At 41.6% G+C, this 121,517-nt stretch overlaps 4 protein-coding genes across 4 annotated transcripts; all 4 read left to right on the forward strand.

Moving 5' to 3' along the window:
• Positions 1 to 211: 211 nt before the first annotated feature.
• On the forward strand, positions 212 to 14,421 carry LOC101738261 (serine protease 3). The gene is made up of 8 exons (XM_004928925.4): positions 212 to 1,255; positions 7,563 to 7,608; positions 8,459 to 8,627; positions 9,502 to 9,668; positions 10,363 to 10,464; positions 11,106 to 11,251; positions 12,489 to 12,597; positions 14,001 to 14,421. The coding sequence occupies exons 1-8, from the start codon at positions 1,205 to 1,207 to the stop codon at positions 14,330 to 14,332; spliced, it is 1,122 nt and encodes a 373-aa protein (XP_004928982.1). The 5' UTR covers positions 212 to 1,204; the 3' UTR covers positions 14,333 to 14,421.
• Positions 14,422 to 17,219: 2,798 nt separating this feature from the next.
• LOC692380 (chymotrypsin-like elastase family member 1) lies at positions 17,220 to 28,473 on the forward strand. The gene is made up of 8 exons (XM_004928924.5): positions 17,220 to 17,434; positions 18,723 to 18,768; positions 20,657 to 20,825; positions 23,063 to 23,229; positions 23,651 to 23,752; positions 24,433 to 24,578; positions 25,426 to 25,534; positions 28,219 to 28,473. The coding sequence occupies exons 1-8, from the start codon at positions 17,384 to 17,386 to the stop codon at positions 28,383 to 28,385; spliced, it is 957 nt and encodes a 318-aa protein (XP_004928981.1). The 5' UTR covers positions 17,220 to 17,383; the 3' UTR covers positions 28,386 to 28,473.
• A 4,099-nt stretch (positions 28,474 to 32,572) lies between these two features.
• On the forward strand, positions 32,573 to 40,086 carry LOC101738003 (collagenase). Its single transcript, XM_004928923.4, has 8 exons — positions 32,573 to 32,890; positions 34,154 to 34,196; positions 35,260 to 35,416; positions 35,998 to 36,167; positions 37,058 to 37,159; positions 38,027 to 38,172; positions 38,949 to 39,057; positions 39,960 to 40,086. Exons 1-8 carry the CDS (start codon positions 32,840 to 32,842, stop codon positions 40,049 to 40,051), a joined length of 870 nt encoding a protein of 289 aa, XP_004928980.1. The 5' UTR covers positions 32,573 to 32,839; the 3' UTR covers positions 40,052 to 40,086.
• Positions 40,087 to 46,831: 6,745 nt separating this feature from the next.
• LOC101744996 (cholesterol transporter ABCA5) lies at positions 46,832 to 113,059 on the forward strand. The gene is made up of 36 exons (XM_012692814.4): positions 46,832 to 47,070; positions 65,016 to 65,181; positions 66,084 to 66,263; positions 67,450 to 67,622; positions 67,786 to 68,023; positions 68,607 to 68,839; positions 69,450 to 69,528; positions 71,588 to 71,695; positions 72,082 to 72,225; positions 72,521 to 72,671; positions 73,002 to 73,143; positions 73,469 to 73,699; positions 74,957 to 75,071; positions 75,568 to 75,717; positions 76,015 to 76,182; positions 77,049 to 77,124; positions 78,245 to 78,421; positions 79,164 to 79,336; positions 80,226 to 80,327; positions 86,643 to 86,799; positions 87,314 to 87,659; positions 88,687 to 88,873; positions 90,199 to 90,315; positions 91,114 to 91,333; positions 92,092 to 92,179; positions 93,225 to 93,393; positions 93,970 to 94,161; positions 95,185 to 95,403; positions 96,184 to 96,344; positions 97,693 to 97,900; positions 99,082 to 99,173; positions 99,508 to 99,598; positions 100,333 to 100,414; positions 101,336 to 101,456; positions 102,417 to 102,580; positions 103,486 to 113,059. The coding sequence occupies exons 1-36, from the start codon at positions 47,000 to 47,002 to the stop codon at positions 103,596 to 103,598; spliced, it is 5,604 nt and encodes a 1,867-aa protein (XP_012548268.1). The 5' UTR covers positions 46,832 to 46,999; the 3' UTR covers positions 103,599 to 113,059.
• Positions 113,060 to 121,517: the final 8,458 nt, after the last annotated feature.

A 121,517-nucleotide genomic window follows, 5' to 3' on the forward strand; every position in this document is an offset into this window, starting at 1 on the left:
TTTCTTTTTCTGAAGAAATACGTATCTATAGTATTTACGTAGGTCCTCCAATAAGGCGTAGTGTAAGTGCACACGAATAGGTCTCCATCGTGATTATTTTATGTCTCTGCTTAAAGAGTGACTTGAAATGAAGACGTCGAGCCCACTGAGTTTCTCGCCGGATATTCTCAGTGGATCGCGTTTCTAATCCGCTGGTAGATTCTGCTAAGCACTGATTTTGCTAGGACTAGTGTTAACAAATTTTCTCAGGTTAAGCCCGTGAGCTCACCTACCCGTCCACGCGTAGCTGAAATAGCCTGCTGAGCTAGCGAATAGACCATAGATAGATCAGCGAATAGGTAGGAAAAAAAACTAGTCGTGTGTAGAACTACGAAAACTGTAAAGTATACGAAATGTCAGCAATAATAAACACAAGCTTAAACCGTTAATAATAATAAATTTTATTTCCGAATTAAATTCCATATGAAGTGTTAGTAATACAAAATATTAAAAAAGCAGTAGATTTTATTTATTTTACATCGACCATGGCTGGTCTTGAGCCAACATGGACTTCGTTCCAGTGCCTCAGTATAGGGCAGCAATAGCGACTCCCTATCGCGGCCAGGAGGCTCTTCGGGCTGTCCCGGAGCCGGCACCACGCCGCACGCACGCAATGTCGATGTAATTATGTTTACGACTCTCAGAGACTGAACAAATTTGATGTAACTGCTGATTTTTATGAAAATTATGCATAGCTTTCGTTCATTGTGTGTTTTTCGAAGAGAATAATAATGTTATAATGCATAATTAATTCAAATACATGTGCTTGTTCATTGCTAGAAATTTGATCAGTCAAAATATTGAAACCTTTGGGGGTCGATGCTTCCCGCTTCCGTGGGCTTAATCCGCGATAGGTAACCTCCGGGTGGTGATAACGGGAGCCGATAACATAAGCGGTGGTAGACCTTGTCTACTTGTGGGATTTAAATACAAATAAACAACCCTATAATGCTGAAAGCATCACCTCAACCTGCAGGTTCCACGAGTGTACAGCATGCACTCATTTTTTTATCATGAGATATCTCATGATAAAAAAAACCGAAACGTAATTAAGATGGATTAATGAAATTATTCTACATGTAATAATCATTATCGATCAGTTATCTAACAAATCTGACTTGTAATAAATGCAATAGATGACACCAATAGTGCAGTCGTAACTGAAATGGCAATCTGGACTGTTGTGATATTTCTGGTGGCGTTCGTCGGGGGTCAGGTAAATACGGTTTTATTCATTATACATTATAAATACGTCATAAAGAAACAAACAAGCTATAGTATTTAGGCCGCGTGTTTTAGAATTGTTCTTGAAAACAACAAGAGTGTTGATTTTGGTAATTAACAACACGATACCACTCAATAATAATGTTCAAAAATTGTTATTATTCTAAATTCGCATTTTACCCAGGCAGACAATGTAATATAGTTGTGTTACATTGCGTGCGAAGTCAATCGTTGTGAGGGAGCACGAGAGGTGGCTTGTGCATTATTTAACGGACAGAAATGAACTAAAACAACAATAATTCCAACTCTCCAATAATTCAAAGTCTGTTTATTTTATATCATTTTGTTATAGGGAATAATTAAACTAAGGGTGCTTTTATGAAAAGTAATGTTTGTATGTCTCCTTTTTTTTTATGATTGAGAGATTACTGGTGGCCCGAAGGCCTTTCCAGCTTCACCAGGACAGGTGGGCGAGCAAAGGCTCAGCCAGGAGGGGTGGGATTTGCTAACAGCTGCCCGAGCGCCTCCGAAGGAGACCCAACAACTCAAGAGCAATTGCTTCGCGAATGAATCTACTACCGGATCGGAATCGCGACCCGCTGAGAAGATCCGGCGAGAAACTCAGCGGGCTGATGCATGGGCTAGGTTGCACGTCGACCTCTTTGTCGAGTTCGACGAGTACGGTTACTGGGGTCCCTAAGCCTGCTCCTAGTATTAGAGCTGAAGGCATCTAATGCAAAGGTTATTGGATCTGATGGATCCGTAAGGACGTGTCTAGGGCGTCGACGGTGACTGGCTCCTGCATGATCAGGATTCGGTGAGTAGTCAGCGGCGGCAACGATAAGGCGATTATCATGACGCATAGCCTTATCGAAGTACCGTTCCGACGCTGACTTCATGTACTTCTGGATTGATTCAAGGCCCAGGTCGTCGTGTAGGTCAACGTTCCTCACGAACCACGGAGCCCCGACGGCTAACCTGCAAAAGCGGGATTGTAGGGATTGGAGGGTGTCTATGTGTGTGCGGGCCGCGTGAGCGAACACCACACTCGCGTAAGTCATGATGGGCCTTATGCAAGTTTTGTAAAGTGTCACCTTGTTCCGAAGGGACATTTTACTCCGCTTACAGATCATGGGATAGAGTCTGCCGAGAATGAATGCGGCACGGTCGCGGACTGTTTTTATGTGTGGGCGGAATGTCATGGATGCATCCAGGGTGACTCCCAGGTACTTAACCTTCCTGACCCAGGGTATAGGTTGGCCAAAGAGGGTGATCGGCGGAGTGATATTTCTCCTCCTAATGCGGGAGGAAATAAGCGGTGAGTTTCCCCTTTGAAATAACACTGCTGTGCTTTTCGCCGGGTTGATGTCTATGCGCCATTTTCGGAACCACTGTCCGAGGGCTAACGCTGCGCTCTGGAGTTTACTCGCGATTAGGGACTTGTTTCTACTTGAGTAGTAAACGGTTGTGTCGTCAGCGAATAAGGCTAGCTGGGTCGGCGGCGACCGGGGAATATCATTAATAAATAAACTAAATAGGAGCGGTGAGAGAACGGAGCCTTGCGGGACTCCAGCCGTGAGTGGTCGCGGGGAGGAGCGGGTTCCCTCTACTCGATATCGAAAAGAGCGGTTCGACAAGAAGTCCCGTATGATGAGCACGAGACTATCCGGCACGCCCATGTTGAATAGTTTGAAAATCAAACCGTTGTGCCAGACTTTGTCGAACGCTTTTGCGACGTCGAAGAAGAGAGCTCCCGTGTATAACGGTTTTGGTCGATTAAGTCCCACAAGAATGTGCTCCGTGAGGCGGTGCACCTGTTGTACGCATGAGTGATTTGAACGGAATCCGAATTGTTCATCGATGAGAATGCCCTTGGATGAGACGAAGTCTCTGAGGCGTTTGTAGAGCAGACGCTCATACAGTTTGCCTAGAGACATGAGGAGGCTAATCGGGCGATAACTCGTCGGATTATTTTTTGGTTTACCGGGTTTGTGTATGCCGATAACGTCCGCTTCTTTCCACACCGTGGGAAAGATACAGTTAGCCATAGCGGCATTGAAAATAGATGCCAACATCACGATGAGTTGGACGGGTAAAAGTTTAATAACGCGGTTAGATATACCGTCGGAACCGGGAGCCTTGCGAGGACGTAGGTCTTTGATCAGGTCTTTAACTTCCATTGAGGTGACGGGCAGTAACGCGTCCAAGGGTGGCAAGGAGGCTCTGCGTTCTACCTCACTGTCTACTAATTCTACATGAACAGGGTCCGCGGATTGAATGCTGGGCATGCACTGGGCTTGCAATGTATCGGCCAGCAGCTCTGCTTTTTCGTCATCATCGAACGCCGCGAGTCGGCCTGAGGGGCCTACGAGAGGGGGCATAGTTACTACCGTATCCGATTTGAGAGTACGAGCTAAGCGGTAGTAAGACCTTTGAGAGGGCGCGAGTCCTTCTAAGAAATCAGACCATCTGGCATCTCGGACTTCGGTGATGCGAGACTTTACGTCGCGTTGTAGGGCACGCATTCGAATACGATTTTCCGCGGTAGGATACCTATCGTACGCACGGATCGAGGCGTTCTTAGCTCTAAGGAGTTCCCTAATATCATCGGGCAATTTGAAGCGGTGAAGGAAGTCCTCCGCTACAACTTGCTTCGATGACCTATCTAATGTCGAGGTGATGTGTGACGTTACGATGTCTATGGCTTCAGCAGTATCCTGAGGAGACGGGATAGAGTCCGGACTAAACAGAAGCGATGGTGGATCAGATTCAGCAAGGCTGATGCCCAGCGTGTGCCAATCCACCACAGTCCTCGTGACGGGAACGGAATCGGGAGCGCGACCGAGCTTCATAATGACGGGACGATGGTCTGAATCTAACTCTGAAACTACTTCAATCGAATTTAAGCGCAGAGTTACGTTTTTTAATAACGCTATGTCGAGTATATCCGGGCGATGCGCGATATTTAGCGGGTAGTGAGTCGGGGTCAGCGGAGCGACGATATCGAAGGCGAGATCATCGACTAACGCGTCGAGGCGCCTGCCATTAGGGGTTGAGGTGTGAGAGTTCCACCTGACGTGTTTACAATTTAGGTCACCCGCCAGAATGACAGAGCTTCCCATGCCGAGCAGCGCCTCAATATCACTACTTAGAACAATTTTATCCTTTGGAAGATAAACGGACGCGATAACGATCGGCGCGTGTCCAGTCAGTGAGATTCGGCATACTGATGCTTCGATGTTAGAAAGCGCGGGGGGGTCGAGTGGGACGCAATGCAGGGCTCTTCTATAGTAAATGACGGTACCACCACCACGAGCAGTGAGCCTGTCGTTCCTAACCATGTTGTAGTTCGCGATTTTAGGGTCGCGGCGCGCGGGCTTAAGCAGGGTCTCCTGCACCAAAAAGATGTCAATTTGATGGTCACGCAAAAAATCACAAACCTGATCACGTTGATTTGCGAGACCGTAAGCGTTAAAAAATCCTATCGTTACGGATAGGGGCTTGATTCTACTTATGTACGCCATTGATTACCGGCGGAGTGAGGGGAGGACGTACGTATTTAACGACGCGTATACGTCAGCGTATTCTTGCACAACGGCGATGAAGTGTTGTGCAGTGGAGGCGGCGCGAATGGCGTCGCCCAAAGCATTAACGCGATCAAAGTTGATCGACTGAAAAAAGTCGATCGCTAGAGCGAGATTATCGGACGCGGTCGGAGGGCAGGTCGCGGGGGAGGAACGAGTCGCGGGGGAGGGACGTATCGCGGGGGTGGGACGAGTCGCGGGGGAGAGAGCTGTAGCCGTGTTCGTGAACGGCAACGGTTTAGCCCAGGCCGAGACGCTGGGCACCGACGCCGGCACGAAAGCAGGCTTAGCCTTCGGCACAGAGGGTGCCGTGGCTTTGATGTCTGGGCCGAAAGCTCGGAGGCGGTTTTGGCGGGCGACCCGGCGATTTATTTTAGGGGCTCGGGGGCAACCACGGTAATTCGCGGGGTGACCCTGTGTTCGGCACAGGACGCAGCTAGGCGGTTCCGTAGCGGTTTTTTGATCGCGAGTGCAAAGGCTCGTGGCGTGATCGCCCAAACACTTGACGCATCGGGGGCGCGCGTGGCAATTACGGGAAGAGTGCCCGTACAACTGACAGTTATGGCACTGGCTCGGAGTGCCTTTTTTATGGGGGGTTTCGACGGTTATTCCGGAAAGCCTACAGACTGTTCGTACGTTGAAAATTTGTTTGCCCTCGGGGGTAGGCTGGAGAGCGACGAGAACCATATTGTATGGCTCCCTCCCGCGTCCTGTGTGCATGCGGTGCACGGAATTGACCGGCAGACCTTGTTCTAGAAGGTCGGCCTTGACGAGATCGGCATCTAATTCCTTTGGGATGCCGCGTATGACCGCGCGAAGCTCACGCTCCTCCTGAAGCGTATAAGTGTGGAAACTTATACGCTCCTTTCGGAGGTAGATTGAGAGGGCCCTATGGTCATCGGGTGTCGTTAACTTAATTTGAATCCCGTTCGCGAGGTTACGGGCGCTGATAAAATTATTTTTTTTGGCCTGAAGGGCCAGGGAAACTCGGTCCCAAGCTGCCTTCTCTTGAAGGATTACCGGGGGAGGGGTCTGAGTTTTATTTTGTGCCACTGGACGCGGCGACGGTGTGGCACGGGCAGGGGGAGCGACGGGAGTCAGAGGGCGAGGGCGCGACGCGTTCGCGGCTTTAATAATTTTAGCGGCCGCGGGAGCTCGGGACTCCGCAGCGCGCTTCTTACCCTTTTGTACCAGGGTGAATCCATCCGTCGATGAGGCGGGGGCGAGGTCGACCTCCATGTCTGAGTCAGAGTCGGAGGACGAGAAGGCAGCAGGCTCGGGAGCAGGCGACCTACGGGCAGATGCAGGACGTCCGTCGGACCCTACGGAACCCGCGGATGATCGCGCCAGGGGAGCAGCGGCCACGGCGGACGACGCAGCAGTTTTACCCACTAGTATAGGCGACGCGGGAGCGGCAGGCATGGCGGACGCTGCGGTGTACGACGCGGGAGCGACGAGCACGGCGGAATCCGCGAGAGGGCTCACGGCGTGATCGGCCTTGAAAGCCAGAAACTCAGAAGTCGGAGGAATTCTGAAAATAAAGCTTCCATGATGTCTGACCCAGGTGGGGCTGTCCCGGGTCTTAAACACACTCGCCTTGCGGCGAGGCCCCAACTTCTCGGTACTTAGCGGTTCGATTGAACACAGGTGGCGATGCGGCACAATTACTGCAGGAAAAAGAAAGAACAACAAAAAAAAGGAAACAACAAAATAAACCAAAAAAAAACAAACACTTCCAGGAACACACTTTGTCGGCAGATGTGCCACGAACAAAAGCCGGGTGAACAAAGGCCGGGCTAACAATAAAACCAGGCGAACAATGGCCGGGCGATTGAGTGGTCGGTGAGCACGTCCGCAGGCGGCGGGTGCTTCTGTCGGCTGTATGTCTCCTTGAACGCGTTATATGCATTTACATGTACTTTGTCAGAATTGAAACTTGATACAATGGCTATTCACGTTTCAAGGCGTTGTTTTTTTGCAATTCTCGCAATTGTTCAATAGATTTATACATTTGATTAATCATAGCTTAGGCAGCATGAATAAATATTGCCTTTCTGTCTATTTCTCTCAGTTATGCGTTCGATATTAAAAAGTGGGTAAAAATAAATCAAACTCCGCTCTTTAAAAATCACACGGGCCTTGATTCATCCAGTGCACAAAACCAGATGCAAAATTGTATAGGCTGTTGTAAGTAATTATCTCTGATACTGGCGAATACAGGAAAATGTATTACGTGTCGTTCAAAGGTACTTACATACAAAAGAAAATTAATTGTTATCTCAGATTTTTGTTTGTTTCTTTGGCGAGTTCGGGTTTTTTCGTCTTTGAGTTAGCAACTGTCTGGTAAACCTCGAATATACATACATAGATGATTCACTTAATAAAGTATTTTAAACGGGTTCCGCCAAACGTAAAGGCAATGAAGACAGCTTTTACTTATAACTGACTGTGACCATGAAAACTGCAGTATTGAAAAGATCGGAAATATTAGGGCGGATAAATTGAAGCCACAAAATTAGTTTGTGTGTATTAGGACCAACTAATGTTGAGTGCTTACCATTTCTAACGGAGTGCCATAGGAAAGTGGCCGCCCGTCATTGATTTTTTAATCTCGGCAAACTGCCAAACAACACCGGTCAGTGACTTAGCATATTTTTTGTTTTAAAAATCGTGATGCTGGGCATTTTAAAAACATTAAGACGATGACTCTTTCAGGCGCTCGCCGACGACACCGATTTCACTTTCCCTGAAATCGCTCGCGGTAAGTTTTAGTAAGTTTTAGCTTACGGACATCAATAAGATAAATGCCGCCACCCACCTTGAGATACGTGTTCGAAGTATCAATTACTACAGTAAAACAGCCGCCCAACCTAGATGGCGTTGCACTACTCGAGTGGTTCTCGGTTTTACTAGCTCTTTTGATATTCGCTTCTGCTATTCGACTATAGATTTTATCAATCGTTAATTGGGTATAATTACGTTAATCTGTTTTTAAATACCGTCATAGTTGGGCACGGATGTGTTGTGAATCCACAAGAATATTATTGACTCTAGCCGGGAGCTTGAAGTTTTGATCTGCTTCAGCCTCTAGAACTATGAAACGACTTTGATTCGTGTATCACATGTGAACCATTCTATTATATTTTGGAATTAACTCCGTTCCGCGATCTTTACTATATACTACAAAATGTCCTGCAAGCGTGACTTAAACGGTGTCCTTCTCGGATGGCGGCGCAGTGTGCTTGGCATTACCAGGATAGGGCTTATGACGCGTTCCATTAAACGGGTATGCTTATTTGCCAAAAATGAGTAGAAATAATTGGTGGTAGGACGTATTTTAAGCCACACAGGTACCGCCATCCTGCTACGAATTTGGATCATGAGGCTACCATTCAAACCGGAACGCCTGACGACTTCGCGACACAAAGAAGAAGACAATATGTTGTTATTCTATAACTTAAATACGGAAAAATACCTACGTACTTTTGCGATAGGTACATTTCTTTAGTAAAAGTGTGTATCTGACTGTGAAATTTGAACAGAGCTCTATAATCGTATCACGTGAATGGATTTCGGAAATAAAGATTACAGATTTTTAATAAAACTTTCAGAGCGTTCCCTGCCGGGTTCTAGAATTGTATCAGGATGGGAGGCGAGTGAAGGCCAGTTCCCTTACCAGCTCTCGATTCGTATGGTCAGTACTGTGGGAGGAGTCAACGCCTGCGGAGCCACCATCATTCATAGCAACTGGGGGCTTACAGCTGCTCACTGCACCGGTTTGTGAGTATCTTCTCCAAGCAATATTACAGAGTTAATATTATAACGGGTATTTTTCCTTGAAGAACATTTTAATCATGGCCATGTAATATAAGCTGTCATTGGTTATATTTACCCCCTCTGCTCACCGTACACTGCTCTAGATAAATAGAACAAGGCGCGGCATGGTAATTGGTGGTAGTTTCCGATCACCGTCCTCGCTGAACCCGTCGAGTGCGACGAAGGGGCTCGACGAGTAAATTAACCCACAGACACAGCCCACTGAGTTTCTCGCCGGATCTTCTCAGTGGGTCGCGTTTCCGATCCGGTGGTAGATTCTGTGCAGAACTGCTCTTACTAGGAGAAGCTGAAATAGCCTATAAGCATAAGTAGGGAAAAAAAGGTGGTAACATTATTTATTCGATTTATAAGGTACAACCACTGCTTTGTGGCAGAAATAGCCGGGATGGGGGCACTTTTTTGTCCTACCTATGAGCTGGTAGCCTAAGGGGTTATTGCTGATTCTCGCGGACAGGTAGGTGAGCTCACGGGCTCAGCCTGAGAGAGTTTGCTGATACTAGCCTTAGCAATAGCTTCGCAGAACCTACCGCTGGATCAGAATCGCGAGCCACTGAGAAGATCCGGCGAGAGACTCAGAGGATAGTGCCTACGGAATGGTAGCACTTACACGTGTAGGCTTGCAATGTATACGACAACCAGCTGTTACCGTTTTTTTATTCCACGGGCAGTGCTACGTGCACGGCTTAGTGCGTGTTTCTTGTTTTTTAGCGTAGTCGCAACGTTTGATACAATTAAACGTGGCATCTTATCCTTTTACGCCACTACAACTTGTAATGACAGCTTTTGATTGATTCGTGTTTATCATTGATTTCTCCAGGCGTGTAACAATCATCGTCCGAGCTGGAGCAGTGAACCTGACCCGTCCCGGCTTGCTTTTCGAGACCACTAAGTACATAAATCATCCTGAGTACAGCGAAAATTTGAACGTAGTGCAGCCTCATGATATTGGTCTAATAGACTTTGGTAGAAAACTAGAGTTTAATGGTTGGTATTTAATTTTGTTATTTCATCATCATAATCACCAGTCCACAGTCGTCCGCAGTTGGACATAGGCCACTCCCAATCCACACCACTGGGCTCGGTCTTCGGCTTTCCTCATCCACCACTTACTGACCACCATTCGGAAGTCATCGCACTACCGAGCCAGAGAGAGTCCCATGATACTTTTCTTATTTAGTTATTTGGTTGGAGGATGATGTTTATGATTTTTTGATTTTTTAATTGCTTATACGGGTGGACGAGCTCACAGCCCACCTGGTGTTAAGTAGTTACTGGAACCCATAGAAATCTACAACGTAAATACGCCACCCACCTTGAGGTATGAGTTCTAAGGTCTCAGTATAGTTACAACGGCTGCCCCACCCTGCAGACCGAAACGCATTACTGCTTCACGGCAAAAATAGGCGGGGCGGTGGTACCTACCCGTGCGGACTCACAAGAGGTCCTACCACCAGTAAAAAGAAGAGTGTGAGAATGAGCATAACGTCAAACCTAGTTTTATCCTTCATTTCTATTTCTTGACTGGTTCGTACTTGACCCAGCTGTATAGCTTCTTAATATTGAAAATGCCGAACCGCGCTTGGCGGCTTTGTTGGGATAACTCCAACACCTTATGTTTGAAGCCGGTCTTAAGCACTTTGAGGCGGGCTGCGTTTTGATCAATGATATCCTTTTCCAGATTACATTCAGCCAATCAGACTGCAGAGATCCGCGGATAAAGATCGTAATTACGACAATGTCAGACTTGTCGCCAGCGGATGGGGCCGCACCTGGACCGGAAGTAAGCATCTTCCCTTCTAATTGTGAAAATGGTTTATTTTGTTTATCGGTTTTTACAAACACTACTGGTTGTATATTGGGCATTTGTGAACCTTTTGGCTTAGTGGGTTGGTGCCAAAATCCTTCTTCCTTCTACCACGAAACCGTTGCGGGTAACGGTGGAATAGGTGGAACCGCCGCTTCACAACACAATAGGGGCTTCAACCTTGTGCTTCAAGAGGGAGGCATTCTCTTCGTTATCAGGATGGGCCTATGGTGATAGACAGAGACCATAGACGCTAAGTTCATAAAGTTCATGATGGGTATAATCGAGGTCAAGTCACGTAAGGTCACCTGGCCCTCACACATTGTTTGCCCGATGTGGGAATCGAACTCACGACCCTCGGTCAGTTAGATGCACTTACTGCTGGGCCGGTAATAGTTCCTGGCCGTATTCTAAGTACTTACATCAGTGTGCTTAGTGCTAGTGTTTTAACGTTCACGATAGCGTAAAAGCTAACTCAAATTTGTATGGAGTTGGAAAATTTGCGAACGTTTGCCGCTAGGGGCGCTGTTCCAACTGCATACAAATTTGAGTTAACTTTTACGTTATCGAGAACGTTCAAAAACTCGTACTAAGCACACAGTATATCGTTTGCACAGGCGCATCTCCGGAGAACCTGAACTGGGTGTTCTTGAACGGAATATCGAATCTGCGTTGTATGGTGGCCTACAACTTCAGTCCCACCATTCAGCCCTCCACCATTTGCACGCTTGGTTACAACGACACCACGCAGTCCACTTGCCAGGTACGATCTCACGTATTCTTCTGCAGTAGAGCAGACAGACTGACGTCATCTGTTGTGACGTCATTTCAATATGCAAGTCGGGATGAGAAACTTTATGTCGTGAGACTGAGACGATAGAGCTGGCCGGTGGAAACTGCATCACAGTGACGAATTAATTTATTTTAGAAATCAATATATCATTTTGATCGCCTAGGACAGTGGCTCTCAAACCTTTTGATTCGTCAACTCACTAACATACCATTTATGTAAATAATAAAATGTCGCCAATGTCACTCTCCTGATATAAAACTACCACTTTAAAAAATCATATCAATCCATAGCTTCGTTTTGAAGTGAAGGAAAGGCAAACAAACACAAAAAGAAATAAATAAACACGCTTTCACATTTAGTGGGAAAAACTGTTTACAAATTTTCACCACGGCGGTGCGCTGGTTCAATGTTTTTGAAAGGAAGTTTTTGCGGGGGCGAGTATCGCTAAAGATGCACAAAAAGAGGGGCAGGCCGAGGCTAGGTTATGAGGAGTAGAGGTACCTGCCAACCCGTCGCTAGCTTCTTACTGGCTGCAGAATTCAACGACACTGCTGGACGACGCGTAATGGCGGCGGCTGGCCTGATGACTTGACAGCACTCTTCTAAATGATTTGTCCATAAAACTGGTATACCACTCGCGCAACGACGAATATGATCGTCAGTAAGAGTTCGTATAATAGAAAATTAATAAGAGTCCAAAAAATATATAGGTGACAAAACAAGCGGCGTGTGCGTGTACAACGCGTGCGCTGCGGTCGGCGATAGTCTTCTTTTTTTATTTTTGACTTTTGCTTTTATGTTACCTTTTATAATTGGCCATACGATAGGTTTTATCCACTCTCATTAAAAAAGAACCATTTATAAACATTAGTTATGGAAGTATGGGTACATAATTAATTTATAAAACGTAGAACATCTAGCAATCAATTTTATTTACCCTAAATATATTCCATAGACGCGACATCTTATTTGGGTTTCGCGACACACTTGACAGCGACTTGCGACACATCAGTATCTGGGGACAATGTGTTTGAGAGCCGTTGACTTAGAAACATTTATATGAACGGGGATGTAATTTAGAAGTAATAATAAAATGAAATTATTAACAAAAAAAGAGTTCATTGATCTCATAACGCCTAATGCTGCGAAGGACTGATCAAAATGATGAATTGAATGAATTATTTCCTTTTCCATTTCTATTAAATAGGGTGACAGCGGTGGTCCTCTGACAGTGATCGATGAAGACGGCCAAATCACACAAGTAGGAGTCACTTCGTTCGTGTCCAGCGAAGGCTGCCACGTGGATATACCTGCAGGTAAAGCATTTATTTATCTTAATTAGCGTTTGGCCGATCATTCGACCAAGAATCACCCGGCTCCGAGATTTATAACAACATCTCCCGGTCATCGTTCTCGTCGAACCCGTCGCTTGCGACGAAGAGCTCGGCGAGTAAATTAACCCTCAGACACAGCCCACTGAGTTTCTCGCCGGATCTTCTCAGTGGGTCGCGTTTCCGATCCGGTGGTACATTCTGCGAAACACGGCTCTTGCTGGGGTTCGTGTTAGCAACATCGTCAGGCTTGAGCCCCGTAAGCTCAGCTACTAGCCCGGTGACGTTTATGTGGTCTCTCTAGACCATCAGCTTAGGTAGAAAAAAAAAACATCACGTTACATACAGGAAATCTATACTAATATTATAAAGAGGAAAGATTTGTTTGTTTGTTTGTTTCGAATAGGCTCCGAAACTACTGGACCGATTTGAAAAATTCTTTTTCCATTAGAAGCCGACATTGTCCCTGATGAACATAGGCTACTTTTTTTAATTTTTTTTTTATATTATTTTTTTGGTTTCATGTGTGTTTTAATGTTTCCGAAGCGAAGCGAGGGCGGGTCGCTAGTATATAATAAAGGAAACATTATCTTCCAAATTATTTATTAAATTAGTACAAGCAAGTTCTTAGTAGTTATTCCTGTCTAGATGATTTAATATTCCACCATCCGCGTATGGGCGGGTTTAAAAGCTATACGATCATTAGAAGTGAATTATAATGTTCGATTAATATGAATAAGATTGTTTATTAATAAAAAAGCTTATATGATAGAAACGCGCTTTCTCAAAGGTATCCCCACTAAAAGCGTCAACTTCTATCGTAAAAGACCTACATCCAATTTTCTAATGCATCTACATACATAGGCGCAAACATAGGCGTCTCGAACTGAGGGTGCTGCGAGTCCGCACGGGTAGGTACCACCACCCTGCCTATTTCTATCATGAAGCAGTAATGCGTTGCGGTTTGAAGGATGGGGCAGCCGTTGTACTGTAATAACTAATACTTCAAACTCGTATCTCAAGGTGGGTGGCGGCATTTACGCTGTTGATGTCAATGGGCTCCGGTGACCACTTAACACCAGGTGGGCCGTGAGCTCGTCCACACATCTGGGCAATAAATAATATAAATAAACATATATTTATTGAATTAAAGATAGTGTAATTGTTCAATTTCTGAACGTAAAAATGTCAGCGACCGATGTCCGCCATAACACTAAATCTCTTTCAAATTCAGCCGCCAAAATGCTCACACATCAATTTTATAATTGTCTTTTAGTAAGTCGTTAATTTGTAATATAAAGGGTCAATAAATATTTCATATAAATGCTACAGTCCACGCTTAATTACCATAACGCAACAGTAACTAAACTATATCTTTGGTTTATCAGGTTTTATCCGGCCCGGCCACTACCTCGACTGGTTTAAGACGGTCACCGGTTTAGATTTCGATTGGACATCGAGCACAACACAAGCACCTGAGACAACAGAAACACCCGGCGCAACAGAAGCGCCTGTGACAACAGAAGCTCCCGAGGCCACAGAAGCACCCGTGACCACAGAAGCACCCGGCGCAACAGAAGCACCCAACACAACTGAAGCACCCGACGCAACAGAAGCACCCGTGACCACAGAAGCACCCGAGATAACAGAAGCACCTTACACAACAGAAACACCCGAGACCCCAGAAACCAGATACCGAAACTTCGGCACCGCTTTTTGAATAGTAATATTCAAAAACAATTTGACTTTTTGATGAATGTTGAACAATTTTTTTTGTAGAATTTTAGTGGAATATAAATTATAATTCTAGTTTTGTGAATTTAATTGTTGAATATTTATCATCATCATTGTCATCAATCATCATCATCATCATCAATCATTCATTTTGGCCCCACAAACGCTTTATAGCCGTTGCATTTTTTTTCCTACCTATGTTGATAGGTTTGAGAGGCTATGTCAGCGTTATCGGACGAGTAGGTGAGCTCTTCTTCTTATTATTCTTATCAGCCCACAGACGTCCACTGCTGAACATAGGCCTACCCCAAGTCTCGCCACAAAGACCGGGCCTGTGCTGTCTGCATCCAGTGGATCCCCGCGAACCTCGATAGATCGTCGGTCCATCGTGTGGGAGGCCTCCCACGCTACGTCTTCCGGTACGCGGTCTCCACTCAAGAACTTTCTGGCCCCAACGGCCATCCGTTCTACGAGCAATGTGTCCTGCCGACTGACAGTTCAACGTCGCAATCCTTTGGGCTATGTCGGTTAACACGGTTTTCCTGCGAATCTCCTCATTTCTGATTTGATCTCGCAGGGAAACTCCGAGCATAGCTCTTTCCATTGCTCTTTGGGTGATCTTGAGCTTTCTCACAAGGCCCATTGTGAGCGACCACGTCTCGATGCCACATGTCATCACTGGCAACACACACTGGTTTTATTTAAAGACTTTCGTCTTGAGACACTCAACAAATACTTTAAAGCTCTCAATTCGCTTGTTCGACTTCGCTTCAGGTGATCCGTTCGCTGTTTCGCTTCGAGTAGTTCCGATTACTGACTAACTGCGTGCCATCCCTCCAACGCTTCTATAGTCGATACCCTAGAATTATCGAGAATATTCCACACATCTCTAGTAGTAGTTTCCGCTATCTGTCAATAGACTGCGTTGTACTTCTCGAGCATTCTAGGTGCTACTAGATCCTTCGATATTCGTTTGACTATTCGGCGATAGATGGCGTTACTTTTACCGGTGTAACAATATGTTCTAAGCTAAAAATCATGATTTATTATGAACACGAATTTTTACAAATATAAATGTCTTATCACTGAAATAATCATTTTACAATCTTACATAATTTGCACGATAACCTGAAACAATCGCAGGAAGTATTTAAATTGATGTCGAAAGATTAATCTAACGGTTAATATTCTACTTATTGATAATAGATAATACTAATCTGATAATGTAATGTAAATTAGATTACATTTGTTCTAATTAATTTTACTTAAAGTGCAAATTCTAGACAGCTACGGAAAGGAATGATAATGTACCCAGATACGTTAGTAGTTTCAATAATTATGTCAAAAGTATTTCAAAGTCAAATCAAATGACGTAAGTTATATGTTTACTATATGGAGGTTAGAACTAAGGAGTACTAACTATCTCAGTGTATTAAAAAACGTTCGCTGATAGGAAGCCAATTAGGGTGGCGCTATAGTAACAATGGGAAAACTTCGTCCACCATCTTAGCAATGGAAAAAAAAGGCTAGTGAACAGGCTATAGATAGACCAGCGAATAGGCAGGCGGAAAAAAAACTAGTCGTTTGTGTGCCTCATAGTTTAAAACGTCAAATTAATGGCTTATGAATAACTAGATGATGACCGAGCCTTATTCGACTTTTTTTTTAAAACGCCATCTTGTTGTGTCTTTAAAGCAATAAAAATAGTATTATTATTCGCCAATAGATGTCGGGAAGAGTCATAAAGTTGATTATCGATAAAGTTGATTATTGAAAACACGAATAAAACAACATTTTCTGAAAATAAATCGTAGTTAGATCGATTTATCGCACCCGAAATCCCCTGTATACTAAATTTTATGAAAATCGTTGTAGCCGTTTCCGAGATTCAGATTATATATATACATACAAGAATTGCTCGTTTAAAGGTATAAGATGAATCCGAAAACTTGTCTCTGTGACATGAAGTCGTCGTGGCCTAACGGGTAAGACGTCCGGTGCATTTGTGTTGAGCGATGCACCGGTGTTCGAATCTCAGGCGGATACCAATTTTTCTAATGAAATACGTACTCAACAAACGTTCACGATTGACTTCCACGGTGAAGGAATAACATCGTGTAATAAAAATGAAACCCGCAAAATTATAATTTGCGTAATTACTGGTGGTAGTACACCTCTTGTGAGTCCGCGCGGGTTGGTACCACCGCCCTGCCTATTTCTGCCGTGAAGCAGTAATGCGTTTCGGTTTGAAGGGTGGGGCAGCCGTTGTAACTATACTGAGACCTTAGAACTTATATCTCAAGGTGGGTGGCGCATTTACGTTGTGGATGTCTATGGGCTCCAGTAACCACTTAACACCAGGTGGGCTGTGAGCTCGTCCACCCAACAAAGCAATAAAAAATAAAAAAAATAATAACTCACCCCCCTGCCTCATCCGGGTTCTGACCTCGGAGGGGATCGGACGTCGGGTGTAAGAGTGCAGGGGAGTCGTTTAGTAGGTGGGCCCTACAATCCTTGGGCCCGCGGTCTGCTCACAACACCATGCAGATCGTTGAGTCTCACATACCCCGCGCGCCCCTTTTGCGCGGGGACCTCGTAGGAGGTTCGGCCCTATACCCGAAAAAAAAAAAGGGTGAGCTCAAGGTAGCCCAGCGAATTGTGGAAGGAGCTCTGCTCTGAACTTCTCTGAAGCTTAAATTCAGGAATGAAATTATAGTCGGCCACCACAGAAATGAGAATCGCTGCGAATTCTTGATAGTAATATCGAATTAAATAATATTTTTGTAAATTTTCAATATTCAAATAAGCGGCCCTTATATTGCTGAAGGTACCACCTCGCCCTAGAAGTTCCACGAATAGACAGCAAGCACACAAAATCAGATCCTGTTTCGAGTATCTCATGATCAAAAAAAAAAAACCCAAACGTAATTAAGGTGGATTAATGGAATTATTCTATAATCTTTATCAATCAGTTATCTAACAAATCTGACTTTTCATAAATGTAAACGATGACACTAACAGTATAGTCGTAGCTGAAATGGCTTACAGGACTGTTGTGATATTTCTGGTCGCGTTCGTCGGAGGTCAGGTAAAGGCGGTTTTTTTCTGGCTTCATTACAAGTTATCGTTACGTCTTGAAATAATCCAGAGTTAATGCTTTGGCCGTGTGTTTTGCAATCGTTCTCAAAAATGAGAAGAGTGCCGGTTTTAGTAATTAACAACACGATAGCACTCAATAATAATGATCGAATGGAATAGTTAAATTGGGGGCGCTTTTTATAAAAAAATATAAATTGTTTGTATGTTTCTTTGAATGTGATCTATGCACTCGCATGTACTTTTTAAGAGTTAAAACTTAGTACAGTGGCTATTGGCGTTTCAGTGAGGGTTTTTTTTTGTAATTCTTGCAATTTTTCAACAAATTTTTACATTAGGTTAATCTTAATTTGGGTATCATGAATAGGTAATGTCATTCTACCTGTCTCTCAGTTATGCGTTCCGTATTAAAATTTTCAATTTCAAAACTACAAAATATGAACTTCTAGCTCGTGTTTTTCTCGACGGAGTTCATTTTATGATATCAGTGGGCCCGACATTTTATCATTACGTGCGCCTTAATTCAGCCAGTGCACAAAAGCAGATGTACCGTATAATCAGTTGTAAGTAATTATCTCTGCGGCTGGCGAGTACAGCAAAATGTACTAGCTACGTGTCGTTCAGATGTACTTACACGAGAACATTATTGTTATTTTAGATTATCATTTGTTTCTTTGGCGACTTGGTCTTTGAGTTAACGACCGTTTGGTAAAGCTCGAACATACATAGATGACTCACTTAAAATAGTATTTTGCCCGGGTTCCGCCAGACGTAAACATAATGAAGACTATTTTATGTATAGCTGACCATGACCACGAAAAATGTAAAGCATTTAAAACGTCGGAAATATAATTGGCAATAAGATTAAGCCGCAAAATTAGTTTGTATTATGATCAACTATGTATGGAAATGGTAGTGCAAGATAAGGGGTAAGAGGTCGACCGAAGAAGACATGGGTGGAGTGTGTGAATGACGATATGAAAGAGATAGAGGAGTGAGTGTTGAGTTGACGGCTGATAGAAGAGAACGGAAGAGAAAAAATAGCTATGCCGACCCCACCTAGTGGAATAAGGTGAAGAAAAAAAGAAAAGGAGATTAGGAGCAATTAATTTTGAGTGCTTACCATTTCTGACGGAATACCCTAACAGGAAAGCGGCAGCCCGTCATTGATTTTTCGTTCTCGACAAATTTCGGAACAATACCAGTGATAACAATAGCTTTTGTTTTAAAAATCCTGATGTTGGAGCATTCTATAAACATTATGTCGATGACTCTTTCAGGCGCTCGCCGACGACACCGATTTCACTTTCCCTGAAATCGCTCGCGGTAAGTTTCTCCATCACAAACGTATCATATTCCTAAGAGAACCACGAATTATGTTGTTCCGTTTTATAAACGGTGTATCTATATAGCCGCTTTTGTATTTATGTGACATAATTTGTATTCTTGCAAATGGGCTGGCTTTAAGTCCGACTTTGTGCCAAGCGTTGGAGGCTAGAGACATTTGACATTTTTGCTTGGTCAGGGAATAAATTTTTATTATTAATAGCCCAAGGTGTGTTTCCCAGCATAACTGATAGATCTAACTTTCAACTTCCTATGTAAAATTGCCAATGGTTAATATCAACACTTTCTCAGTAAAAAAATATTCTGAATGGAACACATTCCGTGATTTGTTTAAGTCACTAGTTCATAACAATCATTATATTATTAAAATTTTATAAGTATAATTCTTTATAATACAACAACATGTCGGGGACTATTATTGATTTTATTTATTTATTACTAAGACGAGAGGACGAGCTCACAGCCCACCTGGTCTTAAGTGGTCACCGAAGCCAAGAGTAAATGCCGCCACCCATCTTGAGATACGAGTTAAGTCTCAGTTATTACAGTACAATGACTGCCGCACCCTTCAAACCGAAATGCATTACTGCTTCACGGCATACCGATGCTAGCTCATAAAACGCCCTACCACCAGTAAAACGTTTGAAAATTAAAAGTACCTCAATAGTGAACGTACTCTGTACAGGCAGTGACTATTCTAACGAAGAAAGCGATGGTGTTTTTTGTACGTTACATAGCAGCAGTACGAATAGTGTGCTTAGTGCGAGTTTTTTAACGTTTTCCGATCCCGTAAAAGCTGACTCAAATTTGTATAGAGTTGGAACAGTTTCCCTTCGTTTGCCGCTAGGGGCGCTGTCCCAACTCCATTAGCTTTAACACGATCGAGAATTTAATTAAATCCCACTGAGCACACAGGTCTTTGGGCGGCGCTAGGTAATGCAGTTCTGATTCTTCTAGCCCTCTATGTATACGGAATTGTTTTATTTTGCAACTCTTATATTATTAACGTTGGCCCCAGAACATCTTAAGAATCAACAAGCACAAACTTCCGTGAGAATTACTAAGCCATCAAAAGATAACGTTTTTCCACCTAATTAGTTACGTAAATCATTATGAGTACCCAAATATATAAAAAATCGACTAAAAGCTATCAGAGAGCTATCTAAATCTATGTCTAATCATGATACATTTGAATTTTATCAACCGGAAATTGGGTATAATTCTGTTAATCTGTTTTTAAAAATTATCATAGTTGGCACGGCTGTGTTGTGAATCCCCAAGGGAATTACTGACTCTGCCTTTCGGTTTCGATCTGCTTCAGCCTCTAGGACTACGGAAAGACTTTGATTATCTCTGTGTACTGCTTGCGAACCATTCTATTAGACTTTGGAATTAACTCCCATCCAGGATCTCTCTCATATGTTACGAAATATCCTTCGAGCATGACTTAAATGGTGTCCTTCTAGGATGGCAGCGCATTGTCCTTGGCATTACCAGAATAGCGTTTATGACGGTAGCCGCGTCATATTAAACGAGTATATCTGCGAAAAATATTTCAAACATGAGTAGAAATAACTAGTGGTAGGGCGTATTTTAAGCCAAACGGGTAGGTACCACCACCATCCTGCTACGAAATTGGATCATGAGGCTACTATTCAAACCGGAACGCCTCATGACTTCGCAGCAAAAATAAGAAAACAGGATGTGGTTATCGGTCACCTAAATACGAAAAAGTATATATTTTTGCAGTAGATCCTTAATTCTTTAGTAAAAGTTTGTACCTGACTGTGGAATTTGAACAGAGCTATAGTCATATCACGTGCATGGAGTTAGGAAACAAAGACTACAGATTTAAAAAAACTTTCAGACCGTTCCCTGCCGGGTTCTAGAATTGTATCAGGATGGGAGGCGAGTGAAGGCCAGTTCCCTTACCAGCTCTCGATTCGTATGGTCAGTACTGTGGGAGGAGTCAACGCCTGCGGAGCCACCATCATTCATAGCAACTGGGGGCTCACAGCTGCTCACTGCACCGGTTTGTGAGTATCTCCAAGCAATATTACAGAGTTAACATTATAACGGGTATTTTTCGTTCATGAACATTTTATTCATGGAATATCAGCAATCATTGGCTATACTTAGCTGCTACAATTAAAAATAACCAAAATATTACATTTGAATTTGGAATCTGTCATTTTTATATGATTGTTTATTGAGTTTTCTCATTTTGGCGCCAATACATTGTACAATATTGCGATTGCATTGATATGCAATTGCGATATTAAAATGGAGTGGGGTGATAAAGAGAACCGAATCGCTGTGATTGCATTACACAAAGTAGGTATGGAGCCAAATGCAATTTTTAAAACTCTCCATACGCTTGGTATTAGTAAAATGTTTGTGTACCGGGCTATTAATAGGTGCAATGAGACCTCCTGTGTTTGTGACAGAAAAAGATCGGGCCGTCCACGTAGTGTTCGTACGAAAAATGTGGTCAAAGCAGTAAGGGAGAGAATTCGAAGAAATCCTGTCCGAAAGCAAAAGATTTTATCTCGGGAGATGAAGATAGCACCTAGAACCATGTCGCGTATTTTAAAGGATGACTTAAGACTTGCAGCCTGTAAGAGACGTACTGGTCATTTCTTAACTGATAATTTAAAAGAGAATAGGGTGGTAAAACTACTGAAGAAAATAGGGGAAGAGAATAGGGTGGTACAACTACTGAAGCGGTACGCAAAGGGAGGTCTTAGAAAATTTTTGTTTACGGATGAGAATTTTTTTACAATTGAGCAACATTTTAACAAACAAAATGACCGTATTTATGCTCAAAGCTCTAAGAAAGCTTCTCAATTAGTCGACAGAGTGCAACGTGGGCACTATCCGACTTCAGTGATGGTTTGGTGGGGTATTAGCTATGAAGGAGTGACTGAGCCATAGTTTTGTGAAAAAGGTATCAAAACATCGGCACAAGTATATCAAGATACCATTCTTGAGAAGGTAGTGGATAATCAAGAATGGTCCTTCCAGCAAGACTCGGCACAAGGTCATAAAGCTCGGTCTACGCAGTCTTGGTTGGAAACGAACGTTTCGGACTTCATCAGAGCTGAAGACTGGCCGTCGTCTAGTCCCGATCTTAATCCGCTAGATTATGATTTATGGTCAGTTTTAGAGAGTACAGCTTGCTCTAAACGCCATGATAATTTGGAATCCCTAAAACAATCCGTACGATTGGCAGTGAAAAATTTTCCCATGGAAAGAGTGCGTGTTTCTATTGATAACTGGCCTAAACGTTTAAAGGACTGTATTGCAGCCATAGGAGACCACTTCGAATAAGCTTTTTATACTTTAAATTGTTTTTTATTTATGTATTAAACTAACGCACTGTAAAAGTAATAAATGTTATTTGCAATAGAATTTTTTTTTCCTTTGTCTCAGTATTTATGGCAAGACTAGGTATTTACCCCATTGCTCACCGTACACTGCTCTAGATAAATAGAACAAGGCGCGACATGGTAATTGGTGGCAACATCCAGTCACCGTCCTCGCCGAACCCGTCGAGTGCGACTAAGGGGATCGACGAGTAAATTAACCAATAGACACAGCCCACTGAGTTTGTCGCCGGATCTTCTCAGTGGGTCGCGTTTCCGATCCGGTAGTAGATTCTGCGCAGCACTGCTTTTACTAGAGCCAGTGTTAGCAACACTCCGGTTTGAACCCCGTGAGCTCACCTACACGTCAAGGAAAAGCTGAAATAGCCTCTCAAGGCTATCAGCATAGGTAGGGAAAAAAGGTGGTAACATTATTTATTCGATTTATATAGTACAACCAATGTTCGTGCTAGAAATAGCCGGGATGGGGGCACTTTTTGTCCTACCTATGAGCTGGCAGCCTAAGGGGCTATTGAAGATTCTCGCGGACAGGTATGTGAGCTCACGGGCTCAGACTGAGAGAATTTGCTGACACTAGCCTTAGCAAGAGCAGTGGTTCGCAGAATCTACCGCTGGATCAGAATCGCGAGCCACAGATAAGATCCGGCGAGAGACTCAGTGGGTTGTGTCTATGGAATGGCGGCACTTACACGTGTAGGCTTGCAATGCATACGACAACCAGCTGTTACTGTTTTTTTATTCCACGGGGACACTTGCTAAGTGCGTGTTTCTTGTTTTAGCGTAGTCGCAACGTTTGATACAATTAAACTTGCATCTTATCCTATTACGCCACGACAACTTGTAATGACAGCTTGTGATTGATTCGTGATTATCAATGATTTCCCCAGGCGTGTAACAATCATCGTCCGAGCTGGAGCAGTGAACCTGACCCGCCCCGGCTTGCTCTTCGAGACCACTAAGTACATAAATCATCCTGAGTACAGCGAAAATTTGAACGTAGTGCAGCCTCATGATATTGGTCTAATAGACTTTGGCAGAAAAATAGAGTTTAATGGTTGGTATTTAATTTAGTTATTTCATCATCATAATCATCAGCCCACAGTCGTCCGCAGCTGGACATAGTCCCAATCCACACCACTGGGCTCGGTCTTCGCTTCCTCATCCACCGCTTGCTGACCACCATTCGGAGGTCATCGCACCACCGAGCCAGAAAGAGTCCCATGTTACTTTTCTTATTTAGTTATTTGGTCGGAGGATGATGATTATGAGAATGAGCATGACGTTAAACCTAGTTTTATCCTTCATTTCTATGTACTGACTGGTTCGTACTTGACACAGCTGTATAGCTTCTTAATATTGAAAATGGGGAACCGCACTTTGCGCCTTTGTTGGGATAACTCCAATACCTTATGTTTGAAGCCGGTCTTAAGCACTCTGAAGCGGGCTGCGTTTTGATAAATGATTTCTTTTCTCAGATTACATTCAGCCAATCAGACTGCAGAGATCCGCGGATAAGAATCGTAATTACGACAATGTCAGACTTGTCGCCAGCGGATGGGGCCGTACCTGGACCGGAGGTAAGCATCTTCCCTTCTAATTGTGAAAATTGTGTATTTTGTTTATCGGTTTATACAAACACTACTGGCTGTATATTGGGCATATTGTGCACCTTTTGGCTAAGTGGTTTGGTGCCAACATCCTGTCTCCTTCTACCACGAAACCGTTGCGGGTAACGTCTTATAGGTGGAATCGCCGCTTTACAACACAATAGAGGCTTCAACCTTGTGCTTCAAGAGGGTGGCATTCTCTTTGTTATCAGGATGGACCTATGGTGATAAAAAATGAGTCGTAGAAGTTAATTCGAGTATGTGAGACCATAGACGCTATGATCATAAAGTTCAATAATTGACGTTTACTTAAAACTTGGAAACCCCTATTTGCGAACAGTAAATTTGTGTAAAAGCTATTAGACCTCAAGGTATCGTTTTTGATGGGTCTAATCGGGGACAAGCCACATAAGATCACCTGGCCCTCACACATTGTTTGCTCGATGTAGTATTTTAGATTTGTATTTTCTCAGTAGTGTGCTTAGTGTGAGTTTTTTCAACGCTCTCGATAGCGTAAAAGTTAACTCAAATTGGTATGTAGTTGGAACATTTACCTACTGTTCTAACTGCATACAAATTTGAGTTAACTTTTACGCTATCGAGAGCGTTGAAAAAACTCACACTAAGCACACAGTATATCGTTTGCACAGGCTCATCGCCGGAGAACTTGAACTGGGTGTTCTTGAACGGAATATCGAATCTGCGTTGTATGGTGGCCTACAACTTCAGTCCGACCATTCAGCCCTCCACCATTTGCACGCTTGGCTACAACGACACTACGCAGTCCACTTGTCAGGTACGATCTCACGTATTCTTCTGTAGTAGAGCAGACAGACTCACGTCATCTGTTATGACGTCATTTCAATATACAACTGTTTTACTGGTGGTAGGACCTCTTGTGAATCCACGCGGGTAGGTACCTACACCCTGCCTTTTTCTGCCGTGAAGCAGTAATGCGTTTCGGTTCAAAGGGTGGGGCAGCCTTTGTAACTATACTTGAGACCTTAGAACTTATATCTCAAGGTGGGTGGCGGATTTACGTTGTAGATCTGTATGGGCTCCAGTAACCACTTAACACCAGGTGGGATGTGAGCTCGTCCACCCATCTAAGTAATAAAAAAATATATATTCGTACAGAACGCGTTATATGGGGTCATACAATACCGTTATACTAGAGTGATTCCTACAGCGCTATTACTATTAATACTATATAAAATTCATGAGTACGATAATAAAAATCCTTGATGATGGCTGTCAAATAACATAGGAACCCCCTACTCTGACCGGGTTCTCACCCCGGACGGAGATCGGACATCGGGTGTAAGAGTGCAGGGTAGTCACTTAGTGAGGTAGGGCCCTAAATGTCCTTGGGCACGCGGTCTGCTCCCAACATCTGCAGGTCAAGTCCCACATACCCCGCGCGCCCTCTAGGCGCGGGGCCCTAGTTCAAACCCCGGCCCGAAAAAAAAAATTTAAAAAGAAAAGATTTCTTTATATGGACGCGGATATAATTGAAAAGTAATAATAAAATGAAATTATTAAAAAAATAAAGTTAATTTTTCTTATAACGCCTAATGCTGTGAAAGACTGATCAAAATGATGAATTGAATGAATTATTTCCTATTCGTTTTTTTATTAAATAGGGTGACAGCGGTGGTCCTCTGACAGTGATCGATGAAGACGGCCAAATCACACAAGTAGGAGTCACTTCGTTCGTGTCCAGCGAAGGCTGCCACGTGGATATACCTTCAGGTAAAGCATTTATTTATCTTAACCAGCGTTCGTCACTAGTCGATTACTAGACCAAGAATCACCACCGCCCCAATATTTTTGACAACTTCTTCACATACAGTGAGCTGTTAGTGTATTCGTAACGTTCGCCTTCGTCGCAAGCGACGGGTTCGACGAGAACGGTGACCGGTGTTGCAGCGTCAGCGGATCGGGAGGATCCAAAATTACATGTTTAGGGTGACGTCGACTGTTTACCATTCGGTCCGTAGGATCGGGAATGTAGTTACCGGCGGCCAATATTATAGATAAATAATATGAAAGACAAACAATATTAATCTACTCTCAATTTGATCACAGCCTTTAAACAATAGGTAACAAAAGTTTGACAATTGACAATAAACAAAGAGCACATTTATATGTATATGTTGTGTCAAATATATGGTAGTGTGTGTAATGTTTTTTTAATGATTTAATGTATTTTTATGCATAATTTAAAAAAATATTAGCATTCTGCAGACCTTCTCTATATTCTCTATTAGTGTGGGAAATTCCATATTCCTCCGACCGCGCAATTTTCGTAAAAAGGGGTACAAAGTTTTTGCTTCGCGTATTAATATAAGTAGTCAGGTCATAAGTATTGTCACATAGTAAAAACTTTTCTTTTAGAAAACTGGCCACAAAAAAGTTTATTGAATTCGAATTTCGAATTGTTCATGAAAATAAAAATGTATACTTTTAGAATTTTACTCATTTTTAAATATGGAGTGGACGCTTAAAGAAGACCGTGTTGCAGTTATTGCGTTGCATCGTTGCGGTTACGCGCCAATTCAAATTTTTAACATACTGTAAATTTTTAATATAACCAAAAGATTCGTTTATCGTACCGTCAAACGACACAATGAAGACTCTAGTGTAGATGACAGGTCAAGAAGTGGTCGCCCTCGGTCTGTTAGGACTCCAGCAGTGATAAAAGCTGTGAAGGCGCGAATTCAAAGAAATCCCAAACGTAATCAGAAACTGTTGGCCCTTCAGATGGGGTTAAGCAGAACCTCGGTGAAAAGGGTGTTAAATAAAGACTTAGGGCTTCGGTCATATCGAAGAAAAACAGGACATCGTTTGAATGCTCGTCTAATGGACCTGAGACTGAAGAGATGCCGCGCTTTGTTGAAGCGGTACGCGGGAAAAAAATATCGGGAAATTCTTTTTTCGGATGAAAAAATTTTACCGTAGAAGAGAGCTACAACAAACAAAATGATAAGGTGTACGCACACAGTAGTGAAGAAGCGAGCAACCGTATTCCGCGTGTCCAACGAGGTCATTTTCCATCCTCGCTCATAGTATGGTTGGGAGTTTCTTATTGGGGCTTAACAGAGGTACATTTTTGTGAGAAAGGTGTAAAAACGAATGCAGTTTTGTATCAAAATACAGTCCTGACGAACCTTGTGGAACCTGTTTCTCATACCATGTTCAATAACAATAACAGGCACTGGGTATTCCTACAAGATTCGGCGCCAGCTCATAGAGCGAAGAGCACACAAGAGTGGCTGGCGGCGCGTGAAATCGACTTCATCCGGCACGAAGACTGGCCCTCCTCCAGTCCAGATTTGAATCCGTTAGATTACAAGATATGGCAACACTTGGAGGAAAAGGCGTGCTCAAAGCCTCATCCCAATTTGGAGTCACTCAAGACATCCTTGATTAAGGCAGCCGCCGATATTGACATGGACCTCGTTCGTGCTGCGATAGACGACTGGCCGCGCAGATTGAAGGCCTGTATTGAAAATCACGGAGGTCATTTTGAATAAACTTTAGTGTCATAAGAATCTATGTTTTGTTAAGTTCATTTTGGTATATGAATGGTTACATAATGAATAAACTTGTTTCAATTATTTTACATTAAACATGTGACAGAATTTATGACCTGACTAGGTATAGTTTTCCGGTAGTTGTTCGTCATTTTAAGAATTGTGAGATTAATTTTAATGAACATATAAAGAATTTAAAGATTTTCTAACATTTTGAAATGGGCTTAATGAGAGTTTAAATCAAACTTTAGTTAATAGGATCCGATGTAAAATAAATGAAATTAATAAGAAGTTTGTATGGACATCAGGCAGAAGAAAGTGGAATCGAAACTCTATCCCATTACAAAATAATCTACAGTGTCAGTCTCTACATGAACAATTACACGTAATTCCCAAAGGGGGGAAGATGTAAAGAAAAACCTTTATTATATATACTCTTTAGTTTTTTAAAAGGATTTTCCTTCAGTTTCATTCAGTACCATGGAGTGAAGTCTGTCATTCAGTAAAAAGAGAGCTCAGTTTTGCACAGTTTATTAATACTGTTTAATAAGGGCTTTAAATGTTGTTTTCTTATTACCTACTAGCGACCCGCCCTCGCTTCGCTTCGGAAACTGTAATTTATTATTGATTTCTCCACTATTTAATGGATGTCATTATACATATAAACCTTCCTCTTCAATCACTCTATCTATTAAAAAAACCGCATCAAAATCCGTTGCGTAGTTTTAAAGATTTAAGCATACATAGGGACAGAGAAAGCGATTTTGTTTTATACTATGTAGTGATATCACAGAAAACACATTTAAATTACTTAACTCTTTTATTGTTTATTCATTCTGAAATACTCCATATCTATTAATTTAATGGTAGTGTTATTAAACTATATGTTTGGTTTATCAGGTTTTATCCGGCCCGGGCACTACCTCGACTGGTTTAAGACGGTCACCGGTTTAGATTTCGATTGGACACCGAGCACACCAGAAGCACCCGAGACAACGGAAGCGCCTGGTACAACAGAAGCACCCGACACGTCAACGGAGACCGACACTTCGAACCTGCTTTTTTAATATTAATATTCATAAACCATTTGACTTTTTGATGAATGTTGAACAATTTTTTTAGTACAATTTTAGTGGAATATAAATTATAATTCGATTTTTGTGAATTTTAATGTTGAATAAGTATTTGTTTATATCAACAATCATTCGCTTTTCCCCCATAGACGCTTTATAGACGTTGCGTTGTGGTCTGTTTGTCTGTACGCGTGATCATTAAACATTTTAGGGGGGAGCTTTTTAGGGGGAACGCGAGAAGCGAACTTGGTTACTTGTTTTGGTTTATCAATGTAGTGTTTCTTCAAGTTTAAACGTGTAACAATGGCGCTGTAGGGTGCGGTGTGAGTTTGTTAGTTAAAGATAATGTTGCTTAAAAATGTTTATTGTTAAAATATAGAGAAAATAAATTAAATGTTAATATTATGAATGCGCCCGGGTGACGCGGTTGTTGATCGTGCACTGACGATTTGTGGAAATGAAGTTAACGCGTCACGCGAATTATGCTGACAAAGGTGTTCGGTAATATATCACCGAACAGGCGCCTTATTAACTGTTTCGCGTCTATGAAAGTACATATCGACGCTTGAAAGGCAAACGTGACTAAGCGACAATGCGTGAACTTTACAGTAGACTAATTTAAACTTGAAATCCTGAAAACATAATTTATTTTAACGAATCTAGCTGTAGTAGAATCTAGCTAGTAGCTGTAGGATTGAAATGATTTTAATAGACCTAAAAATATATATTTTTTCGCATAGAATATGGGTTATTGCCTATCATTTATGTACAAAGCAGTTATTGTCGCTTAGTCATGTTTGCCTTTCAAGCATCGATATGATACCACACCACCACAAGTGCACAATAAATTATCCATTTTATTTTATTTTATTTTTATTTTTATTTATTTATTTGAGAAACGAACAGTACAATACACACATATAATATTTTAAAAAATAGCTAAAACAATAATCAAATATGTTTCCACAATCAAAATCACATAAAATATACTTAGGTAGAAAGTGAACAGAGAAGAGAAATTTAGAACTGTAAGTTACAAAAAAAAACAAAAGCAACACAATACGCACATATTATTTTGTACATCAACTTACACTATAAATTATAATATTCTTTTTTTTTTTTTTTTTATTGCTTAGATGGATGGACGAGCTCACAGCCCACCTGGTGTTAGGTGGTTACTGGAGCCCATAGACATCTACAACGTAAATGCGCCACCCACCTCGAGATATAAGTTCTAAGATCTCAGTATAGTTACAACGGCTACCCCACCCTTCGAACCAAAACGCATTACTGCTTCACGGCAGAAATAGGCAGGGCGGTGGTACCTACCCTTGGGGACTCACAAGAGGTTCTACCACCAGTGATTACGCAAATTATAATTTTGCGGGTTTGATTTTTATTACACGATGTTATTCCTTCACCGTGGAAGTCAATCGTGAACATTTGTTGAGTACGTATTTCATTAGAAAAATTGGTACCCGCCTGCGGGATTCGAACACCGGTGCATCGCTACATACGAATGCACCGGACTTCTTATCCTTTAGGCCACAACGACTTATTACTTACTTACTTACTCATATCTGTTTAATCCTAGACTGAATACCTTGCTAGGCAAGTACCGTATCCATCCCCGACTGGGGATCGATTGGTTTGTCCAGATCCAATTTGTGTGGCATGAAAGTAACCGCCTACACTGAAATTACGGAGCCGGGAGCCAGCGCTTCACATATGGTGAGTAAATAAAGTAAAATCGCTGGACATGACGTGTGGCATCTAGAATTTTTCCCCAAACAGATGTAAGTTTTGTTGTAAAATAACTATAATATAAAATTTATCATGTTAAAATTAGACAATTAGAAAATGAAACAAAGCCGCTGGTCGTAACTTCTCGGGATCTTCCAAAAAGTCCACTAATAAAACCTCAGTAAATGACCACCATTTTACTGAGATTATATTTCATCCTATATCATCTCATCTCATTTCATTTCATCCTAGTTTATTAATGTCTCAAATTAATCATCAATAAGAATATAAATTAAAATAAAACTTGACCTAAAGGCCTTAGTTAACAGGTCATAAAATCCCTCAAAAAAAAAAAACAATAGTGGGGACGAGACATAATAAAAAAGGCGGTAGTGAGAAAAACAAGAAACAAAGCGGTGTATTCTGTAGTGAACACATACCTAGAGATTGTGCAAGTGAAATTACAAATAAAGCAATACAGAAACAAGTGGACTATAATTATTGCAATCTGTTTATTTATTCCCTGGCTGGTGGATGCGAAGCTTACACAGATCAGTGAAGTCTCGGTAAATTCCCACCGATTTCCTAGAATATTATTTATTTTATTTTCTTCTCATTCCAACTCATCTCGTTTCAATCTCTTTCAGCATTCGATGTTGTAAATTTAATACGATAGTAATAAATAAATTGTAAATAACAATTATAATATTATAAGCTTAACATTCTCGGTAGTGTTGTGTTGACACTAATCAATTAAATGAATGATTACAACGGATTAATGCCATCGGAAAGATAAGTAAACAAATCGTTTGATTATTTTCATTATAAGACGTCACATCGACAAAAATAACTAATTAGATAAAAGTGCGAGCCAGGAAAAGCTTAGCTGATTGTCCGAACCAAGTTAAAGACAAGATGAACCCTCAGGATTGTTATTAACAGACCTCAAAGATGTCTCGCGTGAAGCTCTCAACATGTGACACTAAATAAACTTACTTTTACCGCTAAATTTTGCGTTTTTTTATTGTCATTATACCATTTTCGTGCAAGAGAAAATGACACGGAACGATGGTCACGAATCTCAGTATTGAAGAGTACAGCGCAGGGATGAGGATACCATATCCATCATAGCTACCATGAAAACTCAAGTCAAACGAACTGTCAGACTTCAAGACACTGTTGGTTCATTCTAAGTGAAATCGAACGTAAAACAATGGAATCAATCTTTTATAGAAAATAAAAAACACCTTAATCGACCTTATGACCCCGAAAACTTAAGTCGTCGTGGCTTAAAGGATAAGACGTCCGGTGCATTCGTATCTGGCGATGTAACGGTGTTCGAATCCCGCAGGCGGGTACAATTTTTTCTAATGAAATGCGTACTTAACAAATGTTCACGATTGACTTCCATGGTGAAGGAATAACATCGTGTAATAAAAATCAAACCCGCAAAATGATAATTTGCGTAATTACTAGTGGTAGCACTTCTTGTGAGTCCGCGCGGGTAGGTACCACCACCCTGCTTATTTCTGCCGTGAAGCAGTAATGCGTTTCAGTTTGAAGAGTGGGGCAGCCGTTGTAACCATACTGAGACCTTAGAACTTATATCTCAAGGTGGGTGGCCCATTTACGTTGTAGATGTCTATGGTCTCCAGTAACCACTTAACACCAGGTGGGCTGTGAGCTGATCTACTCGTCTAAGCAATAAAAAATAAAAACTAAGGCGCCGGTATATCTAATCGACTTTGGGAGACAATCTGAGAGAATGAGACAAAAATATATACCCTGTATTGTAAGTCCGAACGGGTTCTCCCACCAGTAAGTACCGATTGGAGATCGCAGTTATTTACTTTACAGTTACTGATGGTAGGACTTCTTGTGAGTCCGCGCGGGCAGGTACCACCCCCTGCCTATTTCTGCCACGAAGCAGTAATGCGTTTCGGTTTGAAGGGTGGGGCAGTCGTTGTAACTATATTGAGACCTTAGAACTTATATCTCAAGGAAGGTGGCGCATTTACGTTGTAGATGTCTATGGTCTCCAGTAACCACTTAACACGAGGTGGGCTGTGAGCTCGTCCATCCATTAAAGCATAAAAAAAAAACAAAAAACAAAACACATGAAATAATCGGTTCACACTAATGACAGGGACGTGGTTTTCTTTGCGCGCGGACTCACAAGAGGTCCTACCACCAGTAAAAATTTCAGGTGTTTATTCTGAGTTCGACACCGACAACTTTAAACTATAATTGGTATAAAGTATGTTTTCGCAACTTATAGCATTTTAATCTACCCTAGTGCTGGTGGGTCAAGAAAGACCTGCCACGCACTGATGGAAATATCGCTGGGGGCGGAATGCGACCCGCCACCGCACCAGATGAAGTTTTATGATAAACCGCAGCCAAGATGTTAAAAAGCCTTATAACGGATGTATTTGGAGATCTTGTGCGGTGTATGTTATGTGGTAATTTTTCGTTTGTACAATATATTTCAATTAAATATAATACCGGTGTCTTCGTCTACATAAAATTCAATTTTGGGTGTGGAACATGAAAGCTTAACGTCGATACATAATCATGACGAAAATTATTATCTTGGATTAAGTTTAACGCGTATTTTTATCACAATTAATCTTCTGAAATCATTCAAACCGATTTTCATATAGAAATGATTTTGATATTGAATTTTGGAATTAGTCTTTTCTGAAATGGCACAGTGGGCGGTTTTGCTTCTGGTAGCGATTGCTGGAGTGGCTGTGGTGAGTATGATTGAAATCGCCTCCTCTGTATTTTGACGGTACTCTACAATAAATATTTGTCATCAATTACATCGGGCCGTAATACGACAGTGGTGGTGATTTCGTTTGCTCCTTATGTAAGCTGGACAGAGGATCTCAAAGTTCACGCTCCAGACTGTAGGGTGGAATGCATAATTAAACACTATTCAGACTTTAACAGCCTATCTCAAGGGGCATTGGCGTAGTGAGGGCTTCTCCTGGTTTCAATAACCAGGAACGCCCAGTGGGCTGTGAGCGGGTCTGCCCGTCTAGGATAATGATAAATTGATTAACAAAACTCCTAAAAATCGCAAAATATGCACAGAGGCGCCTTTTCCTATGGTGCAGGGTGTGGGCGCAGTAGCGTCAGGGGGCGTCGACCTCAGCTCTTTCAGTGTACCTGTGACGCCTTTAGTTCTAACACTAATAGCAAGCTTAGGGACATAGGTAACCGTACTCGTCGAACTCGACAAAGAGGTCGAAGTGCAACCTAACCCATGCATCAGCTCGCTGAGTCTCTCGCCGGATCTTCTCAGCGGGTCGCGATTCCGATCCGGTAGTAGATTCATTCGCGAAGCAATTGCCCTTGAGTTAGGTCTCCATCGGAGGCGCTCGGGCAGCTGTTAGCAAATCCCACCCTTCCTTGGCTGAGCCTTTGCTCGTCTACTATTCTGGTGAAACTGAAAAGGCCCCCGGGCCACCAGTAATCCTTCAATCATAAAAAAATCTATTCCATTGTGATCATGCGCTTGCTAGATGGCGCTAGGGTAACGATTGCACACGGGCGCTACATAGCCTATAAACGCATTTGGATGTGTATTCACACGCCATTTCGGATCCATTATGGGTGCTTTTAGGCATTTTAAGCACCAGCCACCGTCGAACCCGTTGAATGCGACGAAGGGTTCGGCGAGTAAATAAACTCACAGATACAGCCCACTTAGAGTTAGAGTAGAACCTACAGAATCACTCGCTAGATTTTCTCAGTAGATCGGGATTCCGATCCGGTGGTAGAGTCAGCAAAGCACTGCCCTTGCTAGAGCTAGTGTTAGCAAATGCGCCCGGGATGTGCCCCCTGAGCTTGTGAAATAAATAAGAACCGTTTTAATTCAGACACTCGGATTGCTTATTTTTTTTATTTTTATGAACGGAAGTATAATTTTCGGTGTAACTTAGTTTAGAATGCGGGTTGTTGGTTTAAAAAGAAGCGTATTTATTTATAAAAATCACTTTTCTCGTTCAAAGGTGTCTGCGGATCCGGCTCTGACCTTCGTCGAAAATGTCAGGGGTGAGTAATTAATTACTCAGGATGTTGAGAAAAGCTATCCGGAGTTGCGAAGTTCAAGAATCAGAAAAGAATTCAGGAATTACTTGACACCAATTATTTCATTTCATTAACGTTTACCATCTTCGTTATTTAATAATGAAGATGGTGAATCTATACTAATATATAAATCTACAGTGGTTTTTACGGATGTTCCGTTATAACTACTGAACCATGCATCCGATTGACTTGAAACTTGGTATCCATGTAGAAAATACATGTGCTTAATGGATAGGCTAATATTAATATGAGTGTTCCCCCCTACACCAGGACTCCCTACACCAGTTGCGGGGGCGTAAATAATGAGAATCTTTGTGGGGGTGACAAATAATAATGTTTATTTTAAATGCCCAGCGAAGGGGACGGGTACAGCTAGTTTATCTATAAATCCCTTGTATAAAAATAGTAATTTAACAGATTGCGATTTTTAATAAACCACGTTTAAGTTATCCCTTATTATTTAACCTCCGAAGGGTGGCCGGCAAGAGGTGGATGAGGAGATCCGAAGACCGGGCTCAGTAGTGTGGATTGGGAACAACAATTATACCACAGCATCAGCTACTGATCGAAATTTATATTGTTATTGGAGTGATTGTTGGATTAAAAGTTACTTTTTAGGTTCTGAGTGTGCTCTTCTTATCTTGTATGTGTCTCTAGTACCAATGGTATCAGAGTCAATCCCAGTTTGGGTCCGTTGAAAATGGATTGATATTTATATCATATTTGTTAATCCGTGAATTCCCCAAAACTTGGAACACGTAGTCAGGAATGACAGTCGGAAGAAACTACGACTGATTGGCAATCTGATAGAAAATCGATTAGGGGGTTGAAACCAATGTGTGATAAAGTCAGCGCAAGTGTTGGCGGCTTGGTCGACAATAGTTCACGGGTATGTGGTCCATGAAGAACACAGCACTTGGTATGAGGCAGATGTAGGAAGAGTAAGAGGTTTGTAAAGAAATCGCGTAGAAATGCAGCTGAAAATTATCTTATTGGGTTTGTCTGTAAATTACTCAACGCATTACAGCCGGCGCCAGGATCGTATCAGGATGGGAAGCAGAAGAAGGACAGTTCCCTTACCAGCTGTCACTGCGCATGGTGAACCCTGAGGGAGCAGTCAACGCTTGTGGAGCCACCATCATCCACAGCGATTGGGGACTCACGGCTGCTCATTGCACTGCTACGTAAGTACCTCGTATTCTACCTGGCTTACCTAGTTTTAAGTTCTTTATCGGAGCCCATAGGCATCAACACCTAGCCTTGAGACATGAGGTTGATGTTTCAATTATAAAAAATCTTCAAACCGGGACACATGACTGCTTTACGGCAAGGCTAAGTAGCATGGCGGTTCAATTATAGATCATAAATATCTGCCCTGGTAAAACTGGAAAGATCTCCGAGCCACTAGTAATCTGTCAAACATAAAAAACAAGATCATAAACCTTGAGTCGTGAGTTTGAGGTCTCATTTGCATTTTATAATCGGATAACAGCTCTGGCACCTTTAAATCATAACCCAACATTAGTTCGCGGCAGGAATAGGTAGCATAGTCGTACCTATCCGTTTGAGCCAACGTAATGCTGGTGGTAGACCAATGCTCTACGAACACAACGACTTCTTATACCTTAGCTCACGCTTCTGTTACTGTATTATTTTGTGTTGATACTGGAAAATAACCTAAGATAATTTGCGCGATATTAATTTCGCAAATAAAGCCCTGCATTTGAGATATGTGCTAATGAAAAAAAACTATTTACCACCACAGTCGCGTAACCATAGTCATCAGAGCCGGTACAGTCAACATGACACGGCCCGCCGTTGTTTTCGAGACGACAGATTATTTAAACCACCCACTTTACGACGAATCGATACAGCAGATTGTACAACCTCACGACATCGGCCTCATCAAGTTTGGACGCTCCCTCGTTTTTAATGGTGATGTATTTTTTTAAGTGATTTTATGACCTGGTAACTAAGACCTTTAAGTAATGTCTTATTTTAATTTATATTCTTATTTTTATGAAAAATGATAATATGGAGTGAAATGAAATGAAAATGATTAATTTGAGACATTAATCAACTGGGATGAAATTAAATGAAATGAGATGATATGGGATGAAATATAATTTTAGTAAAATGGTGGTAATTTACTAAGATTTTTTCAGTGGACTTTTCGGAGGATCCCGAGAAGTTGCATCTAGCGGCTTTGTTTCATTTTCCCACATTTGTGCACTTTCACAGATATTAAACAGTTAATAAACCACCGTTATTACACATTTAAACCCGAAGAAACACTAAATAGACAAAATAAAACAAATCACACAATTTCACTCCTCGCGTTCCCGCCAAAAAGTCCAATGGTGATGTATAATATTTATTTTTAATGTACCCTCCATTCGAGTACCCTCCACGCGAGCGACTGCCAGTCTGGCGTCCTGTGGGGGTAGGGCGCTCATACACCATGAGCGCAGGGGAGTCGTTTAGTGGGTGGGCCCTAAAATCTTTGGGCCCGCGATCTGATCTCAACAACTGCAGATCGTTGAGTCTCACATACCCCGCGCGCCCCTTATGCGCGGAGACCTAGTAGGAGGTTCGGCCCCCGGCCCGAAAAAAAAAAGGTGGTGGGGAGAGATGAGCCCTACGCTGTGCGTCACTATGTCCATCAGCCTCGTTTGAGTTCTGTCTCATCCATGGTTTGAGCACAGGTAGCTCGAATCCTAAATACTGGCCTCCCATCTGACGTTTCTGATATTTTCTTTTCAGCCATTCCGCGAATACCTGTCCACGAAAGAACATAAAAAATAAATATTTTATCTGAATTACAGACTACGTCCAACCGATAAGGCTACAAAGCTCTTACCATAAGGATTACAACTACGACGGTTACCGTCTGACTGCCACCGGTTGGGGAAGAACCTGGACCAATGGTAAGATCAATGGTTTTTTGGAACTAGGTCTGCGGACGAGCTTACAGCGTTCCTAATGTTCAGTGATCACCGGAAGCGACTATAGGTATCACAACGTGAACACCCCTAAACCTTGCAATATAGGGTCTAAGTCTCAATTGCTGCTGCCCCCCCTTTCAAATCAGAACATATGAATGACTGCTCTGCGGCAATAGACAGGATTCGTCAGACACAGCCCAATGAGTTTCTCGACGGATTTTCTCAGTGGGTCACGATTTCGATCCAGCAGTAAATTCTGCGAAGCACTGCTCTTGCTAGGACTAGTGTTAGGAAATTTTCTCAGGTTGATCCCGTGAGCTCACTTACCCGTCCGGGCGTAGCTGGAATGACCTCTTAGCCTTAAACTGTATACTGATTTACTTTTAACCCTTTGACTGTCATGTAGGTCACCGGTGCCCTACGCGACGCACTGAAGTTACTATGTAGATTTCTCTCTTTCTTCTTCTTATCAAAGCGCCGAAATATCTAGCAGACTCTCGGAAAGACGAATCCAAAGATACTGACAATGAATCTATTTCTAAGAGACATAAAAGACTAAAACATACATTAATAAACAAAAGAAGGCAAAGTTAGGCAATCCAAGCGCTTAGTTACAGAAATCGGCACAATTATTTTAGTGCGCCGCGTAGTGCACCGGTGACCTACATGGCAGTCAAAGGGTTAAAGCCAATTAAAAAATATGTGTATAACTCATCATAACTGAAGAATATAAGAAGAATAAACTAATTTGTTTTTTATGCCCCAATTCTTATCCATTATCCTAAGTCATAAACCATGGCCATAAGAATTGGCGTACATTCTAAATCCTGGTTGGGTCATTGTTTTTAGGTACCGCTCCTGAAAATATGAATTGGGTCTTCCTTCGAGGTGTGACCAACGCGTTCTGCTCAGAAATTTTCGTAATCAACAATATCGTTCAGGATTCCACCATCTGCGCTTCAGGATACAACGTGACCAGCCAGTCTACCTGCCAAGTCAGTATTCGTCTTGTTTACCAATGGTGCCTAACAAAAAAGTTACTGTCACGTATGCAGCCATTTTGGGATGCTTGTGGCACAATCTCGCAAAAATGGCTGAAAATCAGTAAACGACGCATGACGCGACTGTCTCCGGATTGGTATTCATCAGACATGTAAATTTTTTTCTAATTAAATACGTACATCACGAACATCTTCCATGAGGTAAGGGCTGGTGGATTAGAAGAAAAACCCCGGTTTCAAGTCAACTTGCAAGCGCAAGGTTTTTGGACTCCTTTGAAGTCGTCGTGGCCTAAAGGATAAGACGTCCGGTGCATTCGTGTTGAGCGATGTTCGAATCTCAGGCGGGTACCAATTTTTCTAATGAAATACGTACTCAACAAATGTTCACGATTGACTTCCACGGTGAAGGAATAACATCGTGTAATAAAAACGAAACCCGCAAAATTATAATTTGCGTAATTACTGGTGGTAGGACCTCTTGTGAGTCCGCGCGGATAGGTACCACCGCCCTGCCTATTTCCGCCGTGAAGCAGTAATGCGTTCAGATTTGAAGGGTGGGCAGCCGTTGTAACTATACTTGAGACCTTAGAACTTATATCTCAAGGTGGGTGGCGTATTTACGCTGTAGATGTCCATGGGCTCCAGTACGAAGTTTTTGCTTCACGTATTAATATATAGATAAAAAATACAGTTATACATTCAAGTTTCACTAAGCCTATTTGCGGCTTTATTCCACTGATGAAAGAGAGACATCTTTGTTTTCTTTACAGGGTGACAGCGGCGGAGGACTGACCGTTGTTGACGTTGACGGACAAGTGTCACAAGTTGGAATTTCGTCCTTCGTTTCCAGTACTGGTTGTCACACTGATTACCCTGCAGGTTAGATTCCACATTCTACCAGTTAAGATACTGATTTACATAGACTAGTGGTGACTGATTTACATAGACTAGTGGTGCCCCCGGTAGTCGAAATTCGACTATAATTAATTGAAATTATAGGTCTGTAGACTATTCTTATACTTCTACTATAGAAGTATACAAAACTACCTACATTTTAGACAAATATTTATAAAGACAAACAATATTTAATAAATAAAAAAGGGCTTTTATGACCAGGTAACTAAGACCTTTAAGTCATCTCTTATTTTAATTTATATTCATATCTTTGTGATACATGATAATATGGAGTGAAATGAAGATGATTAATTTGAAACATTAGTCAACTGGGATGAAATTTAATTAAATGAGATGAGATGATATGGGATGAAATATAATCTCAATAAAATGATGGTCATTTACTGAGATTTTTTCAGTGGACTTTTTGGAGGATCCCGAGAAGTTCTGTCCAGCTGCTTTGTTTCAATTTGCAACATTTGTGCACTTTCACACATAATAAACAGTTAATAAACCACCGTTATAACACATTTAAACTTGAAGAAACACGAAATAGACAAAATGAAACAAATCACACAACTTCACTCCTCGCGTTCCCGCTAAAAAGTCCCAATATTTAATCTATTCTCAATTTGACCACAGCCTATAAAGCAATAAGAAAAGTTTGACAATAAACAAATAATATGCATGCGTGTCAAATACATGGTAGTGTGTGTAATGTTTTTTTATTTATTGATTTAATGTATTTTTTATGCATAATTTTATAAAAATATTAACATTCTGCACTCCTTCTCTATATTCTGTGTGTGGGAAATTTTGTACTCCTCCGTCCGTGCAATTTTCGTTAAAAGGGGTACAACATTTTTGATGGTTTCAAATCCAAACAGGTTTCATTCGGCCTGGTCATTACCACGACTGGTACTTAGAGGTCACCGGAATCGACTTCGACTGGAAACCCGAAACAATCGAACAACAATGAACTGAATCACTAAATAAATAAAGCAATAAAAGCGATGCCCGTTTTGTTTTCCTTATAAATTCACCAATATCTATTACTAGCTTTTGCCTGCGACTCTTCACAGACCACTGAGTTTCTCGCCGGATCTTCTCAGTGGGTCACGTTTCCGATCCGGTGGTAGATTCTGCGAAGCACTGCTCTTGCTAAGGTCAGTGTTAGCAACTCTCCGGTTTGAGCCCCGTGAGCTCACCTACAACGTTAGGGCGAAGCTGAAATAGCCTCTCAAGGCTATCAGCATAGGTAGGGGAAAAAAAAAGCCCGCGACTCCGTCCGCGTAGAATAGTTACTTTGGTATAACGCTAAATTTTACCCCCCACTTCATTTACGTAGAAAGTGAAAATATTTTTGAATTATAGAATGTCAAGGAGCTATTTAAACCCCTATTTTGAAACATTATTTATTGGTGCTCCACTTGTATTGGTCTTGGCGTGATGTTATATTATAGCCTATAGCCTTTCTCGATAAATGGGCTATCTAACACTGAAAGAATTTTTCAAATCGGACTAGTTGTTTCGGATATTAGCGCGTTCAAACAAACAAACTCTTCAGCTTTATAATATTAAAACAGGATTAGATCCTCCTCCTCCTCCTCTCGTGATTTAGATTAAAACAGGAGCTCTCAGGAACTCGTGAGAGATCGTTAGTTCTTTTTTCCTTTTAATCCTCCTCCTCCTCGCGTCGTTTTCCTCATTACTGAGGGTCGTGACTCCCTAACTGTATCCGTTTCTCCCGTACCATATCCCTCCATCTGCTGCGATCCTTAGCTTCATGAAGGGCATTGTGGAAGTTGATGTTCAGAGAAAATCGTATTTGGTCCGACCATCTCGTGGGACTGCGTCCTCTGGGACGTTTGCCATCTACCTTGCCTGTCACCATCAGCTGTTCAAGATTGTGACCCTCTTTACGAGCAATATGGCCGAAGAACTCCAGTACCCTACGAAGGCATATAGTAATCAGCCTTTAATAGAAAATGCAAAAATATCAGAAAATTTTTTTTTTCTTACATGGGTGGACGAGCTCACAGCCCACCTGGTGTTAGGTGGTTACTGGAATTTTAGTGCAGTGCAAGATATTATAATATTATATAATTTACCATTCGTTCATCCATAATTCAACTAATAATAAAAAAATACACTTATTTTCAATGTCGTCCCTAAGAAAATCATTTATGTGATAGATAATCATTTTCACTAATAAGATTATCTTTTAGTTTTTTCTTAAAATGAAAATCGTCTAGGTCTATTAATTTCTTTGGTAGTTTATTAAATATCCTAACGCTCATACCTAGTATACTATTAGTCTTTAATGTAGTTTTGGATTTTGGAAAACATAGTTTATCGTCGCGTCGATTTCTGTTTGCCACATTAGACATCTTGGTGAATCTTGGCAACTGGTACTACAAAAAGCTGTCGCGGCTCCAAAACGCTTATACAAAATTTAAGACATGACCGGTCTAAGCAGTTTGTTTTTATAATCGCATTACCACGACGCGAAGTTTTTTAAAATGATGGTCACGTCATAAAACAATATTGATGCTTTGTGACGATTCATCATCATCATCATCATCATCATGACTCCAAGCCGGTTTCGGCAACGGCGACCAAAATTTTCAGTTCAATAACTTATTAGCTAATGTCCGCGCATCTCATGCGCTCTAATATGGCTATGGTAGCCTATCTTGTTCTTAAACGTGCGCAAACAGAAGCTACACGTAAGAACATCACCCACGAAGTTGTAAAAAATGGTGGAAGGCGGTCTATTTTTCAATTTATCTGTCTGTCGTCCAGTTCAAATGTGACGGTTCAAATGTGCCTATGAATCGTAGAGTAGGATAATCATATGCAGAAGCGTTCAGAGTGAAGTGAGTAGGGTACAAATTAGTCTGGTGACGGCCACGACGAAGTTTCACGCTGCTAATATAATAATAATAATAATAATAAATTAATATTTACTAACAATCACGCCACATTAACTGGGCCCGTGCTAAGTTCATAAAGAATTTGTGTTACAGGTGTCAGATAACGGAAATAAATGTAAGATTTTTATTATACACATACATATATTTAATATACATCCATAACCCTGGAAAAGACTTTATATTTATCATACAAATATCTTCCCTTGGCGGGATTCGAACCCGCGACCCCCTTGTGTAGTGACCATGTCACTTACCACTACACCAGACGGCCGTTTTATATACAGTTACCGGCTTTATCTACGCCATGCTCGTGCAAGCTGTTGATTTAGTAAACGGGGAGTGAAGGCGATACTGAACTCATAATCTCATAATTAATAAGCCCACTGAGTTTCTCGCCGGATCTTCTCAGTGGGTCGCGTTTCCGATCCGGTGGTAGATTCTGTGAAGCACTGCTCTTGCTAGGATTCGTGTTAGCAACGTCCCCTGGTTAGAGTCCCGTGAGCTCACCTACACGTCAAGAAGAAGCTGAAATAGCCTCTCAAGGCTATTATAGGTAGGAAAGAAAAAAAAAGGTAAACGAGCTCACGACCCGCTCGGTGCTAAGTGGTTACCGGACCCCAAAGATTTAATAACGGGAATAGCATTACCTTCCTTGTGACATGAAGCCTACTAAAACCTGAAGACCTGAAGGATTACTACTATCTAAAAGGATTATTACTGTTGGCTTTAGGGCCTCAGGAGTATCAGCATGGGTTGGAAAAAAAAATTTAATTGCTAGGGCTAATGTTAGCATCCTCAGGTATACTCGAATAGGTAGGAAAAAAAAAAAAAAGGGCTACAGGATCTACTAAAATAGCTAAGAGTAGGTTATGAAATCGCCAATACGCTTAGGTGATCGCTTTAATGCAAAGCAGTGGTTTAAAAAAAATAAAACAATTGTAGATCAAAATTAAAACAATTGAAGTCGTCGTGGCCTAACGGATAAGACGTCCGGTGCATTCGTATGTAGCGATGCACCGGTGTTCGAATCCCGCAGGCGGGTACCAATTTTTCTAATGAAATACGTACTCAACAAATATTCACGATTGATTTCCACGGTGAAGGAATAACATCGTGTAATAAAAATGAAACCCGCAAAATTATAATTTGCGTAATTACTGGTGGTAGGACCTCTTGTGAGTCCGCGCGGGTGGGTACCACCACCCTGCCTATTTCTGCCGTGAAGCAGTAATGCGTTTCGGTTTGAAGGGTGCGGCAGCCGTTGTAACTATACATGAGACCTTAGAACTTATTTCTCAAGGTGGGTGGCGCATTTACGTTGTGGATGTCTATGGGCTCCAGTTAACCACTTAACACCAGGTGGGCTGTGAGCTCGCCCAACCATCTAAGAAATAAAAAAAAAGATCAATAATGGATTAAATATGCAAACAAATATAGTACAAAATTTTATCCAAGGGGGTATATTTTTTATCAGCCGCCACATTGATAATATAATATGATATTATATTATCAATATCAACGGAATGAGATTATTCGACAGAGAACTAAAGTCATCGACATAGCTCAAAGAGTCAGCAAGCTGAAGTGGCAGTGGGCTGGCCATATATGCCGTAGGACTGACGATCGCTGGAGCAGACGGGTTCTCGAGTGGAGACCGCGCAGCGGAAGACGTAACGTGGGACGCCCCTTGGCTAGGTGGTGCGATGACCTCCGCACGGTGGCCGGCAAGAAGTGGATGAGGAGAGCCGCAGACCGGGCTCAGTGGTGTGGATTGGGAGAGGCCTATGTCCAGCAGTGGACGACTGTGGGCTGTTGATGATGATGATGATGATGATTATCAATGTAGTCGGCAACATGTAACTAAACTTGAGACCTTAGAATTTATATCTCATGGTGGGTGGCGCATTTACGCTCTAGATCTATAGGCTCCAGTAACCACTTAACACCAGATGGGCTGTGAGCTCGTCCACCCATCTAAGAAATAAAAAATAAAAAAACAAATATGCATTAAGGGTAACTCAAAGAGGACTACTATGATTTTGATGTTTTGTATAATTTTTTATAAATGCTTGTTTTGTATATTATAATTAAGTTTTGATAAAAACCAATGGGAAGACATGAGAAGCACTAATTTTCAAATAATATAAATTAACAATCACCGGTTAATTTAGAACTTCTGAGGTGCACATAAAAAATACAGTCGACTTGATAAATCCTCCCTTCTTTTTTTTAAGTTCCTTACAATTAACCTAAATCAAAACATATTAATTCGTTTATTGATTAATAATGTATACATTCGTTACAGTTTCGGTTTAATTTAAGAAAATGCTGTAATGAGAGCAATTACCTATACCCTATACCAATTACGAGTTGTCGAGATTCGACTATAATTAATTGGAATTGTAAGTTTGTACACTATTATGATTGTATTTTATACTTCTATAATCACAAATTTCGTCAAGACTACACTATAAAAAATATTAACAAAGACATACATTAATTAATCTATTCTCAATTTGACAACAGACGTCAAGAACAAAAGTTTGACAATAAATAGTATGCATGCGTGTGTGCGTCAAATATATGGTATGTAGTGTGTGTAATGTATTCTTTATTGATTTAATGTATCTTTTATGCATTATTTTAAAAAAATATTAGCATTGTGCACTTCTTCTCTATAGTCTCTATAAGTGTGTGAAAATTTCATACTCCTCCGTCCGCGCAATTTTCGTAAAAAGGGATACAAAGTTTTTGCTTCCCGTATTAATATATAGATTGGTTGTATATTTTTAAATGATAATTTACGACCATGAACAATGATTATTTCAAATTATGCGAAACGTGAGGAGTTACGTTCTAAGAATTGTCAAAAGGGACTTCGTAATTGGAATAGATTAAAGAGATAAAACTACTAGAGGATGAGAGGATTTTTGATAAATTGTGTTTTTTAGAAATTATATTTAAATACGAATTACATATTGATATTATATTATATTATTTGTTATTTTCTTTAAATAAATAAATAAAAGTTTATGTTTAAGTTGATTATCGATAAAGTTGATTATTGAAAACACGAATAAAACAACATTTTCTGAAAATAAATCGTAGCTAGATCGATTTATCGCCCCCGAAATCCCCTGTATACTAAATTTTATGAAAATCCGTTTCCGAGATTCAGATTATATATATTATATATTTATATACAAGAATTGCTCGTCACTACAGAGTACCTATAAAACAAAGTCGCTTTCTCTGTTCCTATATCCCTATGTATGCTTAAATCTTTAAAACTACGCAACGGATTTTGATGCGGTTTTTTTTAATAGATAGAGTGATTGAAGAGCAAGGTTTGTATGTATAATAACATTCATTAAATAGTGGAAATCAATAATAAATTACGGTTTCCGAAGCGAAGCGAGGGCGGGTCGCTAGTTTAAAGATTTATGAAAGATTTGTTTTGTGTTGCTTCGTTGCCAGGCGGTGCGGGTCGCGGTCGAAGCGGCGATAAGTCGCGGCGTAAAAATAGGTGCACGTGAAGCGACGTCGTATTGCAGAGGTGGAAGCGCGCGCATGCGCTTCGGTGTGGCCATAGCTGAGAATGAGGATTCCCGATTTTTATCTAATGTCAAGGTTGTAATTTTTTGTGAAAAAAATTACCCCGAAGGGAGTTTCTGGTTCGAATGAAAACAGCTGTCTTGTCCAAGTGTTGGTTTAATACTACTGTATTATTACAAACTAGCTGACCCGGCAGACTTCGTAGTGCCTCAATCGATAAATAAAATACCTAAGCTTTTGTATAAAATAAACTTAAAACAAAGAAAAGGAGTTCGTCCGACGGGGGACATATCAAAGAAAAAACAAAATTATTGTTTTTATTTAATTCCGAGCATTTTCATATTTATCTATCTTTTAAACCTTCTCTGGACTTCCACAAATAATTCAACACCAAAATTAGCCAAATCGGTCCAGCTGTTCTCGAGTTTTAGCGAGACTAACGAACAGCAATTCATTTTTTATATAGATAGATAGGTTACATGACTTATATGAACTACATTCCTGTTGCCGCAGTGACATTATGCGTGTCCGTCATTCACAAGCCCGAAGGTGCAAAATTACTTACACACCCACTTAATTGATATAGTCATTTGTGATAACAATGTGCACGTGATATTCTGGACAGCTCTGGGCTAGACCGCTTAATAAATGAAAGAGTGGACTATAACAAGATAGATATAATATTTGTTAAACTTATAAAACAAGCAATTTAATATACAAGTGTCGTGGGTAGCGTTGCTGTGCGAAGAAGAAGAAGCGCTCGGTGCAGGACCGCGGCTCCGCGCTGCCCGAACTTCGATGTCTGTGCATGACACGTGACGTGATTAACAATCTCGCACAAGTGGGTATTCGTCAACCGCTGTGGGGTTTGAGCGAGCGGATGTTCAAGTCACGTCAAGCTTACCAAATATGAAGGAAAAAAACTAAATAAAAAAAAAAATTCATAAATTTAACTACAGCTTCAGTCGAGACATGCTCTTAGCAGGCTAACACGATGTAATTGAAGTATTTTTATAAAACGACTTTGTTTGTTCTTTAAAGTATTTCTCAGTCACAGCTTAATGTAAATAAAGAAAACATATTTATGTGTATTTCATTCCATTGAAATATGTGATTGGGTACTTAAGGCTGTTTCGAATGACTAAACATAAGCAACTCTTCTAAATCGGTAAAACATCCATAGCTTATCATTAAAATAGGAAAATTTTATCACTTAGCAACACTGAAAGGCAATTGGCGCGCGCGCGAAACATTCCCCAAAATCAACATGGCGAGGGTTCGTAGCGCGCTGTGCGTACATTCAAACACCCGGTAATACCGCGTCAGATTTAACACCATTTGAATTAAATCATACGAAATTCGAAATTAAAATGGTACGGTGCATCATAAGCTAGTCGTTTATATTGTATTTCGTGTGTGCAAGTGTTGTTGTTTGCATGAGTGTTACTGATGATGCGGGAGTGCGGGACGATGGACGTGATTCGCCGGCCAGCACTGAAAAGCTAACGTACGTATTGATGTGGCGTAATTGAAAAAAGAAAAAAAAAGGAACGTCTTGCAAAAATGGGAAATTTAAAACTGAATAGAATTAAACAATCTATACTAATATATAAATCTACAGTGTTTTTTTACGGATGTTCCGTTGTAACTACTGAATTGTGTATCCGATTGACTTGAAACTTGGTATCCATGTAGAAAATACATGTACTTAATGGATAGCCTAATATTTATATGAATATTGGACTCCCTAATAATAATTACAATAAATAATAATGTTAATTTTAAATGCCCAGCGAAACGGGCGAGTACGGCTAGTCGACTAATAAGCGTGTTGAATACAAAGAAAAAATAATTAAAGTACATACCTACCTACCACATTTCTTTTTACATACGATGCGCGCGGATAATTTGACGTAACATTAAATTTTCATTTTCATTGAATTTTGGATGTACTCAGAATTGGCACATTACCGTAAGTTGGATCGTAAGCGCGTACTTTCATGATCTGTTGGCATTTGTATCGGCTGCGGTTGCCATGGTCAGAGACCCCATTTAAGTTCTGAAGAACTGGCTTCTTTTTGCTAGTTTTTAAGATTGGGTTTGGATTGGAAGGATTGGCGGATACCCGTGCTTATCAGTAGAATGAATTGTTTCCTTCTTTTTTTTTTTAATTGCTTAGTTGGGTGGGCGAGCTCACAGCCCACCTGGTGTTAAGGGCCTGGAGCCCATAGACATTAACAACGTAAATGCGCCACCCACTTTGAGATTTAAGTTCTAAGGTCTCAGTATAGTTACTACGGCTGCCCCACCTTTCAAACCGAAACCCATTACTGCTCATGGCAGAAATAGGCGGGGTGGTGGTACCTACCCGTGCGGACTCACAAGAAGTCCTAGCACCAGTAAAACTTATTTCCTGAAGTAGACTATTTCCATACTCGATTTCGTCAAAATCGATTCTTCGGTTTTGGCTTGAAAACACGAACGGACAGGGATACCTTGGTCTTAACAAACAATATTATTTGCTAAGTTGAATTTTGATCAATTAAAAGTAAATTCCAATCATCTTTAAATAAGGTAGAATTTGTATCAAAGCCGTTTAGTAATCGGTACCAATGGACAGAAACTAATTTTTGTCCATTGGTATTATATACTACTACAATAGACGATAAATAATAGTGTTGTTTGGACTAATCCAAACAACATTATTATTTATCGTCTATTGTTACTTTTAACTTATGCCCTGTCATCCTTGATGAACTTTTCTTCAATATTTTTTTTATATCTGACACAGATTCTACTGTTTCATTATATCTATTGATGAGATAAACTGTATGTTGACCCTGTATTTAATGTTGTTTCTGTTCCTTCTTTTTCTATCATTATCACCACTAGCATTGTATTTAAATGTTCTTGATATCTTTCAGCATAGAAATTTTTTAACAAATATTTTCTGAGATTGTCATCAGATAGCCAATATTTAAAAGCTCCTAATATTTTAGTTTGAAAATAATATTTCGTGTTACACCGTGTTTTTAGGTTGTGGCGGGTAGCCATCATGCAACGCAAGATATTTGATAGATGCCTGAATCTCGCTGACGACATTTTCAAGATAAGCTCGCATATATACAAGTTCCGAACAACAACATTCGGACCGTCGGTCTACCGAGCAATATCACCAGCTCGGTGGAAGATCTTCCCTTTGTCGTATATCTCTACAAGGTCAACCTGAAGTTTTCTTTGAACTCCATTCCATTCGTCCATTCGTTTACGAGTCTATAGAGAACATACGCACTTCGTATATTATATAACAACTAGCGACCCGCCCTCGCTTCGCTTCGGAAACATTAAAACACACATGAAACAAAAAAAAATAAAAAAAAAGTAGCCTATGTTCATCAGGGACAATGTCGGCTTCTAATGGAAAAAGAATTTTTCAAATCGGTCCAGTAGTTTCGGAGCCTATTCGAAACAAACAAACAAACAAATCTTTCCTCTTTATAATATTAGTATAGATATATTTCTTCTCGTTCACTCTTGACAGTGTGGTCTTTATCGTCATGTAGTGTTGGAGGGGGCAGATTTGACGAATTTTTGTACATAAATAGACGTAACCAGTATGTAAAGTGAATTGAACGTAGGTGAAAGTAACTGGAATGGCCTTGGGACGGTAGACATCGCAAAATATTTGACAGATGCCTGAATCTCGTTTACGACATTTTCAAGATAAGCTTGCATTTATACAAGTTCCGCACAACAACATTTTGCAATTCGATAAAGCGGCACGACATGAGAATCCTCTCATCGTGGCTGCCGGAAACTACTTAGGCGATCCTGCGGACCAAATGGTAAACAGTCGACCTCGCCCAAAACACGTCATTTCGGATCCTCCCGATCCACCAACGGTGCTTTTAGGTACCCCAAACACCGGTCATCGTTTTCGTCGAACCCGGCGCTTGCGATGAAGGCCTCGGTGAGTAAATTAGCCCACAGACACAGCCCACTCAGTTTCTCGGCGGATCTTCTCAGTGGGTTGCGTTTCCGATCCGGCGGTACATTCTGCGAAGCACGGCTCTTGCTAGGGTTCGTGTTAGCAACATCGTCAGGTTTGAGCCCCGTGAGCTCACCTACTAGTTAAGGTTACGCTGATATGGTCTCTCTAGACCATCAGCTAAAGTATAAAAAACAACAACAATTAGACCGTCGGTCTACCGATCAATGTAACCCGCGCAGTAGAAGACCTTCCCTTCGTCGTTTAAGCCTCTTAGGCTACCAGCGAATAGGTACCCATTTACGCTTTGTAGGGCTCCTATGTCATAGTTTACGGAATAGGAAAGCTTGTATTATAGGTCCTTCTTACGCTGGCACAATCCGTGTCCTTATCTCAATATACATGGACCTTCCTGACAGGAGTTACCGACAGTGACCACTGAAAAGTCCACGTTCGTGTCCTGCTTTAAAGCTGTGAGCTTTTGTGTGCGAGACAGCTTTGTCAAATGAAACAATGTCAAATGAAACTCAACTATAGGGGTGTCTTAACATTGCTTAATCCATATTATTAATAAATTGGATGTGAAATTACTAGGCGTTTATATTTAGCGCGTAGATGAGGACATAAGCTTTTGATCCACCTTTTTTTCTTCTTAGATGGGTGGACGAGCTCACACTAGCCCATAGCAAGAGCAGTGCTTCACAAAATCTACAACCGAATTTGAATCCCCGAAAACTTGTTGTTGAAACCAATTAGTTTCCTGGCCTCTGTTTGAAGAAACATTACTTCGTGCATAAAAATCAAGATCGAATGAAATATCAAATAAATATCTAGAAGATCGCAAAGCTCTCACTCATTTCGTTTCTTTCACGCATGGGCCTTTTTTTTTATTTATTGCTTATTTGGGTGGACGAGCTCACAGCCCACCTGGTGTGAAGTGGTTACTGGAGCCCATAGACATATACAACGTAAATGCGCCACCCACCTTGAGATATAAGGTCTCAGTATAATTACAACAGCAACCTCACCCTTCGAACCGAAACGCATTACTGCTTCACGGCGGAAATAAAAACGGGCCTTTGAACACCACAAGATTACCGGGGTATTTAAAGGGCTTTTATAAATATGAATTAAAAAAAAGCTCATATTAATAAAGCTCGATTCCTTTGTTCTTTCGTCCTTAAACAACAAACGCAGAGCTGTTTTGTAGCAAGGTTCCAAGTACTGGCACGTCGCCAAACTCCGCCTACACCAGACATAATATTGTGTAACCTCCTTTAATAATTGTTGATTACACGGAATCGCGTAACATTTATACTGAACATTCTGAAGCTCATAAAGTTTCGCGTTATATGATTGCTTGTTTATTGATTTCTTCTCTTCGTTGCTTGCCAAAATTGCTGACGTAACAGCCACATGAAAATCGACCAAGTCAAAAACACAAAAATAATTGGTTTCTTATTAAATAACCTAATTAGGATTCCCTGTGCTGTGGGTTATAGAGACTGATGTAAATACTTAAATAAGTTTACAACGCGTGTCCTATAATGCGGAACAAATCTACCGTGTTATATGGGGGATTAATAAATTACTAGAGGTCCTGCAATAGTCGAAATTCGACTATAATTAATTGGAATTGTAAGTTTGTACACTATTATGATTGTATTTTATACTTCTATAATCACAAATTTCGCCAAGACTACACTATAAAAAATATTAACAAAGACAAACAATATTTAATCTCAATTTGACAACAGACGTCAAGAACAAAAGTTTGACAATAAATAGTATGCATGTGCGTCAAATACATGGTATGTAGTGTGTGTAATGTTTTCTTTATTGATTTACTGTATATTTTACGCATTATTTAAAAAAAAAATGCATTGAAGTGCATTGTGCACTTCTTCTCTATATTCTCTATAAGTGTGGAAAATTTCACACTCCTCCGTCCGCGCAATTTACCTACGTAAAAAGGGATACAATGTTTTTGCTTCACGTATTAATATATAGATTGTTACGTCTCCAACTCGAAACATTGGAGGAACGAAGTGTTCTCAACACAACATTCAGTCTTAAAGGATCTCATAACACTCCCTTTCAGGACGTATTATTCCAGAGGACATATTACGTAAAATATTCATATTTTTTATCCTACCTAAGCTGATAGCCTTGGGAGGCTATTTCAGCTTCACCCTAACGTGTAGGTGAGCTCACGGGCTCAAACCGGAGTGATACTAACACTGACCCTAGCAAGTGCAGTGCTTCGCAGAATCTTCCACCGGATCGGAAACGCGACCCACCGAGAAGATATGGCGAGAAACTCAGTGGGCTGTGTCTATGGGTGTGGCTTCTTATTAAAAAACTTAATTGGGATTCCTTGTACTGCGGGTAACAGAGACTGACGTACATACTTTAATAAGTTTAAATACATACATAATATATAGACAATAAATACCCAGATAGTATTTTTTCCCTACCTAACAGCCTAAGGGGCTATTCCAGCTTCACGCGGACGGGGCAGAGAGCAAATAAACCTGTTCATCACGCGAATATTTGCCCGTTGTGGAAATCGAACTCACGACCTGCAACAGTTAGAGGTGCTAAATCCTGCACCACCGAGTCATTGTTACGCGCTGGGGTTCGGGATAAATAAAATTCTACCGAAGTACAAATTAAAACTGTATTCAATACCTAAAACACTTCACAAACACTTTAAAATGCTCAATTCGCTTCTTCCGCCTCGCTTCAGGTGATCCGTTCGCTGTTTCGCTTCGAGTAGTTCCTATTAGTAACTTTTTTTTTTATTGCTTAGATGGGTGGACGAGCTCACAGCCTACCTGGTGTTAAGTGGTTACTGGAGCCCATAGACATCTATAACGTAAATGCGCCACACATCTTGAGATATAAGTCCTAAGGTCTTAATATAGTCACAACGGCTGCCCCACCCTTCAAACCGAAACTGCTTCACGGCAGAAATAGGCAGGGTGGTGGTACCTACCCGCGCGGACTCACAAGAGATCCTACCACCAGTAAACTGGCTTTAAAGGAATTCCCTAATATTACTGGTGCAAAAACGGCAATATAAAATACGTTGATCCGATCGCAGTGGGGCAATGCAAAGCCGCCATCGCCCGAAACATGTCTTGTCGGATCCTGTAGATCCACTCTTAGTGCTTTTAGGTCTCTCAAGCACCTGTCACCATCCTTGTCAAACTCATCGATTACGACGAAGAGCTAGACGAGCAAACTAACCCAGACACAGCCCACTGAGTTTCTCGCCGAATCTTCTCAGTGGGTCGCGTTTCCGATCCGGTGGTAGATTCTGCGAAACACTCCTCTTGCTAGGGCTAGCAAAGTCCCTCAGGTTGAGCCCATGGGCTTACCTACCCGTCCAGGCGTTGCTGGAATAGCCTAGAATGTTACCGGTGTAAAATATTTAAAGCCGTACCCTCTAATTGGTACCCATTAAATTTCTAGACAAAGCCACTGCGTTATTGTGACAACAAGCTGTTTGAATATAGTATACCTGTCTTTATCCCCTTTGTTTGATAATCGTATTGAATTAGAACTATTTTACTGCTGGTAAAATAGTTCAACGGAGCGTCGGTAATTGTGGCAAAGTAATTATTTAACACCAAATCGATAGTTTAATCTATATATTAATACGTGAAGCAAAAACTTTGTATCCCTTTTTAAGAAAATTGTGCGAACGGAGGAGTATGAAATTTTCCACACTTATAGAGAATATAGAGAAGAAGTGCACAATGCTAATATATTTTTTAAATAATGCATAAAAGATACATTAAATCAATAAAGAAAACATGACACACACTACATACCATGTATTTGACGCACACACGCATGCATACTATTTACTGTCAAACTTTTGTTCTTGACGTCTGTTGTCAAATTGAGAATAGAATATGATTTGTCTTTGTTAATATTTTTTATAGTGTTGTCTTGGCGAAATTTGTGATTATAGAAGTATAAAATACAATCATAATAGTGTACAAATTTACAATTCCAATTAATTATAGTCGAATTTCGACTACTGCGGGACCTCTAGTAATTCTTAATGCATATTGCAGATAGAAAGAAAATATCACACAAACGCTATAGATAGCCAATAATAAACTAAGAATAGTTTTTGTTCATAAAGCTGCATTTGATGTTGATATTCTAACACGCACGGGAAGACTGCGTTTATGTTACCTTAACACCAGGAACTTCGTCACACAATCTAATTTAGTATCGTGTTATTTAAAGATGTAACCTAAAATTGCATTATTTCACTACAATAGCACTGACACGTCATCTATTGGCAACATTCCAGAACATTCGAGGCGTCACCTGCAGCGTCATCTCGACTAAGCTATACTTTTTTAATTATACATTGTTCTCGTCCGCGCGTAGTTGGAATAGTCCCATAAGCTATTAGCGATTTGATAGGAAGAAAAAAAATAGTTTTGATAACATCACTGTGTGGTCTTGATATTTTTAAGAAGTTCACTTCGGATGTTATGCTTAATAGAGCGCCATTAACGTTGACTACAAATATTTCCCCATGCGTAAGTTTGTAGTAGTAACCCTTTAAATTATTTTTTTATTGGTTATGTGTGTGGATGAGCTCACGGCTCACCCGGTGTTAACACCACCTCAACACCAGGTGAACTGTGATCTCGTCCGCCCATCTAAGCAATAAAAAAAAGGAATAATGAAGCCCTGTGAGAGCTTATTCTGTGATAGATAGACAAAGGCAGGTGGCGACCGATTTGTAAGTTTGGAACTCCTCCAACCTAGAAATCCAAGTCATTGAGTTGGAAAACAATTGGCCAAAAACGCTGTTACAAGAAAATCAGGAAATAAACTACTATTTGTTAAAAAATCATAAGGAGCAGAACGTGATCTTTTTTTTTTTATATCCCTACCTATGCTGATAGCCTTGAGAGGCTATTTCAGCTTTGCCCTAACATGCAGGTGAGGAACTTTGTAAAAAACTCGTTGTCTTTACTTTTACTCTTTACTGTAATAATTCTCAATTTATTCCAGCGAGTACTTTTTTTTTACAATAGTCAGGTTTCGTTTGTCGTAGGCATTTCTCGGGTTTCAGTGCGATTTCCTTTAGCTTGTCTAGACGTATTTTCGATCCAAGGACAAAGTTTCGTTACAATCAGATCAAGATTTGCCTGGAGTTCTGTATTCGTGTTTTGTTGGGAAGTTATTCCCTATTCTGCTGAATGGTTTGGGATAAATGGCGGCAGGAAATTAAAAAAAATATTAAAGGCTCTCCTGGGATACCAGGTTAGGCGAGCCCATAGATATGAACAACATAGACGCCGGCACCCACTTTGGTACGTTAGTTCTAAATCTCAGTTCTTTACACAACGGCTGGGCCAACTTCCAAGCCGGAACGCACTACTGCTTCACGGCAGAAATAGGCAAGGCAAGGTAGCCATTCGTACGGTCTCATAAGACCAGTATAAGCTTGATATCAAGTATATTATGTTGATTTTTAATTGAGCATAAACCTGAACAGGCACACTGGGTAAGCAGTGGACTTATCTGACTAATTGTTGTAGTCAATCGTGGTACCTACTTGAGCGGACTCAGAACAGCCCCGCCGCTATACAATACAATTTGAGACTTCCAGCTAAGAAGACAATAGATGAGCCACGAGAACATTCACCCATAGAAGCCATAAAAATAATAAATAAACGTTACTAATGCGGCAATTTCGTCCGACTTTTCGTTCGCCAAGCTAGTCTCAAACCTATGTGTAGACATTTGACTACAGCCTAAGTAAGTAGGTCCCGCTGGCAGGCGTCCCGGCCCCGTAATAACCCGCTCTACTTTTATTTAACGCCCCCACCCCCTGTTGTCAAACTTTTGATAACATTATTACGGTCACCTATTTCATCGTGATATTTTTCGTATATACCGTCTATAATCTTCCCTATAGACTTCGAGGCGAAGATACGAATATCGTCAATGTAATCGAAGTCTATTAAATATATGCATTCTTAATGATAACTCAATAACTACTAGTCATATCTTGATAAAATAAATAGTAGCATCAGAGGCATCAAGTTTCAAATAAATAAATGGATTATGAAAATCGGTTCATCTAGAAAAAGTTTTTAGGTAAGACACATTAGAAGAAATCAAAAAGGCACATGTTAGAGTTAAAAAATTGAATGCTGTTGTAACTCATAGTATTATTTTTTTAGTGTTAGAATTAGATAAAGAATTGTATGCGTCACTCTCTGATTCATAAGCCAGTCGATTTATAGATTTATTGGTACGAACCAGCCGATGCACAGTTAGTCGTCGCACACATTATAGCACATATGCCCGACGTTAATCAAGCCTTATCATTTAATATTATACACGATAAAGGAAAACATGGTGTAATGCCTGAAAATTTTTTCGACAAAAAAGTTCGGGTATCAAGAATGCCCTCTGAAATCTATCGTTTGGTCTTCCGCGGTCATTAAACTCTAGTGAAATTTCTTCTAGTGAAGAAGAAGAAGAAGAAGAAGAAGAAGAAATTTTTAATTTAAGAATAGTAAGCTGTGTGAGATCTTTCCAATTAAGATTATATGTTTGAAAGGTCCTTTTTTGGCAATTAGAGATACGGTTAGATCGATTATGTCTGCGTTCTACTATGAAGCTTTTCCCGTCATGTGGTTGCGAGAAATATGCGAGACATGAGAACCACACAGACCATCAGACACAGTTGCTTATAGACGTCATCAATGCCAGGAGCAGAGCCAAAAGCCTGCCTACGGTTAAGTACTCTGAAAACATGTATACTTCCTATGTAAATTTACATAATAAGAAGACACGATATATATTTTATTGCTTTGATGGGTGGACGAGCTCACAGCCCACCTGGTGTTAAGTGGTTACTGGAGCCCATAGACATCTACAACGTAAATGCGCCACCCACCTTGAGATACAAGTTCTAAGATCTCAGTATAGTTACAACGGTTGCCCCGCCCTTCAAACCGAAACGCATTACTGCTTCACGGCAGAAATAGACAGGGTGGTGGTACCTACCCGCGCGGACTCACCAATGTATACGTTCATACGTACAATATTTGGAAAAAAGCAAGCCTCGAGTCACGCTGATTCTTCTCCGTCGTGAAACTGCATTCCGAATCGGTGGCAAAAGTCATGACCATTTAAAAGTACCTGCAAAGTTCTGTATCATTAAATTAGAAACTATTAACATTCACGGTTAGCTTTCATCCCTTGATTGGCAGTCAAATATGAGCCGCGGTACAGTGATTAACTAACCTCTCGACCAACAATGCGATCATAGATAGAAAGAAACATGAAGGTTCAACCTACACACGAACGTCAATTATACTTGTTTGCCCTTTACAAAAATATATATTACACAAAGGCGATCTGATATGATATTGTTACGGGTTTATATTTACAGGCTTTTGCGATTGGTACAGTCGAGAAGGCGTGGTGGGTATAGTAATCGGTGAAATGGATGCAACCTTGAGGCTCGTCCGCTTCAAAGTTCAGTGTTAATGGTTCCGCATCGATGATGGTATCTGTTTTATTGAGTGCTCGACAGGTATTTCATGATAGGCAGCGGCTTGGCTCTGCCCCTGGCATTGCTGACGTCCATGAGCGACGGTGACCACTTACCATCAGGTGGGCCGTATGCTCATCTGCCAACAAAGGCAAAAAAAAAAAAAAGGTATACTCGTTATACGGAAATTAAAATAACTATATATTCTTCTTCATCATCATCATCATCAGCCTGCGGCAGTCCACTGCTGGACATAGGCCTCCCCCAAAGCTCGCCACTGAACCCGATCTTCGGTTCTACGCATCCAGTTACTGCCAGCTGCCTTGCGCAGGTCGTCGCTCCATCTAGCAGGAGGGCGTCCCACACTACGTTTGCCGGTTCGCGGTCTCCACTCCAGAACACGTCTACCCCAACGGTTATCGGTTCTGCGACATATGTGACCAGCCCACTGCCACTTCAGCTTACTAACTCTGCGAGCTATATCGATCACTTTGGTTTTTGCCCGAATGACCTCATTGCGTATTCGGTCTCGCAATGACAAACCGAGCATAGCTCGCTCCATAGCTCGCTGAGTAACTTTTAATTGGTGGACTAGTCGCACAGTCAGTGTCCACGTTTCGGCTTCGTAGGTAAGCACGGGTAGGACGCACTGATTATAGACCTTTGTCTTCAGACATTGTGGTATGGGCGACGAAAAGACCTGACGAAGCTTCCCGAACGCTGCCCAGCCCAACTGAATCCTTCTGGTCACTTCCTTCTCAAAGTTGTTTCTACCTAGTTGTAGGGTCTGTCCCAGGTAGACATACTCTTGAACAACTTCGAGAGGTGTACCGCCAACATCGATTGGTCTCGGAATGACGTTTCCGTTAAACATTACCTTGGTTTTATCCAAGTTCATTCCGAGGCCAACCCGTTGGGATGCAGCATTAAGGCTGTGCACCATTTCTTGTAAGTTCTGCAGCGATTCCGCCATGATGACGATATCATCGGCAAAGCGAAGATGTGAGATGTACTCGCCGTTTATGTTAATGCCGCGTCCGTTCCAGTCCAGAGTCTTGAAAACGTCCTCCAGTGCGTTTGTAAACAGTTTCGGGGATATAATATCCCCCTGTCTTACACCTCTGCGCAACTGGATTGGTCTCGTCTGGTCTTTCTGTACTTGGACGGTCATTGTAGCGGCATCGTACAAGCATCTTAGTGCATCGATGTATCGCCAGTCAGCTTGACACCGCTGCAAAGATTCCAGAACAGCCCAGGTCTCGATCGAGTCAAAGGCTTTCTCGTAGTCCACAAACGCCAGACATAGTGGCAGATTATACTCTTCAGTCTTCTGTATAATCTGCCGAACTGTGTGAATGTGGTCCACGGTACCAAATCCTCTTCGGAATCCTGCCTGTTCCGGAGGCTGGAAGTCGTCAAGTCTCTGAGCAAGACGATTCGTTATGACTCTTGAAAACAATTTGTAGACGTGGCTCAGGAGCGAGATGGGGCGATAATTCTTTAAAAGTGTTTTATCTCCTTTCTTAAAGAAAAGGACAACTATGCTCCTGCTCCACGCCCTTGGAGTTTTACCGGTAAAGAGGACAGTGTTGAAGAGCTTCTGGAGCTCCCTAATAACAGGAAGACCTCCTGCTTTCAAGAGCTCAGAAGTAACACCATCTTCCCCCGGGGCCTTTCCGTTTTTAAGATTTTCAAGAGCCATCCCGATCTCGTCTACACTAATCTGTGGCAGCTCGTCGGTGTAGTGGCGGGACAGTGTGGCTCGGACATCTGCTGGGTCGGAGACAGGCTTAGTTGCTTTGGAAGTATAGAGGCCTCCGTAGAAGTCCTCAAGTTCCTTGAGAATCTCCGGTTTGGAGGCGAGAATTTGGCCATCCTTTTTGGTCAGTTTTGTAAGGTGGCTTTTACCAAGAGGCTGCACGAACACCTTGGCTCCTCGGTTTTGCTCGATTGCGTCATTGATCCGCTGAGTATTGTACCGTCGGAGATCGCGTCGTACCAGCGTCCTGATTTTCTTATTAAGAGCCACCTTCTCTGATTGTGTGGCCTGTGTGTTTTCTCGCCTTTCTTCCATTAGCCGGAGAGTCTCGGATGATAACTTTGATGTTCTGCCTGTACGACCCTTTGGACACAGTCTCTGTCCTTCCTGTCTCAGTGTCCTCACCACGCCATCTAAGGCCTCGTCTACGTCTGTGGTGGTTTCCAAGGCAGCGAATCGGTTGTGGAGATCTAGCTGGAATTGCTCCGGATCTACAGCCATGTGATGTAGGCTGGGTCGAAGCGTAGACTTTATTAGACGAGTGCGTTCTAACTTGAAGTCCATATTCAGTGTGCCTCTGACAAGTCGGTGATCACTACCGGTATTGAACCTGCTGATCACAGAGACATCCCTGAATATATGCTTCTTGTCCGTCATAATAAAGTCTATCTCGTTTTTCGTCACAGTGTCGGGGCTTAGCCAAGTCCACTTCCTTTGTGGCTTCTTTTTAAAGAACGAGTTCATTAGAAAGAGCCTCTCACGCTGAAGGAAGTTGACTAGCATTTGCCCCCTGTGGTTCCTACATCCATAACCGAAGGATCCTAGCACCGATTCGTCGCAAGTCTGTACTCCCACTTTAGCGTTAAAATCTCCCATGACAACATTGAAGTGGGCTTTTGTGGTATCGTGCAGAGCCCTGGTGATATCGTCGTACACAATCTCCACATCGTCATCCGAGTATGACGAAGTCGGTGCGTATACTTGCACCACCTTAAGAGAGTACCTTTCGGTGAGCTTAATTACGAGATACGCTACCCGTGTCGACACACTGGATACCTCTATAATGTTGTCCGTCAGGATTTTATTGACGAGAAAGCCAACTCCACCTTGTCCAGGTTGGTCTCCTTCCCGGAAGTAGAATAGGTGGCCTGAGTCCAGAGTTATGACGTCCTCCCCCTGTCTTCGGACTTCGCACAACCCTAGTACGTGCCATCGTATCCTTCCTAATTCCGCTTCCAGTTCCTCAATATGTTCGTCAAGCCGCAGGGTCCGGGTATTGAGAGTCGCCAGGGTCATTTGGTGGTAGCTGTCCGTAGCCCGGGGATTCTTCGCACCCCCTGCCTTACCGTTACCATGACTGCTACCGTAGCCAGGGATAGTAGAGCTGCCGGGAACTGGGGGCGTTTTTTATTTGTAGCTGCCATAAGGGGGGGTTATGCCGTAATCGCCACGCTTGGCAGGCGGGTTGGCGATCGCAGTGCTCGGTGCCTTGCACCGGTAATGCTGCTGCCCGTTACCGGCCAGGAGATTTCCGCACCGAGTGGTTTTCGTTGATGGTTATTCCGCCATCTATCGGTCACCAGAGCCCTGTTCGTCAATCAGCAGGATGCACCACGTGCAGGTAGGGTTGGCATTTGAGACAGTGTGGTGTTAATTTGCCCCATTACACCCCATTACACCACATATTCTTCTTAGTCGAATACTTCATTGCTGAAGGTCGTGTCCTTGAAAGCCCTTCGTAGCTCTTTGTACCCTCAGCTTCCATTTTCTTCGGTTTTCGGCTTCTCTCAGGGCGTTGGTAACAGAGAGAGGTTGGTAACTATATATAAAACTGGACTAATATTTAACCAGAGTAACTGAATGAGGGGACCTTATGCAGAGAGACCTTTTGCCAAAAAAATTGATGGTTTTCAAATAGATCACATGAAAGGATACTACTATTTATGTTTTTTAAATATTTTTAATTCAAAATACATAATAAACAAACCAAAACCAAATATATTCCCTGTCTATCTTACAGAATACCAAATACTCTAGAAGAAAAAAGACATATAGGGCTTCACCCATTTGATATACTTTAGATGAGAAGCTTAAAGAAAGTTCTTAGTCTTGAAGTTCTCACGCACGCATGCTTTGAATTTTTATGAGATTTCTTACATTGAAAAGGATATTACTAACGCTCTCCATCTTTAATACAGATATTGCCTCGCCACCCACCTTGAGATATAAGTTCTAAGGTCTCAGTGCATTTACAACGGCTGCCCCGCCCTTCAAACCGAAACGCATTACTGCTTCACGGCAGCAATAGGCAGGGTCGTGGCACTTACCCGTGGGGACTCACAAGTGGTCCTACCACCAGTAAAAATCTATATGTCTCAAATCTATATGGTATAACAGTTGTTCCATCTTTCAGACCAGAATCAAATGTCGTTGCCGAAATAGGATGGATAATGGTAGCTACACATGCGGACATATGATACGCTATACTGTTAATGTCGATTGGGGAACACAGTACTATGATATAGTCCTCAGAGAAAGCTGCTTTCCATTCTCCACTGAATCCCTTAATGGAGATTAAAGTAAAGTAAAGGTCTCGTAAAAGGCATTTTACGACGCTCACGGTATGAGATAGGTAGTGCTATTTTAAACCGGGACCACACAGCCGGATTTTGTTGTAATTTGCATAACAAAATCATTTACAAATGTCGTTCACCGACCCAACCTAGTAAAAAGTTATGTGTCATGATGAAAATGAGCGGTCGTTGCACCGTATTGATTGATGAATAACTAATTTTATAGATAAGGGGCACAGCACACCTGCGAACCGGTCCTTCGCACGTACGTTACAGAACGCTTACATAATTGTAGGGAGAATCATTTGATTCTAGAATACATAAAATAACTTTTTTTTTTTTGTTGCTTAGATGTGTGGACGAGCTCACAGCCCACCTGGTGTTAAGTGGTTACTGGAGCCCATAGACACCTACAACGTAAATGCGCCACACACCTTGAGATATAGTTCTAAGGTCTCAGTATAGTCACAACGGCTGCCCCACCCTTCAAACCGAAACGCATTACTGCTTCACGGCAGAAATAGGCGAGGCGGTGGTACCTACCCGTGCGGACTCACAAGAGGTCCTACCACCAGTAATTACGCAAATTATAATTTTGCGGGTTTGATTTTTATTGCACGATGCTATTCCTTCACCGTGGAAGTCAATCGTGAACATTTGTTGAGTACGTATTTCATTAGAAAAATTGGTACCCGCCAGCGAGATTCGAACACCAGTGCATCGCTCGATACGAATGCACTGGACGTCTTATCCTTTAGGCCACGACGACTTTAACTACGCTAGAGAGGCTTTTATTTACCCAACTAGTGAATGGATTTGAAGAACAACGCATCCGGTGATGTGATCAGGAATGTACCGACAAGTGTGACACACTAGATTTAGTTTACGTGCTATCAAATTTTTTTAAATCTATTTATTGTAAACAAGGTTTTAAACACTCTTACTAAAAGTCGAATATTGTAAGCAGCGGGTTATTTAGTACCTGTCCTTGGGGTATTTTAACGGGCATAGCGTCGTATTAAGGATGCTCGTGGGAAATGTATTCAAATTTTCATCACCTCAGCTAATACCCAAAACTCTATTTGCATGGATATGCAATCTCGACAAATAAAAGATATAGAATTTTTATATATTTGTATAACTGTTGACTGTTCAATCCTGGATTTACCTTAACTTTTTTTGTCACTTAGCCTCCTAATTTCTAACATGTTATAATATAGACTATGTTGTAAACTCACAGCTTGTACAACAGGACTTATTTTGTCTGTAATTCAATCACGACTCTCAGTTATGTAGAGCAATTGTTGTACCAATAAGATTGCAGGGCTTACCCTTAAATTGTACCCTCAAGATTTATCCTAAAAATAGGATGGATTCCAGTAATTGCAGGTAGGCTGTGAGCTACTTCGCCCAATTTAGAGCTAAATTTCGTGTTTACAGTTAAGTACCCATAAATCGGGTACATAGTTTAGAAGTCAGTTAACTCTTTTTCTCCACCTTATTCCACAAGGTGGGGTCGACACAGCTAATTTTTCTCTTCCATTCTCTTCTATCAGCCGTCATCTCAACACTCACTCCTCTCTCACTCATATCGTCATTCACACACTCCATCCATGCCTTCTTTGGTTGACCTCTACCCCCTTTACCTTGCACTACCATTTCCATACATCTCCTAGTCACATGAATCTTCTCTCTACGCGTCACATGTCTATACCACGCTGACTGTTCGCTCTTTAATTTATTGATTGCCAGGGCTACTTTCACACTTCCTCTGATATACTTTAGAAGTCAATTAACGTGGGGAAATAATAAAACGCAGTATCTTTTTTTTAAGATCCAGTGCGAAACAACAGACTTGCAATATAATATGCATTGTAACGCGACATCCGGACGCCGTGCTCCCCTGACTTGTTACTTATTGACGAAACTTGTTCGAAAGGACTTATAACCACGACAAAGTTTGAGCAAAAGCTACCCTAAGTTTTCACATACGATTTTTATTGGTAGTAACATGTATTTGATTAGTCATACTGAATTGAAAAAAAGCTATTTTCCGCAGAGTGGGCTTTGCTCTAAATATTACCGGCATACTGCATTAATAAACTAGCATTTACTGGTATTAGGGCATTTTGTGAGTAGGCAAGGGTAGGACCCAGAATCCTGCATGTTTCTGCGAATCATTAATGCATTGAAGTTAGCTGCTATATGCTGTCTCGATACGGGCGGCGGTATTCACTCGTGCTACCCCATATAGAAGAGTCATCATCATCATCATCATAATCGGTTGCTCTTGGCAGAGCAGTCGTGGTCATGTGGAATTCTTACTCATTAAAGCCTTATCAGATGTTTACCACATATATAGAAGAGTAATAAAGATAATTTTCTAGTGGGACCAATAACAGCGACAACATTGTAATGTAAAACTGAAATATGCTTCTATATATACTTCTAATAAACCGTTCCACGTCAGGGTCGCTCAGGGTGTGGCGATTGCTACGCTGCATCACTTTACTTGATTGAAACACAAACACGGTTACGACGTTTCCATTCGTACAAATGATTTTGTTCACGCCTTTTATCAGATTGCAGTGTAGTTATATGTAGACGATATTTTTTTTTATTGCTTAGATTGGTGGACGAGCTCACAGCCCACCTGGTGTCAAATGGTTACTGGAGCCCATAGACATCCACAACGTAAATGCGCCACCCACCTTGAGATATAAGTTCTAAGGTCTCAAGTATAGTTACAACGGCTACCCCACCCTTCAAACCGAAACGCATTACTGCTTCACGGCAGAAATAGGCAGGGTGGTGGTACCCACCCGCGCAGACTCACAAGAGGTCCTACCACCAGTAATATCCAGATAAATTTTAGCTTGTGATATTATGAGTGTAGGTGTAGCCACGAGCAGTAAGAAGAATAAAGAATAAAGAAATCTTTTGATAGCAATTCGTTGCTGCAAACACCTCCCCAATAGATGACTAAGGCAAGGTTTTATGAAATAAAATTTATAATACAAAAAAATCACGAATGTTTTTAATACCATTGAACTTTTCCTAAATCGTCGCCGTATTGTGAATAAATTGTGAAAGAAATATGACTTGAGAGTATACTTAAACCAGATATTCAAAGTAAAATGGAGTAAAGTAAAAAAGAACACACACTTAGTAAACAGAAATAATTATAAATAACATGATCGTGAATTCAAATTTAGTAAGCCAGTAACAAAACTGCAACCCAGCCCACAGTCTACTGGGTCTATAATGGTTAAAGAAGAGATAGATTTATTACTGGTGGTAGGATCTCTTGTGAGTCCGCGCGAGTAGGTACCACCGCCCTGTCTATTTCTGCCGTGAAGCAGTAATGCGTTTCGGTTTGAAGGGTGGGGCTGCCCTTGTAACTATACTTGAGACCTTAGAACTTATATCTCAAGGTGGGTGTCGTATTTACGTTGTAGATGTCTATGGGCTTCAGTAACCACTTAACACCAGGTGGGCTGTGAGCTAGTCCACCCATGTAAACAATAAAAAAAAAGTATCCGTGACATCGCAAATTGAGCATTCGTTTTCTCTTTTTCTGCAGGAAATGCGCAGAGACGGCGTCGATAGGAGTGGACTGCGCTGCTGTGGGTAGCCATCTACGCGGCGCCATGGGCACCCGTCCCGCCGCCAGGTTCTGGCCGCAGCTCTGGGCGACCGTCGTCAGGAACTTGCTACTCAAGAAACGAGACACTAGAAAGACTTTGGCTGTTAGTTTACGTACATTCTAACCACCGCATTTTCTTACTTCATAACTAAATAGAAATAATTTGAAAATTAGTTTGAATTGCAATGCAAAGAAGCAATGTGAAGTTTGATTTTTAAGATATTGCATAGCTTTTATCGCGAGCTTTGAACGCGGTGACCGAATCAAGAAATTCCGTAACGAAAATAAAACCTAACATTCCCACTCCGCCGTGTAGCTCGCGTTCAACACATTCACATGTTGCGCTTGTGTAGTGTTTGTGGATAAGCGCGCGGCGTAACGTCGCACTGCATGCGCATCATGAAAAGTCTGCCCATCTCTGTCTCGCGCGCTCTAGCTTATGAGTGTGAAGGGGACAGTTAATGTTTTGCTTTTGTTAATGTTTATAAATATAGCGTGATCTTATTTTATTATTGTTTTAATATTAAATTATTATTGTCTAGTTATAATTGCATAAGTTGATAAAAAATGGTATGCAATAGCTTTACCGCGACAGTCCCCGAGTGCCACACGTGTTTGTTTTTTAATCTCGATATCAGGAGTTAACTTTAAAAGTTTATTAGCTATTTTTACAAAAATCCTTTCAGAGACATTCTTTGTGGTTTATTTAGTTTTTGGGTTCTCGATTCTCTGGGAAGTGACCGCTTAGACGTATAAATAAGTACTATGAACTCACTATTTATTTATTTATAACTTCTAATACTAGAAAGTATAAAGGCGGACTTAATGCCATAGGCATTTTCTAACAGTCTACCTTAGGGGAGTGGAGAGATGAAGCTTGGTAGGTGTCACTATCTATATAAGAATACGAAATAAATATAAGGCGAGCTCTCATTCACAAACCCCATCACTAGCTTAAATTTATTTACACATACTATAAGATTAATAATGCATTATATCGAACAGGAAGTTCTGGTTCCTCTATACTCGTTGGGAGTGCTGATCTTCTTGAAGATGCTCGTGCCAAATCCCAACTTCCCGGAGGTTCGAAAACCAGGTCCCTTGCTGCGCATCCATCACGACTTCTTCCCGGAGAACCACTCCATTGCCGTCGTCGCCGATTGGCTGAACTCCAACGGAACTATGGTACGTGTGCGAATCGAAAATGCTTAATAATAAATGTGACCAATTTGGTACATAAGGATAGTGTAGTCTAAGCCTTCACTGCGGGAAGGCCCATATCGGCCCGCCTCGGTACTTTCAGCTGGTGTGGACGAAGAAAACTATGTCCCTCTCGAGTAAGAGCTCGACACCGACAACTATCTATATATATAAAAATGGATTGCTGCTCGTCAGTCTCGCTAAAACTCGGGAACGGCTGGACCGATTTTGCTAATTTTGGTCTTGAATTATTTGTGGAAGTCCAGAGAAGGTTTAAAAGGTAAATAAATATGAAAATGCTTGGAGTTAAATAAAAATAGCAATTTTGTTTTTCCTTTGATGTGTCCCCCGTCGGACGGATTCCTTTTGTTTGTTTTAAGTTTATTTTATACAAAAGCTTAGGTCTTTTATTTATCGATTGAGGCACTACGAAGTCTGCCGGGTCAGCTAGTATACTATAAATTGTTGACAGTATGTTTTCAAGCAGCGACCATCTTCCATCGTTCAGGGTCGCATCCTCACTTTCTTCGGGCATGTGTCGCGGCGGGGTGATGACTCATTTGAGCACCAAGTGGTGCAGGGCATGATAAAGGGTACAAGACCGCGCCGCAGATCACCGTTACGATGGACCGACCAAATAAAGGCAGCTCTTAACGGTCCCGTTAACGAGTGCACAAGAATAGCCGCGGTACGCGAGGAATGGCGACGTCTGGTGAAGCGCACCACCACCCGAAGTGATGACCATGACCACTCTGCCAAAAGTGCATACGACTGAGAAGAAGAATGTCTTTATCTGTCGGGAATATGTTATAAGCTTCTTCGGAGATATCATGCGGTCTGGGAAGACATGAATTAGAGAAGCTCATAATTGCGGGTCGCATAGAGGGCAAGCCCGCCGTGGGCAGAACACCAGCCAGATGGTCAGATCTAGTAAGAGAAGCACTTGGTGGTAGTCTCTACCATGCGGTCCATGCCACTCATGATCGAACCCAGTGGAAGAACGTCACATGTGGTCGCGTTCCTCAGCAGTAAGGGAAAGATATAGAAGAAGATAACTCATGCTAACCGTCAGTATGGAAAATCGTGCTTAGTAGTGTGCAATTGGTGAGGGCCATGTCCAGCAGTGACCTGTTGTAGCCTGATAATATAATTCTCGGTATAATATTCTCAGGGCTTCTTAGGAGACATCAACGAGATGCTCGTAGAATCCGAACAGCATCCAATCCACTGGATCTTGTACAACAACACCGAAGATCTGAACGACGCATATCACAGTAACACGAAGAACTTTCCCATCGCCGTCATATTCCATACGGACCCCAGCTCTTTCACTGAGCCCCTTAGGTAAGATAATAAAAGACGACCAGTATATTCATATGAAGCGATGTGTCTATTTGTGTATAAATTTGATTACAAATAAAGACTGACTGACTTGGTAAATTCGAACAAGCTTACTTCAACATCACTAGAAAGAGTCATAGATGAATTTTCCTTCGAACTCTTTCAGATATACAATAAGAACCAATCCGTCTCGTGTCGGGACGCCTTCGACGAGAACGCTGACCACCTCGCCAGCGAAATGCCGCGAAAGAACCGGAGTCAAAGACTGGTCCTCCGACTGGTCCAGAGGCGGTCAGCTGATCCCCTTATCAGAGATGCACAGGGAAGATACTTGCCCCGTGTTGCAGTATTATTATTCCGGGTTCTTGGCTCTACAGACGCTCATTGACTACACCAAAATCAAGGTGAATTTTGAAATTATCTTTATAATTTTAAAATGTTTGCTTGTTGATGTCTTGCCGATTCTCTCTGATTTGCATTGTACAATAATCTATATAAATAAAAATGAATTGCTGTTCGTTAGTCATGCTAAAACTCGAAAACGGCTAGACTGATTTGGCTAATTTTGGTCTTGAATTATTTGTGAAAGTCCAGCGAAGGTTCAAAGGTAGAAGTATAAAAAAACTGAATTAAATGAAAATAACAATTTTGTTTTTCCTTTGATGTGTCCCCCGTCGGACGGATTCCTTTTGTTTGTTTTAAGTTTATTTTATACAAAAGTGTAGGTCTTTTATTTATCAATTGAGGCAGTACGAAGTCTGCCGGGTCAGCTAATTATACTATAGGTATAAATACGAAAAGGTATTTTTTTTATTTTTCGTTAACAAGGAGACACTCATCTGCTGAACCTTTTCTAAAATACTAATTTAAAAGCTAAATAATACAGAGTCATTTAAAAAAGTCCCCTCTCCGCAATTCACGCGAACCTCCAATCAAATGTTCAAAGATCTGTCTGATATTTATGTTCGTGTCTATTTCCCCTCACAGGCAGACACAAACTTCACCTCTTCAGTTCCTCCGATGCACATCGATCTCAGACAGTTTCCGAAACGCCAGCACACGGGAGATTGGCTAGTGATCTTCCGCGTGATAATGCCCATGTACATGGTCATGACGCTGTCGCAATTCATCACCTATCTGCTCATGTTCGTCGTGGGAGAGAAGGAGAAGAAAATAAGAGAGGGAATGAGGATAATGGGACTCAAAGATTCTGTCTATTGGTAATTTTGTGTGTCTACACCAATTTTGAGCCCTATCCACATTTTGCAGTTACTGATGATCTAAGATTTAGTCATGAGTCAAGAGAATCTTTACTTAAGTCTCTATCTAATTCATTTTTAATCCTAAAGCATGTTAGTTTGAATATTTATAGCAGAATGTCGATACTAACAAAATTAATTGAACAACACTATACTAGAGATGACTTGAAAACTAATCTACCCACATAATGCAATAAATAAATATGGAAAGGTATTCAATTTATAACGATACGTATCTTGCCTATTTAATAAACTAGCATGGATGTGCCGTAATTAAAACCAATAGATAATATATTTTTACTGGTGGTAGGACCTCTTGGGAGTCCGCGTGGGTACGAACCCCCGCCCTGCCTATTTCTGCCGTGAAGCAGTAATGCGTTCCGGTCTGAAGGGTAGGGTAGCCGTTGTAACTATACTGAGATAGGTGGCGCAATTACGTTGTAGATGTCTATGGGCTCCAGTAACCACTTAACACCAGGTGGGCTGTGAGCTCGTCCACCCATCTAAGCAATAAATAATAATATTACCCTAGTTGGTCGTAAAGGTTATTGGAATTCCATTTTATTTACAGGGGCTCCTGGTTTCTGATATACGCAGTTTTCGTCACTATTCTCTCCATCGTCAGCACGGTTCTGCTGTTTACCCTAAAGGTAGGTCTGTGGTACGTAGCACTACGAAAGCCAGCACAGTACAATGTGCTCGCAATGCTAACAACCGCTTTTTTTTTTATTGCCCTTGTAGGCAGACGAGCATACGGCCCACCTGATGGTGAGTAGTTACCGTCGCCCATGAACTTCAGCAATGCCAGGGGCAGAGCCGAGCCGCTGCAAAAGCTTCCAACGAAGGTTCAATACTCGACGTGCGACTGCCTTGGAAGCCAGCGGCGACTACTCTGCCAAGAGTTTCCGACTAGGAGAAGGTCTAATGATGCGTCACTAGTCCCTGACCACGATAAATAGAAAGTCTTACATAAGCCCAATGTGTAAAACTTTAACGGCTGGTTCTGCCTCTGACATTGCTGAAGTCCATGGTCTATTACTGGTGGTAGAACCTCTTGTGAGTCCACACGGGTAGGTACCACCACCCGGCCTATTTCTGTCGGGAAGCAGTAATGCGTTTCGGTTTGAAGGGTGGGGCGGCCGTTGTAACTATACTGAGATCTTAGAACTTATATATCAAGGTGGGTCGCGCATTTACGTCATAGATGTCTATGGGCTCCAATAACCACTTCACACCAGGATGGGCTGTGAGCTCGACCACCCAACTAAGTAAAAAAAAAAAAGGACTCACCGTCAGGTGGGCCGTATGCCCGTCTGCCTCCTATAAGGACAATAAAAAAATTAAATATATTTGGATCTCAAACTCTGTCTTTTACTTTACAGGCTTATTTCATTGTGATACCTTATACTAATAGACAATAAGCAATACATGTTATTTTTCGCAGCGAAATAGAAATACAATCTTGAAATGATTCTGAATTATAACAAACCTATATATATAAAAATGAATTGCTGTTCGTTAGTCTCACTAAAACTCGAGAACGGCTGGACTGATTTGGCTAATTTTGGTTTTGAATTATTTGTGGAAGTCCAGAGAAGGTTTAAAAGGTAGATAAATATGAAAATGCTTGGAATTAAATAAACATAACAATTTGGTTTTCCCTTTGATGTATTCCCCGTCGGACGGATTCCTTTTGTTTGTTTTAAGTTTATTTCATACAAAAGTTTAGGTTTTTTATTTATCGATTTAGGCTCTACGAAGTCTGCCGGGTCAGCTAGTAAATAAATAAAAACATTAGCAGTAAATATAAAATCCAAACAGGTTGATTTTTCTTAGACAAGTGTGCACACGTCATACTGACTCAGCCGCTCCAACGTAAATGCTATTTCGCTCCTACTTCCGTTTGAGCCAAATTGAATGACATGTGACGTCATAAGAACAGAAGCCAAAAATTCCTTGCATTTTACCGAATTTTCTGGATTCTCCACGATTTACGCCACAAAGAAAATAGATGTACCAAGTTCAAATAAGAAAATATTGCATCACAACGAATATAATGTTTTCATATTTTTTTTCTATTGCTCTTGTCGGCAAACGAGCATACGGCCTGTCTGATGTGAGTGTGAGTGAGTGGTTACCGTCACCCGTGGACGTCAGTAATGCCAGGGTCAGAGCCAAGCCGTTGCCCAGCGTTAAATGCTGTCATTTTTTGTTATTGTTATCGTCAGGCTAGTTCACGACTCATCGAGTGACAAAGAGGTCGCTAAAATCTGTAGACATTGGTAAAATTGCGTAAATGTCGTCACTCACCTTGAAATGTGATAGAAGTCTCAATTGATTACACCAATTATATCTTGTAAGAACTAGAAAGCGTTATCTCACCACAGAAAGCAGGACGGTGAGGGGATTCAATACGCCCTATCTTTTCTTCCCTACCTCTTCGCTGGTAGCCTAAGGGACTATTCAAGCTACGCCCGGACGGGTAGGAAACTCACGGGCTCAACCTGAGAGAATTTGCTAACATTAGTCCTATCAAGAGCAGTGCTTCACAGAATCTAATACCGAAGTCCTACCACCAGGAAGTAGGGGTTGGAAAGTTAAAATTACGATACAGATGAGAAATGATCAGTCAGTCGCAGACCAGTAGCGCCGAACACTGTACCGAAAAGTTAATTGCGTCAAAAGATACGCTTCCTCCTGTGATTTCAGGTATTCCAACATTCATCATACATCCTGATATTCCTACTGATGGTGCTATTCGGTTTCACTATCATCACGTTCGCATTTATGCTCACTCCGTTCTTCGATAAGGCCAGGGTGAGTTGTAACATCTCTTTTAATCTGTATTTTATTGGGTGGATGTCTTGTGAGTACGCACAGGTAGGTACCGCGACCCTGCCTATTTCTATATTAGACATAGGCAGGGTGGTTGTACCTACCCTTGCGGACTCACAAGATGTTATAGAGGTTTTTAAAAGTTTATTTGAAGAAGAACATAACGCTGGAAGAACTCGACGGAGTTGGGTTTGCTTTGGTAAACGGTTTGCTCTCTGGCCTATGACATTGCACTGTGTGTCATGCTATGCAAATTACAGAGTCGAATCTTTTTTTAATGTGTGGAAGTTAATGGAAGAGAAGATAGATATTTTACTGTTTTTAAAAGCATGTTTACCGTATTATTGACTATGACATTGTGTAACCAGACGGCGGGTATCCTGGGCAGTTTTGCGGTGAACCTGATGAGCGGCCTCTACTTCATTCAGGTGTTTGTCTCCAACGCGGACTCTCTCGCCTTCTGGTTCGTCTCACTCATCAGCTCCAGCTGCTACGCTCTAGCTATGGATAAGGTAAGGTTTAGAAAATAGGTATTTATTTATAGGTTATTTGGCCCTAACCTAAGGCAATTCTCTGGACTGGATACCATAGATGACAAAAACACTTTCAGAGAAGCATATCTGAAGCAAATATAACCAGCCGATCGATACAGAAATCTGATCTACTACTTCTTTTACCACGGAAATACAGCAGATTGTCGCAAGGGATTTACCATGATAATTTTGACATAATAAAAATTTTGAACTTGACTCTTTAAATTCTACGACCATTTCGCACATGTAAGAAATCTTCGCATTCGTTCCGCAGGCCTTAGTTTTGGACATGGCAGGCGTGGGTGTGACCTGGGATAACCTGTGGAGTGGCCCGGGAGTTCCCTTCGGGGGGAGTCTCATCATGATGGCTGTGGACACTGTGCTGTATGCTCTGGCCGCTTACTGGCTCGATGCCGTCATACCTAGTAAGTCTGAATAAAGAACTAAAAGTGCAATTTGTCCTATGGTAATATGATTCCGAAATTCAAATTCAAAAGATTTAAATAATTTTCTGTCCAGAAATCACTCAATCAATCATATTTGCGATGTATCAAAAAAATCAGAGCTCCGGAAGTAGCGGGCACCACCGGGCCAGGCCTTGATTTGAATTCAAGGATTTCTATCAATGACCTTGGCACGGTTTCCTATTTTGTGGTTTCTTAAATATGAGTTGCAACTTTTTTTGTCGGTTGTTCGCTGCGACTCCTGTTCTTTTGTAAGTTGCTGTGGCACTGACTCTAAGATCTTCATTCTAGGTGAGTACGGTATCAAGCAGAAGCCCTGGTTCTGTCTGATGCCGTCGTTCTGGCTGGGTAGCCGCAGAAGCAGGGTCTCGGCCGTACACTTCCATTCCAATGGAGACGCGGCTCATAATAAGGATATTGAACCTGTACCCAGGTACCAGAAATAATGTAGTTCAACCCAGAGTATTCAGCTTGTGGAGAGTATTAAGCAGTAGGCATCGGCTTGACTCTGCCCCTGGCATTGCTGAAGTCAATGGGCGACAGTAACCACTTACCATCAGGTGGGCCGTATGCTCGTATGCCTACAAGGGCAATTAAAAAAAAAACCCAATTCTAGACCAGGTGTTGTGATGTAGTCTTGTGATATTATTATGAGCTTCCGATGTTTATTGCTTTTTTGTAAAACTAACCAAGTGAAATAGACGACAAATTGAGACATATGTTCATTTGAACTTTAATTTAAGTATTTTATAAACCAGAGAGCTTCAAGACAAAGAAGCTATCAGGATCGTGGGTCTACAGAAGAGTTTCCGTCACTGCCGTCGACCCGAGATCAAGGCTATCGACGGAATAGACCTGAGCATCTACGAAGGTCAGATCACGGCCGTCCTCGGACACAACGGGGCGGGGAAGTCCACTCTGTTCAATATCCTGACCGGGCTCACGGCGCCCACCGCTGGGACCGCCTACGTGTATGGACTTGATGTTAGGTAAGTATTCGTTCAGAGAAGATTCAATCATTAGAACAATTTATTTGTAACTCTACACGCCTACTAGCTAATTTTCTTATAACCTATGAACAACGCAGTTCTGTCTATTATGTTCAATACGTACTCACGCTATTACGTGGAAATTGTATTGATTTTGACAAGTGGTTTGATGAGATGATATTTGGTAATTGTGTGTGAGGGCTATACAATATTTTAGAATCGATTGGTACAAACTGCAAACTCTTCCTAATGCCCTTAAAGTGGCCGGTTGCACTAGGCCTTCAGCCACTTGTAGTTTACCATTTGGTAATATATATAATGTTCAAAACAGATCTAACGCACGAAGAAGCAGTGCACGGAAGATAATGGTTAGGTTTTTACACGCTTTATATTAGCTTCACTTGTATGTATATTTGTATGTTTGTAACTGACTTCTTTAGACGCGATTTTGACCCACTTTAAACGGCCAGATTTTTATTACATGTATTGGTCAGGTCGAGATTAAAGAACGCACAAAATGAAAATCACAACACGCACTTAGTTATATGAAAAAACTAATTTGCGGTAGGCAGCGGCCTGACTCTACCCCTGGCATTGCTGAAGTCCATGGGCGATGGTAACCACTCACCATCAGGTAGGCCGTATGCTCGTCTGCCTACAAGGGCAATAAAAAAGACTGGTCGGACCAAAACGTCAGGTGAAATGACAGAGGGGGTCATACGATTAGTCATGGGGTCAGCGTCGCATTTACTCTTATCACGTTGCACAAAGATTTAGGATGATCTGTTACGACCTGACTGACGTCAACCCATCTTGGGTTACACCAGCAAATCCATGGTGACGTGTCGTATGGAGGGATTTTTAGTCTTCTTTTAATGTTTCTTTTATTTCACCCGTTTATTTTTATTTTATGAATTGCATTTTATCATTATGAACATTAAAACCAATATTTAATGATTCTCAAATACCAAAAGATAAGAATAGCACATTATATATTGCGGATTAAAAGTTAAACTAAGTTTTGGATTGAATGCGCAATTATATTCGCGAATCCGAATGTTTACTGTGTGCTTAGTGCGAGTTTTTTAACGTTATCGATAGCGTAAAAGTTAGCTTATGTTTGCGTACGTTTGTCGCTAGGGGCGCTGTTCCAACTGCATACAAAATTGGCTTAACTTTTACGCTATCGGGAACGTTAAGAAACTCACACTAAGCATACTGCAGTCTGTCATTATGTGGATATTTTCGTGATCGCAGGGATCCAAACGACATGTACGAGATCCGTCAGATGATAGGCGTGTGTCCGCAGCAGGACGTACTCTTCGATTTGCTGTCCGTCAAGGAGCACCTCCAGTTCTTCGCGGCCGTCAAGGTTCGTGAGGAACTACCCTACAATTAGTATGTATGTGTGTATGTGTATGTGTCCAGCATCAATGTCGCTATCCACTGCGCGGAGGACAGGAGTGAATGGAGGAACATAGTCCTAACAAAAGTGCTCAGTAAAGTTCACGACCCTCAGAACTGAGGAATACGACGCACGGAGGAGGAGGGTGTGTATGTGTATGTGTCCAGCATCAATGTCGCTATCCACTGCGCGGAGGACAGGAGTGAATGGAGGAACATAGTCCTAACAAAAGTGCTCAGTAAAGTTCACGACCCTCAGAACTGAGGAATACGACGCACGGAGGAGGAGGGTGTGTATTTGTATATGTGCTGGAGACGAATGCTTGGTATTTCATAAAAATAATTTATTCTCAAAGTGAGCAGTAAACAAAATGAGTTTGGGAACCACTGGTCTAGAACAATCCAAAAAGGAAAATGTTATGATCAACTAGAAATGTCACACACTTTTTACGATGTTATTTCAGGGTATCCCACGAGAGAGAGTTCAGGAGGAGATTCAGAAGGCCCTCGCTGAAGTTGGACTGTTGGAGCAGGCTGGTGTGTTCGCCAAACATCTCTCCGGAGGGCAGAAGAGAAAGCTTAGCATATCGATAGCTTTCATAGGAGATCCGAAGGTATTCTTTGTGTTATTTTGACCTTTGCGGTCATGTTTTTTTTTATTGCTTAGATGGGTGGACGGCCTCACAGCCCACCTGGTGTTAAATGGTTACCGGAGCCCATTGACATCTATAACGTAAATGCGCCACCCACCTTGAGATATAAGTTCTAAAGTCTCAAGTGTAGTTACATCGGCTGCCCCCACCCTTCAAATCGAAACGCATTACTGCTTCACGGCAGAAATAGGCAGGGTGGTGGTACCTACCCGCGCGGACTCACAAGAGGTCCTGTGCTTAGCTGGGTGGCGGTTGCAGATCATAATCCTGGACGAGCCGACGGCGGGCGTGGACCCGGTGTCGCGGCGGCAGACCTGGCGCGTCCTGCAGCGCGCGCGCCGCGGCCGCGTGTTGCTGCTGACCACGCACTTCATGGACGAGGCCGACATCCTCGGAGACAGGAAGGCCGTCATCAGCAAGGGGAAGGTACGCCAATTCACATCGCTATATGCATGCTGCTGTTGCCGATCTTTTGAACTTGAATGAACAATTACAGTAGTATAGACCGATTTAGGGAAACGACTTATCTACCATAAAACATTTTTAATACGCTTTTATTAGCTTCAGACGTATGTTTGTAACGCTATCTTTGGACATGATTTTGACCCGCTTCAAAACGTCGGATTAACTCGAAATTTTGTATACTTATTAAGGACCGATGACAATACAATACTTAAAAAAATTGAATTGAACTAAAAAATAAAAACTAAATAATATTTTAAAAAAACTAACAAAATATGTACGCTTTTATAGAAAATCTTCTTGGTGCTTTTCAGGATATTATCAAAATAACCCTTCTAATCATATCTGTTCATAAAATATTTATAACTACTGATACCATGCACCCCACGCTTTTTTTACAATAAAATCATTTTTTCTTACACTATTTTTAAGTCAATTTTATTAAAATTTATTTTCTATTTTTTAGTTGGATTTTCTATAAAAGCGTATTTGGTTACCTTTTTTAAACTATTATTTATTCATAATATGTCTGGCTTTTGACCAGAATAAGAGGGTATGAACTCATTAGGATAAAGCTCAATCCCCCATACGAGCCTGTTGAAGATTTGGCTGGGTATAGTTATAAAGTCGTTACGTTATAAAAATATAAAGGCTCTTTTCTTCATAATACAATTAAACCAAAGTATTCATTTCTTGATATCTGAATCGTTTAGTTATTCAGAGTAGTAGTAGTGCTGAGTCATTAAGTCACCACCCGATGCTCAGTGTTGAGGTCCTTTCGGGGGACCACTAGGGGGCAACTTGTGACTTTTCTACCATTACATTTCCAGGTCCGTTGCGCCGGCACTTCGCTGTTTTTAAAGAACAAATTCGGTATTGGATATCATCTAACTCTAGTGCTGGACGGTGAGTGTGGTCAAATCAATCTATCTTATTCTTATCTTATATCTTATCTTATATATATAAATTAATTGCTGTTCGTTAGTGTCGCTAAAACTCGAGAACGGCTAGACCGATTTGACTAATTTTAGTCTTGAATGATTTGTGGAAATCCAGAGAAGGTTTAAAAGTTAGATGAATATGAAAATACTCGGGATTAGGTAAATAAAAATAACAAATTTGTTTTTCCTTTGATGTGTCCCCCATCGGACCGATTCCTTTTGTTTGTTTTAAGTTTATTTTATACAAAAGTTTAGGTCTTTTATTTGTCGATTGACGCACTACAAAGTCTGCCGGGTCCGCTAGTATCTTAATAATGTTTTTATAGAATCTATGTATATTTTTTTATTACCCTTGTAAACAGACTACAATACCGGCCCATTTGATAGTGAATGGTTACTGTCGCCCGTGGACGTCAGCAATATGAGGGGCTGAGCTAGGCCGCTGCCTAACGTAAATAATTCTTCACAGGGCTCGTTTGAAGAGGCTGTCTATAGCATTGAGGGCAAAATGGATGGGTTAATTAGGTAGCTTAATGCTTGTTCATGTCGAACGTGCGGGCGCGGCGGTGGGTGCGGGCGCGGCGGCGAGTGCGGGAGCGGTAGACGTAGCGAGTTCGCATTCACATTGGCCGCCAGGCGTTTATACCGAAAGTTCATACCTAAAGTGGGAGATGATAACAATTAGAATCGGTGTGTATGTTTCGGATCCTCCCGATCCACTAGCAGTACTTTTAGGTACCTCAAGCACCGGTCACCGTTCTCGTCGAACCCGTCTTGCGACGAAGGGCTGGACGAGTAAATTAGCCCTCAGACACAGCCCACTGAGTTTCTCGCCGGATCTTCTCAGTGGGTCGCGTTTCCGATCCGGTGGTAGATTCTGGGAAGCACGGCTCTTGCTAGGGTTCGTGTTAGCAACGTCGTCAGGTTTGAGCCCCGTGAGCTCACCTACTAGTTAAGGTTACGCTGATATAGCTTCTCAAGGCTCTCAGATTAGGTAGGAAAAAAAAAATTATATTCACTCCGACTCGGATGGACGTATGTGACGTCTGCGGACTACATGGGGGCGCCGGTGGGTTTGGTTGCAGGCGCATGCCGCGAGCACCAGATCACGCGGCTGGTGCGGGGCCACGTGCCGCGCGCGGAGAAAGCTCGGCGCCACGGCCGCGAGCTGTCCTACATCCTGCCGCACTACGCCGTGCATCTCTTCCCGCCGCTGTTCCTCGCCATCGAGCACGAGATCAAGGACAAGACCAACCGGCTCGGTCAGTGACGTCACAACGCCGTAGTGCGCTCTCGGCGATTCTATCTCGCACCCCTGACGACTAGACCAAGGGCCGTAAGCTCGACTCTCGACTACAGTAGTACACGGAATCCTAGTTTGGAGCAAGGCGATCGTGTATAGCTTATCTCTGGTTGTTTTTATTTATGTATTGCTTAGATGGGTGGACGAGCTCACAGCCCACCTTGTGTTAAGTGATTACCGGAGTCCATAGACATCTACAACGTAAATGCCACCACCCACCTTGAGATATAAGTTCTAAGGTCTCGGTATAGTTACAACGACTGCCCCGCTCTTCAAACCGAAACGCATTACTGCTTCACGGCAGAAATAGGCGGGATTGTGGTACCTACCCGTGCGGACTCACAAGACGTACTAGCACTAGTACTGGTCTTCAAACCAATATTTAAATATGTATTGACATATCCAAAGACTTGTTCGAAATTCTAAATTTTTTAGGTAAATATTCGTACTACCCACAGCCGATGTGATGCCAATATACCGTATATGATTACACCAGAATACGGCTGCTTGTATTCATATAAATAATCCATAGAAAAACTTGTTTCTAGATTTTACTTATTATTCAAATCTGTCATTCGATCTGTCATAGATAAACTTTAAATATTTCAGATTCATATTACGTAATCGATATTCGCATTCGCATATCGAAATAATCGAAGTTGCGCATCACTAGTTCAATACTGATTTATTTTCGAAACTAGGTATCACTAGCTACGGTGTCTCAATGACCACTCTAGAAGAAGTTTTCTTGAGTCTGGAGGGGGAGAACGCCGAAGAGACGGAAGCAGTGGAAGGGGTGTCCTCCGTGAAGCTGGTGCGGGCGCGGGCTTTGTCCAGGAGTCTGTCGCTACAGAGCAAAACCTTGAGTTATCAGGTGAGACTATTATTTTTAACTGGTGCAGTCTTGTATACGTCACTACTCAACAAGTCCTTTCAGATCCTCCAGATCCACTATCGGTACTTGTAGACATTCCAAGCATTGGTGAACTGAACGTCGAACCCGTCGAATCTGTCAAAGGGTTCCTCGGGAAAATTAACCCATAGGCATAGTCCACTGAGTTTCCCGCCAGATCTTCTCATGGAACTGCGCTTCCGATTCGGTGGTAGTTTCTGCGTAGCCCTGTTCTTTCTATTGCGTTAGCAACGTCCTCAGGTTAGAACCCTGTGAGCTCATCTACTCGCCCGGTTACGCTGGCATAGCCCCCAATCTACCAGCTTAGGTAGTAATAAAAAGTCGAAGACACTCTATCACGATTACGCGCACCCGATCGAAACGCCCCCCTCCGAAATCCACATGGGTTATAAGCGTAAAAACTGCAACAAACGTCATGGACATAGTTCAAAATTATTATTTTTTCGTATTTTATAACAAAAGCAATAATCGATTGTTCGCTCTGATCTTTACTGGTGGTAGGACCTCTTGTGAGTCCGCACGGGTAGGTACCATCACCCCGCCCATTTCAGCCGTGAAGCAGTAATGCCTTTCGGTTGGGAGAGCGGGGCAGCCGTTGTAACTATACTGAGACCTTAGAACTCATATCTCAAGGTGGGTGGCGCATTTACGTTGTAGATGTCTATGGGCTCCAGTAACCATTTAACACCAGGTGGGCTGTGAGCTCGTCCACACATCTAAGCAATAAAAAAAAGCCTGTAAATCCTGGTGGATGGACTCTTTGGTGAGGCGCATTTTACTCGGCCAGAACTCTGAAATGTGACAGGCCGTATTATATTGTATACTATATGCGTGTGTTGGAATTTTAAAGGAGCTGAACGACAAGGATCCCCAGAAGACCCCGACCCCGCTCCCCCCGCCGCCGGCCTCGCACGCGCTGCACTCCACCACGCACGGCGTCGAGCACATCAAGGTACGACCTCATATGTGGTGGTGGCCATACATAATGAATTAGGAACAGTCTCTGAAAACAACTGCTGCTTGCGTTGATAATCCTCAATGCTGAGGGTCGTGGTCTTATGAGGCTTTCTTGGGAAAATACACATGGTCGGTTCCCATGTCCTTCCACGGCAATGCTTTTGGAAGAGATTTAGTTCCTCGAGACCGCTGAAGCCTTTTTTTATTGCCCTTGCATGCAGACGAGCATACGACCTACCTGATGATAAATGGTTACCGTCGCCCATGCACTTGAGCAATGCCAGGAGCAGAGCCAAGCCGCTGCCTACCGTTAAGTACTCTCGTACCCCGTTAGCGCTCGGGAAACACCGCGGAGGGGAGCTCATTCCAAAGCCTTATTTGGGTCCGGCTAATTAACCACCGCCCGACATTCGGCGTTGACTGTTTTACGATGGAAAGGTCGAACTCCAACTTAACTCTCCTCTTTCCTCATCCGGGCTTGGGACCGGCATTGGCAAAGTTACGAAAACGAAACTAAATCCGAATAAATAATAGAAGTAATGATACCTAATAAGAGAATAAGAAAGCGAAACGAGTACTGTACGCGCAATGTAACACAAAGCCACGGTCACCCGAGGAAGGGGCAACTTACACCAACTACCCTCGGAATACAATGCAAGTTTTTTTGCACTAAATTAGAAGAACAGTTCACGACCTGGCTTAGTGGTCATCGTAGTAAAACTATCACAGCGCGTTTGCCGCCACTTACCTTGAGGCATGAGGTCGAAATTTCAATTATTAGCAGTCTTACCAGGCAAGTTGATGGTTTGGGAGGTTTAACAATAAGGGAAGATCTTCCACCAAGCCGATGATATTGCTCGGTAGACCGACGGTCCGAATGTTGTTCGGAACTTGTATATATGTGTCGTGGATAACGACTTTTAGTTGTCGTGGATAACGACTTTAGTAATATTAAGACGGTGGTTTTGATTATTATTTTAAATGATGAAATGTTGTTTTGATAAATATCACGAAACGAAGGGTAGACTACGTAACGCCACAGTATAAAATGGCGGTACGTAGACAGAGTCGTGGCATTCCGTGTCAGACAGTCATTCCGTCCGTCTCAGTCAGTCGGTCTGTCGGTATGTGCAACGAAACTGTCGGTTTATCCTGTCATTGTGAAAGTTGTGTGTGTTGAGTTTCAATAATTGTTATTCAAAAAGTTTTATTAACTAAACTGAGTTCAATAGAATACGAGTGATGACGAAACTACCGCTCAGCCATACCTGGCGTGCTCCGACATCAGAAGTGAGATCAGGACTCTACTCTCACTGGCGTGACGTGTTTGAACATGTTCGAAGTACAGCAAAAAAAACATGATGCAGATCAGAATACTAGTAATGGTACGCCACAAGAGCGTGAATGCAGCATACGTAAGTCTTGTAATAACGTCTCTGTTACCTTGATGGAAGATCTTAGCCACGAAGAAATCATCACATCTTACGTTCTGGCTCATGTTGCCCAGTTTGACTGTCGACTTCATCACATGGCATTTACTAGCGGAAATACAACACGTAACAAGCTATTGCAAGAAATTAAGGCAAGTGCAAATCTCAAGTGAAACTTCGATCGCAATAATGGATCTGTCATGACGAGTGGGTAGTTCCGACAATAATTATTTTAAGCCGCTGAGTTCTGCTAGAGTTACATGGCACTAGTGCAGTAAACCAGGACATGAGACTGTGAATTGTCGCTGAAATTTTAGAATCTACTAGATTCAATACCAATAACACTACACGTTCAATGACTTCGGGCTCCAGCAAGCAAGCAAACGAGAAAGCAAGCAGGTTTCCGTGGGGAAGAAAAATTTACACATCTGAAGTCGTCGTGACCTGTAAGATAAGATCCGGTGCGTTCATGTCTGGCGATGCGGCGGTGTTCGGGTTCCGCTGGCGGATGCAGGTTTTTCCGGTGAAATGCGTGCTTGCGTGCTTGACAAGTGTTCGCGGTTGGCTTCCTCAGTGTGGGAGTAACATCGTGTAGGAGAGGTGGAACCCGTAAAATTGTAGTTTGCGTGGCGGCTGGTAAGATTTGTTGCGGTAAGAAGTTTGCATGGTGGTAAAATGTCTTGTGAGTCTGCACAGGTAGCCGGAGGTGAGACTTCCGCGGTCGCGGCTCACCCAGTCCGCGAGAACCGGGCAGATCGCCTCGACGGTACGGAGGCCGGCCGACGGGTCCGCCAAACGACGAGACCACGCCTCCAGCACGGACTGCCGAGATTGGAGCCTCCGCGCTCCGGCTGCACTTGCGCTAGGGCACGCCGCCTTGTAGGAGACTGTGAGGTATCCTTGAATGACTCTGACTGCAATCGCGCGCTGCCGGCGTCGCAGCGCGGCGACGTTCTCGTGGGTAAGGACGTGGCACCAGACGGGTGCTCTGTATAGTGCCATCGACCGCATGGGTACCATCACCCTGCCTAATTCTGCCGTGAAGCAGTGGTGTATTTCGGTTTGAAGGGTGGGGCAGCGGTTGTAACTATACTGAGACCTTAGAACTTCTATCTCAAGGTGTGTGGTCCGTTTACGCTGTGGATGTCTATGGGTTCCAGTAACCACTTAACACAAGGTGGGCTGTGAGCTCGTCCATACATTAAATCGAAGAGCGTAATCAAACGAAATTAGATACGAAGTTTAAAGGGCCGTTTAAAGTAGTTGAAGTATTGGATGGTGACCGTTACACATTGAAAGCTTTAAATTCAAAACGTACTTACAAATACCCACACGATAAGCTAAGAAACATGCCAGCAGGTCACATACCAGTCGAGGTTGATGTAAATGATGATGATGAAGAGCAAGCTTAAATTGTGGTGAAAACTCGAGTAAGGATAGTCTATCGCCCGTATTGTGTTCGACCGTACCAGTAGCTATTACGTAGTCGTAGCCCGGTAGAAATCGGTGTCTCTTGAGGCAACTCAAGTAGTCCGTGGGTGCGCGGTGCGCGTTTGGCTCTGGCGGAGGTCGGGGTCTGTAAAGACCATCGTGTGTAGTCAGCGGGTGATGCACACGGGCGATCCACGCTGTGGATGCGCATCATGAGGGCAATTGCGATTGCTGGTCGGCTGGAGAGCCGTGGCGTTAGATATTTTTACTCGGAAGTTTTCTTTGATCTGAGTTCCTGTAAGCTATGCCTGATTTGTACAGAGTAAATTTGAAGTTTGATGAACGACTGTGGTACGTGCTCTGGCTGCTGAATAGTGAACTTTGTATACCCTATTGTTTGATTTGGTTAAAATGGTATTAAAACAGTTTAAAGCTTTGATGACTTTAAAGTTTCCGATAAGTCGTAAAGTGTAGTCAGGAGTGATCGAGCGGAACAAGTGTTCTCGTGGATGTTTTTGATTGTAGGTTAACCATCACACGAGGACATGTACAATCAGGAAGACCATGTCTCAATCAACACGTGATTGCTGTAGCCAATACGAGATATGGGACGCAAGCACAGTCTGTCGGCGCTCGATGGGTCAACTATTCACCGGCCGAGCGGAGCGACGTGCCGGTAGCTGCGTAATATCGGTATTTTTGGTAAATAAGAACAATCTGGTGAGTCGTATTATTTTTATTTGGATTCTGGTGCCGAATGCTCTCTTGTCAAGAAATCTATTAGTAGTAGCTTCATAATTCAGCAATTTTATACGATGGTTCTCATAAAAGGTTTCTGTTGTTTTGACTCAAAACTGTACGGAACAAATCCTATGCGATGGTTTATTGCTTACCTATTGTATGTCATGTACTACCTGATAGTTGTTTTAATCGGTTCAGTGAGATTGAGCATTCAGCGAAATAGAACTCTTAAATCTAGTGTCCTTATTCGAAGCCCAGACTTGCGTTATTGATGACCAAGCTCGCTATGAGCTCATGGAATTGTTCTTGACAAGAAGTGCTAGAAGCCGTACATCTTTTGAAGTGAAAACTTTTTTAGAATCGTTGTGATTTCAAACCGGATGCAACGAAAAAAAAAAAAAAAAAACGACAGGTAAGAGACACAAATACAAAAATGTGTTGGATGAAGCCAGCAAAGAATGAGACAGAAATATACATACTATTTAATACAGCGCCATCTGTGAGATTTTTTAATACTAACGTGTGTATGAAAGCTCTTGTAGTGAATTTTAATTTAGGATTATACGTGAAATTAAAATATCAATTCACAGAGGGCGCTACCTTACAATTATTTACTAATGACAAAATTTTACATTTATATTTTAATTTTGGAAGGTTTCACTTCTACCACGTGTGAATTGCACACATTTTGTTTTTTTTAAATTGTTCTACCATAAGAATAACAAAGGCGAGCCCCTTCGAATTCTTTATAGTTCGCGTGCCATATCCCAAAAGGTTTTTACTTAAAATGATACTGAAAGTAAGAGATTAACTTTGACGAGACCAGAACATTGGAAATTTAGTAAAATTCGATGTTGAATTTTGCTGAAATGAAGACAGATTGCTTTAACTGGTAATAGAACCTATGATTACATAAGGTTGCCTCTAAGTAGTGCTACTGACGAGACTGATCAGTGAGGTGAGAGTATCTCCATCGATTGGTACAGCGGAGACCTGGGTCTCAATGGAGACTATTGTTGTGTTGGTCTACTAATGACCTTGACTCTATATTGTGAAGTGATGTGTATTGGTTTTATCATTTGTTTTAATGATAATGTGGGTGGTAATGTCACTAGCTGCACCGGCAGCCAGGCCAGGAGCGTTCTATATGATTTTGTTGACACTAGTGATGTAGAAGATGTAGGATCAAATAAATGACCACGATACAACTGACTGATTAAAGTAAGGATTTTGTTGTCCTATTTTGTGTGATTAGTAAAAAACAGTATTCAGTGTTATTTATGACTGGTAATTGAACACCTCGCTCGATTTAGGTGATGTGTTCGTTTTATTGCCGGATGGAGGCATTGCGATGTGTTTTATGGTTGAAGTGGGTACTGGATGGAAGTTCCACTTGCGTGCCGGATGGAGGCATTAGTGTTTTGTGTTGAAGTTGGGTACCGGATGGAGGTCCCACTTATTTGCCGGATGGAGGCAATAAGTAGTCAAGAGCTACTCGATGGAGGTGGCACTTGAATTGGGTTATCGTCACTCGATATAGGTGGCATGAGTTACTCTCACTAGATGGAAGTAATTGTAACGATAGTTTGTGGTTGATACATAATACTGATGAAATACTGCTCAGATTGAGTTGTTTTGTAATAACTCGGGTTTCTAATGCTTATTAAGCATTAATGAAATTTTTCAGTTGTATAGTGTGTCACGAATAGTTGAGTAATTAAGTTATCTACTCACACAGGTTAACATAGTCTGTTAAAGATCTTGTTGAAAGCTAACGTTATGGTTTGTAATGAAACGAATCCCAATCCTCAATCGTGAATGTATCAGGAGTGGCCGAGACGAAACCTGTTAGATATTGCAGAAGGTTGTTTTCCTTGCAGGAGCGTCACACAGGGACGTGTGACATGTCAGAATGGCCGTGTCGTGGATAACGACTTTTAGTTGTCGTGGATAACGACTTTAGTAATATTAAGACGGTGGTTTTGATTATTATTTTAAATGATGAAATGTTGTTTTGATAAATATCACGAAACGAAGGGTAGACTACGTAACGCCACAGTATAAAATGGCGGTACGTAGACAGAGTCGTGGCATTCCGTGTCAGACAGTCATTCCGTCCGTCTCAGTCAGTCGGTCTGTCGGTATGTGCAACGAAACTGTCGGTTTATCCTGTCATTGTGAAAGTTGTGTGTGTTGAGTTTCAATAATTGTTATTCAAAAAGTTTTATTAACTAAACTGAGTTCAATAGAATACGAGTGATGACGAAACTACCGCTCAGCCATACCTGGCGTGCTCCGACATATGTATTTAAATTGTCGTAAGCGAGTTTTTTTTTATTGCTTAGATGGGTGGACGAGCTCACAGCCCACCTGGTGTTAAGTGGCTACTGGAGCCCATAGACATCTACAACGTAAATGCGCCACCAACCTTGAGATATAAGTTCTAAGGTCTCAAGTATAGTTACAACGGCTGCCCCAATCCTTCAAACCGAAACGCATTACTGCTTCACGGCAGAAATAGCTAGGGTGGTGGTACCTACCCGCGCGGACTCACAAGTCCTACCACCAGTAATTCATCAAGGCATCAGTCAAATATCTTGTGTTATATGATTGCTACACTCACAATGGAAAGGCCTTTAATAAACTACGTAATAAAGTCTTCTAATTTCGTGAATACACTAAACGATAATTACTTTCGATACATCCAGGTAACTCCCGAAGTTCCCATCTCGGTGGACGCTCTCAGCGAGCTCGTGAAGACTCGGCCCTCGTGCTGGAGAACTTTCTGCGCTCTGGTCTACATAAGGACCGTGCGGATGATCAGGGATCCCTACAAGCTGTACGTCATGATCTTCTTGCCTATAAGTGAGTATTCATTTAATCTGAATGTTGCAGATATCATTTCTGTTGTCTGAAGCCGCTGCGTTCATCTGCAGTGCGATGATCAGACCAAAAGACCATTATTGGTATCATTGATAAACTTTAGCCCTCACCTCCTCTTCGACTTGAGTTTAAAAATGGTGGTTTGATCGTGAAGCTGCTGATCTTCATGAGCATCATGGTTTTTTTTATTGCTTAGATGGGTGGACGAGCTCACAGCCCACCCGGTGTTAAGTGGTTACTGGGGCCCATAGACATCTACAACATAAATGCGCCACCCACCTTGAGATATAAGTTCTAAGATCTCAGTATAGTTACAACGGCTACCCCACCCTTCAAACCGAAACGCATTACTGCTTCACGGCAGAAATAGGCAGGGTGGTGGTACGTACCCGTGTGGACTCACAAGAGGTCCTAACACCAGTAAAATGTGTGAAAAAAAATTAGCAATAAACCCGTTGATAAATCATACTTGACACCATTTGTCGCTTGTTCCCAGTATCCTGTGCCCTCGGTCTTTACATGAAGTCACGACAAATAGTCTTCTTCCGAATGCAGCCACTGACTTTGGGCCCAGATGCCTATTTCAACAAGACCCCCATAGCGCTGCATAGCGAACAGAATACTTTGAGAGAAGACTTCAAAGAATCGCTAGAGATCCTCGGAGCTCACCCTATAGTGGACTTCGATGGAAACTTCTCAAGTCTACTAGACATGGAGAACTTTGGGGCGTTTAGTCTGAAGGAGAGCTTAAATCCATATGGGAAGGTCATGGCGTATTATAACACAACTTACACGCACAGTTTGCCGATAATCATCAATTTGCTGGACAACAGTCTCTATAGGTGAGTCATAAAGTTTACTATTCAACATCAGGCTTTGTTACACAAAGTTACAAACAGCAGTATTAAAATAGCAGAAGTCTTTAAAGTTCGCGATAGGCTGCGGCTTGACTGTGTCCAGGGATTGCTGACTGCCACGAGCGACGGTAACCATTCACCATCAGATAGGCCGTGGGCTCAAGCTTACAACGACAAAAAATTTAATAAAAAAGTAGGTTTTGTGATGCCACTGTCTGATCTTAAGTGGGTACCGAAGTCTAGTACCGAAGACATTAACCACGCCAATGGCGCCACCCAACTTGAAGCATGAGCTCAAGGTTCAGTTTTACAGCACAACAACTGCTTCAGCCTTCAAACCGAGCCCACTGAGTTTCTCGCTGCATCTTTTCAGTGGGTCGTGCTTCCGATCAGGTGGTAAATTCAGCGAAGCACTGATCTTGCTAGGGCCAGTGTTAGCAACAATTCCGGTTTAAGCCCCGTGAGCTCATCTACACGCTGGAATAAAGCTGATATTAGTCTTTCAAGGCTATCGGCATAAGTAGAAAAAAAACTTCAAACCGAAACGCATTTCTGCTTCACGGCAGAAATAGGCAGGGCGGTGGTACCTACCCGTGCGGACTCACAACCCATTCTACCACCAATAATATAATATTGTCCCATTATGCATTCTTTTATTCTTTCGGTAAGGTCCTGCCCATTTCTTCCGAGGAGCAATAATAGGTTTCCGTTTACGGGTCAAAACGAATAATTTATTGTAATATTGGTTTAGCTTATGTAAAGTGAACGGAAAAATACTACGAGGTTAGAAGCCCGACACGTTGAACTTACCAGATCCGCACTACTCTCGTCACCACAGTCCAAGATGCTCTACACTCAGCGGCAGATAGAAACAAATTGCGTAGAGTGATTCACAATAAACTCTTATTGCGAGGAGGTGGTCACAACCTTCAGCATTGAGGAAACTGAAGCGAGGAGGAGAGGCTTAGCTTCATATCAACAACTAACGACACCTTAATTGTTGTTCACGCAGGGCCCTAATGTCAGCATCGGGGCTGGAGCACCACTTCAAACCAATAGAAGTGATGGCCCATCCGTTCCAGCAGACAGAGCAGCAGGAAGAGTTCAATTTGGGCAACGTCATCTGCGCTGTGTTCGTCGGCATGATCTTCGCGCTGGTACCAGTGACCCTGGCTGTCGACATCGTCTACGACCGGGAGGTAACGTGCCGTCTCCTAAAGTACAAAAGACACCTGAACTATTAATGAAAATTTTAATTCTTTCTAGAAGTTTAAAACTCTATGTTTGAATATATGCTAGACAGAGAGCGCACTATTTTGTATAGTGACGTCAATGATCAAGAACACAATACGAACTCACTAACAACTCTTTCCGGTTTCTGTTTTCTTTCTTCATTATCCTGCTCCGTTATCCGATTCTTCTGATTGTTCTGCGCTATCTTCATAGCTCAAACCAAGCTAGTTAATTGTAAAATTAAAACTTCCCTCTGATGTTGACCAAAATTATCAAATAGAAATTCCGCTCTGACTTATTTTGACCTTATACCTCTTGAGTGTACATCCCAGTTCTCATGACTAGTTTTTTTTTATTAAATAATTGTGGAAGTAGATGCACTAACTCATGGACCGCCATAGACAAACACTTGATATCGGATCGATTGGTAAAGAGTTTATTGGAGCATTGAGACATGAGTTCAAGTCCCACTTACAATGTATAAGGCATAACTGTTTCGCGAAAGAAATAGGCGGGACGGTGATAAAAACCAGCTTAGGTACAAGTATAATACAAAACTACCTTCAGACGTACCTATACCATATTTCGGAGTTTATCTGGGATAATTCCATTTAATCTTATTGCTTTGGTACCGACATAATGAGCTAACAACACATGCTGTTATATGATGATTTTGAGGCATGGCATCATCCTCATTCAATTTACTAAGACATTTGTAGTGTTGGGAATAGTGTGAAAAAACAATGGGAATAAAACTTGAAATATGTTATTAAACATCAAATAGATATGAAGTTACGAAAGGAATGTTTGATTGGTTTGTGTTCAACGCATTCCAACGTGCTTTATCCTACTGTAGTGAACTTGCAGTGTTGCCATCACTAAAACTAACTTTACAGTTTAATTTTGTATTTTCTCTTGTCATTCAATTCTCTTCTTTAACCCGTCTCTAAAGCTGAGGGTAGGTCTCTTCATTCAAAAGATAGGAGTCCATCCTATCTTTTTGGTCTCTTGACTTTCGCATCCAGTCCCTACCATTTTGACCAAGTGGTCGGTCCATAATTACCGACGAATTCGAATATTTTACAGTTTTGGTGCCCATTCGTTCGTGTTGAGCCCACTAGGTTTTAATTATGTCCACGACCCGAGAAAACACAAAATAAGGGCGTTATCATGACTGTTAATTGAGTGGCGCTCTGTTGCATAGCACCGTCCATGTGGATGAGTGTATATCATGTGCGCCAAGATATTCGTGTAATCGAAATAGCCCAAAAGTCTTGTGCGTTTGTTACAGATCAAAGCAAAGAATCAACTTCGCGTCAACGGCCTCTCGATGAGCATGTACTTCCTCACTTACTTCACGATACTCATCATCATCATGATCATCACTAGCGTCGGCGTCCTGATTCTGGTGAGTCATGGGAATGCTGAGGAAATCAAGGATTTAGTGATTTGAATCATTCACTCGGTGACAGGAAAAAAGCGTCGAAAACAAGCCCAATGTTTTTTAGTTGTGAACGAAACAGCCTATTTGAACGTGAATGAGTACCATAGTAAATAAATGATATCTGTATGTAATAATAAATAAATGACACGCATATGATGAAATAAACCTTTTCATCATACGAATGTATGCCCGATGTGGGAATCGAATTGACAACCCTCGACGCAACACGGCCTTTTACTACAGCACCAGTCTGATTCAATTTCATTCTAAAGCTACCGGAACCACTTCGACAAAGCGGTACGACACGAGAACCAGCTCGTCGTGGCCGCCGGTAACTACATTCCCGATCCTGCGAACAGAATGGAAAGCAGTCGACGTCGCCCCAAGCACGTCATTTCGAATGCTCCCGATTCACTAAAGGTGTTTTAGGTACCTCAAGCACTGGTCATCGTTCTCGTCGAAACCGTCGCTTGCAACGAAGGGCTCGACGAGTAAACTAACCCACAGACACAGCCCACTGAGTTTCTCGCCGGATCTTCTCAGTGGGTCGCGTTTCCGATCCGGTGGTAGATTCTGCGAGGCACGGCTCTTGCTAGGGTTAGTGTTAGGAACGTCGTCAGGTTTGAGCCCCGTGAGCTCACCTACTAGTTAAGGTTACGCTGAAATAGCCTCTCAAGGCTATCAGCTTAGGTAGGAAAAAAAAAGCTACCGGAATGACGTTAATCATTTCGACAAAACCTCGAATTTTGAACATGATAACAGGTGATCCTGAACGACATCCCGAGCCTGACTAACGGCTCGGCCATCACGATGCTGTGCGGTCTACTGCTGCTGTACAGTCCCTCCGCCATACTGTTCAATACGTGCCTCTCGTACATATTCGACAAGATGGACTCCGCCCAGAGCATCATGCCGAACATCACGACCTGGGTCGGAGTCATCCCGTTCATCTTGGTCGCTGTTCTCGACACCTTTAAATGGGGTGAGCTGGTTTGGCTAATCAATAGAGTTTTTTTGCTTAGACGGGTCCTCTCTCGTCCCACCTGGTCTTAAGTGGTTAGCAGAGCCCATAAACATCTAGAACGTAAATGCCACCACCCACCTCGACACATGAGTTGTAAGGCTCTCATTTTTAACAGTACAACGGCTACCCCGCCCTTCAAACCGAAACGCATTACTGTTTCACGACAGAATAGACAGGGTGGTGGTACCTACCCGTGCGGACTCGCAAGAGGTCCTACCAACAGTAATATATTAGGTACCCAGTATATTTTAGGTTTATCCTCTTACTTTTTATTTGCCTTAATTTAGAACCCCTCTTGGGAATATATAGGCCGCTAGGGTGTACCGTGACCCTAACTTGCACCAGCGCCATAGATGATGGAGCTTGAGAAGGCCAAGGTTTGATTAACGAAGAGACTTTGTCATTAAAACACTCTGACCATGGTCCCATTTCAAGTATACTGGGAAATACCCCAAAAGATTTTTTTTTCTTTTTAATGTTTTGTGCCTGAACGTGCAAGCGATAAAAAAACACGATCAGCCCAAGCGTTGGCTTGTGACACATTATTCTCTATTCTCGCGTGACGTCACAGCTAGCAGTTCGAATAGTTATGCTACTGACGTTATCGCGTAAAACTATCGTCCGTAAGCCGATTTTACAGACAGCCAATTTTTTTTTTGTATATGTTACCATCCACTGTGCTTATGAGAATATTCTTAATATTCAGTCCCTTACAGGCAGCGACATCGCGTTCTACCTTCACCTGGTGTTCAGCTTCCTGGACGTCATGTACATACCGTACGCCATCATGTACTATGTCGACAGGTCAGTGACACAAAAATATCCATGTTAGGAATATTGTGTTCTTTTTTTTATAATAAATAAGTTTATTACTTATCTATACACAAGACGCACCAAAACTTTGTGGAGTTATTCGTGAAACTTTCAAAATGTCGCAAAGAAAAAGAAAACAAATTAATATTGAAGAAAAATTGCGTATTATGAAAAATATCCATTAGAGACCAGTGTTTCTATCACCAAGTGCAAAGGAAACTGAGAGCCCTCGTAATACTGTGATGAACACACTTCATCGAAGAACAGAAGGTATCTGACAAAGACTTGAGGCAAATTCCCCACTCCGTGGAAGATCTCACAGGACAGCTGTTAGACCTCAAGTCTCAAATGAGCACCTATTTTTTTTTATTACCCGTGAAGGCAGACGAGCATACGAACTGATGGTAAGTGGCTACCTTTGCCAATGGACTTCAGCAACGCCGACGGAGCCAAGCCGCTGCCTACCGTTTAATGTTCTCCACCAGCCTCGTTTGAAGAAGGACATGTCATAACACTCGGGAAACACCGCGGAGGGGAGCTCATTCCAAAGCCGGATGGTACGTGGCAAAAAGATCATAAAATACCTACCCTAATATAAAAGTAATATTTGAAAGTCCCGTGAGCGGGAGTGTGCTGCTTCCGAGCGCTATGACATGTCCTTCTTCAAACGATGCTTGTGGAAAGTATTAAGCAGTAGGTAGCGGCTTGGCTCTGCCCCTGGCATTGCTGAAGTCCATGGGCGACGGTAACCACTCACCATCAGGTGGGCCATATGCACGTCTGCCTACAAGGGCAATAAAAAAAAATAAAAATAATTGTAAATCATCTTTTATAGTATGAGGTAGCGCCCTCTGTGAATTGATATTTTAACTTCACGTATAATGTGTTCTATCTCATTCTCTCGCCGGTTGAATCCTATACATTTATATGTTTGTGTCTCTATGGACTTATTTTTTCGTTTCGTTTCATTTTGTTTCATCAAGTTTGAAATCACAACGATTCTAAAGAAGTTTCACTTCAAAAAAAACCTGCACAGGGTATATGTGACGTGCAACCTCCGGGGGGTGTGCACTACCCCCACCCTGGGCAGCTACTTCACGGCGGAGGTGTGGGTGCTGATCGCCGCCATGCTGCTACACGTGCCGCTCTGCGGGGCCGCACTCCTCGCCGCCGACAAGCTCAAGACTGGGGGAATCGCGGCCTTTGTAACTAGATTTTCGGACTTCTTTTTTTTATTGCTTAAATGGGTGAATGAACTCACGGGCCACCTGATGCTAAGTGGTTACCGGAGCCACCGACAGCATAAATGTCGCCACCCACCTTGAGACATAAGTTGTAAGGTCAAACTTTTAACAGTACAACGGCTGCGCCACCCTTCAAAAGCATTACTGCTTCACGGCAGAAATAGGCAGGATGGTAGTACCTATCTGTGCGGACTCACAAGAGGTCCTACCATCAGTGATTACGCAAATTATAATTTTGCGGGTTTGATTTTTATTACACGACGATATTCCTTCACCGTGCAAGTCAATCGTGAACATTTGTTGAGTGCGTATTTCATTAGAAAAATTTGAACCCGCCTGAGGGATTCGAACACCGTTGCATCGCTTCAACACGAATGCACCGGACGTCTTATCCGTTAGGCCACGACGACTTGGTGTCGGAATTCACGTGAGGTGCCTTAAATAATCCACCCGTGCCGAGGCTATAATCAAGTTAATTCTTGTAGACTTTTGTACAGAGTTAAGGAATATGTTTTCATTATAGATTTATGTTGACAGAGAAGTCGCAAGCGCTCCGAGACGAGAGCGGGGAGCGTGAGCGGCGCGGGGGTAGGGGCGGCGGGCGCGGGGGGCGAGGAGGCGGCGTACGGCACGGAGGGGGGCGAGGACGGTGACGTCAAGCGAGAGAGACGACGGGTCGCCAACATACTCGCCAGCAACCAGAACAACATGCCACCCTTACTTGTTCATGTAAGCTGTTTTTGAAGTGAAAACTTCTTTAGAATCGTTGTGATTTCAAACCGGATGCAACGGAAAAAACGACAGGTAAGAGACACAAATACAAAAATGTGTAGGATGAAGCCAGCAAAGAATGAGACAGAAATATACATACTATTTAATACAGCGCCATCTGTGAGATTTTTTAATACTAACGTGTGTATGAAAGCTCTTGTAGTGAATTTTAATTTAGGATTATACGTGAAATTAAAATATCAATTCACAGAGGGCGCTACCTTACAATTATTTACTAATGACAAAATTTTACATATACTTAAGACGTTTAGGATAATTGTATTTTAATTTTGGAAGGTTTCACTTCTACCACGTGTGAATTGCACACATTTTGTTTTTTTTTTTTAACTTCAGACGTATGTATGTTTATAACGGAATCTTTGAACATGATTTTGACCCCGAACTCGAAATTTGGTATACTTATTAAGAACCGACGACAATTCAACATTTAAAAAAAATTTAGAAAAAAAATATTGAAAAAATTTAAATTCAACTAAAAAATAGAAAAGAAATTATTATAATAAATTTCAATTTAAATTGTGTAAGAAAAAATTATTTTATGGTAAAAAAAGTGGCTTAACCCACATTTTTTTATATTCAAGCTTATATGATGTATAATGGAATTTATTTAAAATATAATAAATTTTAATGCAAAACCGGCCTATCCATAGTTTGACCCATAGATAACTGATGGCTTTGTAAGAAATATTTTTGCGCCTATTGTTTTTTTGCCTACTCAAATTCAAATTCATGAAAATTCAAATCTAATTGCCTCCATACTAACTATGGAAAGCTTAGGCCACTTTTGCGCGGACGGCCTCATATGTGAGCTTATCTTGGAAATATCGTAAGCGAGTTTCAGGCATCTGTCAAATATCTTGTGTTCTATGATGGATACCCGCCACATGATAATCACAAAATCAGTGGAAAAAGCATCACATCCGGTATTCTTCACCACGATACTTTCCCCCCGATCCCTAGAACCTTCGGAAAGAGTACAAAGTGCGCGGTACGGAGGACGGTGGGGGCTGCTTTGGTGACAGCAAGAGTCCCACGCGGCGGTCTCGGAGGACCGGCCTGGCGAGGCTGAGCTTGGCCGTGGAGGGAGGGGAGGTGTTCGGGCTCTTGGGCCATAACGGAGCCGGGAAAACCACTACAATGAAGATTATTACTGCCGAAGAGAGACCTACTTGTGGAACGGTGAGTTTATTATGTATTTCAAAGGTCCATTGTTGCTGTCCATACTCCAAGGCTGTATAGGCTGCTGTAAAGTTCAAGAACTACAACAATATTGGTCTAATATCCCAAACATACTTCTTCTAATCAGTCCTTTTTAAAATCAACTTTTTTTAACACACTGCCATGAAGCAGTAATGCGTTTCGGTTTGTAGTGTGTGGCAGCCGTTGTAACTGTACTGGGACGTTAGAACTCATATCTCAAGGTGGGCGGCGGCATTTACGTTGTAGATGTCTTTGGGCGCCGGTAACCGCTTAACAACAGGTGGGTTGTGAGCTCGTCCAGCTAACTATGCAATAAAAAAACACTAACCTATGCCTTAATATAATCGTAGATGATCCATTTATTTATACGTAAGTACATATCTTAAGTACATACGCTGATCTTTATGATGTATAATCATTTTGAATGTGGCTATAAAAAATAGTTAATATGAAAAAAAAAGATAAAAAAATACTAGATAACTATACTAGATATCTATATACTAGATAGCTCTGCGAAGCACTGCCCTTCCCAGGGCTAGTGTTAGCAAATTCTCTCAAGTTGAACCCGTGAGCTCACTATCTATTAGCAACTATCTACACGTAACTGAAATAGTTCCTTAGGCTTCCAGCGAATAGATAGGCGGAAAAAATCGCCCTTACATCAATCGGGCTAGCGGTTCTACATACACACATACCTTCTCTTTTAATTGTACCAAAGTCTTATACCGTATTATTATCTCTGTGATATCTTCTGTATAGGTAATGCTTGGTAGTCAAGACATAAGGGATTCCCAAGCGTCAGCGTTCCGCATGCTGGGCTACTGTCCGCAGCACGACGCGCTGTGGAAGAACGTCACCATCCGGGAGCACATCGAGTGCTACGCCGCCATCCGGGGGGTCAGCAACCAGGACATACCCCGGTAAATCACTACATAGTATAAAACAAAGTCGCTTTCTCTGTCCCTATATCTGTCCCTATGTATGCTTAAATCTTTAAAACTACGCAACGGTTTTGATGCGTTTTTTTTAATAGATACAGTGATTGAAGAGGAAGGTTTATATGTATAATAACATCCATTAAATAGTGGTGAAATCAATAATAAATTACAGTTTCCGAAGCGAAGCGAGGGCGGGTCGCTAGTAAAAAAAAAACCTTTATTTGATCTTGCTACATTGCTTCTTAATTTGCTAAATTTATTTATACTATAACACTATGTTTAATTACTAGCAAGGTCCCCAGGTTGGGTAAAGGCCTCCTCCAATGATGACCACTTCTCTCTATCCTGTGCTAATTGCCACAACTCTGTGCCAGCTGCTTTTTTTATTTCGTCCTCCCAGCGTGTCGAGGGCCTTCCCCTCTTACTTTTTCTTTTATTTTGAGCATGCTTCTCTCCATTCTTCGTTGACAGACCTCGGTACCAACACTCAAAGACAAACAGTCATCAGTTTTTTTTTGCCATAGTTAAGCCAGATACTTCGCAAGCTATGATCCACATTAAGCTATAGCTATAGCCAATAGACAACTAGAATTGAACTAATTAATTCTTTCGCCCAAACATCAAATCTAACAGCACTAGAATAGAAGATATGAAAGCTCCATGGCATGGCATAGATAGTCAGAGTGTTAGTACCAAGTTCAGCCAACAAAGTGGCAATATCCTGAAGGACTTCATTCCGCAAAATTATAATTTGCGTAATTAGGTACTGCTGGTAGGGCCTCTTGTGAGTCCGTACGAGTAAGTACCACCGCCCTGCCTATTTCTGCCGTGAAGCAGTAATGCGTTTCGGTTTGAAGGGTGGGGCAGCCGTTGTAACTATACTGAGAACTTAGAACTTATCTTAAGGTGGGTGGCGCATTTACGTTGTGGATTTCTACGGGCTCTCGTAAACACTTAACACCAGGTGGGCTGTGAGCTCGTCCACCCATCTAAGCAATCAAAAAAGCACTTCTCTTCTTAAAGAAGCTGAAAACAAGCCCTTTTTTCATCCTGTATCTACCCAATGCTGACTAGATTTCTTCATATGCACTCCATTCTTTTCGGTCTCTTGCCTTTTGCATCCAATCCCTACCAGTAATTTTGTTCAGGTCGTTGATCCATCTCATTGGTCCAAGTTGCGACGTCCAGAACAAGGTCTCCATTCCAGTACTTTACGTACAGTACAAAAGAAGCGCTCAGCCATTCATCAGCCTAAATTATTTCCATCGGATATAGGCCAATGCTCCTTCACTCCATCAGCAATTCCTGAATAGATCGATTATGGTTGCAGGATCGTGGACGCATACCTAAACGGTCTTCAAATAGCAGAGCACGCCGGTAAGAACGCGGAGGAATGCTCCGGGGGAACTCGTCGTAAGCTGTCCTTTGCTTTGGCCATGGTGGGTGCACCACGCGTGGTGCTGCTAGACGAGCCCTCCACCGGGATGGACCCGAGGAGCAAGAGATTCCTATGGGACACCATTCTTGCCAGCTTCCAGGTGGGTTAGGGCCAATTGGTCACCCTCACGAATAACTACCGTAATGAAGGAATAGCATCGGGTATTAAAAATCAAAAACCTACTGGTGGTAGGCTGTTTTGTGAGTCCGTATGGATAGGTACCACAATCCTGCCTATTTCTGCCGTGAAGCAGTAATGCGCTTCGGCTTGAGGATTTGGGGCAGCGGTTCCACTATAAAACTGGCACTTAGAACGCATGTCTCAATGTAGCTGCATCAGTGTTGCTCATGTCCATGGGCTCTGGACACCATTCAACGCCAGGTGGGCTATAAGCTCGTCTGCCCATCTAAGCAATGGTAAAACTGCAGTGTATAGCGTACAAAATTCGATAGTCAATAGTGACCTTAATTGTGATGTCTGTATACATTGCATTGCACATTACGGACTTAGAGACTTCACTGGTATACTCCCAGGAAACGACCCTCTCAGATTAAATTTATATATTTTTATTTATTTATATACACACAGAAAAGATGACATAGTACAGAGTAATAGGAAAATTATGTACAAAGGCGCTGCTTATTTCTTTAAGAAATCTCTTCCAGCAGAGCCTGCGAGAGGATTATGAGAATAATAATTAAAAGTGATGAGTGTGTGTAGAACAAATAACACATTACTAAAATAACAAATACAACATGAGAATTATAGTAATGCACATACACACAGCAAATATTGTTAAAATTAATTAATTTATTTGTTCGAGTTGGACGGATTTTATTGTAATAAATTATTTTGTTTTTTTTTTCTCCATCCATGGCAATTGTATGTTAAAGATTCATGTTAGACAAATGGATTCAAATCACATAATACATGCTTTTCGTGATATAAAAAGTTAATTGGTTGTCTGTAAAGTCGCCTTACGGACGATAGTTTTACGTGATAACGTCAGTAGCAGAACTATTCTGTTAGCTGTGACGTCACGCGAGAAAAGAGATAAATGTGTCACAAGCCAACACTTGGGTCGATCGTGCCTCTCTATCGCTTGTTCCGCGCTCTCGCTCGCACGCTCAGGCTCGGGCGGAACGTGACACTTTTTCATGCGTGCAGTCGGTGTTTATCGATTTATACCACTTTGAAGATGTGATTTAACTTTATTTCTGAAGTTTTAACTATTAATACTTTTTTTATAGACATTTCAAACCTTTCAATTTTTTGTATCAGGGTAAGAAAGGTGCCATACTAACGACACATTCCATGGAAGAGGCTGATGCATTATGTTCCAGAGTTGGGATCATGGTTAAGGGGAGTTTGAGGTAAGGGTTCCTGAGCAAACTTCTTTATATACACTCTTTAAAGTTTAGCAGATTTGAAGCTTCTGCTACATCTTCTTGCTGCCTAGGTCTGTCTGATTGGCGCAAAATATCTCTAGTCTCATCAGATTTAGGTCATTGATATTGATCAGGCCTTTGCGTGAACCTTTCCTGTAAATTCTGATTTAGGGTTTATGGATCAGCAAAATATTTACATTACATTTAAAAAATAGCAGTGGTTTAATACATTAAAGAAAAATCAAAAAAATAATAATCTCAAAGCACAAAAAAATTTGGTGATTCATCTGTTTGTTTTGCTGATTGAGATCGTCTTTAGGTGTATCGGTTCAACGCAACACTTGAAGAATCTATACGGAGCCGGGTACACGCTGGAGATGAAGATAGGGCAGACCAATCAGAAATCAACGGTATGTTAATTGATATAATTATTTATATTTATTATTGCATAGATGGGTGGACGGGCTCACAGCCCAACTGGTGTTAAGGGGTTACCGGAGCCCATAGACATCTACAACGTAAATGCCGCCATCTACCTTGAGATATGAGTTTTCTCGAGTCGCTGGTAAACTACGCCCGGAAAAATTGTTAGCAAGAGCAGTGCTTTGCTGAATTTACCATTCAATCAGAATCGCGACGGAGGAGATCTGACTAGAAACTCAGTGGGCTGTGTCTATGGGTTAAGTCTTGCTTGACTTGCACACAATCTTGGCGGTCCCCGGGCATTCCCCTACCAATATTACTACCATCAGAGTTTGACTGTTTTTTTTTATTGCTTAGATGGGTGGACGATCTCACAGCACACCTGGTGTTAAGTGGTTAATGGAGCCCATAGACATCTATAACGTAAATGCGCCACCCACCTTGAGATATAAGTTCTAAGGTCTCAAGTATAGTTACAACGGCTGCCCCACCCTTCAAACCGAAACGCATTACTGCTTCACCGCAAAAATAGCCAGGGCGGTGGTACCTACCCGTGCGAACTCACAAGAGGCCCTACCACCAGTAATTACGCAAATTATCATTTTTTCAGGTTTGATTTTTATTACACGATGTTATTCCTCCACCGTGGAAGTCAATCGTGAACATTTATTAAGTACGTATTTCATTAAAAAAATTGTCTACAAATACAAGTGCTTTGCAGATGATGGAGGGGGACATGTCGATGTCGCCTTCGCCGCTGAGGTCTGCGGAGAATTCACCTTCGCTCGGAGAAGCTGATGAAGGTAAAGCTTATTTTGAAGATAGATCAGGACAGAATTATTATTTAGTACACGACTAGCTGACCCGGCAGACTTCGTAATGCCTCAATCGATAAATAAAAAACCTAAACATTTGTATAAAATAAACTTAAAATAAAACAAAAGAATATGTCCGACAGGGGACACATGAAAGGTAAAACAAAATGTTTTTTTTTATTTATTTAATTCCGACCATTTTCATATTTATCTACCTTTTAAACCTTCTCTGGACTTCCACGAATAATTCAAGACCAAAATTAGCCAAATCGGTCTAGCCGTTCTCGAGTTTTAGCGAGACTAACGAACAGCAATTAATATTTATATATATATAGATTAGACTGGTTGTCGTAGAGAGGGCACGGAGACCATTGGCATTCACCACATCGAACTGTGAAGTCTCCAACTGTATTAAGTTATTTAGTGACGGAAATTTTAAATTGCACCGGTCTTTTGTTTTCTCATGTCTTTTTCATCATCATATCAGTGGTAAGGTCTTCGACAGTGAACGGTTCCTGAAATGATGAGCGAGAAACGGCGTCAATTCTTCATCAGATCTCTTGTCCAACTATGTTTTTTTTTTATAGCTTAAATGGGTGGACGAGCTCACCTGGTGTTAAGTAGTTACTGAAGCCCATAGACATCTACGACGTAAATGCGCCACCCACCTTGAGATATAAGGTCTCAAGTATAGTTACAACGGCTGCCCCACCCTTCAAACCGAAACGCTTTACTTCTTTACGGCAGAAATAGGCAGGGTAGTGGTACTTACTCGTGCGGAGTCACAAGAGGTCCTACCACCAGTACAAATCGTGTCGCGTCATCGAAGCCTAGACCCATGCTACGAAACATCATCAAACGTCATTCCTAGCTAGTTGTAGATTGAGTATTGTGTATTGAATATTCCAGGGGGGTCGGTGTCCGTGTCTGGGAGCGTGGAGCTCGACGGGGAGGTGGAGGTGGTGGACGCGTCCATACACACGCCACTGGTGGCCGGCACCCCGCCCCTCGTCAGGCACCGACACCACAGGTACCATCGGCGTTCCATTGGCCTCTGTGCTCTAGTCCACATACACGGTTTCCTACTTCTCTTTGACCTGAAGTCTCAGGGTAAAAGGCCGGTCACCGTCCTCACCGAGCCTGTCGGTCCCTACTCGGCGAGTAAATTAACCCACAGACAGAGTCCACTGAGTTTCTCGCCGGATCTTCTCAGTGGGTTGCGTTTCCGATCCGGTGGTAGATTCTGTGAAGCACTGCTCTTGCTAGGGCCAGTGTTAGCAACACTCCCGGTTTGAGCCGCGTGAGCTCATCTACACGTCAAGGAGAAGCTGAATTAGCCTCTCAAGGCTATCATCAGCACAGGTGGGAAGAAAAAGAACAAAAAAAGGTGAAAGGCTTACACTGTTGAATCAACGGTTTAATCAGAAGCCGGGTATTCCGGAAAAACTTGACAACATTATGATCCTGATGATGATTATGACCTGTTATCGTCTGAGACTATAAAATTTCACACTTATCTTTATATAACTGAGTGAGCCTTGTACAAGTAGTCTTGTTAGTCTGAGATTTAACGATTAGGTTTGGCTGAATCCTGCGTCACACATCATTAAGTGGGCCGTTTGCCATGCCTCCGAGAACAATGATAACCTAACCTTCAACATTTTACTGGTTGTAGAACCTCATGTGAGTCCGCGCGGGTAGGTACCACCACTCTGCCTATTTCCGCCATGAAACAATAATGCGTTTCGGTTTGAAGGGCGGGGCGGCCGTTGTAACTATACTGAGATCTTAGAACTTATATCTCAATGGGAGTGGCGCATTTACGTCGTAGATGTCTATGGGCTCTAGTAACCACTTAACACCAGGTGGAATGTGAGCTCGTCCACCCATCTAAGCAATAAAAAAAGGCTTGGCTGAGTTCCGCGTCACACATCATTAGGGTCCGTATGCCATGCCTCTGAGGGCTGATATTCTGACCTTGACCACGCAGGTCTGAGTCTGGCGGCGGGGCGAGCGCGGAGGCCGCCATCGCGCTAGTGGGCGAGCTGTTCCCGGCGGCCGTGCTGGAGGAGAGCTTCGCGGAGCGGCTCGTGTTCTCCGTGCCGCAGTCCGCGGTCTCCAGCCTCGCGCGCTGCTTCCAGCAGATCGAGGACGGTACGGCGCCAGTACACTCCACCACCATTTCTTTTTTATTATTAAAGGATTACTCGTGGCCCGGAGGCCTTTCCAGTTTCACCAGGACAAATGGATGAACAAAGGCTCAGCCAGGAGGGGCGGGATTTGCTAACAGCTGCCCAAGCGCCTCCGAAGGAGACCTAACAATTCATAGCATATTCAACTCATAGTTTCGCGAATGAATCTACTACCGGATCGGAATCGTGACCCGCTGAGAAGATCCGGCGAGAAACTCGGCGAGCTGATGATGCATGGGTTAGGTTACACGGTTTACGGTTGCCGGGGTCCCTTAGCCTGCTCCGAGTGTTAGAGTTGAACTCCACCACCACATATTCAGGGATTACAATTAGAATTATTTTGATTTGCAATTGGCTAGTCTCAGCTCGCGTTCCCAAAGGGTATTCGTCTAAACTTTAATCTCACACTAATAATCATCATTATCATTCTCCTGCCCTCCCAGTCACCTGGGGTCAGCGCAACACGTTTTCTCCTTCCATACTCCTCTATCATATACCATATCTTCGCTCACTCCCTTCTTACGCATATCGTCTTTCACACAAAGTAATGTAATATTAAAATTAATCTTATTTCACTGTACGCTACTCTTAATGTGGGCGTCGGCTTGGTGATGTAGCGTCTGTAAACTCTGGCTACTACTTACTACTCGATACTTATACTACTACTACCATACGTAACGTATTTCAGTCGTTGTTCAAGTGCATCAGTGTTTCGGACTGTTACTGTTTCGTGCGACAGAGATAGCGCTCTACGAAAACGTAATTAGCCGATTGTCTCTATCCAAAGGTCGATGTGCGGTATTTATTGCCGGGGACTGTACTATATATACACCTAAGCAGGTCTGACTTTTTATATGTTTTCTACAGCTAAAGAGAAACTGAACATAGTCGAGTACAGCTTCAGTCAGACAACCCTCGAGCAGGTGTTCCTCAAGTTTGCGCAATCGGAGAACGTGGAAACCCTAGACCAAGATCACTAGCGCGTGCTGACACTGGTCCAACATTAACTGCACATTTCACTTGGATCCAAAGTTTTGTTGGCTATTGGTTCACTTATTATATTTGCCAAACGTTTGTTAGAAATGGTTTTGTTAAAGTTTCAATAACAAATTTATAGGCGTTAAAAAAAACATTTGATAAATTACTTTAAATAAAACTACCGAATCAAATCAAGGGAATTATCTGATTGAAACTTTCTTTCACGTAATCACAAAGAGATGTCGCTACATTTTATGTCACAGTATAAACAAATGACAGATGTTTGACTACGTTTTTTTTTAACGGTGAAATATATAATAATTTGGTCCAAGTAAAAAGTGCAGTATACGAATACGCGCTCTATGAATAAGTGAAGAAACGTTGTAAGATAAACGAAAAAAAAATTATAATTAAAAAAAAAACGCTTTTTACACAACCTTGACTAGTTACATTACTAGATTTTTTTAAAAGCTTTTTTAATTCCCACATGCGAAAGTAAACGCCGAGAAACATAATGACAATAATGATTTAAAATATTCGTTACCATTTTGAGTTATTCAAATAGGAATTCTTAGTGTGGTCTGGAAGTCGTGGGCCTCCACTCTGGCCTTTGTTCGGAAGCACAGATGCAGCAAAGCTTGTAGCAAGAAAAGCTACATTCCGTATTGAGAAGTAAGTGTCAGTCGTTTGGAGGTAAGGCAGTTCATGACGCGCTGCTCTAAAGCGCTATTTAGATACTCCTCAAAGGAGTAAGATCTACCTTGTATCTCAAATGAATCTCAGCATCATCATCTCGCAGTTAAAGCCGTATGATGCATAAAATAATGCATATATTGAGAAGTAATGTTGAAGAGGACAGTGATTAGCACTATTCCCGTACTACAAGTGTTTGGTAACTAATCAATTTGTAGCACTGCTCTCTCAGTGAGATTAAAAAATAAATTAATAAATTGATTGCCTTTATTTTCGCATGTGGACGTCTACCATAGATTACCGGTGTAAGTTAGGATGTGATTGTGTTTCTAAGAACGAAACCCGTAAATGTTGTTTGACTTTGACTAGATCCGTCCTGCTCTCACGCTGTATTACTGCGAAGCGTGCGAGCAGGACGGAAAATAATGCGATGCTACTTATTTTGATCGTTTTTGGAGAGAATTGTAGAGATAGAGTAGATTTTCTAAAAGCTTTTTAGAACACATTTTTTAAAACTTCCATAATTTTTGTACGAACTAGACTAAAGTAATGAGTTTAAAGGCTATAAATATACAACGATGATATAATAATGAGCTCACACTTGAAAGCCTATTTCAATTGAAATATATTTAAAAAGAGTTGTACGTGTATGTAATACAAAACAATAACAATTAATATTACGGTGTCGATTATGGACCAAAATTCCAAAATTTAAGAGAATAATAATAACTAAATTGTAGAGAACTTCCAATTCTACAATTGTCTCCAATTAGCATTGCAACAACTGGATTTAGTTGTTAATTAGGCACTGTATAATTCTTGCGCGTAAGTACCTTGAACCAATATTGTGGTCTGGTAAATTGTAATTTGCGTCCAGTTGCGGTTGCAATTACAAAGAATTACCCCGCAGGACGGGCAGTAGAGATTTCGAAGTATTTCTTTAAGATTTCAAAAGATAAAACTGTGTCATAAAAATAAATTTATAAGTGTTTGTATGCATCGTCAATGTGTAGCAGTAATAATGCAAGGGTGTTCTAAGCAGATTTAGTGAAACCACACGTACAGTTAAATATGTTTATACATTTAGAGGGTATAAGCGAATATCATCTGTATATATATTTCGGAGAAGCCACAATTATTAACACTATCGTCAGATATCGTAGGGGCGAATAGGGTGATCGAGCCAAGAGAAATATTGAGTACACCAATCACGTTTGTTGTCTTAGAACAATTTAGAAATCTTCTCTTGACGCTAGCAAACGAAAACGAATGAGTTCTTAGGACGGAGGCGCCGCTCTTCAAGAACGCTGGTTGATAAGTGTGATGGCGTCTACGCGCCTCCATTGGCTAGGCTCTGTCGTAGCACGAAGTTAGCCGAGTTCCAACGATACCGCAATCGTGCTGCCATCTCTCGGGAATCGTGCTGCGTTTCATTTAGCTACCAAACTAATGACCGTCTCCGACATATAGATGATATATATTTAAACGTATATAAGTATGTTTCTCAGTGGTTATTACACAGAGAATCCTAATAGGGCCGGATGACCGTGCGTGATTTATTTTATTTATTTAATTTTCATCGCAATCTAGTTGAACCAACTTATTGTTTACTGCACTGTGGTTTGTAACATGTCAAACTGACATTGACGGTGCGTCAAGCAAAGACTTCTTTTGCGTAATGCCTTTTAAAAAAATTTATTAAATTAACAACCTCAAACACAGCCCTACACCAGATAGTTGACAGACAATTACGTAGTGATGTGAAATAATATAGCTTGAGTCCGTATCCTGACTCGGTTATCCGGAAAAGGACTCCTAAAAAGTTTGTAATTCATTATTGTTTGATAATTTTGACGGTATGAATGTTTTAATCATTTTTGTAACGATTTCTTTTTATAATGTTATATAATTTTATTCAATACAACTGATCTTATTGTTGGTCTTTCTAAGTTTTATATCGTCAAAGCTGTATCAAAATATTTTACCTTTCTGAATAGATTCACTAATTTAACGTGTCGCAAGAAATATTTAGTATTTCTACTCATTAATTGAAGATAATCTATTGAATCTATTCAGAAGTTTTTTCTTTCAAAACACACTTTCGGAAGAAGAACTCTTCGACATAGATTATTTATGTGTGTTTAAAAAAAAACCACAATATTTTGAGTTTCGTTATTTCGGAGTCGGTCGACTTATGTCCGGTCTAACGGTGCAAGACAATTAAATAGTTAAGTCTTTTTAATAAGGTGTAACTTTAGTGGAGCCACATTCTTAGCTTACGACGAGATTATTTCTCAAAGGTTTCTTTAAAATTTTTTGTGATTATTTTCTAGTCAACGTTAACACGAGGGTCGGTGAACTCTTTATAATTCTGATACTTTATGTGTTCAACGAAACCGTTATTGTATATCATAAGGATTTTAGGGCGATTTTCCTTTGCAGCTGTTTTTAATGGTGTCAAGTCTTAAGCAACGCGCGGATAGGTACCATTTCTGACGCAAAGCTATCATTCCGGTATGTTGTAACATCAATGGGCATCAGAGAGGCCAGCACCATGCGTGCTGGCCGCTCTGATGCTCTATCGAAAACTTTTTTTTTTGTTTTTTTTTTCTACCTAAGCTGATAGCCTTGAGAGGCTATTTCAGCGGAACCTTAACTAGTAGGTGAGCTCACGGAGCTGACGACGTTGCTAACACGAACCCTAGCAAGAGCCGTGCTTCGCAGAATCTACCACTGGATCGGAAACGCGACCCACTGAGAAGATCCGGCGAGAAACTCAGTGGGCTGTGTCTGTGGGTTAATTTACTCGTCGAGCCCTTCGTCGCAAGCGACGGGTTCGAAGAGAACGGTAACCGGTGCTTGAGGTAACTAAAAGCACCGTTAGTGGATCGGGAGGATCCGAAATGACGTGTTTGGGGCGACGTCGACTGCTTTCTATTCTTTCCGCAGGGTCGGGAATGTCGAAAACATATTCGTATCGTTATCTAGAAACAAAATTGTATAGGATTTAAACAGCGCCCCCTACCGACCGTAAGTGGAATTAATTTCAGCAGCACGAATGAACTTACTATCGTTTCGCAATCGAGTCGTCACGTTCTCGAAACTCGAAACTCATAATCGAGAGCACGAAAACTGTTTTGACATACGGTAACGTAAATCTCGAAGGCTGGCTGGCTATCGAGTACTACCGTCTAATGTAACGATCCGTTTTCGTATCGAAGACTCGATACATTTACATTACGAATTCGATAGATTTTCGTGCTTGATGCTCAGGTACTTACTCGATTTTTGAGACGTATTTATGTTACGCACTTGAACCGATATCTCTTGATACTTGTACCACAGTCATTCTTTTTCTCTAGATTCTATAACTCGATCCCAACCCGCGCTGCCAGTTCAAGACTGAAGCTTTAATAAGTTCATAGTTCAACTTGAACCTGGGATTAACCTGGGTTTTCAATAGATTTTCGTGCTTGACATACAGAACCCCTTAACATGACCGGCGTGAGAAGTTTGCTTTCGTTGTCACAAATCGTAACATCGTTCTCCTCGTATCTGTCTTAAATCAGAAGCTTAAAATCTTCTTCGAGCTCTACAAGACCAAAGTTCTGCAGTACTTCGTCAAGAAGAAGAAGAATTGCAGAAGTTTTTGAAGTGAAACTTCTTTGAGCGCGTTGAGAATAAAATTTAACTCGCGACAGATTCGTTATGGCTGGAAAGAAAAGATACAATTTTGGATGAGTCAGAGTGTGAAAATAGACTGAGCGTCTCGCGAACCTCTCGACCGTGGATCGAGGGAAAAGATAAAGCCAGCTAGGTCGTTTTTCTTATATACAGCATTCCCTATTACAAGAGAAATTTGATTTAGGAATGAAAAATGAAGAAAACCACAATACTACACACCGCAAAAGAAGTTTCGCTTCTTACACGTGCACCAAGTTGCATGCGCACCATTTTTTTTCTTCACACAGATCTCCTTCGATGCTTTTAAATCCATAACGACTTTACCGCCATCAATAATAAAATTTGCAAATCTGCTAGTAATTTGTCGCGAAATTGTGAATCGATTAAAAAAATAAGTTGGAATGCTCTGAGGAATTATTAGAGATGATCCCTTCATCTCCTTTTTATCATCGCACCTTCCGCCATCGGAGCAGAGTTCATCCATATTATATTCATGCATATTCCATATTATATTCATCATCCATATTCCATATTACCTGGAACCGCTGCGTTCATCGACAGTGCGTTTCCAGAGGTCTTTTTTGCCAAGCACCATCCGGCTATGGAATGAGCTCCCCTCCAGGGTGTTTTCCGAGCGCTATGACATGTCCTTCTTCAAAAGAGGCTTGTGGAGAGTATTAAGCGGTAGGCAGCGGCTTGGCTCTACCCCTGGCATTGCTGAAGTCCATGGGCGACGGTAACCGCTCACCACCAGGTGGGCCGTATGCTCGTCTGCCTACAAGGGCAATAAAAAAAATTTTTTTTTTTGAACACTTTTCATATTGATTTATTCATATTCGGGTCTCAAAATTTTATCTGTATATTGAATGGATAAATTGCCTCAGATTCCGTTACTTATTTTAACTATAAACTTGAAAATATGTAGCTTTCAACTGTAAAACGTTATAACGTACAAAGAATGGTGAGCGAAAATAAACTGTTACGCATAAGAAATAAGATTGATATACACGCGAGCAAGTTGAATACAAAAAAAAAAAAGAAGTATCGTTATTATAAAGGCACCGAACTGTTTGATGCGGAAACTAGTTTTAAGGACGGGAAAATTTATAAAATTTCTTTTGACAAAAAAAAAAAAAGTACTTACACACAGTGAGAGAATTGTTTGTTGATTATAATGAAATTTTGCTAGTTTTTAGTATCATCGTTCGATAAAATGCGAACTATAAGAAAAAAAAGGTTACTTATTGAAAAATGTTTGATCTACAACTATGTATAATAAATAAAAATTAATAATGTTTCTGTTCGAAAATGTGTCGGATTTTTGTGTATTTTTCTTTTCACTGTCAGGTAATGTGTTGTTTACCGAATTGAACGTTTTGTTTATTACACTCGGTGATTCTCAACCACTGTTCCGCGGCACTTTTGTGTGACGCCAAATTTCAAAAGTGTGCCGCCAAATTTTGCGAATATATAATAACGTTAATATTATTAAATTATATCATTTTAAAAGAAGTATATTTTAAACATGAATATATATTTAAATCCACAAAAAAAAATTTATAGTATATTTTAGTTTATTTCGTATATTAAAACTTTTTTGATAAACTATTTATGCAGTGTGTTGTAGTAAGTAAATAATTTTTATCTTTTTTTTTTTGTGTGCCGCCAAATTTTGAAATCGTTAAATATGTGCCGCAACAAAAAAAGGTTGAGAATCACTGCTAATTATTTATATTCTAATTTTATAAAAAAACTTCAGAGGTGTCAAGGGACACCCGGATGGAACGAAGTTCCTTTCGATTAATTAGTGAAGGAATTGAAATTTTTTTTTAAGTTATAATAATAAATTACGGCATTATGAAGAAGAAAAAAACAATACTATGAACTAAATTACTATTGTTGAAACGCTATCTCGAGAAACTGTACTCATTACGCGGACCAATCGGATACGAGCAATGTCACGCGATAAGCGCCTACACGTTGATTGGTCAGAATGACGGATCTAAAAAGTGTCGTGACAACTTTTCGTAAGAATTTTTTCCGTCTAGCCCCCTTTCACAGCGCGCGATAAGGAACTTCGTTCCAAAAACGATATCACATTAGTTTTATTTATTTATTTTGTTGTTTATGTTACATTTCATTTTTCGATATGCGTAAACGAAAAAGATTGGTCATGTACTAAATGCAGTCCTGATTTTTTTTTATGTCTGTATCCGAAATGCATTTTTTTTTTAAATTCTATTCTAGAAACAGCAGTGTACGTCGAAGTCATTGTACAAAATATCGTGTGTCCCTGTCTGGCGTGGAATTAAAACGCGAATGCCCTTGTTTTCGAATGGATTTTAATTATCGTTAATTGCCTTTATTTATACACATGCGTCTGTTCTGAAACAATAATCAAACGACCAGTGTAAGCGTTTGACGGTAGTTTTACAATTTACCTAATACCGCCCGGTATACTTTTAAGTACATTGCGTGTTGCTTTTTGCAGCGTATTCATTTCGTGTTTTTTTTTTTATTGCTTTGTTGGGTGGACGAGCTCAGCCCACCTGGTGTTAAGTGGTTACTGGAACCCATAGACATTTATGACGTAAATGCGCCATACACCTAGAGATATAAGTTCTAAGGTCTCAGTATAGTATAAACCGACCTCTTCCACTCTAGAAATAGGACGTATAGATGTGTGAGTTTATATTTTGAAAAAAAGATATACACACGCACACACGAAAAATGCGATTCATTACTGAACTAGATATGAGCACAGGTGCGAAATTAAAATATAGGATATTTAAACAATTCAATGAACATTTGTAAGTTTAATCAATAAAGTATTGTGTAATGTTGAGGTGAGCACGTTATGTGCAAACACGTAACGACAAGAGTTAAACATACATTTCTCAAGGACACTATGGTTAACTAGTTTGGTATTTTTTTTATTTTTTTATTTCTTAGATGTGTGGACGAGCTCACAGCCCACCTGATGTTAAGTGGTTACTGGAGCCCATAGACATCTACAACGTAAATGCGCCACACACCTTGAGATATAGTTCTAAGGTCTCAGTATAGTCACAACGGCTGCCCCACCCTTCAAACCGAAACGCATTACTGCTTCACGGCAGAAATAGGCAGGGCGGTGGTACCCACCCGCGCGGACTCACAAGAGGTCCTACCACCAGTAATTACGCAAATTATAATTTTGCGGGTTTCATTTTTATTACACGATGTTATTCCTTCACCCTGGAAGTCAATCGTGAACATTTGTTGAGTACGTATTTCATTAGAAAAAAATCCAGGGACTTTGGTAATCTGTGGTAGTTAGTGTAAAATATTCCTTGGTGGTTTACAAACAGAAGGATTTAACAGCGACTTGCCTATGTCCTTTAAGATAAAACTGTTTTCTCCCGTCCCCCAAAAGGAACGTTAAACTTAATTGAAGTTCAATTAAAAACATCGAAACATCGAACATCTGTTTGTTGATGTTAATACCAAACAAAACGCACCTTTAATTGCAAAGACAAATGTCGGTTAAACATTTGTCTTCAATATTATCTCTCGATATTATTCGATTACAAATTCTAAATCTAATTAAGAATGGCATCTATATATTAATACGTGAAGCAAAAACTTTGTATCCCTTTTTACGAAAATTGCGTAAACGGAGGAGTATGAAATTTTCCACGCTTATAGCGAATATAGAGAAGAAGTGCACAATGCTGATATGTTTTTAAAATAATGCATAAAAGATACATTAAATCAATAAAGAAAACATTACACACACTACATACCATGTATTTGACGCACACACGCATGCATACAATTTACTGTCAAACTTTTGTTCTTGACGTCTGTGGTCAAATCGAGAATAGATTAAATATTGTTTGTCTTTATTAATATTTTTTTATAGTGTAGCCTTGGCGAAACTTGTGATTATAGAAGTATAAAATACAAACAAACTTACAATTCCAATTAATTATAGTCGAATTTAGACTACTGCGGGACCTCTAGTTTCATCAATTATATATCTACCTTAGCTCGATTCCTTTATGCCAATAAACCTATTAATCCACAAATAGAGTTTTAACATAAAAGATGTTTTAACGACAGCTTTGTTGACATAACACCGACGGGTCTTATATAATTTACATGTATGTACGTCTGTGATAATACGTCAGAACTACCTATATATTGTAGTCACGGCGCGGTTTTTGTTTTACAACACAACGATACGACTTACAACAATTAAATCGCATTTCTAATGTTCTGAATTTTGCAAATATTTAGTCAAAGAGCAAGCACACTCGTAAGAAGAAAGCTATAATCTATTATGATTCATAATATAAAATAATTGCTGTTTTTTCCCTACCTATCCCGATAGCCTTGAGAGGCTATTTCAGCTTCGCCTTGATGTATAGGTGGGCTCACGGGGCTCGAACCGCGAGCTAACACTGGCCCTAGGCCCTAGTGCTTCGTAGAATCTACCACCGGATCCCGCGCGACCCACTGAGAAGATCCGGCGAGAAAATCAGTGGGCTCTGTTAAGGGTTAATTTACTCGCCGAGCCCTTCGTCGCAAGCGACGGGTTTGACGAGGACGGTGACCGGTGCTTAAGGTACCTAAAAGCAGCACCGTTAATGGTTCGGGAGGATCCGTAATGACGTGTTTTGGGCGACGTCGACTGTTTACCATTCGGTCTACAGGATCGGGTATGTAGTTTCCAGCGGCCACGACAAGAGGGTTCTCATGTCGCGCCGCCTTCTCAAAATGGCGCAATGATGCCGACTGTAGATACTTACTGACTAAGTCAAGTTCCAGGTCATCATGGAATGAATCATTGTGGACTGCGTTTAGTACATAACAACTTTAAAATTCAAATGTACATTTTGTGGTTGTTTTTTTTTTCCAGATCAAATTTCCGAATCGTTTTTTTTTTGTTTTTTTTTTTGTTTTTGTGTGTATCATCATGTTTTAGATTTAAATAATTTCAAAAGGAAAGTTTTACGTCACGTTTGTAATGTTAGTCGTAATTTATTTATTAGTGAATTGTAGTCAATTAATTTGTTGAACAGAATAAAAGTGTCCGACGCGAGCAATGCATTTTTAATTTATTCAAATGAAACCCATTTAATCATGTCATTATAAATGTAAGTAGGAAACTTAATTATTTTTTGACATAGTGGGCGTATAGTGGGTAGTCGTGCAAAGAGATTGTGCAGGACCAAAGGATGACAGCTCAGACAGAGACATCTTCACTCTTCCATAATCAGGAAGCAGTAATGCGTTTCGGTTCGAAGGGCGGGAAGCCGTTGTAACTATACTGAGACCTTAGAACTTATATCTCAAGATGGGTGGCGCATTTACGTCGTAGATGTCTATGGACTCCAGTAACCACTTAACACCAGGTGGGCTGTGAGCTCGTCCATACATCTAAGCAATAAAAAATAAAAATAAAAAAAATTGTTCGTCGGCGCATTTAAAGAAAATTTAATTAAAAATTCGAGTCCAAACGAAATCTAGAGTCAATTATTGAAATTACCAACTATCGAATTCTGTTATTGTACACACGCATAAAAGCTCAATTCTAATCGAACAGTAAAAATGAAGGATTTAAGACAAAGACATCACTTTACAGATAGAGAATAGAGAATAATACGGACAGAGAATCTCACATCTAAGGTCAAGGTTTTTTTTTTTTTTTTTTTTTTTCCACAGGAGAAAATCGCCGGATCCCCACCCGCGCGGCAGGTGGGGTATGTGGGAGTTGAACCTCACTAAAAACTCCTGCCGCTCACAACCGGCGCCCTACCTCGGACCGGGCCAGAGCCCAGTCGGGGCTATTGAAACGGCGGGACAGGGTTGACGCAGAGCACATTACATCCATCCCACCGTCCCACGGACGCCGGACCGGTGGCCGCCAGCGAAACGACCACCGGTTCCCTCGTTCAGCGGGCCGAGAGCCCGCTTTGATGGCGCCGCGTTACACCTTCCCCCAGAGCGGTCGGGGGAACGCGGTCTACCATCACCCGGCTTCCTATTGCGGGTGAGCGTGCAGAGCACGCCACCCCTCGTCTGGGTCCCTCCCCGCACAAAACGGGTGGGACCCCTAGCTCTTAGGGGGCCAGGTCACGGATACGACCCCGGTCCCGACCCCCTGCTCGGCGGCGGCGGGTTTCTGCGTAGTGAGGAGAGCTTTCCCTCACTCGCCCCGCCGCCTCCTTCTGCGAGATGGTGCACTCGCAGAAGTCGAGCATAGCCTTCCATGACTCATCGCTGCCAAGCATCGACGCCACGACGCCAGGCAGCGACAAGTCAGGTCCTATCTTTGCGACCAGGACACGGCGCTGCACCTCCCAAGCGGGGCAGACAGCGAGCGTATGCTCCGCCGTGTCCAGGTCGTGTCCACAATGGTGACACCTCGTCGTCGGCTCAGCCCCTATCCGGCGCAGGTACTTCCCGAAGCATCCGTGCCCGGTCAGCACCTGCACCAGACGAAAGGTGAGACGTCCCTCGCCACGATTCACCCAGTCATCAAAGACCGGGTAAACCGCCTCGACGGTCCAAGGTCAACGTTTGATTAAATTTCTGCAATTGATAATGCAATTAACAAGTAAATATTAATTAAACGAACAAGGCTAGAGCTGGGTACAATGACCCAGTTTTGAAATATTACAAATTTTATTGTAAAGGCTATTCAATAGTGATTGTTGATGAACTGTAGACAGCTTTGCAGTAAAGAAATGTACGCTTATTGGATTTATTTATTTATTTAATACAAGGAGAACCAACAGCCAACTAACAAAGTATAATAATAGAACAAATAATAGAAACAAAAAGCCAATTAAAGGTATAACTCACCAATATAAACAAATTAAAAACACTAGAGAAACAAAAGCATAGAAACAAAAAAAAATTAGAAACAATCAGCAAGCATGAAACAATATAAGGAATGGAGGAAAACACCAGACTAATTTAAATGTACACTTTTGTATAAAGGTCACAGCAAAGATGTTTAGCTGACACTGTTTCGGAGGAGAGTTCATCCATACCGCCTGGAGCCACTGCGTTCATCCACAGTGCGTTTCCAGAGATCCTTTTTTGCCACGTACCCACCCGGCTTTGGAATGAGCTCCCCTCCACGGTGTTTACCGAGCGCTATGACATGTCCTTCTTCAAACGAGGCTTGTTAGGAGTACTTAACACTTGGCTCTGCCCCTGACATTGCTGAAGACTACGGGCGACGGTAATCATTCACCATCAGGTGGTATGCTCGTCTGCCTACAAAAGCAAATAAAAAAGTCAATCGTATAACTGTTGTCTCACCTTTTAAACTCAAATGCGCTACTGCTTTCAGGCAAAAGTGGGCGGGGTAAAAGTAAACCCTTGTGAGCCTAGAATACGCCCTAGCAGCAGCAAAACCGTTTTTAACAACTATTGTTGAGCACCAAACATAAAAACGGTGGAGTTAACCACTCACCATCAGGTGGGCCGTATGCTCGTATGACTGCAAGGACAATAAAGATTTAGACCAAGAGGCTGAGAGGCTGCAAATAGTCGTCGTGGCTTAAAGGATAAAACGCCTAGTGCACTATTATCCAGTGATCCGACGGTGTTCGAATCCCATAGATAGGTACAAATTGTTCTAATGAACTACGTACTTAACTCACGTTCACAAATGACTTACACTATGAATGAACTATTTGTGTAATAAAAATCAAACCTGCACAAAAATCTTTAAAAAAACTACACAATTGTCACATAGACCCCAATCTCCCGGTGGGTGGCGACCTTAACGCTGCAATATGAATGGGCTTCGGTATATATAACCATTTAACACCGAGTGAGCTCATTCACCCGTCTAACTAATAAAAACAAACACTTAAATATAATAAATAATAATATAATATAAAATAATATTTTTTTTTGTTTTTAATGTATCGTACTGTTTATTTGTTTTTTGGTGTACAATAAAGAATACTCTCTCTCTCTCTCTCTCTATAAGTTTGCAGCAACAATGCAATGAGACCCGCACTACAGGACGAAACATATGACAAAGGAATAACACCGTGTAATAATTTGCGTAATTACTGGTGGTGCAGACTTAGGACACGCTCTACAACCAGTTCAAGAGGGTCTCTAGCCTGTGTAACCAGCGGGTGCAATCGTTACCCTAGGGCCCTGTAGTAAGCGCGCAGTCACAATGTAATATGTACAAATGTAACAGGTTCATTAGGAGTGCGGAGCCGGCGCTTCCCAACACCGCTGTGTCCACCCCCTGCGTCATCGATAAAGTCATCTCTGAACCAGTTTCTTTAAAAAATAACTATACTTCCTAAAATAGAAAGTTCCAGTCTATCTACGTGGCCACATTTCTAAGCATATATCACACAAAATTATAAGGTGCGTAATTACTGGTGGTAGGACCTTGTGAGTCCTCTTGTGAGTCCGCGCGGGTAGGTACCACCACCCTGCCTATTTCTGCCGTGAAGTAGTAATGCGTTTCGGTTTGAAGGGTAGGGCAGCCGTTGTAACTATACTGAGACTTTAGAATTTATATCTCAAGATTGTAGATGTCTATGGGCTCCTATAACCACTTAACACCAGGTGGGCTGTGAACCCATCCACTCATCTAAGCAATAAATAAAAAAAAATAGCAGTGTCTGCAGAAAATAACCACGCAAAGCCGTTTCTAAACATACATCACTCGGTGAATAGCACAGGAAAACCTCTACATAATTTTATCTCATTACTTTCGCAGATAAATCAAACAATGCTCCTTCTATCGCTGATAGCCTTCCGTAATGTTATCAGCTGACGTACCTTATCAGTTTTCATTAATACTTAAATAAATTAAAGAGTAGAAGGCCGCTTCACCTTTACAGTGAGATTAAAAGGTTTGCAAACTTCTGTGTACTTGTTATGGCAGCCTCGTCTTTTTTTTTTCTTAGATGGGTGGACGAGCTCACAACCCGCCTGGTGTTAAGTGGTTACTGGAGCCCATAGATATCTACAATGTAAATGCGCCACCCACCTTGAGACATAAGTTCTAAGGTCTCAGTATAGTTACAGCGGCTACCCCAGCCTTCAAACCGAAACGCATTACTGCTTCACGGCAGAAATAGGCGGGGTGGTGGTACCTACCCGTGCGTACTCACAAGAGGTCCTACCACCAGTGATTACGCAAATTATAATTTTGCGGGTTTGATTTTTATTACACGATGTTATTCCTTCACCGTAGAAGTCAATCGTGAACATTTGTTAAGTATGTATTTCATTTGAAAAATTAGTACCCGCCTGCGGGATTCGAACACCGGTGCATCGCTCAACACGTATGCACCGGACGTCTTATCCTTTAGGCCACGACGATTTCACTTCGTTTTTAGGTCGTCATCCTCGTCATCCGTTCGTAGTTGTGACTTCGTCAATAATGCCTCATTGACATGGGCGATTAGGTGCACACGTAAAGTACTAAAGGTCATAGGACCACCATTCTATGTATAATCACTACATAAATCATTTGAAATGGGACGCCATGCTTATAAGAAAGAAAGAAAGAGAAAGAAAGAAATCATTTATTCGCCAAGCATAGTGAAAATTAGTTATTACATAAGTTAAAAGCAGCGTGTATGCTTTGTCATTATTTGACATGCGAATTTTAGTGCATTGCAAGATATTATAATATTATGTAATTTACCATTCATTCATCCACAATTCAACAAATAATTAAAAATTCCATTTATTTTCAATGTCGTCCCTAAGAAAATCATTTATGTGATAATAATTTCCACTTATAAGATTATCTTTTAGTTTTTTCTTAAAATGAAAATCGTCTAAGTCTCTTAATGTCTTTGGTAGTTTATTATATATATTAGTTTAGTATATATCTTAAAACGTTTGTATTACATACCAAGCCATGCGGTCGTTGTCCTGGGTTAATGCCGCTATTGCCCAGTCGTGCCCATTTCTGTTGAAGTTCCAATCTACCCGGTGTTGTTTCAGGTACCTATTTAGGATAACTAATTGGCCCGATGATCGAGTTTCAAGCATAATCTCTGACACCCGAAGATTTCGTTTTTTGTATGACATTTCCTCTTTCGTTTTGTTAATGACATTTTGAAACAAAATATTTCGGGATTTGTAATAATAATGTCAATTGATACTAAAAATAAATCGGTAGACTTAAAGGAAAAAAACGGCTCAACTCTTTTGCCTGCCTTTCTTAAATTAATCATCGTCTGTTCTTAGTAACTGTTATTGCATAAGGCGTGAGGCCTCCTCACAGCCAACCTGATATGAAGTGGCGGTCTTTAGATCTACATTAACGTCGCCACTTATTTATTTATTTATTTATTCCATTCAATACAAAGTTAGGCTTACAGTTTTCACCAAAACGCCTGACTCGTGAACACAAAAACATTATTGAAATTATTAAGTACTATTATTATAATAATAAGCTAAAAATAAAATTATTTTGGAATAAAGTATTCCCCAACTATCGGTATATACGTCAGCATCCTGGATATCAATTTATTTTATGATATCAAGTCAGAGTCAAACCTGTAGGGTGTTAGTGTAAAAATTTACTACCGGTAAAATATTTTGAAGTCAAACTTCTAATGCGACTTCCAACAAGGTTGCGTTAAACGTTTAACGGTCCTGGGGAGGGGGAATAGAAAGAGACAGAGCGAGAGTGAATGCGTGGCACTAGTATACTTGTTACGAGACAGCGCGAGCGTTAGCAACGAGTAGCGTCCAATAATTTAATAAAGTATTTAAAAAAATATGTATACATTTATTTTTCTATTTATAATTTAAAATATATATAATATAAATATTGAAGATGTCGCATCTCTTATACACACCCTTCCCTATTACAAGAGCAATCTGATTTATGGATAAAAAAGGAAGAAAACCACAATACTACATCGAGAAAGAAGTTTCACTTCATTCACGTGCACCAAGTTGGTCGCGTACCGCTTTTTTGAACGGTAGCCGAGACGTAATAAAAACCTCATTGAGGTATTAGATTCTGCAGGAGCAGTCGCTATCGCTCGCCTTATCGCAGTGCTAAAATCTGTCATTCTATTTTACAGCCTCGTAAATGTCTGATGTTGATTTTTTTAAATACATTTATGAACGTTGATTCGTAAGGATTCGTAAGGATTTTCTGTGATAAGCAGCGCCTAGAGGCCAGACGTTTTCAAGGGCTATTAATATTGAATCTCTTAAAATCTTAACATTGTCCTGCATATTTCTATCGTGTAGCAGTCGCTTCGGTTTATAGGATGGGACGTCCATTATATCTATATATATATAAAAATGAATTGCTGTTCGTTAGTCTCGCTAAAACTCGAAAACGGCTGGACCGATTTGGCTAATTTTGGTCTTAAATTATTTGTGGAAGTCCAGGGAAGGTTTAAAAGGTATTTATATATGAAAATACTCGGAATTAAATAAAAATAGCAATTTTGTTTGTCCTTTGATGTGTCCCCCATCGGACGGATTCCTTTTGTCTTTTATTTATCAATTGAGGCACTACGAAGTCTGCCGGGTCAGCTTGTACAATATAAAAACAGTTTTCAACTTCAAATCTTGAGATGGGTGATGGTAGTATTCACGTTATTTTTTATATCCGTGGGCACCTGTAAACCACTTAACACCAGGTGGGCCGTAAGCTCGTTCACCATCACATAAAAAAAGTTTATATAAATAAATAAATTATTATTATGTTGTCCAAACAAATATTTTCACGTTTAAAATTTATTCTTCTTCATATTGCATTATCCTCACCTGGAAAGAATTCAGCTGGACAAAAAAAAAGAGATACATCCTTATTTTAACGAGAATCAAAGATAATCCTACTTTTTCAGTTTAATCCTTATCGTTCGTGTTCCGTCGAAACGCAGTCCAAAGACTGTTACACAGATTACGTTATGTTTAAAAAAAAAGATGTGTGGTGTCGTGGACACCGGATAGCAACGAAGTTCCTTATTATAAAAATATTAATATTAAGTTCTATTCGAGGTATAAAGAAAATAACTGGAGGTTTCGCAACAACCCACGGTTAGTCGGTAACGTGCGAACTTATTGTGGTACACTTCATTCACGGTTGTTTGCATAAGAGTTAGTGTATTGCGCAAACGAACGCTCTGACATCGTGGTCAATGAATGATAAAAAAATATGTTATTTTTTGTACGCTATTACAAAGTTAAGTCGTACACTGTGTGCATTACTAATAAAAATCTTACGTTACGGACGTTTTTCCCGGTTAGGGTACCCCTCCGCATCGCAGGCTGGTTCTGGCCCAGCGGGGTATCCCGGAACACCAGCGGCACCGCCCGGGCGGCCTGGTAGGGCCGCCGTACCGCGGAGACCGACGTCGTTGGTCGTCGACTATCGCCTCGACGCCCCGTCGATCGGGCGTCCTCGGGGTGGCGCCGCGCCTACTCCTTGGGCCCGCGATCTGCTCTCAACACCTGCAGCTCGTTGAGTCTCACATACCCCGCGCGCCCCCTAGGCGCGGAGCCCTCGTAGGAGGTTGGAACCACGGCACGAAAAAAAAAAAAAAGAACCCCTCCGCATCGTCCCATAAGGAACTTCGTTCCAAAAACATTCGTTAACATTACTATTCGTCTTATACGACAATTCTCACGGATTCCGACGTTAAGCAAATATTTAAACGCGACCGAACCACGAGAACCATTGGAAATAAAACAAATGTAAACAGTAAGTAGCAGAAGCCTAGATCGAGATAAAAATTTGAAAACGTGACTAGTTTTATTTCGCTCTGTATTTACAATGATAAAGCGTTTATTTGAAATGAAGCTGTATAGTTGAATTGGCGCCGTAAAATAAGACCAATCTCAGTGTAGATCCTCAGGAAGTTTACGCAATTATGAATCACGATCTCAAATCCGAGAGGGTTGCAAAAATAAACCATGGATAATATTTTGAATTGTGGTGCTGGAGGAGAATGTTCTGGATACCTTGGACAGTGAAGAGAACCAACGTTTCTATCTTTTTTTTTATATTGCTTATTGAGTGGACGAGCTTACAGCCCACCTGGTGTTAAGTGGTTACTGGAGCCCATAGACATTTACAACGTAAATGCGCCACCCACCTTGAGATATAAGCTGTAAGGTTTCAGTATAGTTACAACGGTTGCTCCACCCTTCAAGCCGAAACGCATTACTACTTCACGGCAGAAAGAGGCGCGGTGGTGGTACCTATCCGTGCGGACTCACGTGAGGTCCTACCGCCAGTAAAGTCTGACTCTATTTTACTGTTACTCGTGATCTTCGAGCAAATATATCGGAATCTGTCGTCGTCTCTCTCGCCCTGGGTTTCGGTCGGGTTAGGGGCACTAAATTGGATAGCACCTTTCGTATATTGTTGGGATGTAGGGAACATTTAGAGCCCGCATGACTATTCATGTCACCATCTATTATTCGAGCAGTGTACCAGATGTTTTACAACATATTTGAGGTCGAGACCTCATGTCTCAGGCTGATTAACTCTCACATTATACTCTGTATGAGTCTCAATGATG

The sequence above is a fragment of the Bombyx mori genome, chromosome 16 (genome assembly GCF_030269925.1).
Source record: "Bombyx mori chromosome 16, ASM3026992v2".
Classification (NCBI taxonomy): Eukaryota; Metazoa; Arthropoda; class Insecta; order Lepidoptera; family Bombycidae; genus Bombyx; species Bombyx mori.

Bases quoted from the DNA above. Each gene is read 5' to 3' on its own strand.
- LOC101738003 (XM_004928923.4), top strand. From the start codon at position 32,840: ATGGCACAGTGGGCGGTTTTGCTTCTGGTAGCGATTGCTGGAGTGGCT. The intron at 34,197-35,259 runs GTGAGTAATTAA...AACGCATTACAG, and splicing joins CTTCGTCGAAAATGTCAGGG to CCGGCGCCAGGATCGTATCA. The intron at 36,168-37,057 runs GTGATGTATTTT...TCTGAATTACAG, and splicing joins ACGCTCCCTCGTTTTTAATG to ACTACGTCCAACCGATAAGG.
- LOC101744996 (XM_012692814.4), top strand. From the start codon at position 47,000: ATGAGTGTTACTGATGATGCGGGAGTGCGGGACGATGGACGTGATTCG. The intron at 86,800-87,313 runs GTGAGTATTCAT...GCTTGTTCCCAG, and splicing joins CATGATCTTCTTGCCTATAA to TATCCTGTGCCCTCGGTCTT. The intron at 102,581-103,485 runs GTACGGCGCCAG...TGTTTTCTACAG, and splicing joins CTTCCAGCAGATCGAGGACG to CTAAAGAGAAACTGAACATA.
- LOC101738261 (XM_004928925.4), top strand. From the start codon at position 1,205: ATGGCAATCTGGACTGTTGTGATATTTCTGGTGGCGTTCGTCGGGGGT. The intron at 8,628-9,501 runs GTGAGTATCTTC...TGATTTCTCCAG, and splicing joins GCTGCTCACTGCACCGGTTT to GCGTGTAACAATCATCGTCC. The intron at 10,465-11,105 runs GTAAGCATCTTC...TCGTTTGCACAG, and splicing joins GGGCCGCACCTGGACCGGAA to GCGCATCTCCGGAGAACCTG.
- LOC692380 (XM_004928924.5), top strand. From the start codon at position 17,384: ATGGCTTACAGGACTGTTGTGATATTTCTGGTCGCGTTCGTCGGAGGT. The intron at 17,435-18,722 runs GTAAAGGCGGTT...TGACTCTTTCAG, and splicing joins TCGCGTTCGTCGGAGGTCAG to GCGCTCGCCGACGACACCGA. The intron at 24,579-25,425 runs GTACGATCTCAC...TTTATTAAATAG, and splicing joins CTACGCAGTCCACTTGTCAG to GGTGACAGCGGTGGTCCTCT.